Here is a 144,179-nt window from a genome sequence, read left to right as displayed (position 1 = left end):
GGTACCTCTGGCTAGCACATGGAGGGCTGTGCGGCCCTCCAAAGAAATGCCTCCCCACACCATTACAGACCCACCGCCAAACTGGTCATGCTGGAGGATGTTGCAGGCAGCAGAACGTTCTCCACAGCGTCTCCAGACTCACATCTGTCACATGTGCTCTGTGTGAACCTGCTCTCATCCGTGAAGAGCACAGGGCACCAATGGCAAATCTGCCAAACTTGGTGTTCTTTGGCAAAAAGTGACCAAAACATCAGCCAGAAAGGATGAGAACAGAGAAATGGTCTGTGGTCACCACCTGCAGAACCATTCCTTTATAGGGTTGTCTTGCTAATTGCCTCTCGTTTCCACCTGTTGTCTGTACCACTGTTGTCTGTTGCACAACAGCAGGTGAACTTGATTCACAATCAGTGTTGCTTCCTAGTTGGACAGATTGATTTCACAGAAGTGTGATTGACTTGGAGTTACATTGTGTTGTTTAGGTGTTCCCTTTATTTTTTGAGCAGTGTATATCTATATCTCTCTATATAAATATATATATATATCTTCCCTTGAAGATGATTAAGATGTTGCTTGTAGAAAATATTCCCAGTGGCATGCAACTCAACACAAAAGTTTTGTTATTCTAAGCAGCTGAATTGAACATGAACTGATCTCCAAAATGCCTAAAATTAGACATAAATAAAGGAGAAATAAATAATTGCTCATTTGTAGCAGAATGTTTGTGTGTATTTTCTTAAAAATAATGTTTGTAAAAAGATGTTTGAGTGTACAGATAACTTTAACTGAAGTCTCAGTCTTGAAGTAGGGCTAAAGCTTGATAACATTTTTTTTAAGTTTTAAAAGTTTAAAAAAAAGGGCTTTTCAAAAGTATTCTACTCAGTTTGTACAGTACTTACATTACCAGAAATTCAATTGCCCCAAAATTCTGTCACTATTTAGGACTGGACCCTGGCTGCTCTACCAACAAAGGCAGTTCAACTGATTGTGACTCCATCTGGGAGGATGAGATAATTCATATGTGTAAATTTAACAATCACAATAATAATTCTGTTGCAATTATCATTTTACGCCAGTGCTTCACAGTCAGCCAAGTTTACTACTGTAATTAGCCTTTTTTCCCTTGATGTTTAGATTTTAAAGCTGTGATATATTGGTATCTTTCAGAATTCCAGATATGTCACAATCCAGTACCCATTTTCTAGAAATTACATTTACTACTAATTGGTCATTCTAAAAGGTGGCACTGTCTTTACAGGTGTAGAAAAGGTTAAAGCAATATTTTTATACCACTTGCAGATTCAGGGAAGTGATCAGGGTTTATAGAGATTCTTACTTTATCTTAAAATACTTCCATGAGCCTCTCTTCAATTCACATGGGAAATCTTAAATAAAGACAGTTCAACTTGGATCTGAAAGGCTTTCCTTAGTTATGAGTGATGGGATTTTTCTGTCTTGTAAAATATTGTTTCTGATATCTCAGAAAATGTTTTTTGGAACAGCTACTTGATATTCAGAATAGCAACAGTGCATTAGAATAATAATACAAATTACTAGCAAACAGTCATTCACACTGAAATCCTTCTTTATCTGTTTTCTAATTACCCTAAACCCAGCCACAGTAGACCCAGAGTTTAAAGTGAGAGAATAAATTACCTAGTCATTAACCATTAACTTCTTCTCGATATAAGCACATGATGTGACCTCTTTTTGCCACACCACATACCAAGTGTTCTCAAGCTGACATCAAGCATCATCACAGTCGTTATTGCCATTCATCATACAATGACTCATACATCCTAAGCCATGTGACTTAACAATGCAGAGTCCCCACTGGAATATTGGAGTTGTCCCAATGGAAAAATTAAAAAAAGAAGAAAAAAGAATCCGGGCTAGATTCATCTGAGAGGATTTTTTTTTTAAAGGGATGACGACGTCTTCTTCTGATATGTACTGATGAGTAGTGAGGATCAAGTGGCTTAGTGCTGTGGTACGGGAGGGGGGGTCGTCACAGCTGAATCTGCCCCTTTTGATCCTATAGATAAGAGAGGGAGAGTGAAAGCCAGGGCTGAATAGCGGGAGGCCCTTGAGTGCCTGATGTACTAGAAGAGAAAACAAAAGCAGCGCCGTCTCTCCTCTGCACTGCAGATCTGATTTTCCAAACCTGTCTCCTGGAAGTTAGTAACTGTTAGCAAATTTAATCAACTGCGTCTTGTACCAGGACATAAAATAATTTTATTTTTCATTCATATGCGGAAAAGATAACTGTATAGAAGCCAATATACACCATTATCTGAAACCGTTCTAAAATGAATGATTTTCTGTTTTAATGAGCAAAAAGACAGCAAATTATCACAGCTTCCTTTGAAACAGACATTCATAACATGAAGCTAAATATATTTCAGGCCTTGGCGTGATACTTATAGCTTTTAAGAAATGTGCTCATTGCAGAGTTATGATCAGTTGAGTAATGAAGGTTGAACTATTCTGGGAAAGAGGTTCTGTTCCCAGCATCATGGTAAAGACTCCAGATACAGAAAGGTTTAGCTAACGCATTACAATTATTTTACACATGCATATGCAATGAAAACTTGCTTGCTGCTGATAATCGCAAAGAAGAACAGCTTACACATAACAGCTCACATAATGAAGTTTTATCAAAAGGGGGATAACAAGAATCTCCTGTCTGGTTGTGCTGCACCTCAAGGTAGTTGGCCACTTGCAGTTTGGGGACCTGCTAAGTTGGCTGCCGCTAACAGGTGTTACACAATACAGAATATAACATTCCTACCTCAAGTAGTTGATATGATTAAATCATGTCAAAAGGGGGAGTTGTTATAATTGGCTTTGATCTTAGACATTATGTATTCATATTCTGTATTTTCCTAGCTGGTACTTTTCCACTCTGCTCATACTGCACAATCGATGACCTTAAATGGTCCAAGACCTTAGAATGACATAAACAACTGGGTCAGACAAAACATCTCTATTAGGGCAGATAGGTCTGGTACATTAGATCCACGCCTAAAACAGCACTCACACACACACACACACACACATTGTTTATCACTTCCAAAGAACACAACAAGGACAGCAGCTGGCCTGAGCATGTCACCCAAAACTGGCCAATTATACTCTGACAAGTGTGAAAACAACTTCTGTGAGATAAAGCTGAATATAAATATGACATGTTTCCGGATAACGGGGCTCGGCCTGACGGATTTCCTGCGGGAGCTCTGGCACTCCGAGTCCAGCGCTGCAATATACTTTACTTGTGACCACTAATAAATACTTTTTTAATAAACGATTTCTCCAGCTTGTTCTTGAGCTTCCAATGAAAAAAACGGGCTAACAGTAATGAGTCCCATGCTGTCTACAATAGAGAGAAAATGCATTGGAGTCACCAATGAAATTTCCAATTGAAATATGTTATGTTGTTAAAAAGGTCGCCATTCATGTCTATCAGCATGAACAAACATTTTCATGATTAATTCCTGTTTTGCTTTCAGACTCTTTCTTCAAAAGCTACAAATATATAATCAGCTTGTCCTTAACCAAAAGAAGAAATATAAGGATCTAATTTGTATTATATAGTCTCCCTTATTCCTCTGAAGAGTTCAAGCTTTATAGATGTCGCTCTCATTCCTCCTTCTTTTCCATGTCATCTGCATGTCTTCTAATCCAATCTTTTGCCAGATACCTCAACGTGTGATGCCTGCAGCTATGCTAGAGCTTATGAGTATGTCACAGAAAGCATTGGTAAATTCCACGGCTTTGTAGGATTCCTCTGCTCTGACAAGAACAGCTTTGTTGCTGTAAGTCTTTGGAAGAACTATTACTACTTACTTTTTTAAAACTTTATTGAGAAAAGCCTTTCTTACTTTCTTAGTGTGGGTCTCTATTAATACAAATTGAGTATAAATAATTCTAAAACTGTGGGGAAAAAAGCCTTGTTATCTTAAACAACTGCATTTCTGAATAAAAAATTGGTAGTCTAGTTGGTAGAGGATAAGTAGATTGTTTAGATCTTGTTTTACTGCATTGCTCCTTCTAGAAAATACACTTAAAACTTGTTTTTGTATTTGAAAAAAGTGGTGCTTGAAGTATGGTGAAATAGTGATTATGACTACATGAAGGACTGATAGGATCACTACGGTGGCCGACGAAGTGCCAGAAGTATGCTATGCAACTGGTGAGATGCTACTTTTCAGTCACAGTAGCAGTGTTGTTATTCTCACACAGCACCCTTTCATACTTTCTAAATGTTATCAGATTCAAGTGTTCACATTGTTAGTGTTAAATTATTGGTTCTAATAGTCACTCAGTTACTTGCCACAGTAAACAACTTGTACATTAGCACAACATCTCTTCAGTTAAAGATGTACAGTACAGTGTGGTCCTATATTGGAGAAATGTGGGGTGTCATGGAATGTTAATTTTAATAGTATGATTTTTATCATAATTATCATTATTGTTGTTTTACTATTATTATTCTATCTTGTTTTATTTTATTAATACCTACTACCTTAAACTGCTCAGATTCCAAATGCAATGCCAATATAAAAATGTATTTATTAATTATTTTATTGATTGATGTTTTTGATTTTGATATCATATCGAGTTTTGTAGCAGTCAAAGGAGTTTCACATAAAATTCACACCAAAATCTTTATAAAAATAAATATATACTGTATGTTCAAGTTAGATGATAGCTTGAATTCTATTGGATCTGTACATTAAAACAGTCTCCAGCGAAGCTTTAATTTTCTCAAAATTCCTGGTGGTAGGGGATCTGGGAGGCATCTCATGTCTTTAGTTTTAAAAGCTAGCCACGGCTGTCACTTGGGTTTAATGACAGTTTACCTCTGCTTCGGACACATGTCCTGATCAAAGGAGTTACAGGGAGTGCCAAAAATGACCTCATGTAACCATGTCCATGTTGAAGATGACAGCGTCTCCTTGTTGCTCACCTTGTAAACACTCACTCATAAACAACCCATTGTTTTTCCTGCAGATTTTCTAACTGTTTACAGTCAGCCTGTTCCAATGAAGTAACTTACTGTAAAATCAGTGCCATTAACCATCTCTGTATTTATGAAGTAGCAAATAGCAGCATTTGAAAACATAACAGGATAAAATGTCATGGGGTGTCAAACTGAGTGTTCATGGATAGGAGGAGACTCTTACTTCAGTCAAAGGATGATATTCTTCACACCTCACTGTGTCTTTGCCTTGAAAGGGAAAGTGTTTCCCATGTGCAGACAGCCAATGTCCTCTGATGTTCCACTATGACTGATGACATTTCAAAGACCAAGTACTTCCTCAGCACAGACAGTTCAAAGCCCTTTGGCTTTAATTACTCTGTTTTCCCTGTCCTAGTAAAAATAAAAGTGTGACTGGATAGATTTCACTGTGAGGGGCACATTAAAGTACAAATTTTTTCTTTCTTTATTTTTCTGATCTTTCATGATTTCAGCCTTGTTCAGTGGTAATAATTTTCTCCATCCAAAAAGCTCATAATATCCTTTGGAACTGGTTTTAGTGGTCAAAATGATATAATTTGCTTCACAGAATTATCATGGCGCTGTGTAGCAAACTTAGAGGTGAAATTGTTGGGATTTTCATGTGTTAGGCTAATTTTGGATGTAGAGTATAAAAACAGTCACATGGCAGATGCATGCAAATGTTACCCAATAGGATATATTGATGTGTCTCCTCCTAGAGCATGACTCTTTATTGTTTTTCATTTATTTAGATAACTTTATATATGAATACAGACAAAATGAGTTGTTAACAGTTTCACCAAGTGTAAAAGTCTGCATTCAGAGGCTGGAGAGTATGATAATCTAGTTTCATACATGACTATTTACAGGAGACCTGAGTTAGTGGCCTATCCAACAAGCCTTAATGTTAACATGATCTCATGTTTTTTGGTCATACTTTTTGATTTAACCCAGAGAGACTGCATCAAACCTCGTACCCCTGGTGGCAGGAGGAAGTGCACTGAGATGATTTTTCTCGTGAACTGGTGCAATATAAATCAACTGAACTGATTTTAACTGAATTTCAGAACTAATGACCATATATAGTAAAACATTTGTTAGTCATTCAAATATAACATGAACGTTTCCACACAGGGGTTAAAAAAAATCCTTCTCAAGAGTTTCCTTCAACAAGCCACAAAGTCTACGGAAAGAGAGTGAGAATGGGGCCATTCCACTCAGTTTGATCAACCACAGGACGACAGTTCAAGACTAAGATATGGCAACCATCTTTTTACATCCTCATTACGTTCGAGTAGAAATACCACAGCAGTTTCCAATCATTTTTTGTCACTACTGAGTTGAATTTATACAATTACACTCCTTGGCTTGGGTTGAAAATCAATACCACTTGATGAAGATATTATTGACTGACAGCTCAGAAGCTGTTGTGCCTACAACTATATAAGAAACTCTGATTATTCTTGAAATATTCATTTGCTGTTTGGTTGGGTGTGGGCATTTAACTGAATTGCTTTTTCTTATTTGAATATTTAAAAAAAATAATAGGTTAGAGTTAGGAAAACATTATGGATTCTCTAAAAATAAGACCTCTCACAGTTTATTCTGTATGTTAGAAATGATCTTTTTCTAGTTTTTAAAGAGCTATAGCTATAAACTATAAGCTATAGTAGAGAGGGTGTCTGCTTCCTGGATATATACTGGCAGCTGGTTCCACAAGAGATGTGCTTGATAACTGAAGGCTCTGCCTCCCATTCTACTTTTAGAAACTCTGGGAACAACAAGTAAACCTGCAGTTTGGGAGCGAAGTGCTCTGTTAGGAAAATATCTTACAATGAGATCTTTAAGATATGATGGAGCTCGGTCATTAAGAGCTTTATATGTGAGGAGAAGAATCTTAAATTCTATTCTGAATTTAACAGGGAGCCAATGAAGAGAAGCTAAAACTGGAGAAACATGATCTCTCCTGTTAGTTCTCATCAGAACTCTGGCTGCAGCATTTTGGATCAGCTGGAGGCTTTTCAGAGAATATGTGGGACAGCCCAATAATAAGGAATTACAGTAGTCCAATCCTGAAGTAACAAATGCATGAACTAGTTTCTCTGCATCACCCTGAGACAGGATGTTCCTGATTTTAGCAATATTACGAAGGTGAAAGAAGGCAGTCCTAGAAACCAGTTTTATATGTGCGTCAAATGATAAATTCTGGTCAAAAATAACTCCAAGGTTCCTCACTGTAGAACTAGAAGCCAAGGAAATACCATCTAGAGTAACTATATAACTAGACCATTTCTCCCTGAAGTGCTCAGGTCCAAAGATAATTACTTCAGTTTTGTCTGAATTTAAAAGCAGACAGTTCTGAGTCATCCAGGTCTTTATGTCTTTAAAACATGCTTTTAGTCTGACCAACCTATTGGTTTCATCTGGTTTCATAGATAAGTACAGCTGAGTATCATCAGCATAACAATGGAAATTTATGCCATGCTGTCTGATAATGTTACCTAATGGAAGCATGTATAAAGTAAAAAGAATTGGTCCAAGCACAGAACCCTGAGGAACTCCATGACTTACTCCAACGTGTGAGGAATATTCTTCATTTACAAGAACAAACTGGAATCTATCAGATAAATATGACTTAAACCAGCCTAATGCAGTTCCTTTAATCCCAATAACATGTTCAAGTCTCTGTAACAGAATGCTGTGATCGATCGTATCAAATGCAGCACTGAGATCCAACAGGACAAGCACAGAAACAAGTCCGCTATCAGAAGCTAACAGGAGATCATTGGTAACTTTCACCAGTGCTATTTCTGTGCTATGATGCACTCTGAATCCTGACTGAAACTCTTCAAACAGATTATTTCTATGTAAATGATCACAAAGTTGAGCTGCAACTATTTTTTCAAGAACTTTAGACAAAAAAGGGAGATTGGATATAGGTTGATAATTAGCCAACACTTCTGAATCAAGAGTAGGTTTTTTAAGTAAAGGTTTAATTACAGCAACCTTAAAAGTCTGAGATACATATTCTGTCAACAAAGACCGATTGATCAAATCCAATATGGAAGTGTCTATTAAGGGGAAAACCTCCTTGAACAGTCTGGTTGGGATTGGGTCTAAAATACAAGTTGATGGTTTAGAAGAGACTATTGCTGTTGTTAGCTCAGAGAGACCAACTGTTCACTCTCAATGCCATAAGTCAGCACAAGGTCGAGGGTATGATTAAGGCAGTGAGTAGGTCTGTGAACACTTTGAGAAAATCCAATAGAGTCTAATATAGAATTAAAGTTAATATTTAGGCTGTCATTTTCAACATCTACATGAATATTAAAGTCACCCACTACAATGACTTTATCTGTACTCAGCACTAACTGGGATAAAAACTCTGAGAATTCAGACAGAAACTCAGAATAAGGGCCAGGTGGACGATACACAACAACAAACACAAGAGGTTTTTGTCATTTCCACTTTGGGTGGGAAAAACTGAGAATCAGAGATTCAAAAGAGCTAAAACTAATCTTGGGTCTAGGACTGATTAGTAACCCTGATCTGAAGATAGCTGCCACTCCTCCTCCTCTGCCTGTGGTTGGAGGAACGTGAACATTTAAATAGTCAGAGGGAGTTGATTCATTAATGCTAACATGATCCTCCTGCTGCAGCCAGGTTTCTGTAAGACAAAATATATCAATATGATGATCACAGATCAAATCATTCACTAACAGAGACTTCGAAAGGAGAGATCTAATATTCAGCAAACCACATTTAATAGTTTGATGTTTTTGTTCAGTTAAAGTTTTTGTTTTAAATTTTTTTTTTTGCACAAGAGGATTTGCTCCTTTTGTGTTTTTTGATTGAGGGGGGGGCAGCATCAGGTGGGAAGCCGCAGAGAAGTGTGTAAGACTACAACTCTGCATCCTGGTCTCAACCCTGGGATGTCATGTTTTTGGATGACTAATAAATTCGTCCATATTTCTAGAAATTAGAAGAGCTCCTTCCAAAGTGGGATGGATGCCGTCTCTCCTCATCAGACCAGGTTTTTTCCAGAAAGATTGCCAATTATCTATGTAGCCCACGTTGTTTGCTGGACACCATCTAGACAACCAGCGATTGAATGAGGACATGCGGCTAAACATGTCATCACTGGTCAGATTTGGCAGGGGTCCAGAGAAAACTATGGTGTCCGACATTGTTTTGGCGAAATTACACACTGATGTAACATTAATTTTAGTAAATGTCAGCGTGGAGTGACAGGATACACAGGGCTGACCCACTCAGTGATGCACCTGCTTCATCTCCAGGGAGTTCAGACCCCGCTAGTCTACTGCTACCTGCTGTCCCTGTCACCCCTGACTCGTCAAACAACTACTCATTTACCTGCAGTGGAAGAGGCCTCTCCAGCAGCGGAAGTGGAGCTATCCTGTGGACCCTTGGAGGAAAGCTTACCTGTGGAGTAGAATATACCTGTTGAAGAGAACCTACCTGTTGAAAGAAACCTACCTGTTGAAGGAAACTAACTTGTGGCTGTTGATATAATCCAACCAGATGGGCCTAAGAATCATGACCCTCAGAGTGACCAAGAAGAGACAACAAGTTGAGTTGACCACTGATCAAAGCGTTGTTGATGGTAGAAGTAGTATAGAGTCCGAAGCTGCCACTTTAAGATATTCCGCTTGTCAGCAACAGCCGCCTGAGCAACTCCAATATTGTGCATTTGGTACTCCGCTTGATTCTGTTGTTCAGTCCCTTTTCCTGGAGTTAGAAAATGCCTTGAGTCCTCCACCTGCAGCAGATGTCCATTCTGTGCCTCGTCTTTTTGTTCTGTAGCATGCACCGGGACGTCCTCTTTCTTATCGTAATAATATTTCGGCGTTACCTGAACTCCCGTGGTAGTGACGTCAGCATTCACGTAACGTCAGCGTTCACGTGACGTGTTGCTGCCAATCACAGTGGCATAGTATTAGAAGGAAGCAGCCTTAACTTCAGTTTTTTTCCGCTTTGAGCCACGCACGTTTGTCCTTCCGTGCTACAGGAGCCAACTGCTGCTGGGTCCACTGTCAGGTTCTGGGGGTTGTTGATCACGTCGTCCGCCCCGAACTGGCCAGGTGTCAATGAAGAGGATGAGGATGATGATGTGATGATTGTGATGGCGAGCTACCCAATGACTGAAAAGTTGGTCAGTGACTGGGCTCATACTGAAGAATAAAGTGACCCTCATCATGCGCTGAACTGTACAATACCCCAGTATTAACCCATAGTACTGGGGCCAGTCTTGTGGGATGAACCTTAAGTTACTTTTTTTGCTTTTTTCCCCTTAACTTGAGTAGTTGAGTAATTTATTTTCATTTAGATACAGTTATATATTTTGTTTAAGTTTATATTATTTATTTATTTATTCATTATTTATTTATAGCAACTTTATGTTCCCTCATGATTTGTTTTTTCCTAATACATGGTACCTATTTAAAGCAAATACTCTCTCTGTGTTTTGTTTCCACTCCTCCATTTCCTTCCTGAGCAAATTTAGAAATCTTTCGGTTGATTCATTTAGCCTAATAATAATAGTAATTATTCCAACTGTACATTTATATATGCTACACATTGGTAAATTGAGAGCAGCCGTAGGTTCTAAGTGAGCTCCTTTGTCTTAGCCATGACTGGCCACAAATCAAAAGCAGAGAGCTTATAAACATATACAGTTAGATAATCTGATACTAAAATTTAATTTGACCTATTTCTGCCTTCCTTTCTGCTCACCTTCCTTGTATCCACATTTGCAATTATTATCAGCTGTTTCTTAATCATCTAACTGATGTGACAAACACACTTCCTAGTAGTTTCATGAAGAATTACAATGTGAAGAAGATGCCTTACATTCAATAAAACCTTGTTTCCCACTGCCTTCACTTCCTGTTTTGTAAAATTAATAAACTTTATTTATTCATTTATTTAATTTTGGTGGATGCATAAACGTAGATTTCATATTTGATGACAGTGACAGAGGGACTGTTATGCCGCCAAATACAGAGAGACCATGCAGACTGCATGAAAATATAAATTCAATATGCTCATCCTCAAAAGGACTACATGTTCCCCTAGATTGTGATATTTCTAGCATTTAGTTAGACTATGGAGAAATGAAGCTCTCCATCAACTCCAATCATGAGTGAAAAAGAAAAAAGATAAAAAAAATAAAATAGAGTAAAGATAAAACAAAATAAACATTATTTGGTGAGGTGAGTCCCACATAAAGTAATGTATCTGTTCGTAATCATAATCACTAGCAATTCATATAATAAGTATATATTAACTCATATATTAAGAAAAGTCTTCAGTCAAAGTTATACAACCCTATTGATGTTTGAGGGCTATTAAACAGGGCCTGGGGTCTAAGCATATAACTTTACATCTACACTATCTATAAAATCTATAGGAGGTAGTGAAATATTTAGCTGCATTTTTATATTCAATTTACAGCCGCTCCAGTGCTACAGAATTAGAAGAATCAGCTTCGACCACTGGAGGGCAGCATGGTACTGTCCATAGTGCCCTCTAGTGGCGAGAGTAGCTGGAAGTTGAGGATAGGGTTGTATTGTAGATTTGTCTCTATGGCATGTCTGACACCAAGAAGAAGACATTTTCCATTCTTTTTCTTCTTTTATATTATAGAATAATACATTTATTTATATAGATAAAAGTAAAATGGCTGGGCACATGATTGTGCACAAATTGACTGGAATCAAATATGTTAGTACTGGAATTATCAGTTAATGCATGTCTTATTATAAGCACACAGACAATTTAAACATTACTCCTCATCACTTTATCAATTAGATAGAACTAGAGGAGACACTGTTGTTCAGAAATATTTATCAAAATGAAACTGATTATTGAATCAAAATGCCACTGGCATTCTCTTTAACAAAGGCCTCATTCATTTCCCTCCTCCTTTTATGTCCTTTTCATTATTTATAGAACCCTCTTCTGTGGAACATAAAATGTGGCTGAGAATGAGATCCAATCTGTGCTTCCTTGCCAAAATTAAGCAACCACAATCTTTTTTTAATCTTTTAGCATTGTAACTGTAACCATTACAAGATACTTATATCAACTGCAAACTAAGTGAGATTAAAGAGGCAAAGCACAGAAGACTGCAAGATAGTAAAATCCAATAAGGGCACAATTGTAGAGAAAATGGATGCTACGTTAGGACCCCTAGCAGACTGAGCCCGTGGCTGCATGGTTAACCAATTACGCCCTAGCCATATTTTCAGAAAAAAAAAAAAGACATACCTAAAGTGAATTAATAATTACTCCAGGTGATACATATGGTTCATATGCATAATCTTGGCATTTAGGGACATCTCGGGACTATTATGAAAGTCGCAAGTTGAGGTGAAGCGGGATGTGTAGGACCCAAATGTTGAGGTCAGACAGTGAAGAACAGGAAGTAGCCAAAACCTAAGAACCATGAATGAAAATAAACATCATTGTCATGTATTATTATCTTTTTATAGTCGGTGATTATGTATGTAATTATTTCAGCCTTTATGTGGGCCAATCAAGCTTAACGGGTTAAGGAGTGGTCCAGTGTCATGAAAGCCAACCCTTACTTTGGTGTCTAACTAGTGAACCCAAAGTGGGAGCTCATTCCACAAGAGATGAACCAGTTAAGTGAAAGCTTCACCTTCTTTTTCACTTTCAGAAACTCAAGCAACCACAAGTAGGCCCTGTAAATCAAAGTGCTTTGTTGGGACAATGTGATACCATGAGTTTTTTAAGATATGATGGAGAGAAAAACTCTCCTTTTCTGTTTATTTTTGTATTTTAGATATTTTGGATAGGGTCACCCAAAGCAAACAGATGCTAGATTAGGGACCAGACAAAGAACAGCTCATAACACCTTCATGACGAAAAAGATTATTGAACAACATTATCCTTTGCCTGGACGCAGGTCACTGGGGCCTCCCCCTGGAGCCAGGCCGGGGGCCCGGCAACAAACGCCTGGTGGACGGGCCTGTGCCCATGGGGCTCATTTGGGCACAGCCCGAAAACATGACGTGGGTCCTCCTTTCAATGGGCTCACCACCTGTGAGAGGGGACAAGGAGGACAGGTGCAATGTAAGATGGGTAGCAGCCGAAGGTGGAGACCTTGGCGGTCTGATCCTCAGCTACTGAAGCTAGCTCTTGGGACGTGGAACGTCACCTCTCTGTTGGGGAAGGTGTGTGACGCTGAGCGGTTCCGGCTAGATATAGTCGGACTCACCTTGACACAAAGTTTGGGCTCCGGAACCAGTCTCCTTGAGAGGGGTTGGACTGTCTTTCACTCTGGAGTTGCCTGTGGTGAGAGGCGCAGAGCAGATGCGGGCATACTCAATGCCCCCCAGCTGTGTGCCTGTATATTGGGGTTTACCCCGGTGGACGAGAGTGTAGCCTCCCTCCCTCATTCTGCTGGGAGACTTCAACGCTCACATGGGAAATGACAGTGAGACCTGGAAGAGTGTGATTGACTTTGTGGTTGTATCATCAGACTTGCGGCCGTATGTCCTGGACACTTGGGTGAAGAGAGGAGTGGAGCTGTCACCTGATCACCACCTGGTGGTGAATTGGCTCCGCTGGTGGAGGAGGATGCCGATCAGACCTGGCAGGCCCAAACGTATTGTTAGGGTCTGCTGGGAACATCTGGCGGAATCCCTTGTCAGAAGGAGCTTTAACTCCCACCTCCGGCAGAGCTTCAACCATGTTCCGGGGGAGGTGGAGGACAATGAGTCCGAATGGGCCATGTCCCGTGCCTCCATTGTTTAGACGGCTGACCAGAGCTGTGGCCATAAGGTGGTCGGTGCCTGTCGTGGCGGTGAGGGAAGCCGTTAAGCTGAAGAAGGAGTCCTATCTTTTTGGCCAGTGGGACTCTGGAAGCAGCTAATGGGTACCGACAGGCCAAGCGAGCGCAGCCTCGGCAGTTGCTGACGCAAAAACTCAGACTTGGGAGGAGTTTGATAAGGCCATGGAGAACAACTTTGCGGACAGCCTCGAAGAGATTCTGGTCCACCATCCGGCGGCTCAGGGCAGGCAAGCGGGGCTCTGCTGACCTCACCTAGGGACGTTGTGAGTTGGCGGGGGGGACCTCCTCAATCCTATCGACACGCCTTTCAATGAGGAAGCAGAGTCGGAAAGCTCGGATGTGGGGCCTCCCATTTCTGGGGTTGAGGTTGCCGAGATGGCCAAAAAGCTCCTTGTTGGAAAGGCCCCGGGGGTGGATGAGGTCCGTCCGAAGTTCCTCAAGGCTCTGGATGTTGTAGGGCTGTCTTGGTTGACACACCTCTGCAACATCGTGTGGACATCATGGGTTGTGCCCTTTGGACTGGCAGATTGGGGTGGTGGTCCCCCTCTTTAAAAAGGGGGACCGGAGGGTGTGTTCCAACTACAGGGAGATCACACTCCTCAGCCTCCCTGGTAAGGTCTATTCGGGGGAACTGGAGAGGAGGAATCTTGGAATCAGGAGGTGCAGTGGGGTTTTCGTCCTGGCCGTGTTACAGTGGACCAGCTCTACACCCTCAGCAGGGTCCTGGAGGGTGTAGGATGATGTGGTTCTGTTAGCGTCGTCTGGCCGTGACCTTCAGTTCTCACTGGAGCAGTTCGCAACCGAGTGTGAAGCAGTTGGGATGAGAATCAGCACCTCCAAATCCGAGACCATGGTCCTCAGCCATTTCTAGGTGCAGCCAGGGCGTTGAGGGGGTCAGATTTGGCTACCTCAGAATCGGGTTTCTGGTTTTTAAGGATGATGTGGTTCTGTTAGTGTCGTCTGGCCGTGACCTTCAGCTCTCACTGGAGCGGTTCGCAGCTGAGTGTGAAGCGGTTGGGATGAGAATCAACACCTCCAAATCCGAGGAATTCCCGTTCTGAGCGTGCCTGTGGCGACTGTGGAAAGGAACGACTCCCTTTTAACAGGAAGAAACCTCTGGCAGAACCAGACTCAGGAAGGGTGGCCATCCGCCTCGACCAGCTGGGGTTTGAGAAGACAGAAAAGAGGGAAAAGAGGGGGGAAAAACACCATAACGCCATTCAAAGGATACCTGTTGGAACTGGGAAACACAAGTTAATAACCACAGTAATGTCACATGTACATAAAATCATTTCAGAAATTAAACAGGGGGAAAAGAGAGCAAAGTGAGGAAAGGTGTGACAGATGAGGTCCCCCAGCAGTCTAAGCGTCATGTGTCAATGTCAGTCAACATGCTCTCTGATCTGAATGACTTGTTTCCTTCGGCAGCCTACAGAATCAGGGGCAGAATGTTTGTTTCCCTTAGACACTATATTTTGTGCAAATCGGATGTTGAAGATTTTGCGGTCAAGTGTCATGAAGTAACTTAACTGATTTTTTTTTTTTAAATCCTCTGTAGAATTGCAATCACCAACGGAGATGAGGACTACATTAAGAATAATTGTCCATGACAATGACATAAGGAAAATTACACTTTCTGCAAAACTTGACTCTCTTGTTGAACAGCTTGAGGAGAAGCTGGGGCTTCAGTATAAATTCTACATCCAGTATGAGGACCCTAAATTCAATAATGGTTCTGGTTCCAACACCACACACCTAGCACAGCCACTACAGATGACACAGAGATCCTCTATCCTTCCTCCCTTGAAAGTCGGTCATCTACCAAAGCAAACTGCGTCGAGCTGGATGTACAGATGTGGCCGTAAATGAAAGGAAAAGAAAAGTTCCTCATACAAGCATCAAAAGACCGTTTGACGGTTTGAAACAAACACGGTTTGAAATCAATTTTCTACCCAATATCCCTAATGGTGAAGATGAGACCAGTATAGAGTACAAACAAAAGGAACTTGCAGAGGAGATGTGGAAACGGCATCCAATTGCTGCTCTGATAACCACAAACATGGACTCTACTTTTGCCTTGAGAAGACAAGAGCTGGTGAATTTAGAGCCCCCAGTGAAGGACACAATGGCCAGCACCCTTTACAGAGGGTCAGGTAATTCTCTTCCTATCTTTTATGCATTAAGTTTTTTAATTCTCATATATAATTCATTGTTTGTCACATCTTTTAACTTGCAGAATTGGCTTGAGCAACCTGATAGTGAAAAGTAGTCCTAAGAGGTCCAATATCACTATATCTTGAATATTAATTTGTCATACTTTCCTTCAGATTCTGGCAGAGTTCTGTCGCTTGTCAAGCAAAAACCTGATTAAAGAATTCTTCAAAGGACTTGACAAATACATCCCTCGTTTTTTTGAGATTTTCAAGAGCAAGGGAGGAAGTGTTGGTCAGAAACTTAAGAAGCATTTGCAACAAGTCAGACCAGAGGTAGATTTCTCAGATACAAAGTAATTAATTTTTTATCGTCTGGGGAACAAAATACACAAGCCCATTGTGTGTGCAGAGCTGTTAATTGATTGTTCTTTACCACAGGAGTGATGTGTGTTTGACATGATTTTTCAGAGTACAGACATTACGGCGACACGAACGGCAGTCCTCCGTGGCCTTCCAGTGATCCTTGGAGATAAGAACACAGACTTCTTCACGACATGCTTTGTAAGTCGTCTTCATTACTATTCTCTATTTAATTCTACTCCTTATGTTACTTTGATAGTTTTAGTTACTGTTCTTCAGTCAGCCTGAATCAGTGCTACTGTACTTCTTACGTGATGCACTGATGACCTATCCCCAATCAGAACACTTTTAGTGGTATCTGCTGTCTTTCAAAAGGATTCAGACGCAGTTCTCTTGCGTCACCCCATGTGAAACCCAAATGTATTCAAGAACAAAAAAGTACAATGAATTTCACTTGGCTGACTTTAAGTACTTTCACTTCGCTGATTTTAAGTACAGGGTTCTACTGATATCTCTTATGACCGTATGAAGTGCAACATGTAGTTAAATGTTATGAACTCTCCCTTGCAACAACATCAGCACTTATTTATCGCTGATGCTCTTGGGAAATGCGCTCGCTATACTGTCACAGGAGGCTGATGAGTGGACTGCCATAGGTATGACAGCTGCAAACTGTAGGAGTTTCACATTCCTGTACTACTGTTAGAAAAATTTGAATTTTAGTATGAGAAAACCTGCAAGAATAAAGGTTTTTGTGAAGGGGGGAGGCTTCCTCCTACCTTTTGGTTCTCATAATACTATGTAGCAAGCAAAATTGTTTTTGACTGTCTGTACTCATCTACCCATAACATTGAATGGCCAGTAAACATAAATAATATAAATAGCAATAGTATCATTTTGTGAGTCAGACAACTCTGAAACAGCTTCCTGATAGGTTCCTGACTACAGTTTTACAGACTACACATGACCAGATGTCAACAACCGGATGTAGGTCAAAGGTCACATGTCAAAAATAGTTTGATCGTTCATATGAGGTCAAAGATCACCTGTCAAATTAGTTTGATTGATCATATGAGGTCAAAGGTCACCTGTCAAATTAGTTTGATTGATCATATGAGGTCAAAGATCACCTGTCAAATTAGTTTGATCGAAGGATGTCTTTACTTTCTCTCACGTTTCAAATATATTTTCTCCACTCAGCGACACACCCGCTGAGGACAAAACCCTGGTAACTAGCAGCTCTATAGTCAGAAACGTGGCATTAGAGACACCAGCGACCATAGTCAAATGTATTCCAGGGGCCAGAGTGGGAAATGTAGAGTCCAATTTACAACTGCTGGCTAAGGATAAGTGTTAATACTGTAAAATAGTTGTTCCTGTCGGTGGTAATGACACCCGGTTACGCCAATCGGAGGTCACTAAAATTAGTGTTGCATCAGTGTGTAATTTCGCCAAAACAATGTCGGACACCATAGTTTTCTCTGGACCCCTGCCAAATCTGACCAGTGATGACATGTTTAGCCGCATGTCCTCATTCAATCGCTGGTTGTCTAGATGGTGTCCAGCAAACAACGTGGGCTACATAGATAATTGGCAATCTTTCTGGAAAAAACCTGGTCTGATGAGGAGAGACGGCATCCATCCCACTTTGGAAGGAGCTCATCTAATTTCTAGAAATATGGACGAATTTATTAGTCATCCAAAAACATGACATCCCAGGGTTGAGACCAGGATGCAGAGTTGTAGTCTTACACACTTCTCTGCGGCTTCCCACCTGATGCTGCCCCCCCCTCAATCAAAAAACACAAAAGGAGCAAATCCTCTTGTGCAAAAAAAAAAATTTAAAACAAAAACTTTAACTGAACAAAAACATCAAACTATTAAATGTGGTTTGCTGAATATTAGATCTCTCCTTTCGAAGTCTCTGTTAGTGAGTGATTTGATCTGTGATCATCATATTGATATATTTTGTCTTACAGAAACCTGGCTGCAGCAGGAGGATCATGTTAGCATTAATGAATCAACTCCCTCTGACTATTTAAATGTTCATGTTCCTCGAACCACAGGCAGAGGAGGAGGAGTGGCAGCTATCTTCAGATCAGGGTTACTAATCAGTCCTAGACCCAAGATTAGTTTTAGCTCTTTTGAATCTCTGATTCTCAGTTTTTCCCACCCAAAGTGGAAATCACAAAAACCTCTTGTGTTTGTTGTTGTGTATCATCCACCTGGCCCTTATTCTGAGTTTCTGTCTGAATTCTCAGAGTTTTTATCCCAGTTAGTGCAGAGTACAGATAAAGTCATTGTAGTGGGTGACTTTAATATTCATGTAGATGTTGAAAATGACAGCCTAAATATTAACTTTAATTCTATATTAGACTCTATTGGATTTTCTCAAAGTGTTCACAGACCTACTCACTGCCTTAATCACACCCTTGACCTTGTGCTGACTTATGGCATTGAGAGTGAACAGTTAACAGTGTTCCCTCATAACCCTGTCTTGTCTGACCATTTTTTAATAACTTTTGAATTTACATTACTTGACTATACGGCTTCTGAGAAGAATTTTACACATAGAAGGAGTCTATCAGAGAATGTTGTAACCAGATTTAAAGAATTGATTTCATCATCCTTTTCTTCACTGCCATGTGCAGATATGACAGAGGACGGCTACCTAAACTTTACTCCAGTAGAACTTGACTCTCTTGTTGACAGCACTATAGCTTCAATGCGTACAACACTGGACAATGTTGCCCCTCTGAAAAGGAAGGTAATCAGTCAGAAGAGGTTGGCTCCTTGGTATAATTCACAGCTGCGTGGGTTAAAGCAGACTGCAAGAAAGCTGGAGAGACAGTGGCGTTCCTCTAATTTAGAAGAGTCTCAATTAATCTGGAAAGATGGTTTAATAACGTATAAGAAAGCACTTCGTGAAGCTAGAACTGCTTATTATTCATCATTGATAGAAGAGAATTATCAGTTACCAAGGGACTCAGGACACAGACGCAGGGTCATTTTGGATTCCAAGAGGGTTTTATTATTAAATACAGCACACAGAGCACAGCAAGGCAGGGCGATCTCCAGGCAGAGCAAAGAAAAGGGCTGTGAAAACCTAAGCGCTCTCCTCAGTAACTATGGCCAAGGATGAGCGCAACTATGAAAGTTACAAAACAAATCTCTCCAAACTGGGAGGAAAACAGAAAAGCTATGAACAATTAAACAAAGAAAGATACGCTCTCCTAACAAGGCGGATTGAAACAAAAGACGCACTCTTTACAAAACAGAGGCACTATGAAACTTTACCAATAAACTTAAAACTCTCCTTTAACGGAGGCAACTATGAAAGGTTACAACAAAAATCACTCCTTAATAAAGGAGGGAAAAAAAACAAAGCTATGAAACTTACCGTGTTAATAAATAAACTAAGGCTAGGGATAAGAATAAATTACAAAACAAGATAGCACTGCAGGAGGATCGCTCACTGCAGGCTCGTGGAACTATGGCTCGAGGAAACTATGGCTCAAGACAAAAGGCTGGTAATAATGATCATGTGGTGAGACAACATACTGGCACAAGACAAGGGAAACGCAGACTATTTGAACACACGAGGGACCAAGGGGAACAGGTGGAAACACTTGGGAATCAGGAGCATTGCTCACTGCAGGCTCGTGGAAACTGTGGCTGTGTTCGCTGTGAAATCTATGGACAGGAGGCGAGTCATGAAGCTCATAAACGGAGACAACATGCTGACCCAGGACAAAGGGGGACGCAGACTATTTGAACACATGAGGGGCCAAGGGGAACAGGTGGAAACACTTTGGGAATCAGGGAAGACAATCAGACGCTTGACAGAGGAGGAAGGGCAAGATACCTGAAACGAGAGGGGAAAGTTAGTGAATTTCAAAATAAAACAGGAAATGATGATGAATGAATTTCTGTCTTCTCAAACCCCAGCTGGTCGAGGCGGATGGCCACCCTTCCTGAGTCTGGTTCTGCCAGAGGTTTCTTCCTGTTAAAAGGGAGTCGTTCCTTTCCTCAGGCTCAGGACGGGAGATTGGACTGAAGACAAGTTTCGGTGCAATCTGTTGGTTTCCTTAGCTAGGATATTAATTTTTTAATTGGCTCCATATAAATCAATTGGATTATTTTGAAAATAATTAGTTGGATTTCATTGGATTATGATTACAATGAATTGAATTCCAATTGGCTTGAATTGGACTATATTACTTAAGTGCCTTGAGATGACATTTGTTGTAATTTGGTGCTATATAAATAAGGGGTTGGGTTTTTTTTTTAACTTGTTTCGGAGGCACATAGCTACCATCCATTGTTGTCACATATGGCACTAAAATAGGTAATAGCAGCTCTGCTTCTTTACAACATTTTCAGATAAATATCTACCATAACAAAACTTTTCTCAAATGCTGTGGAGTCCATTTCTGTAAGACTTTGTATTGTTTAAATTTAGATAAATGCAGTTTTGAGGCTTTCTTTGTCAACATCTAACATCAAAATGTTTTTAAAAACACACAACGAGACAGAAAATAAATGTGGTCTGTTGAAAAACAATTTATAAAGACACAGATTAAATGCACACAAATGATCACAAAGTAGTTACATTTAGACACAAAGCCAACACGGCCCCAGCTGAAATTCTAATCAGGAATATTTTGTTCTCTAGGTTTGAGGTGATGGTCCTACCCACCATACCACCATGCAGCCTTCCTAATTTGAACCACTTAACTTTTAATGCTAAACCTTAATGAAGTACCTATAATATGTAGAGAATAAATTTATGAGTAGAGCAAAAGAAGTTTAAATATATAGCAGAAGTCAAAATAAAGAAGTAGCAAAACGAAGCAGAAAACAGTTGTCTCATAGTAGGACTTTAACTTAAACTGGCTGCTTGAAGGCGGTATGTTTGTACCCATCTTCCTCCAAGACTTTATTTGAACCACGTTAATTGTTGCTAGCCAGTACTAGAGAATGATGTTTCCTGTTGGGGTCCACTATTGGTGGAGCCAGTGCATCACTTGCTTCCACAAAAATATAATGGCATATGCTGCAGTAGAGCAGTTCCAGATGAGCCATAAAGTGATGATAAGGGGGGTTTCCTATGCACTGAAAACTAACATGAAGTGGCAGTATGTGATGATTTTGGAATGAGAATGTTTAACAATACTTAAAAAAGATTTACAAAATGGGACCAAAAATGATGATAATATAGCACATTTCTATGACATTAGAAAAAGACAGAAGGTTATGTTTGTTCACCCAAAACCAGACATCCAACATGCATCTAAATATGTTTTAAAAAATAAAACTAATGTTGAATATTACAGATTTGAAATGATAAAAAATGTGACACTCAATATCGTCAGGTAGTGATGAAGGACCGAGATGCAGATATAAATGAAAAACTCTTGATTTATTCCGAACAAAAAGCCTGGCTGAGCCAGAATACAAAAAAAATCTTAACTCACAAAACAAAACTTGAAACAAACAAAGACCTGACTATGATGATCAACCTGACATGGACACCAAGGACAAACCTGATAAAGCATGAATGACAGTGAGGATCTGACAAAGAACACGAACTAACCTGGAAACTAAATACAGAGGGTGATTAGTGAGTGAGTGCAGCTGAGGGAAGAAACACAGGTGATGTGAGTGAAGCTGATGGCAGGGTAAGAGACAGACTGAGGAAAACGTGGCAAAAACTAAAGACTAAACAGGAACATACAACATGACAAAACTGACAGACATGATAAATATGAACAAAAAACATTAATCGAAGTCTAGTTAGAATCAGGGAGACCATTTTTAAAATGCAATAGAAGTATATTAATTTCTGTCATTATTTCTTAGACTCAGAAGACTGAGATTTCACATAAATTGACATAAAACCATTCCTGACAACTTATCATCCCATTACTGCAGTGTTATTACTGTCTCTTAATTAGGCCATGGTTGGGCTGCAACACGATGGACAATGATTAACATCACTTGTCTTTCTCTCGCTGTAGGAAGCTAACTGTTCCTCTCTGCCAAGGACTGTCAGGACAAAGAGAGGGTAAATAGAACCCTTATTAATGTTGAAAGACATCAGATTCCATTTGTGCATACACAAATCAACAGCAAATTACACAGTGCTATCTCTGCTTTCTCTTGCTCATTTGGATACAAAATTATTCTGGACAAAATCTTCTGTAATGTGTCACATATATCTATATTTCCCAAAGTCTTTTGCATGTTCATGTGTGTATGTGTGTGTATCTTGAAAGCACTTATTAATCTGTCTGTGGCCTTTCGCTGGCTTATGAAGTCCTGATTGTGTGTCATTGTTTTGGCTTCATTTATTTGAACACACACCCCATAATCATGCTTGCAAATATACGGCTTTAAAAAGGCGAGCTGCCATTTTCATCATGGCAATAACAAAGTGCATTTGAAATCACTCTGACTTCCACTGAGCTGAGCCATCAGCGCTCACACAATACCAATCAGAAGAAAAACTCTTGGCTTTAAGGCTTGAAGCTTGACTACATTAATAATATTAATAAAACAGCAAATTGAATGTGTGGGCTAAGAGGTGGGGGGAGAGAGTGTCTTGAAATCCTCCAAAGACATCCGTCTTTGTCCCTGACTCTTGTTTCTCTTTTCATTATTGACTCATTGAAAGTGAAGGCTAATGACAAAATAGCAGGCTAATTCCTGTAATTATCTGTGTTTGTCAAAGGAAATTTGCAAATGACAGTGCTTCTTTTTCTGATCTTTAAGCCAGTAGCTTTGGGGGTGGCATTGTTTCTAACAAAGCATTTATAGACAGGTCATGAATTAGTGAGGTACAGATGTAGGTGGTAAAAGAAAAATGGCTCCCCTGAGGAATGCTTACACAACAAATGCGACCCCTGGCAGTTGGCTAGAATGCATTTCCATCAAGAACAATTCAGCATCAGCACAGAAGAACAGAAGAATTGTCAAGTATGCTGCTGAAGCAAAAAGAATATATGAATGTTCAACAAGAACACAACCCAACATTGTGGTTTAACATACAGTAAGAGTTCTTGCAGGCAGAGACAAACAAAACTGCCAAAAGGTTTTGAGAACTTTAGCTGTTCACTCTCTTTTTGAAGAAGTCATATATTTTAAGTCTATTTGACCTCCATAATAAAACAGTTTTGAATACTACAATATGTTTCGACCTTCATAATAAATGGATTCAGCTGTTATATGAGAGTTCACAAAGGAATCTATTATAGTGAGCAGGAGGAACCCTGAATAGAGGCAGTTTTTTTCAGACAGGGGTCAGAGCAGCCTTTCTAAAGCAAACTATTTTGAGTTGTAGTTGTTTTGTAACAATTTAACAAGATAACTGTAGCTGTGGTATGGATAAAGTCTGTGATTCCCTAAATTCTTCAGGGTTTGGAGGGTGTATTTTTGTTTGTTTGTTTCTTTATTTTTAAAGCTTGAGTTCTTATTCAGTAGTCATTTACTTTGTGTTGAGCCATTTATGTTGTCACTGAGTACAGATTGATGGTTAGAATTAATGCTTGGGCAATGTAAGGAGACACATTTGGTCTTGTAGGTAAAGGAAAATCCTTGCAGAAAAAAATCCATAGTAAGGTGCTTCTGAGGCCTTCCACAGGGCTGTGAAAAGTGCTTCAAATTCATTTTAAATGTATTTAGGTATTGGCCAAAAATGTTAACTTAGCTTAATAAGCTGCTGAAGTTGCCGAGCATATTTCTTCTGATTTTGCAGTGTACAAGATGTCATACTGCAGCCTTCGGGAGGTAGGTGTGTGTCCACCACCAAATAACAGTACACAATGTGTGACGTCCAGAGAAATGTAGCAACCACATTACATTGCTTTATCTTAAAAGCAGGAGCATTGTTTTTGCTTTGAACAGCTAAGATACATATACCTACACTTGTACTTGAACACTTGTACACCAGCAGAACAGAGAGGAAACAGCGGACTTTCCCAGGCTGATGCAGGGGTGTTTATCTGCTGTATGTGACCCTCCTTGACCCTAAATTGGATTAAACGGGAATAGAAAAAAGATGGATGAAAAGAAGCCTTGAATTATCACAGAAAAGTGTTGTAAGGTGTACCAAGGTGGAAAAGTTGTAAAAAAGAAAAGAAAGCCTCAGAAATTAGACAATATCTACAATACACCTAGCTCTGTAATCCTCACATAACATACATTTCAGATTTACAAATCAGGTGTACACAGGCAAGAAGGTGTACTTCAGAAATGACTTCAACATTACTTTACTGTCTTCAAGACATTTGGTTTGACTAAAGAATCCAAAATCAAAGTCCTAACAATTCTGAAGTGCATTGCATTTATCTATCCGTGGATCCAGACAATAAGCAACAGCAAAGGAGCACTGACGTGACAGATTAATCAACCTAAACACCCTTAGATACTTTATGGTCTATACTGAGTCACCCACATAACTACCATATCCGTACTTTCTGCTTACCTGCACTCGCCACACTCAGGATGGGGCATTGGAACGCAGACAAGTTTCGGTGCAATCTGTTGGTTTCCAGAGGATACTTTGGCTTTGTATGTATGAATTGGACTAATTTGTAATTTAATTAATTGGATTTGATTGGATTATGATTGTATTACAATGAATTTGATTCTAATTGGCTTGAATAGGATTTCGTCTTTGAAGTGCATTGAGATGACATTTCTTGTAATTTGATGCTATATATTAATAAAATTGAATTGAATTGAATTAACAGTGGCACTGGATGTAAGCTGTGAGCTGAAAAATAGTCCAATATGAACAGAATTTAAAGCGATACTGGGATTTAAGTATGGTCACTCATTAAAAAACACCACATGTTAGACCACACAAAACTATATCACAGGGGAGGGCAAACTACGGGCCACATCAGGCCCGTTAGTCCTTTTAATCCGGCCTGCCGAAGATTGGTACAGAATTGTCCAAATCAAATCATATCATAATTATGACTGCATTCATTTGACCTTGACTTGATTTTGCGGAGCCCGGGCTGCTCTGTTATCATCACTCTTCTACTGCTCTGAACACATCTGCAACAATGAGTGGGCCAAAGAAAAGAAAAGTCAACAGTGAGTGCCGAGAGTTTCATAAGGAAAGAACAACTAAATACTTTTTCACTGAAGTCCAGTCAGAGGCTGTTTGTCTTATATGCCACAAAACCGTTGCGGCTCTAAAGGAATACAACACCAGCCGTCACTTTTCCACCAAACATGCTAACAACCAGTCAGCGTAAGAATGGACAGCTACCACTCAGAGGTTGGCAGCTTGCAGGCTCAGCAAAACACCTTTATCCGACAAAGTGCCATCCGAGAATCAAGCACGACGGTTATATGCTGGCATTCAAATTAGCAAAGACCAGCAAGCCTTTCTCTGAAGGGGAGTTTCTCAAAGAGTGCATGGGGCAGTCTCCTGAGGCCGCGATACTGCTTTGCGGTAAGACGTATTGCATCACTTCCTGTTGCTTTGTGTGTGCACTGTGACAGTTCTCGCTCTTCTTGAACTACTAACAATCTGTTATTTCTCCCTATAATTTTCGCATCTTGCATAGTTAACTCTATCCCATACTTGTTATATTCTAACGCTCACTCTTACTGATCTTTAGTTTTTATTTTTCACTTTTTAGCGGTGTGTCTGGTTCTCTAGCTTAGCATGGCTACCAGTTCTCTTCCTCTATCTCCTGCTTTCACCTGCTCCGTGTGTCAGATGTTTAGTTACTCCTCTGCCTCCTTTAGTGGTAATGGTACATGTAACAAATGTAGTCTTTTTGTAGTTTTGGAGGCAAGGTTATCTGAATTGGAAGCTCGGCTCTGCACTGTTGAAAACCACCCGATAGCGAGCCAGGCCCCTTTAGTCAGTGCGGAGCCACCTAGCGTAGCTAGCTCTGTTAGTCGTCCCCGAGCAGATCCCGAGCAGCCGGGACTTAAGAGTGGCTGGGTGACTGTCAGGAAGAGGAGTCATAGTCCTAAAGTCAAGCCCGTGGTTCACCATCAACCTGTCCACGTTTCAAATAGATTTTCTCCACTCAGCGACACACCCGCTGAGGACAAAACCCTGGTAATTGGCAGCTCTATAGTCAGAAACGTGGCATTAGCGACACCAGCGACCATAGTCAAATGCATTCCAGGGGCCAGAGCGGGCGACATAGAATCCTATTTAAAACTGCTGGCTAAGGATAAGCGTAAATACGGTAAAATAGTTATTCACGTCGGCGGTAATGATACCCGGTTACGCCAATCGGAGGTCACTAAAATTAATGTTGCATCGGTGTGTAATTTTGCCAAAACAATGTCGGACTCCGTAGTTTTCTCTGGACCCCTGCCAAATCTGACCAGTGATGACATGTTTAGCCGCATGTCTTCATTCAATCGCTGGTTGTCTAGATGGTGTCCAGCAAACAACGTGGGCTACATAGATAATTGGCAATCTTTCTGGAGAAAACCTGGTCTGATGAGGAGAGACGGCATCCATCCCACTTTGGAAGGAGCTCTTCTCATTTCTAGAAATATGGACGAATTTATTAGTCATCCAAAAACATGACATCCCAGGGTTGAGACCAGGATGCAGAGTTGTAGTCTTACACACGTCTCTGCGGCTTCCCACCTGATGCTGCCCCCCCCCCCCCCCAATCAAAAAACACAAAAGGAAAAAATCCTCTTGTGCAAAACAAATTTAAAACAAAAACTTTAACTGAACAAAAACATCAAACTATTAAATGTGGTTTGCTGAATATTAGATCTCTCCCTTCGAAGTCTCTGTTAGTGAATGATTTGATCTGTGATCATCATTTTGATATATTTTGTCTTACAGAAACCTGGCTGCAGCAGGAGGATCATGTTAGCATTAATGAATCAACTCCCTCTGACTATTTAAATGTTCATGTTCCTCCAACCACAGGCAGAGGAGGAGGAGTGGCAGCTATCTTCAGATCAGGGTTACTAATCAGTCCTAGACCCAAGATTAGTTTTAGCTCTTTTGAATCTCTGATTCTCAGTTTTTCCCACCCAAAGTGGAAATCACAAAAACCTCTTGTGTTTGTTGTTGTGTATCGTCCACCTGGCCCTTATTCTGAGTTTCTGTCTGAATTCTCAGAGTTTTTATCCCAGTTAGTGCTGAGTACAGATAAAGTCATTGTAGTGGGTGACTTTAATATTCATGTAGATGTTGAAAATGACAGCCTAAATATTAACTTTAATTCTATATTAGACTCTATTGGATTTTCTCAAAGTGTTCACAGACCTACTCACTGCCTTAATCATACCCTTGACCTTGTGCTGACTTATGGCATTGAGAGTGAACAGTTAACAGTGTTCCCTCATAACCCTGTCTTGTCTGACCATTTTTTAATAACTTTTGAATTTACATTACTTGACTACACGGTTTCTGAGAAGAATTCTACATATAGAAGGTGTCTGTCAGAGAATGCTGTAACCAGATTTAAAGAGTTGATTTCATCATCCTTTTCTTCACTGCCATGTGCTGATATGACAGAGGACGGCTACCTAAATTTTACTCCAGTAGAACTTGACTCTCTTGTTGACAGCACTATAGCTTCAATGCGTACAAAACTGGACAATGTTACAAAGGAAGGTAATCAGTCAGAAGAGGTTGGCTCCTTGGTATAATTCACAGCTGCGTGCGTTAAAGCAGACTGCAAGAAAGCTGGAGAGACAGTGGCGTTCCTCTAATTTAGAATAGTCTCAATTAGTCTGGAAAGATAGTTTAATAACGTATAAGAAAGAACTTCGTAAAGCTAGAACTGCTTATTATTCATTATTGATAGAAGAGAATAAGAATAATCCCAGGTTTCTCTTCAGCACTGTTGCCAGGCTGACAAAGAGTCCGAGCTCTGTTGAGCCATGTATTCCTTTAACTCTCAGCAGTGATGATTTCATGAGATTCTTCATCAATAAAATTGTTTCTATCAGAGAGAAGATTAATGGAATCCTTCCCATTATTATCACTGATGTATCATCAAATACAGCAGCTTTAGAAGTATCTTTCGAACCTGATTTGTATTTAGACAGCTTCTGTCCAGTTGATCTTTCTGAGCTAACAACAGCAATAGTCTCTTCTAAACCATCAACTTGTATGTTAGACCCAATCCCAACCAGACTGTTCAAGGAGGTTTTCCCTTTAATTGACACTTCCATTTTGGATTTGATCAATCGGTCTTTGTTGATAGGATATGTACCTCAGACTTTTAAGGTTGCTGTAATTAAACCTTTACTTAAAAAACCTACTCTTGATTCAGAAGTGTTGGCTAATTATCGACCTATATCCAATCTCCCTTTTTTGTCTAAAGTTCTTGAAAAAATAGTTGCAGTTCAACTTTGTGATCATTTACATAGAAATAATCTGTTTGAAGAGTTTCAGTCAGGATTCAGAGTGCATCATAGCACAAAAACAGCACTGGTGAAAGTTACCAATGATCTCCTGTTAGCTTCTGATAGCGGACTTGTTTCTGGGCTTGTCCTGTTGGATCTCAGTGCTGCATTTGATACGATCGATCACAGCATTCTGTTACAGAGACTTGAACATGTTATTGGGATTAAAGGAACTGCATTAGGCTGGTTTAAGTCATATTTATCTGATAGATTCCAGTTTGTTCTTGTAAATGAAGAATCTTCCTCACACATTGGAGTAAGTCATGGAGTTCCTCAGGGTTCTGTGCTTGGACCAATTCTTTTTACTTTATACATGCTTCCATTAGGTAACATTATCAGACAGCATGGCATAAATTTCCATTGTTATGCTGATGATACTCAGCTGTACTTATCTATGAAACCAGATGAAACCTACAGGTTGGTCAGACTACAAGCCTGTCTTAATGACATAAAGACCTGGATGACTCAGAACTGCCTGCTTCTAAATTCAGACAAACTGAAGTTGTTCTCTTTGGACCTGAGCACTTCAGGGAGAAATTGTCTAGTTATATAGTTACTCTAGATGGTATTTCCTTGGCTTCTAGTTCTACAGTGAGGAACCTTGGAGTTATTTTTTACCAGAATTTATCATTTGACGCACATATAAAACAGGTTTCTAGGACTGCCTTCTTTCACCTTCGTAATATTGCTAAAATCAGGAACATCCTGTCTCAGGGTGATGCAGAGAAACTAGTTCATGCATTTGTTACTTCAAGATTGGACTACTGTAATTCCTTATTATTGGGCTGACCCACATATTCTCTGAAAAGCCTCCAGCTGATCCAAAATGCTGCAGCCAGAGTTCTGATGAGAACTAACAGGAGAGATCATGTTTCTCCAGTTTTAGCTTCTCTTCACTGGCTCCCTGTTAAATTCAGAATAGAATTTAAGATTCTTCTTCTCACATATAAAGCTCTTAATGACCGAGCTCCATCATATCTTAAAGATTTAATTGTAAGATATTTTCCTAACAGAGCACTTCGCTCCCAAGCTGCAGGTTTACTTGTTGTTCCCAGAGTTTCTAAAAGTAGAATGGGAGGTAGAGCCTTCAGTTATCAGGCCCCTCTCTTGTGGAATAAGCTGCCAGTAAATGTCCGGGAAGCAGACACCCTTTCCACTTTTAAGATTAGGCTTAAAACTTTCCTTTTTGATAAAGCTTATAGTTAGGGATGGCTCAGGTAATCCTGAAACATCCCATAGTTAAGCTGCTATAGGCTTAGACTGCTGGGGTACCTCATCTGTCACACCTTTCCTCACTTTGCTCTCTTTTTCCTCCTGTTTAATTTCACAATTGATATTATGTCCATGTGACATTATTGTGGTTTTTAACGTATGTTTCCCTGTTCCAACAGGTATCCTTTGAATGGCGTTATGGTGTTTTTCCCCCCTCTTTTCCCTCTTTTCTGTCTTCTCAAACCCCAGCTGGTCGAGGCGGATGGCCACCCTTCCTGGTTCTGGTTCTGCCAGAGGTTTCTTCCTGTTAAAAGGGAGTCGTTCCTTTCCACAGTCCCTCAGGCTCAGGACGGGAGATTGGACTGAAGACACGTTTCGGTGCAATCTGTTGGTTTCCTTAGCTCGGATATTAATTTTTTGAATTGGCTCTATATGAATTAATTGGATTATGATTACAATAAAATTGAATTGAATTGAATTTAATACAATGGTTGTGAGTCTTTTACCTGCATACTTAAAGAAAGGGGTCCAAATCCTACTAAAATCATCCATCTTACATTTGAATCTGTACGTTAGTTATTCCATTGGTAGTAAATCAAATACAACTTTGTGCCAACCCCTAATTGTAGGTGGAGCATTATCGATCCATCTAAGCAATATATTTTTCCGAGCAGCAAATGTAAGAATACCGAGCAGCCTTCTTTGATGGGACCCTTTGATATGACGACTGGGCAAGCCGAGGAGCAGAACCTGAGGATCAGCATCAAGCTGGACATTAAAAATCTAATTAGGTTTGCCAACAATTTTACCCCAGTACTCCTCAACATGGATACATGTCCACACACAGTGCCTATAGCTTCCCACCTCTACCTGACACTTGGAACACTTTTCAGACAAACTTGGGTTAATCCTGTGTATATCAGAGCTAGCGACGACAATGTTTTAGAACGACCCTCTAACTTTCTATTCGCTTGCCAGGCTTTCAGACTTGTTGTAATTATGATGTTATTGTTCCTAGCATTCTTAGTTTTCGTTGAGTCCAAGGCAAATAAAACACCCGTGAGGCCATTACCCGCGTTCGCCGACTCCAGATCTAACCACACCGAATCTGGATCATTATTAATCCACTCGGCTATGTGCCGGAGCTGTGCAGCCAGCTGATAGAGCCTAATGTTTGGGACAGCTAAGCCTCCCTGCTCTACAGACATTTGCAAGTTAGACATTTTTAGTCGTGGTTTCTTTCTGTTCCATATAAATGAACTGATCCAGCCATTTACCCTTCTAATTGTTTTATTATTAAGTAAAATAGGGACCATTTGAAAGTGATAAAGTAGTCTCGGCAGAATGTTCATTTAGAGTAAAGCAATTCTACCCATCATTGACAGTGGAAGGGATATCCATCTGTCCAAGTCATCACATATATGCTTTAACAGAGGTTCAAAGTTGGCCTTGTACATTACTTCTAATGATGGGGTGATGAAAATCCCAAGATAAGTAAAGCCTGCGGGTGACCATTTAATGGACAGGAGATGGGCCGAGAGGAGTTGCCCAGCGGCATGACTTGCAAGAGCAAATTTGAAAAAATGAGCTTTCCACACAGGACAGTGACCCGCCATGTTGAGCTAATTGACGAAGACTTACCTGGCAAGCTACACAAAAAAGCGGAGTCATTTACATTTTATTCCTTGGCACTGAACGAAAGCAACGACATAAAGGACACAGCTCAGCTGTTTTTGGCCATGGAATCCCTAACGGGGACAACGTGGGAAGAGGACTTGTATGACAGCGTCTCAGGGGTCATCAAGAGGCACAAGTTGCCTTGGAGAACACTCGCCAATCTTACCACAGATGGATCGCCAAATCTGACTGGAAAAAACATCGGGCTGCTCAAAAGAATGCAGGACAGGGTGAAAGAGGATAGCCCTGAGCAGGAGGTCATTTTTCTACACTGCATAATCCACCAGGAAGCACTGTGTAAATCCGTACTGCATCTTGACCACGCAGTGAAGCCAGTTGTGAAGGTCATATTCGAGCGAGGGGACTTCAGCATTGTCAGTTTATTAAGTTTCTTGAAGAAACTGCTCACCAGGACTTGCTTTAACACTCTAATGTCCGCTGGTTAAGTTTGGGGAAAGTATGTCAACGAGTGTGGGAGCTCAAGCAGGAGATTATCACATTTTTGGAGCTGACAATTTTCCTGAGTTGAGTGACACAGACTGGCTTTGTGATTTAGCTTTTGCTGTGGACATACTGACACACATGAATGAGCTGAACGTGAAGCTACAAGGGAAAGACCAGTTTGTGCATGACATGACTAAACCAAGCTAGCTCTTTTCTCAAAGCAAATATCAAACACGTCATTTACTCATTTCCCCACACTGGCTACACTGAAAGAGGCCCCTCGACATGTGAAAAAATATAGGAAATCACTGGACGACCTGCATGCCGGTCCCTTCACACAAGACCCTGAAACGGCGCCACAGGAGTTGCAGTTGGAACTGATTGATCTTCAATGTGACACCGTCTTAAAGGAGAAGTCTTAAACTGGATGACTTCTATGCTTCATTAAGCTCAGCCAAATTTCCAAACATCCAGAAGATGGCACAGAGGATGCTGGTGTTGTTTGGGTCTACGTATGTGTGTGAACAGACTTTTAGTGTGATGAACACCAACAAAGCACCCCGCAGATCCCAAATGAGTGATGAACACCTCAGATCTGTTCTGAGAATTGCCACAACAAAACTAACACCAGACTTTGATGCACTGGCAAAAAAGGGGGAACAACAACACTGTTCCCACTAAAAGTCAATGTAAGTATTAACACTGTAATAATGCCTTTTATATGTTTATGTTTGATATGTATGCATCTGGAGCTGACCCGGCCCGTCTGTCAAATTTTAAAAGTCAATGTGGTACCTGAGTCACAGGGTTTGCCCACCTCTGCTATATCACAAGTAAATGATGTACTTTTTTAGAGTTGTTTTTTTTATATACTTCCTTCCCATTTAAAACATCTTAGAAAACATCTTCTAGACTTCAACTGTTCATCGTGTTGCATGGTAATAAACATTTCATGATCATGAAAATGTCCCTGAAGTGTTTTAGATACATTGTCAGTGATTGGAGTAAATCTGCAAAACAAAAAATTATTAGCACACATTGAATTTTCCAGACGAGTCATATGTAACTCTGAAATGTAACTCAAAAGTCAGTGCAAATGATTGCATTCTTGTGCACAATTTTAGTCAACAACCTCACACAGTGGCAGTTGTAGCATTACCTAACATCTCAACAAGAGGGCTTCATATTTGAGAGCTTAGATACTGTATGTAGAAAAGAGATTTAAATAAAAAAAGATCAGAAAGCGTGTGGGGGGGTTGTAGCAGTTAGGATTAATTAATTTCTCAAACCCCACACATTCTGGTTTAATGCAGAGGGATTTGAAACTACTGATAATTATGCATTATGCATGTACATGCTCAATTGTAACAGTCATGATGTTTGGTTAATGGTGTGTTTTCAGTTCACTTCTATGTAGTTCATCTTAGTGCTGTTCTCCCTTTTTGCTTTCAGTAGCTTGTATAAGTCTTGTAAAACTCTTTCAACAGTCAGGCACAAGGCTCTTTACAAGCATGAGCAGAATTAAACAACAACTTAATCTGTCTCATTCAGTCAACAGCAGCCTGTGGGTTTGCATGTATATGTGTGCGGCGTGGCAATTTTGAGTGTGTATGTGTGTATGTTAAGTGGTCAGGCATACCTTTACACCTGCACACTTAAGAAGGTTATACAAATATTCAATTCAAACAAACAAATTTTAATGAACTTACATTCCATCTGTTTTCAACCCAGAGATGCTTCAACAAGCACAAAGTGTGTCAAGCTCCCTGTTACCATCCCATGATTTCATTGGTTAGTCACGTTGCTCTGAACCCCTGCCATTAACTGAAAGAGAGTGCATATGTGGGAGGGCAGCCGAGCTGACAACTAAAGGGCCTCTTGGAGAGTTTGGTTCCCTCCAGATTGCCGTAGCAACGACACTCCTTCATAGCCATTTGACGGAAAAAAGCCACACCTATCCAACCCTCTCACCCTGTCTCCACAGTCCCCTTACCCTGACCCTGACACACACACACACACATCACATCTAAGCTAAAAACAACCTTGCCCTATGAAGGGTTGAGTGACTCTCTATCTCCACTTATGTAAGAATAATACACTCAATGCCTAAATGTATTCTGGTCACTGAATAAGTGCCTGTGTTTAGTTTCATACTCTGGCTGGGTGAATCACTTGTGGGGGTGTTTGAGGGGAACATTAAAAACAGTGTTTAATGGAAAATTATTCCTGTATGGGAGTTTTTATAACCTACAAAGTAAAGGGTTTGTTTCTTTTTCCTTCACTGGAGGCCTTGCACTTAGGTCACAGCTGCATCTGCCACCAGGAAACAAAAAGGAAAAGGAGAGGATGTAAAGTAGGCCACAAATATACATCTTCCCACTAAGCACACAACATCCATGGATGGTATTCATTTGACTAAATATTGTTTACCCTAAAATCATAATGTGAAAATCTGGTCATGTTTACCCAATGTAATTTGGTCCAAAGATGGACGTATTCTTAGCTCCACATTTACCCTTCATATCAATAAGTAATTATCTTGCAATATCTTTAAAGTACAATCATATCAATTATACAGTTTATATGATATCATTTATATGATTTATAAAATCATTACAAAAGATAAATATTTATATTACCTGCCAAAACAAGACACACTTTTCTTTCTGATTGGCCTTAAACTGCCTTCAGTCCAAAATGACCCTGTTTGACAACATTTAACTCGATGCACGTGGCCAAAACAGTTTAGTTAATGCCTTTAAAAAAATGCAAAAAGAATGAATAGATAAAAAGATAAAAAGCAAGCAAAAAAAACTTCAAAACAGTAAAAATAATGTATAGATTATAGCAAAATTTGTAATCATGGTATTAATCATCTGCTGTTGTGCAAAAATAAGAAATTCCAATAGTGCTGTCAAACATCCAATAATTTCAGTTCAGTTCAGTTTATCTGTATAGTGCAAGTAAACAACTTCAATACTAGTTCAATCCATGGTATTGTGATGGTATTCTTACAATATTAGTTTATGAAAAATAAGCTTTGGAAAAAAAAACATTGATTAATTTCTCCATCCCAGGCCTGCACAGAAAGGAGGGTGACAATGGAACAGAAGATCCTGCCAGCAGCACTGAACTTACGAAGAGGAGTCATCTTCCTTATAAATGTGAGAGCGAAACAAAACCCAACAACAGCAATACCTGTCTTGGGAAAGAACAAAAGAGAATCATTAAGTTTAAAACAGCAATACTGACAATCATACACAAAGATTAGAGACAGCAGAGTGAGAAAAGGTGCATCATGGGAAGTCATCCAGCAGCCCAAGCCTAACACAGCATATCTACAGGATTGGCACATGAGCCAACCCTAACAATAAGATAACCAAATCTTAGTTCAAAAAGACATTTCAATATTTGAAGCCTTATCTTAAAGGTAGAGAGGATGTCTGCTATGAAGGTAAATAAGTGCCAAAATGAACAAGCTTGTAGAATTCAGTGTGAAAACTTGCAAAATACAATGCGAGCACTTGCATGACAAAAATCTGAACTTGTGTCTACATTTTCTCTTGTAAATAAAATTCACACATGTGAACTAAATTTGAAGTCACATGTAAAGACAGATAATGTGAGAACTTGGAGAAAAAAATTTGCACTTGAGTCAATTTCTCTTCTGCAGATCTTCACACAAACTTGATCTGAATGTGAAGTCACCCAAAAAAAATCCTCAAATGTGTACAGTCATATTTACGCAAATAAAATGAAAGTGGACAGGTAATTATTCATCATTTACTTTCTATTATAACTTCAACTCAGCATTTACAATTTCTCAGATCTGCTTCTGCACGCAAATCTAATCGCACACGTCACACATGTGCTGTGACTTTTCACACATTTCTACTGAAATGCTTGTGTCAAAAATAATTTGTGACTCGTACCTTCAGATGTGAGAGCAGATGTGGAGCGGGGTCACCGATGGGTTATCCAATCAGTGAGGGATTGAGAGAATCGAGGCGCGAGATCCTCTTGTTGGACATCAGCAGCTATAAGTGACTTTTTTTAAGTTTTAACATAGTTTTGATAAATCCGTTATGCCATTTGTTAAGTAAGTACATGCATGCCAACAAAATTTTACACTCCACAGAGGATGATGAAAAATTAACAGGCTCTCCAGTTCAGTGCGAATTGACGGCTAGCTAGCTAGCATAATAATGTTCACAAATCAGTCATAGAAGCAGTCTGGTGAGCAGAAAGCCGAATACAATGAAAAAGACCAAATAAATGTATTTATTTAGTTTTGCAGGGAACCCAAAGTTGAATTTGAAATCTATTATTTCTTCACTAACATGTAACAGCTGTAGATCTGGGGTCCGTTTCACAAAGCAGGTTCAACAAACTCTGAGTCTAATCCTGAACTCTGAGTTGATCTACTCTTAGATAGAAAACTCTGAGTTTCTGGTTCCAGAAACGCTGATTTGAGTTAGCTCAGTCAACTCTGAGTAGTTCAACTATAAAAAGCCAGCATCAATGGAGCCCCGATTCGACGAGTCACCATGGTGACGGGAAAGAGGAGGGCTACGTTTTTCACCAACCTCGAATTGAAAAATCTTAAGGCGCTCATATGGTGCGTTTAAACACGTTTTTTGAAAGAAGTGCAATACCGCTGCAGCTGCAAAAGAGACGGAGACGGCGTGGGAGAACGTTGCTGCTTGGGTCAGTGCCTAAGTTTAAATGTAGTCCTTTGCAATCACAATAATATTACAGGGGAAACTGCTTGAATGGCAGCCTATTCATTTATCTAATTTAGGTGCAATCCCACAGGGGAGAAGCGCACTGGGCAGCAGCTTAAGATGAAATATAAAAACATTGTTGAAACAGGTCAGACCTCGGCATGGAGGCACCTCATTTTGATCATGTTTTACACTGTAAAGTAAATATTAAGTGGCTATTTGACTGTGCTGCAGAGCTGCACAGCTCATTCACTCCGGTAAGGACGTCCATCTTACTCAAAGTCGTCGTTCACGTTGTCAAAATCTGATAAATATCCTGCCATGTTGCACAAAACTATCAGCAGCAAACTCTGTGTGAAGTTAGCCGACTGTCACAGAGCAAGGAGTGAATGAGCTGTGCTGCAGCAGCGCGCCTCGATGACGTCATCCCAGTAGACGAATGTGGAGAAAGCCCTCTATAAGCCCCCCGATAGCCGCCAATAACAACAACACAGCAGCTATGAGCTAACAGAGCTATAGCACACGTTCATTCATTCATTCTTCTTAAAGTATTGGTGAAATAAAGACAGATAATGCCTTATTTAGAGGCTGTATTGTCAATGCCCCCGTTCTCTCCCGTTATATGGATATACGCCGATCTCGAGGAATCTAAATATCTTCCGAAGCACGCCGACTTTTGCCAAACTGTTCTTGGTGAGTAGATGAACGTATTTCATGCCAGAAATGAGGTCTAGGTTTAAAAAATACCACAGTTCCCCTTTAACAGCCACATTAAATCAATATCATCGGCAGCTTTTTACCATCTAAAAAACATTGCGAGAATTAAAGGAATAGTGTCTAAAACAGACTTAGAAAGACTAATTCATGCATTTGTCTCCAGCAGGCTAGACTACTGTAACGGCTGCTCACTGGGCTCTAAACAGGCTGCAAGACAGCTGCAGTACATCCAGAATGCTGCTGCTCGAGTCCTGACTAGAACCAGGAACTACGACCACATTAGTCCAGTGCTCAGGTGTCTGCACTGGCTTCCTGTCACTCAGAGAATAGACTTTAAAATGGCTCTGCTCGTGTACAAGTCTTCATAGTCTAGTACCAAAGTACATCTCTGACATGTTAGAGCCATATGAACCAACTGGGACTCTGAGAACGTCAGGGAGGGGTCTCCTGCTGGTGCCCAGAGTCAGGACTAAACAAGGTGAGGCTGCATTTGAGTTTTATGCTCCTAAAATCTGGAACAGTCTTCCAGAAGATGTGAGACAGACAACTCTGACAATGTTTAAATCCAGGCTGAAAACAGTTCTATTTAGCTGTGCATATGAGAACTGAAAGTATTTTATCTGCACTCTTCACTTTTAATTAATTAATTAATTAATTAATTAATTTTATGTTTTAATTATTTTATTTGCCTTCTTGTGATTTTATGTAGCTGTAAAGCACTTTGAATTTCCTTGTGTACAAATTGTGCTCTACAAATAAACTTGCTTGGCCTGCCCTGGTTTTCCTGCTGTCTCATCTCAGATAGAGATCCCTCAGGACATATTTGACTCACTTGTTCATGTACAGCAGATCAAAACACGGCCTGTGGTGCATGTCTGCAGTCAAAATAGACAAGATACACAAATTATTGTAGCCCATCAGAAAGAAATGGTTGGTCGTCCAAAATGATTAATTAGTAGAGAATATACATCACACCTTCTTAATGTTGGACTACCCTTGACTTGTATAGCACAGCTCTTGGAGTATCTAGGCGGACACTTAACAGACGGATGGCAGGATGGGGTAAGAGGAAGCTATAATAGCGAAGACAATGACAGACTGGATTCTGTTGTGTCAGAGCTCCACAATAGTTACCCGAATCGGAGTACAGGATGATGATGGATTTACTGAGAGCACAAGGACACAGAGTACAGTAGGAGAGTTTGTTCTTCAATGCATAGAGTCGACAACACAAGCATTGTGTCCAGGATGTCCCAACTTCGATGTGTGGTCAGAAGGACATAAGCCCAAAGTCCTTAATGCACATTGATACAAATCACAAACTAATACGGTAAGTAAAGTGAACTTGATATATGAATATTTATGAGTGTTTATATATGTGCTGTATATTATGTTTATTTTTCTTTTTTTTCAACATCAAGGACACAACATTGTGATTTTTGGAGGCATAGATGGATTTTCCAGAAAGGTCCGGAACATTATAAAAAAATTGTGTTTTTACAGATTCATCCTAAACACAAACATGTATGAGTACGTGCATTAATAGTTGTGGTCACCCATATTGATCACCATTCCATCTATTGTATAATATTTTTTACCAACTGTCATTTCTCATTTTTCTGTAAGCAAATTTAAAAGGACTTAACTGCAATAGATAAACATCTCTCTGTGGTGATCTCTTGAATGGTATGATTCCAAATTTAATCTTCATGAAATCATGTTTAAGTACTTTCTGTGCCTTGTTTGACATTCTTAAATTCAGATCATATATGTATATATATACACACACACACACACACATATACATATATAGATCATGTATCTTCGGACCTAAAACAACAATTTGGCCTCAACAACCCTCACTTTCTTCAGAGAAGCAGTAGAGACTTTTGGTCTGCCATTGTTGTCTGTCAAAAAAAAATTTACCATAAAGATTTCAACATAAGACCTTAAACTGTTCAGATAAGTCATAGTATGATTCTTTAAGGTAAAGTGCTTACGTCAGGACTTTAGACATTGTATGAAAATATTTTTCATCAGGATTCGGGGTGATCATGGAATGGAGAATGTCAATGCGGCTCGCTTTCAAGTTTTCAGTCCGTGGGACAGGGAGTAGTTTCATTGTAGGAAAAAGTATTCACAACCAGAGGAGAGTTTTTTAAGAACACTATCTGCCCCAATATCACTACCAAACCAGCCCAATTGCAGATTCTCTGTGGGTGCTATATTATCAATCTGAATAGACTGACAAGTCTTGTAAAACTAATGATTGTCTTGTAATAAATGTGTTTGATGAAGTCCTATTTTAGTGGAAATTTACTTATGCAGCACATTTGCTTGAGGCAGGATCAAGCGCTTATGGCGAGTTGTATTCATCATGTCGTATGTCCTACATCAGCTTGAATAATAAGGCCATCTTGATTTGTCCAGCAATCTTCACATCTTCTGCTGCCATTATGCCTTCATTCCACTTATTCAGCTGCACCTCAACATTTTCAGAGATGGCTGGGATGATCATCCTCTTTCCACAGAGGGGAACCTTTCTCCAAATCGGCAGTGGCATTTGGGGCAGCAGTATCATTCTGAGCCTCTTTCCCAAGAGTCTGATGAGGTTGTTTTTTTCTTTAATACAAATATTAAAGTCTTTTTTAGATTTTACTTTATTAACTCATTTTACAGGACTTAAATATTCCACAGTGGCCTCTTACCCAGTGAGCCCACTGAATCCCCACTGAGCCAGCTGGAAGTTGCTGGATTTAGGGCTGCTGTGGACCCACTAACACTGACAAATCTACCTGCTGACATATATTCTGCAACAATGCAGTACCTGCAAAGCAGTGGCTACATGTAACCATCCTTTATAAAGTTTATACAATTGAGGATGTGAGGCAATACCTCTGCCTCAATGACAAGTATATTTCAGTCTTCCATTTTAGTCTCAGACTATCCAACAGAGAGGACTTCGGCAGACCTACAAATCGAGTACAATAAAATTAAACTATGAACACTACCAGTGTTGAAACTAATACTGAATATGTGTTCAATTCGATCAAGTTTGTTCTAAAACATCCTTAACTGTTTGGCATTTTGTTGGACAGGCAGCATGTATATATAAAAAAAGTGTCTCTCAGATACACAGTAACAATGGATTTTTGAATAAGAAACATGGGAGACACTCAAAGATTGTATTGGATTGTAATGTTCTTTCCTTTATAAATTGTATTTGTTACCTTGCTACATTTGAATACAATTGTTTTGAATGGCAGTACCCATATTGGTTTACTTTATAACAATCAAATAACTACAAATTTCAATAAATGAGCATATTTTGTCTCTCAACCCAAGGTGGTAAAAAGTGTTTGACATCCATGACCTGTGGCATCATTTGATTTCCTGAATGGGAATATGACATTTCTTTATCTTGTAAAGAGCTCCTTTAGTTATTTTTCCAGCATCATTTTTACATGCAGCGAGTCTTGTTCAGTTTTCCTATTTTTCCCATTACATCTGATGCAGATGTTTCAAATAAATTACCAACAGGACCATACAACCCAAAGTTGAAAGGTAGATTAAGAGTTAGAAAAAAAGTTCCCATAAAGCTAATGAATGTGTTTTAGTACTTTTTTCAGTTGACTTAGAACTTCTTGACAACCTATCAAATTTACAGGGAGTCTAGTTGTCTAGACCATTTTATGCAATAGTTATTCCAAAAGCAAACATCAGTCCCTCAAGATGGCAGAAACCCTTACAAAACATTTAAATGTGACATAAAAAATATATAAAATATTAATACTTTTGGGATTCAACATACTCTACAAGCGATATTCACGATGAACAAATATGGCTGCTTTTAACAGTGAACTTTGGTGTTTTAAAAACATGTAAAAATCTACACAACTTCTCAGGAGCATGGTTTCCTCCCTGGGATTCTGGTAGGAGACAGACTGAAATTCCAGCAACTTGTTCTTGGAGGTTCAGGTGACTGTTTCTTCAAACATACTTTGCTACCATTAAATATAGCTGGAAAAGACCTGGAATTATAAAAAGAAAAAAGAAGAACAAATAAATGAACAGGAAAGTCTGACATGCTTCTTTTTGTCACATGGGGAAGTTTTCTAATGCCTTTTAAGTACTCTAAGCACTAAACTGAATTAATGAAAAAATGTTAGTCTCGATACCCCGAGTGTGAAGCCTAATATCAGTCACTGTAACGTTTGCAGGATTACCTGAGCAAAGCACAAACGTTTTCAAAAATAATCTTAATAAAGGAAAACAATTTGGTACTTCGCAGAAAATATGAATAGCAGTAGATAACTACAAAAGTGGTTCACTGGTGGTTATTTCATTTTTAAAACATCTTTAAAACTAAATAACAAATGAATGTTAATAATTTGTAAAATATGCATTTACTAAGTGTATGTGTTTAGCATAAGTGTACTGAACAGTTCATACATAAAATCCTCAAATCCAACTAAAAATGGAGTTGAGGACTGTCCTTACTTACCTTTGCATCTCCTGATGAACTGTGTTATGCTGAATGGGTGGGCTGGCTACTACTGGTACCAGTTTCCATGAACAGGCTTCCAGAAAAATCGTTAGGTCTTTCAAAGCTTGCACTGGACTGAACTGGATGTCTGTTGATGCAACTGAGAAGATTTCTAACAGCATTTTCTACATCTGCATTCTATTGGTCCTGACAAGACAGAAAATAGATTCTTGACATGATTTCTCAGCATGACGCAGTAAAATATCAATGTGCAAAGCAAATGTGTGTTGAAAATACAAAAATGTTTATTTTATTTTTGGGAATGTGTCAGTATTACAGTATGATATAGCTCAGGAGGAAGAGCCGTCACCCATCAATCGGAAGGTCAGCAGTTCAACTCCACCTTCCCCGGGCTACATGTTGAAGCATCCTTGGGCAAGACACTGAATCCCACGTCGCCTACCGATGTATTTTATGAATGGTTAGAAAGCACAGTTACGTATAGACGTGCTGTATGAGAATGCATGAATGTGACATGTAGTGTTATAAGCGCTTTGAGTGGTCAGCTAGACTAGAATAGCGCTATACAAGTACAGTCCATTTACCGTGTATGTACATATACATATATATATATATATATATTTTTTTTTTTTACTTATTCTTCGTGTAATCCACTAGGTGACAGTGTTGTCTTCTTCATGATGAGATGTGGTGGTGTAGAAGTTCATTTTGGTACATTTTGGTCTTTACAATGACTACTTGGACTCTTTAAAAGGACGATTACATGGACCTTGATCTATGTGGTGGGCCCTGAAAAGGGGTCTAAATTTGGGAGTGGGCAACTAAAAGGGAATGTATTTTATTTACAATTTGCCATCCATTCAACCTGGCAATGATTGCCATGTTGTTCTATATTTTGATACTGTGAACTGCTTTGTTGCTTCTTCTGAACAAGCCACTTGCTCTGGGGGTTTTTCTGGGACTTCAAAGGTTTTGGTGTTACTATGAGTTTGTTTTACTCAGCTCTATGTCTTAAAGTTTGATTACCACATTAGAAGGATACATTATAAAAAACCCAGAAAACTTATTTTTCTTTTTGAGAACATATATTTGGGTGGCTGAGGTCATTTTTGACACCTCAAAAAGTTGAAAAAATCCCAACTCTGGCATTTTGTTTGGAGGCCCCCATCTGAAAATATGACATTCCTCTCAGATTGCAGGGTAATCTTACGTCACCTCCATCCTCTTTTTGCTTTATTCACGCCAAATCTCATTTTAGTCATATAGTTAATTCAACATAAGAAGTGATGGAGTTATTACTGCTCAAACAGTATATTTTACATCCCGACAAAAGATTTTAATTGGCTTTCTCTGAATCCCCCCCAACAGTTAGAAGCTGGAGAATCATTTTCACATTTGTCATTGAATGCACTACCAGTAGGGTACTGGGAACTGCCATTACAAAGTCAAACACAGGTGAAATATTGTTGAAATTAGGAACAGTTCTTAATGTTAGCTGGGAAAGACTGAAACAAAACACGGTCTGTGGTGCCTGTTTGGGCCCTTCAACACGACTCACCATGAGATTGTAAACAAGGGATCATACGCCTTCCAGTCCATGGTCAAACTGCAGACGAGGTCAATATGCGAGTAAGGATGTAAGTCAAGTATTTTTCAAGCAGTTCGGTGTGTGGTCTGAGCTTTCAGGCTGTTTGCTGCATCCCAAGTATTATCTAGTAGTACTAAACTCAAAAGAGACAGACCCTAAGATGTTAACTGCAGCAAGCAAGGTTTCCAGATCTTGGTAGGTCACACAGATGGAAGCAAAGCTATCAGGCAACAGTCAAGTATTTGATTGGTGGCGAGCGTAGAGCTGAGTGGAATCCGTTGAACATCTTTCCTTTCTGCAGAAAACGTCTTTTTTAGTCAAAGTTTGAGATTTGTGGCAAGATCAGTGATTTTAGTGATCAGTGAGTTATTTTTTTAAGCAAATTGCCTGGAGAGAGAGTGCTGCTGCAGTGTGCCAGACATTCAGCGAAAGGTTTTTTTCTACTCTGTCTTGGGTGAATAACAGCTTAGTTTTTTGGAGGGAGAGATTCTCGCCAATAATGAGCTCAAACATACCTTAAATCTCTGAGGAACAACTTGAAGTTGAAGAAAAACCAAGGAGTGCTGACTGTTCCAGACTTTCATCCACATTCACTTGACTTTAACACAACCTAACATTTAAGGGGCACTCAAAGCTGGGCTATCCAAACATTCCTGACATCACAAGAGCCTCTTTGAGCCTTGAGTAAGTATATATAAGGAGCTGAATGATCTGAACAGAAAATAAAACAGAATCATTTGAAATACACATACATTTTATTGGTGTCATTCTGACAGTTAATACATGGATCAAATTACACACAATACTGTGAAAACCGCAAGAGGACAAATAAGTAACTCAAGTAGAAAATAAAAGAAATCTTTGCATGAACAATAAAATACTAAAATAACAGTTGCTTTTCAGAATTGCAGCAGAATTGCTGAGTGATCCTAACGTGAAAGCTCAGTCACTTTATTTGCAAAATCTTCTGAATTGTTGATTATTTTCGATAGTGACAAGCAGATGCAAGCTGGCCAGACTGCTACCTAAAATCATCTCTGCTGAACAACTTCATTTTTCACAGATTGACCAGAAATGCTCCTTCACACACCAGGAAGCTGATCTCAGATAAACATGACTTATAGTATAATTCATCATAGCTTAAGGCATAAAGCTGCTACAGAAGCGTAGCCTGTGAATCACATAATGCTCAAGTTTCCACAAAATACAGAGCAATTATCTAACCAAGGAGCCTATATAAACATGGTGTTATTAGTTCCTTCGAAATAAATATTTATCCATTGTGAGCACAGAGACATGTAAAAGGAATAAGCAGTCACTGGGTAAGTTATCAGTAAAGTATGTCAAGTGCTGAAGTGCTATGTTCACAGTGCCATCAACTTTGAACATAAACATCAACTGTATCCACTCAGAAAGCAGCCCTGCCAGTCGCAAACACACCACCGGCACTATACCATCCTCATCAACCTTGAATCTGTGAATTAGTGATAGTTATCAACTTGTTGTTTAGTCATTCATATGTGATACATGCAAAACGTGCATTGCAGAAAGAGTGCCAAAGACAGGAGAGGGCACTGAAGCCTGTGCAACTTTGTACATAGATGGTGAAAAGCAAGACAAGCTTTAGTTGACAGTTACAATGAAGGTTGAAATAAAATGGGTTATAATTCAATATGACGTGATTATTGTAAAAATATCTGTGGGGTCTGCCTCTAACTCAGTAGTTGGTCTCTTCCTTGAGCCAAACAAACTAGTAGCAGACATTTTTTTGTCCTTCCATTTGGAATATTTATCACAATGAGTTATTAATTATTAAGCTAGCTGAGGCAGTTGCACAAATACCATCTGCCTTCTTCTACAATAAATCATTCATTTCAACAAGAGAGTTCTGTACATACTCTACTTTTAAGACTAATCAGGCAAACCAGCTTTGAGATCATTTTTAGTTTTGCATGACTCTAAAAGGTATTGCCCACTTGCGTTTTGTTGACTTGTATCTGGAGTTTGTTCTTTGTGTACTGTCCATCAGCATCAGTAAACTACACGTGTAATGCTCTTGACCAGCTGAAGGATAACAGATGTAATTCAGCGATTTGACTATGATCTGTCATGTTTACAGCTTCAACCTTTATAGTAATGTTCACTAACATGCAGTGTCCCTCTCAAATAATCAAATGAAGTAAGGATATACCTCGAAGGGAATGTGTCCAGCTTTAACTGTCACAGCAAAGGGAAAGCTTAACAAACTCATAATGTCAAACTTTTGGCTTGAAATCTCATAAATTCAATGTTATCAGGATAATCATTCAATTCACTCATAAAGGCAAAGTAAATGCAATCTTGGTTTGAACACTGATAGCTTCTGCGTACTTCAGACAATATACTTGTCTGAAAGCGACATTTGTCATTTTTTTAATAATTTGCAACTTGCAAACTCTGCACTAATTGCAAGCTATAGCACAGCTACTTTTGTCTAAGTATGAAAGACTATGACGCTCTTGAGGAGAGTTTAAGCAGGGATTAAGCAGGTAAATTAGTATGGAGGCCAATTAATATCATTATCTCGAGATCACAAGTTAATTATCTTATTATCTCTGGATAACAAAGATCTATGATAAAAAATTTTAAAAAAAACACGATAAACTAACTTATCACGCAAAAAATGAGCTTTATTATCTCGAGATTACACATGAATCAGCATTTGATCTCGAGATATTGTCATAAAAATAAAATCAAATTGCAACCAAGGCCGCTCTTGGCCTCAGTCAGTGAGAAACAGAACTCCCAGTAAAATCTCTTTACCTCCTCCTGTGAAGTTTTTCATGAGGACGCTGGATGGGCTTAGATGCGACACTGGCCTTTAAATTCAGTGTGATGCTCAGTGACTACGTCTCAAGCACTGACACATAAAGCAAAGTACTATATGCATAATATCATGGTAAAATTCTTACTACAGGACATGATGGAAGATGGACCTGGACACTTGTTGTTCGCTGAAACGCTTTTTAAGGACAGAGGTATTCAAGTTTCTTTAGTGGGTGCAAATTAGATCACACATCCAATCTTTGCGTGCACACGACAATCAAACCTGCCTTGGCCTCTCACACGTGGCTGATGAGAAAATGAAATGCTCATGTGAAAACACACACACACACACACACACATTCACTCATACATGTTGTTTCTAAAGCTGCTGCAATGATGCTAAAAATCTGTACAATATTTAAATACTGTATTTACACAAATAAACACTCATCTGGCCTGCACCTCTACATGCAATCGCACCTAAATTCATAATATTAAAGTGGGCAATTAGCATTGTGTCCACAGCTAATCAGAGGCATAAACAAATAAAGGCAACAATTAAGCATGGCTATTCTTGCTTTTCAGATTGATCTCGCAGCACGTTTCACCTTCTTCTATTCAGATTTTACTGTTGATAATATGATGAATGATTAAAGGACCATACTTTTTAGGCTACTGATGACAAATCTGATATACTTGATGTCATTTCCAGACAAAACCTGGCTCCTATTGGACACTGGATGGTGTTAGAAAAAAAGGTATATTTGTTTGGTTCTCTTTTGTTGTTATGAGTGCAAATCATGGCCTAAATAAAGGTATAAACCTAAGTACGCAACTAACAAATTGTCAGTAATGAGCTAAATGTGTCTTTCTGTAATGCTTACTATTCGTATTTTTGCAGTAATAATGTATCAAAAGCCTAGTAATGTGAAACTGACCGACACGGAAAGCAGTTTTGGATAATCTGCTCCAGACTCACTTCCCTCATTGGGCTGGTTTCAACTAGCAGCAAGTGGCTGCATCCAACAGATAAACTTTTTCAGCTAAATAGCAACATATTTTTCCAAAGCAGAGCTTTCAGCTTTTCACATGACTTTAAATGTAAGCTCATCTTACTCTCTTTTGTCTCTTTGATGTGAACATTGAAAGAAAACTAAACTTTTTATGTGAGAATAAGAGTGTCATCTAAAGCTCGTTTTACTTCCCAAGGTTGGCCAAAAAATAAATACAGTATAATTAACTGCTGGTCCCTGTTTCTCTATCGATATATCCTCCAAAATTCAGAGGTGTAGGATAACAGTATGTAAATATCAAGACGAACTAAACTATATTTAGGGTTACTTACACTTTGAAACTAAATTTAAATTAAATTTAATTAAAATGGGATGCTTCAGAAAGGAGTTTCTTAAATTAATGGGTTAAATCATGCTCAACTAATGCTACGGTCCAACCATATGGAACTGCAGAGAAACAGTGCACAATAGCACACCAAAGATAGTAGTGAGATGGTGATCACTGGGAGCTTAAAAGAAAAGAAATTGTGTTTCACACTCTGAGTCCATATGCAACGGATGCTCCTGCAGCCCAAGTGTTTAGTGCTTCTATTGTGTACAATTCTATTTGGTTCACATTGAATATGTTTTGACATGGCATAAAAACAACCTTCGATAGCAAAAGAAAGTGAGGTCTGTTGGGATGTAATTACATTTATATTGCGTATCTGGCTTTGTGTGCCTTTCTCCTGGAATGCAGAGAGAAGACTAATAGTACAGTATGGCTGAGAAGTGAACGAACATCGAGAGTGAATACGCCTTTATTGTTTTTGGCTTTTATACCTAACTCAGCAAAGCTGTAGCCTCTGCGTGGAAACATGGGTTTCTTTGAGTGAGTTAACACTACGGACTCCTGAGCAAATAAAGTCAAGGGATGGAGTGAAGTGACTGCCCTAAAACAAACTGAGCTCTTCAGACCTCCTTTTTACTTTATCTTGTAATAATATGGAGGTTCTACAGTTGAATGTCTAGATTTAAACTGAAGATGAGCGCTATTGTTATGCTACAACCACTCTTCAATCCAGCTTTGAGATTCGTTAACATTCATGTCCCTAGCTTGTGTGTGCATATGTGTAAGCTGTATGCTTTAATTTCCACTGCTATCAGGAATATTGTAGCATGAATTCTCTTGTGGCCTACTTAATGGCTTAAGAAGTCAATGCTAGCTTTGACAGTGCGCCCAGTAGACACATCCACTGCCATGGCTCGAATCTCTGTGTCACCAAACTGCATGAGTGTCTGGATCTCGCGGCGTGGAGCTGTGCTTTCCGTTCCACTCACATCTAAACGAAGTGTCCCACACTTCTTGACACCGTGCTCACTAATGAAGCCAACACTCTCTTTCTCGGAGCAGTAGACATGGATGACAATGACCTGCTGGGAAGGCTTTGCAGGTGTGTAGCTCCGCTTTACCATCTCCCCCAGCGCCACAGACTGGTCAGCGGCAATGAAGGTATCGAAGACATCTGTGCACCAGCGCGTCCCGTCCTTCACCAGCAGCTTTTCCGGCGGGTGCTTACCCTCCACGAAGCGATTAAGGACACCTACCCCGTATGTTAGGGGTGAGCGGCGGACTTTAATGACACTTGGGTCCAGGCCAAACAGCACAGCACCTTTTAGGATGGTAAGGCCAACATCATGGGGAATGATGATTCGGCTGCGCCCTTGGAGCATGTTCTGGACAGCTTGCTGCAGCAGCGCAGACTCAGCAAAACCTCCAACTAGGAACAGGAACTTAATGTCGCTGACCTCTGGCTTCTCAAAAAGTTCGGCTACGGAAGACAAACACAAACCAATGAGCAAAACAATTATCAAACACATGGGGGGTACTGTATTCACTGCTAAGCTCATGCATTACTATGATATACCTGTTGACCTATTTGGGGTTTTGTTGTACACCTTTAAATGCTCTTAAAATGGCTCCAACCCACAGAGGCCTTGACTCTAAATCACCTCTGAAGGTTCCCTGTGGTACCTGGTACCAGGATGTTAGCTGCAGAGCCTTTTATTGAGGGTTGAATCAGACTACCTTCACCTTATTCACATCGAAACAGACAATTTTTAAGCCAAATTAAACAAATTCAAACCATGGGTATCAAATAACTTTTTTCAAAATTTCCAAGCAAAACAAAACTACATCCAAGTTCCCAAATCTCAGTGGTTCACTCGTTCAGCACAAAATTGTCCACATTATATACAGTAGAATATAACACTGGTGCGATAAATTCTTGTCTTCTTTTTACTTGTGATTTTTTTTTATCAGATAACTCATATTCGAGATATTAGTTGATTTCTTACTCTGGAGCACGCTGAACATGAGGCACCCTCAAAATATAGCTGTAATTCAAATTTTATAGCCACAAGCTGTGAGAGGAGCGCTCCAGCACTGCTACTTTTAGCAAACTGAATGTACTTACCAACTATATTCACGCATCAGTTCAAACACTATTCATCAGTAGCTGTATTCACAAAGCTTTTTATCTTACCGCTGCTCCTAACTCGCGCTAAAACATTTTACGTAGGAGTTTTTCCTTCAAAGTAATTCACAAAGCCGCTGACACCTACTCATACGAAGGATAAATCCTTAGGAGTTCACTAAGAGTGATGCACTGTTGCTATGGATTACGTCGCTTCTCGTGCACGACTTTAGTGCTCAGTATGATTGGTTGATTGGTTGTTTGAGTGCAGGTGGTCTCGGCGAAGCTCTTCCACAACATCCCACAAACGAGCCCACTAAATCAACGAAAAACGTGGAAATAGCCTAGACTACAAATTAACTATCAAATAGTTATGGACAGTGTAGTTAGCAAAATACGATAATGACGTTATGCATGTTTAAAAAGAGAGAGAGAGAAAGCAAACAATACAAATACAATTGCATTAAATCAACGTTTGCACCCTGCAAATGATCAATTATCCAATGAGCATATTTCCAGCATTTAAACTCTTTAAATATCAGCCGTTCAAGTCCACTCTGTTCCACACGGCCAAATTCAGCATCATAGTCAACGCCATCATCATCAGCATCATCTAGCTGTGGAATGTTTCTCTGCATGCAAAGGTTGTGGAGAAGTGCACTTACAGGAATGACTGTACTTGCCCTCTCTGAGCTGAGGCTCATCATGTAGGACATGAAAACGATGTTTCATCTGCCCAATTCCTCTCTCCACAACACTTTGTGTATTTTTGTGTGCTCTAACATATATGGAGGTAAACAGTAAACAATAATAAATATGGATTCAAATAAAATAAAAGGCGACAAAGAGCCAATACAATGCTTTTACGCATAGGGCTAAGCGTAATCACTTACATGTTATCACGTAATCACGGCTTGCAGGGATAGCCACTGTCACCCAGCAAGTGAGATCCAACTGGTACATGGCGCCTCTCAAAAAGCTGCCTCCATTAAAATACGTGAATCATGAGTAGATACAGACCACTTTGCAACAACATCAGTCAAAATTTGCATCAACACTGCGTGTTGATGGAGTGGACTTTCTTTCGATTGAAAAACACGTCCTCATCTATTGATGGCGCATCTATTTTGATATTCATCCCGTCAATAGCACCAACCATACCTGCAATTGCCATAAAGTTGGCTTTGATCCTGTGTAGTTACTGATTGTCCAAAGGAAACCGGATAAACTGTTGTATGGTATGTGGTCTTGAGAGCGCGGTGATGGTTTGGTTTATGGCACGGCTGACTGATGGTTGCGATATTCCTAAATCATTAGCATTGCAAAGTTGCATTTTTCCCGTTGCTAAATATCGTAGTGTTGCCAAACATTTTGTCTCCGGACTGATCGGGTTATTTCTGTTAGTCGAGGACGTTATTCTGTCTCGCTGCAGCCATTTTCTGATTCTTTGTGAATAGCTCTTACTGAGTTAGGAGTCCTCTCGGGGACTTTTAAGCTCTCCTAGAGTTAGGTGCTACTTTTAGGCCTAAAAGTGAAAAAAAATGAGGAGTCCTAAATTTGAGACTGACACAGGCATTATTTTTAGGAGTTTCTCCTAAATTCGCCAGTTAGGAGCTACTTTTAGCCCGAAGATCCTTTGTGAATACGGCCACGGTTTTTTATCTTGAAAAGATTCCATCTGTTGTACTTTGACTGTTGTGACTATTTTTACAAGAAAATCTTTTACAAAGTTAGACAACCAAAAAAATCCAAGCAGACGAACCCTCTCTGTTTAATCAGAAACAAAAACACATTCCTCTAATAGTCCTAAACTGGTACTGTTCACACTCTTATATTAAGTTCTGTTTTCTCATCATCGATATATATATTTTCTAAACCGGCTCAGGGTTGCTTATCCTCTACCGCCACCAAGCCATCACAAAACCAACACAGAGACAAATGAGAGAAACAAACATACATACATACATACATACGAATCATAAATTAATCTAACATTTGGGTTTTTTCCTGTGGGAGGAAACCAGAGCACTCCGAGAAACCCCACAAAGGGAAGTGGAGATCAAACAGACTCCACACAGAAAGGCCCCAGTTTAAACCAGGCTGACCACCACACCGCCGTAGCACCCCTTCCCTTCATGACATGCATTCATTATTAGACTAACACAATGACAACAGCAGTAGAGCTTAGGTGGCTGTTATTTTTGCCAATTCTACAACAAGGGAAAAAAATGTTATTAATGTCTGAATTAAAAATGCCATTTAATAAGTGATTTGCTGCTAGAAGATTTGCAAGTGTACTTAAATTCCAATATCTGAAAGGAGCTTACTGAGATGTTGGATGATGTGGTCTATGGTTGGTTTAAAGAGGGAATTCATAGCATCGGGACTCATCCTCAGCATCCCCTGAGACGACCATTTAACAAAGTCCACACTAGAGAGAAGAGGAAATCAGTTGCATGCATTATATTCAGTACAATTAATTAAATGTATAAACAATAGGGATACAATACAATTTAGGTATATATATTTAGATATATATCTATATTGATATATATATATATATATATATACACAATCACAGGTAAATTGGATGAGCACAGATTTAGTATTTAATAGTTGAAATGTATGGAGCTGAGATTAGAATTTGTTTAGCCAAGCTTGATTAGAGCCCTGATGGTACTTCATCCTTAACTCCAACTCATACAAACACTATTACACCTCATTTTACTCTACATTGAGAGTAAACACACTCTTAATTGGTCAGCCAACACAGCTAAGAATGAAACTTTTTCGGAGAAAGCCACTAATATCCATCCACAAACTTTTCACAATGGTTAGACAGCTTCAGAAACTGCCATCAACATTCCATGTCATTTCTTTTTTTTTGCTACTTTTTCCATCCTCAAACAAACACATTCTTACAAACTGACGCCAACAACCACATGCAGAACTAAAAATGGCTTTCAGGGGTTAAATTAGCTGTGTCTTGAGCTGATTTACAAGAAGGAAAATGGCCCTATTTCAATGGGTACCACGAATCAGATCCAAAAGTCATGTGGGTGATATTGGATACTGCATAGCTGATTAATATTAAATCTGTAACTTGATGACAAGCCAAAATACTAGTAAGGTCTGTTTGTGTTTCTTCATATGCGCTGTCTGTTGTCAACCAAAGACCATACAGCACTCTTTTTGTAGTTCCCACAACTCAACAAAGTAGCATATGTTATGTCTAGCTGATTCTGCTTGGACATCAACCTGTTAGGAAGCTTCATAACATCTTCTCATAGACCATAGATCTATACTAAGATGAAGTTTGATAGATTTTGTTAAAGCCTAGCTCATTCAGTCCTGTCCCTGGAGACTAACACTACATCTCTGTAGACCTAATACTTTCTGTCTGTTGAATAATAGATCCTGAAAGAATCCATAACATCCATCTGCTGTGATCCCACATGTGTGTGGGAACATTTTGATGGTTTTGGACCCACCCAAGGTTTTCCTGGGGGCCCATGTGGACTTCCGTGTCAGCTGTAGAAGCATCATCTAATATCATTCACTGTGAGTTTCTGAAAATCCATGCAGACATGAGTGAAGGCCTTTAAAATCTAGACTCCATGGCTCAGATCTGATGCTGTAAATGTATCACAGCAGGAGATTATTCTGTTAAATAATACATGGTATTGTGGTGAATGAAAGAAGGTGTCTAAGCACAGTACTGGACATAAACGTCTTCTTTCATTCTTTCCACATCAGCAGACAAAGAGCGATGCAGACTTGATAGACGATAGCAGATGTGGACATGGTTCTGATCACATTCAAAATTACGGCCATACACATCAGGAAGGAAACAGCTTTTTAGTGCTCTTGGTGTCCTGGCTCATGTACAACAGACACATGCAGGTGAACAGATGACAAAATCACTTTAGATTATTATTATTATCATCAGTTTATAGGGTGACATCATAAGACGTTTTTTCATTTAGGAAAAGCAGCACCACAGGCATTTAGGTCCACCACTGTGACTAAATGCCATGTCAACATGATTGCTTGTACTGAGATATGTTTAAGATGCATCGCTGTACTAAATTTATGCTTTACAGACATAAAAATTGACAGACTTCAGTTCAGAATTCAGCTAATGCTAATTCTTCTCAGGCTTTAAATTTGACCTGGCATTCTGTGTTTCTGGATAAGATGTTTTTGTTTTTATCTTGTCAGCAATGATGCTTTTTCATTTTACTGTGGTGTTGATGCAGAAATCTAGTGCCTCCCTTTGATGTTTTCATGTTATGAAGCCATACAGCAACTCTTCTTTTTACTGTCAATAGGACCCACTTACCATGTGTTGTGCACACATATTCCCAACTGTAGCATGTTTAGAATTATGTGCAAGTCTCCAGCTATCTGCATCTTTCTTGGAGTATGAACACAACTTTAATGCAAAGCTTGACAAAAGAGAGCCTGTCTCCAATTGCGTAAAAAAATTTAAGTTTTACAAACAAATCTGCACTGATCCGTGGATGTTAGTGCTAAATAAGAGTTACATTTTCTCCATGTGCATATGCGATTCTATATCTCTTGATAGCCAAATAAGTCCATGCCAGACAGAATTAACCTGCTTCAGGTCCTCTTTATCACCAGTAAATCTGAATGTTGAAATATAAACAGTGCAACTTTCTCTGGGTCAGAGTCTTCCAAACATTATCCCAACATGTCAGATTAGGCTTTAGTCCTTGGTTTTGTGTTGGCACTCACTTGCTCTTGCGCAGGGCGTGCTCCACACTGTGACCTCTGAACTTTTTGTAGTAGTCAATGAAGGAGAAGGGCAGGTTAATATTGAGGGGGTTGGTTCTGTCAGGAGTTGCTGCTCTCTTCCGAGACTCAAACGCAATCATCAAGTCCACCCAGGCGGCTGGTCTCTTTATCTTAAATTGATCAATAAAATCCTGGCCAAAGATCTTGCACAGTAACTTCTCAAACTCATAATCAATCCCAATAGAGCCATAGGGTCCACCTGGGAAAAGAGTTGGTTGTAAATGTGAATGGAGTAAAATTAGGTTGAAACTTCAACTGCAAAAAGAGTTCTGTCACACTGCGTCATACCTGAAGCCTTGTAGAGCTCTTTGAGATGTCCCTCTGGAAGACGGATCTGATGGACAGTCAGGTCCACTGTTCCTCCACCACAATCCACAACCACGTAACGGTCACCTATACAGAGAGAACATGAAAATGGAACACAATGTGCAGTGAGTTCAGGCACAAGGTATTAACAACTGCATGTTCTTAAACTATTTATTTCCAAACAGTCTCCATGGCTCTAACACGCAGACACTGCCCCCTGTCTAGCACCAATCTACTGTTTACAGGAACATTTTCAAAGGACTCTACAGACAATCCTGATGACTGTCATCTTCTGCAGCTACACTGCAACAAACCAATGGTGAGGTGATGCAAATAGTGGGTGAGGTACAGAGGGTGGACAGCAGCTGGCAGTTTGGACCTCAGTTGATGGAAACATTGGAAAACATTCAGTGTTAAGATTTATGGATTTCGTTAAAACTATTGAGATTAGCAATCCATTCAAACAGTGTTCCTGTTGAACCAGTCAACAATTATGTCAGTGCAGTTTTTTTCATACATATTTGTATGAAGAATAAGTGGGTATGTAATTTCGTATAAGCTTGACTGCACCGCCAGCCGGCTCAGGCAATGCAGAGACAAAGGAAACTAAGTTGAGATGGTTAGTAGAGGTATAAGCATCACAGAATTACAGAGTCTGATAATGTTAGTTGTAAGGTGGTAAGGTGCTGAACACAGTACAGCGGCTCTGTTAAGTGTGTATTTAGCTTGTTAGAAGGGAAAATATTCAGTCACTTCATTTGTTTGGTCATCATTTTATCAGTTAAGGCTTTTCTGTACTCACCAAGTTCAGCTTTGGCCCATAAACAAGCAGTCAAATGATCAGACAGGTTGTAAAGAACTCGTACTAAGTAATTAAGTCTAATTTGATAGCTGTCTTTCCTCTGATTTTTTTCTAGTTTAAAAAACAAAAACTAATAATAAAAGCAACAATAACACTATATTTATTATTATCATAATTATTTCATTGCCTCTGTTTGTTGCGTTTCGCTCTGAAACTACTTGATACTGATACGGAAAACATGGAAAATGCACTGGAAAATGGCCATTTTGAAAAAAAAAAAACATGTCAGTGGATGTCTGGGGAGTTTGTTTCTCAGAAGATAAACAGTGTAAATCTACTGTCAAGATGACAGGTTGGCACCATAGGGAACAGCAACAGCAGTTACCCTAAAGGAAGAATAAAACAGTCAAACAGATGAGTACAAGAAGAGAAAGACTCTACCTTCTTCCAGCTCCGACCAAAGCTCCCCTATGACATTTTCCACCAAAAAGGTGCGGCTCTGTCGGTTGCGACGAACATGCTCCTTAGCTGGTTGTTAACAGAGAGAGAATGTTGCGGTGAGTGTGATGATGGCGTAAAGCTCTGCTGTGTGAAGCTGTGTGGTTTAAATGAATATACAGTGGTGTGTAAAGCAAGCAAGCAAGCTGAGGTGCATATGTCTGCATATTCACACTGTGGGCAAGTCTAAGTCTTGCAAAGTTATTCAATCAGTTATGGTCATTTTAAATAACTGCTAAATCAAAAGGAGAATTAAAAATATAATTTGTCTGTTCAATACATATGTACAGTTGCTTCAGAAAATGTTAACATCCCTTTACTTTCTGCACAGATTTAATGTCACATAATAAGAGCTCATTTCTGTCAACAAATCTACATCCTATAATACAAAACAAAAAAGTCTAAACATGTTATCAGAAATAAAAAAAACTGAAATCTCTGTGCATCTTCCAACAGTTTGCAAATGAATCAGGGGCTTGTAAGCTGAAGCACAATCAATTATCAAAAAATGAAAGAGGTCTGGAGCTCACTGATTATTATGTTATAATATCATAGCATTTCGACACAACTGTCTTCATCAAAGTCTAAAATTAGTCTCTTTTCTTTCTGTTAGATTTATTTGCTAACTCATTAAAACACAAAGTTTAAATCTCTCATTTACAAGTATTCAGAATATGTGATGCTGCAACCCTGATTGTGGTAAGGCGAATCCTGCATGCTTAAATAATGTTTGAGATGTGTCTACAAACTGAGTAGAGTCCCTCTGTGGTACACTGGATTAACTGATTCAGTTAGCAAGTGTTTTTCCAGTACAGCAATTCACACTAAAACAAAATTAAGTCCAAGAGTGCCCTTTAACTTTACTAGGGACCACAAAACCTTTTATAATGTGCATCTAATTCACTTTTGCGCTCTCACACACACACACACACACACACACAATAATACAGCTGGTGGCTGATCTGCCAGGCAAGATGCCACTCTAGCCCACTCTTCCACCTTAGCAATTATCAAAAACTGAAGACCGCTATACTAAATCCTTGAAAACACAAAAAAATGGACAAAGAATATATGGTAATGTCAAGGACTCTGTGTGTTTCTAGGACCACAGTGGCCCAAATAATTTTAAACTGGAGGAATATTTAAACCACCCTGACACTTTTTCTTCAGCTATCTGGGCAAAACCACATAGAAAATCTCATTGTGAAGCACATCTAATCCAGCTTCCCTTCCACATTTGACCCTCACCAGTTTGCATATAGGACAAACAGATGCTCAGAAGACATCATCACCGTCACCGCACCTCTTCACACAATGCTGAGACATCTGTAACACTGAGGGACCTACACGTGGATGCCGTTTGTGGATTATAGCTTGGTGTTCAACTCAATCATCTTGAGCATATTGATAGACAAGCTGGAAGACTTACACTTCTCCTCCATCAATTACACATGAATCAAGGACTAACTTCCAAAAAGATCTCAAAACTGTTACAATAGAGACATCGGCAGTGAAATGGATACACCGGGCTGCGTGGGTAGCGAGCTGCATACAGACATTCATATCCCAGAACGGAGGGCAACGAGAGGACGCTGAACGTCGGTGAGACGTCACCGATGTGGTGAACTTTTTGTTTTCTTTTTTTTCACGCTCTTGTCCCGCTCTTGCCTCTTTGCCCCTCACTTGTTTGTTCATCCAAAGAGTGGTAGCCCATCTTTCTGAATGGCATAATATGTTTAAGGTGTTAAATCTGTACAGGTGAACCGCCCCAGTAATTATGCATACTGGTTTAATTCCCCAGAATCTACGTTGGGACTGTGTTACACCTGAAGAGCTGTATAAAAAATTTAACGAAACTCTCTGTCCTTATCTATATAAGGTGTTTACTCAAGCTCACACTGATGGTGTCCTACCTCCTACCTTAACAGAAGCAGTCATTACAGTGATTCACAAAAAGGGTAAGGACCCAGAAGAGGTAGGCTCTTTTCGTCCCATTTCCCTGTTAAACCAAGATGGGAAATTATTTTCTAAAATTTTAGCAAATAGATTAAGCCCCTTTTTGGAGAAATTAGTGCATCCAGACCAGACTGGTTTTATACCAAGCATAAATTCTTTTTTCAATCTTAGACGCTTGTTTAACGTAATGTATGCTACTAACAGACCAAAGGAAGAGTTAGCCATTCTCTCACTCGATGCTGAGAAGGCATTTGACCAAGTTGAATGGCCTTATCTATTTGAAATCTTAAAAAGATTTAATTTTGGTGAGAGATTTATTTCAATGGTGAAACTTCTTTATAACAACCCCCGTGCTCAGATACTCACAAACCAAATATTGTCTCCCTGTCTTAATCTACATAGAGGAACAAGACAAGGGTGCCCTCTATCGCCCTTGATTTTTGCTTTAGCAATCGAACCCCTTGCCGAGAGTATCCGCTCAGATCCCTTAATTCATGGTTATAATACACAAAAATCTTTAAACAAAATTTCATTATACGCTGATGATGTTTTGTTATTCATCTCTCAGCCACAAGTCACGATTCCGCAGATACTTGATAAAATCAACACTTTTGGGTCCTTCTCTGGCTATAGGATAAATTGGAATAAAAGCGAGCTAATGCCCGTGCACGTACAGAATAATGCCTGGTTACAGAACCTCCCTTTTCGTCTCCAGAAAAATTTACATATTTAGGGATTCAGATCACAAAGTGTCACTCCCAGTTATTTAAGGAGAATTTCCAACCACTGCTGTCTAAGTTACAGTCAAATATACAGTTCTGGAAGTCCTTGCCAATATCATTAGTGGGCAGAGTCAATGCCATTAAAATGATTTTCTTGCCCTAATTACTTTATTTATTTCAAAGCATTCCAGTGTTTCTTCCTAAATCCTTCTTTAATAAAATAGACATGATTGTGCTCCCTTTCCTTTGGGACTACAAAACCCATAGAATTCGCAAGAAACACCTCTGCAAATCTAAGATGGAGGAGGGCTTGGCACTCCCAAATTTTTTATCATATTATTGGGCCTCACAAATTAGGATTATGGCATACTGGCTGGATGACACAGCAATCCCACCAAACTGGCTCGAATTAGAACAGGAGACATGCCAGCCTTATTCTTTGGGTGCCATTCTCCTGGCACCTTGCACTATTGAGAAGTCTTTATATAATTGCAATGTGATGATCCATAGTACAGTGCGCATTTGGAAACAAATTAAGTCACACTTTAAGCTGAAACCCATATCTTATGCACTACCTATCGCTAGAAACCCGACCTTTCCACCATCCATTATGGATGATACTTTCAATCTCTGGAGGACTATAGGCATCCATACAATAGGAGACCTATACATTAAAGGTATGTTTGCATCCTTTGCACAGTTACAGAGTAAATATAATCTACCTGGACGTAGTTTCTTTAGGTATTTGCAAATAAGGGACTATGTAAAAACACATCTGCAAAATTATGAGACTTTCAAAGGCTTGTGTCTTGATAAATGCCTCCGCCCCATGTCTTGCTCAGAAAAATCAATATCTTTTATATATGATATCTTGCAATCTACTAGTCCTGTGAACTCCATCCCAATTAAAACAAAATGGGAGGAAGAACTGGGCACTGAGATACCGGACACTATATGGGAAGAGAGTTAGCAGCACACTCATCGATACTCCAATAATGCCAGGCACTGCCTAATCCAATTTAAAATTTTACATCGTCTTCATTACTCTAAGGAACGGTTACATAGAATATACCCCGAGTTGTCCCCTATATGTGACAAATGTCATGCAGCGGACGACACGTTGCTTCACAGCTTTGCTCTATGTTCTAAGGTCAAGTTCTTTTGGTCTAATATCTTCAGTTTAATGTCTGAAATACTTAATGTACAGTTAGAGCCTAAACCACTCACTATTATTCTTGGAGTGTCAGATGATATTAAGAAATTAAACAAATCCCAGCAATGTTTCCTCTCCTATAGTCTCATCGTTGCCAAGAAATTACTTCTCATGCATTGGAAAAAGAAAGAAGCACCCACCACAAAGATGTGGCTAAGGGATCTTACTAACACTCTGCATTTAGAGATAATTAAATATACTCTCATGGATAAACTCCCGATATTTGAAAAAATTTGGTCACCTCTCATGCATTATCTCACACCTCGTAGTGGCAATTCATTTTATTTATTTTTTTGCCCTGTATTAAGACAAATTAATGAATAGACGATAGGGTACGGGGGGGTGCTTGTTGTTTTTTGTTGCGGTTTTCTTTTTAATTTATGTATCTGTTTTGTCTTACCTTTACATGTTTGGCTATTATTTCACTTTCCATTGTTATGTAAAAAAAAACAAAAAGAGAGCACTGTATCCTAGCTGCGCACATTTCTATTTGGTGTACTGTATACTTATATGTTTGCTGTAAATGTGTAACTCTATAACAACGTGCTCTAATAAAAAATATTTAAACAAAAAACTGTTACAATAGGTCCCTGGTGCTCCTTCACCAGCCCCGTGCAGAGCTGTGTCCACTTCTATATGTCCTGCACACTGGCGACAGTACATCTCATCACTATAAAACCCAATCATTGAGCTTGTTGATGATACCACCATGGTTGGCATGGTGATGTATGTGCATATAGGGAAGAGTAAAGGGAAGATAAACAATCTTTTACTCTACACTCAAAAAACAAAAAGAAACAAAAGAAACTTCATAGACTTCAAGAGTGGATCTGGTCTCACTTTACTTCAATGGGGATATTGTGGAGAGGAATTCCACCCTCCAGTTCATGGTGATCTACTTCTCAGAGAACCCACCCAGGTCACCTAATGCTGTGGCAGTGGATAAAAAGTCCCAGCAGTAGTCACAACTCTTGAGGTCGCTCCGTGAAGTAGAACTTAAAGAGGTGCTGTTGACTTACCTGTACTGTCACTCTTCCATCAAGAGTGTTGCTCTATACTTTATAACCGTATGCTATACGAGCTCTAAGGCGGTAGACAGGAATTCCTGCAGAGGATAATATCCACGGCAAAAAAAAAAGAACAAAACATTGGTTATTCTCTGCCCTTCCAGGAGAATGGCTCTCCATGCTAATTACATACAAACCCTCCCACCTCTGCCACTCACTGAGCACTTTACGGCCCTCTGGTATTCGGTATAAGCGTAAATAAAAACAACAACGGAATTGCACTTTGTTTCTCTCCCTGGGTCAACTTTCAAGTCCTTATGGCACTATCATAATTTTAATTTCAATACAATTACGATGCTAAGAGAAATAACAATTAGTTGATTCTTACCGCAAATTCTTTTATTTTCACTGCCAGCCCTGCCGGTCTATAACTCTTACAGACAGCTGACGCTTTGCGGTAAATTGTATTGCATCACTTCCTGTTACCTTGTTTGTGTACTGTGGAAAAATCTTGCTCCTCTTGGACTATTAATAATCACTTTATTTCTCCATATAATTTACAAATTTCTGCATAGTTAACTCCATAGCATACTTGTTCTATTCTAACACTCACTCCTACAGATCTTTAGTCTTTATTTTCACTTTTTAGCAGTGTGTCTGGTTGTCCAGCTCAGCATCGCCACCAGTTATATCTCACACAGACTTCACCCTCCACTGGACTCTATGGGTATAACCTTCCTCCAATCACGTACACGCGATGGCCCACTGAAAATTAGTGTGTATGTAGCCGGCCATTAGGGCCTGCCTACCTTTCCCGCCCTTCAGCGGGTTATATAAGCAGGTGCATCGCCATCTGCCCTCATTCCTTCTACTTTCAGCATCGGCGAGTGCCCACTGTCACAACATCTCCTAGGATGGAGTTGCCGCTACAAGAACAATGCATCTGTCTGGCCTGTCCCAGCGGTATGATCGCTCCGACAGACCTGCACCTACCCTGCTTCGAGTATCTCGGAAGAGAGCACGCCATCGCCGTGCTGGAGGTGTGTCTGGCTTGCCTGTGCTGCAGAGACATCCCCTGTGTCCGTCGCCAGCAGCGAGCTGACTTCTTCTCCGGCCAGTCTCTCTTCACCCTGTCCTCCGACGCCAGTGAGGAGGAGAAGCAGGAGTATGAGGGGGATGCTATGGAGGAGGAGAACGCCCTCCCGACACACACCACCACCATGCCGAATGAAGCGTCGCCGGCAGGGCCCACCTCAGCCTTCGTTGCAGGCCCACTGGCCCAAGGAGACTTGGGTGAAGATGAGGAGCTCTCTCTCTGATGCCTCGGCTGTCTTCGCCACTGTTTCAATCAAGCTGGACTTCCCAAAGGTCATGACAAGGGCTCCCCTTGACCCCACCGCTGCCCCCGAAGTCAGTTGGTCGCCTCCGCCAAAGATTTTACAGGCCGGCTCAACCACCCCGGCCCGTGTTCGTCTCTCCTGTGCTTCCTGATATCTGGCAATGTGTCAAAGCATCATGGCAAGAGCCACATAAGACCAAGGCGGCAGTCGTGGGTCTGGCTTCCTTCCTGTGCCCCCGCTCGAATAGGCTCTTGCTGCGCTCATTATCCCGCACTCAGCCAGTTGGTCAAGGAATAGAAAACCACTACCAACACTGCCATGGGATAGAGACACCCTGGAATATTTTGACAAAATATTGTCTTCAAAATTGTATTTCAACAAAATAGTCCAGCTGGGTGCGCAGCTGGCTGCAGCAGCAAACAATTTGGGTGTCCTGGTTCCACCACGACTGTTCATTTCGGTCTAGGGTTATCCAATTGGAGGCATCCCACCACCACCCCCACCCTCCTATGCCTTGTGCGGGCGTTGACGTGCTATGTTGACCGCACGGCCAGGTGACGAGATGGCTGGCAGAGCCCTGTCCAAGAAGCGATTGGCGAGGTGACGAGTGTATCTGTGTGAGTGTATCTTCTCAGCTTACAGTCATGCGGGCTGGGAGCCCCCCACTGTGGTCCGGGTGCACTCCACACGAGGTGTGGCGGCATCTACGGCTCTGTTCACTAGTGCGTGTGTTGAGGACATATGTACGGAGGCAACGTGGTCTACACTGGCCGTTCATAAGGTTTAATCTCTTGGATGTGTCGGGTTCCTTCTCAAGGTCTGTGCTCACTGTATTAACACAGGATATTAGACTCTATTGGATTTTCTCAAAGTGTTCACAGACCTACTCACTGCCTTAATCATACCCTTGACCTTGTGCTGACTTATGGGATTGATTCTGAACAGTTAACAGTGTTCCCTCATAACCCTGTCTTATCTGACCATTTTTTGATAATTTTCGAGTTTACATTATTTGACTATGCAGCTTCTGAGAAGGAATTTACATATAAAAGGTGTATATAAAAGAATGCTGTAACCAGATTTAATGAGTTAATTCCATCATTAGTTTCTTCACTGCCATGTGCCATGTGTAGTGCTTCTTGATAGCGCTACAATTTCAATGCGTACAACACTGGACAATGTTGCCCATCTGAACAGGAAGGTAATCAGTCAGAAGAGGTTGGCTCCTTGGTATAATTCATAGCTGTGTGCTTTAAAGCAGACTGCAAGAAAGCTGGAAAGACAATTGCGTTCCTCTAATTTAGAAGGGTCTCAATTAGTCTGGAAAGATCATTTAATAACAATTAAGAAAGGCCTTCTTAAAGCTGGAACTGTCCCGATTTATGTTCTGTTTCATGTCTTGTATCGTCATTTCCTGTTTTATTTTGAAAAAGCACTAACTGTCCCCTCTCGTTTCGGGTATCTTGCCCTTCCTCTCATGTCAAGCGTCTGATTGTCTTCCCTGATTCCCAAGTGTTTCCACCTGTTCCCCTTGGTCCCTCGTGTGTTCAAATAGTCTGCGTTTCCCTTGTCTTGTGCCAGTATGTTGTCTCTGTTCGAGCGTCATTACCAGCCTTTTGTCTTAAGCCATAGTTTCCTCGAGCCATAGTTCCACGAGCCTGCAGTGAGCAATCCTCCTGCAGTGCTATCTTGTTTTGTAATTTATTCTTATTCATAGCCTTAGTTTATTTATTTCAATACGGTAAGTTTCATAGCCTTGTTTGTTCCTCCGTTTTCAAGGACAGATTTTTCGTTGCAACCTTTCATAGTTGCCTCCGTTAAAGGAGAGCTTTAAGTTTATTGGTAAAGTTTCATAGTGCCTCTGTTTTTCGAGTGCGTCCTTTGTTTAAATCCGCCTCGTTAGGAGAGCTTGTTTTGTTAAATTGTTCATAGTTTTTCTGTTTTCCTCCCAGTTTGGAGATATTTGTTTAATTTTCATAGCTGCGCTCTTCCTCTGCTTAGTTACTGAGGACAGCGCTTGGGTTTCCATAGCCCATTCTTTTGCTCTGCCTGGAGATCGCCCTGCCTTGCTGTGCTCTGTGTGCTTGGTTTAAATAATAAACACCTCTGTGAATCCGAAAAGACCCTGCATCTGTGTTCTGAGTCCCTGGTACCTGACAAGAACTGCTTATTATTCATCATTGATAGAAAAGAAGAGTGTCATGTCTTGATTAAATCATGTTTTCAGTTCTCCTTATCACCTCTCACCTGTCTTGTCTTTTAGGTCTCCGCAGCATCCCAACATTACTTTGTCTTGTATTCCTAGTTACCTGATTATCAACCTTGAGCCGTGTTTTTGACGATTATTGCCTTACATTTTTGTACTAGCACTGTCTAGTAAACAGTTTGAACCTTTGTCTCCGAGTCTGCATTATGAATCCTTCTGTGTGCCCACCCTGATAAATAATCCCAGGTTTCTTTTCAGCACTGTTGCCAGGCTGACAAAGAGTCTGAGCTCTGTTGAGCCATGTATTCCTTTAACTCTCAGCAGTGATGATTTTATCCTTTATCAAATAAATTGTTTCTATCAGAGAGAAGATTAATGGAATCCTTCCCACTATCATCACTGATGTATCATCAAGTAGAGCAGCTTTGGAAGTATCGTTAGAACCTGATTTGTATTTAGATGGCTTCTGTCCAGTTGATCTCTCTGAGCTAACAACAGCAATAGTCTCTTCTAAACCATCAACTTGTATTTTAGACCCTATTGTTATAATTGGCTGTGTTCTTAGACATTATGTATTCATATTCTGTATTTTACTAAATAACCTATGTTCCTAGCTGGTACTTTTCCACTTTGCTCATACTGCACAATAGATGACCTTAAATGGTCCAAGACCTTAGGATGACATAGCAAGACGAAACAACTGGGTCAGACAAAACATCTCTATTGGAGTAGATAGGTCTGGTACATTAGATCCACGCCTAAAACAGCACTCACACACACACGCATTGTTTATCACATCCAAAGAACACAACAAGGACAGCAGCTGGCCTGAGCATGTCACCCAAAACTGGCCAATTATACTCTTACAAGTGTGAAAACAACTTCTGTGAGATAAAGCTGAATATAAATATGAAATGTTTCCGGATAACGGGGCTCGGCCTGACGGATTTCCTGCGGGAGCTCTGGCACTCCGAGTCCAGCGCTGCAATATACTTTACATGTGACCACTAATAAATACTTTTTTAATAAACGATTTCTCCAGCTTGTTCTTGAGCTTCCAATGAAAAAAATCGGGCTAACACGTGGCTGTGTGGATTAATACCGGACTCTGCGCTGCAGCTGGCAGGCTTCCAGCTCCACAGAGCTGACAGAGACACAGAACTTTCCGGCAAAGCGAAAGGTGGAGGAATCTGTTTTTACATCAACACTGTGACACTGTGTGTGGAGCAGACCAACCTTGACTCTTTAATTATTGTCCTTGGTGACTGAAACTTCACTCACAAACTTATGAAATATAGACAGCTTATTAAATGCCTGACCAGACAGGGGAATATTCTGGATCACTGTTACACCACAGTCAGGGATGCTTATCACGCCGTCCCCCGTGCTGCACTGGGCCACTCCGACCACGTCATGGTACACCTGATTCCTGCTTACAGGCAGAAACTAAAGCTCTGCAAACCTGTAGTGAGGACATCAAGGAAGTGGACCAGTGAAGCTGTGGAGGATCTGCTACTAACAGTCTGGATGAGTACATAGAGTCTGTGACATCATACATCAGCTTCTGTGAGGAGTGCTGTGTTCCACCACACACCAGGGTGAGTTATAACAACGACAAACCCTGGTTCACAGCCAAACTCAGAAGGTTATGGTTGGATAAGGAAAAAAGGACTAAGGCAGATCACCAACGACAAGCCTAAAGCCCCCCACTCCGTGAAACGAGCAACGCTTAGCCAACGACCTGAACGAGTTCTACTGTTGCTTCGACAGACAAAGGGACAGTCCTGTAACCATCCCCCACGACACCTCTCTACAGCTCCAGCTTCAAATTACCTCCACCTCAGCAGGGGCCTGGGCCCCTCTACCAACACCCACCTTAAAGGTCCACCCCCCTCCTCTCCACCCACCTCAGTGACGACTCTTTCCATACATGAGAGAGACGTCAACAAACTCTTCAGAAGACAGAACCCCTGGAAAGCTGCTGGACCAGATTATGTGTCTCCATCCACCTATCATTCCTGTTCCCAAGAAGCCAAGGTCCACAGGACTTAATGACTTCAGACCCGTCGCCCTGACCTCTGTGGCTATGAAGTCCTTTGAGCGCCTTGTGCTTTCACACCTGCAAGAGATCACTGACACCCCCCCACACCCCACCCCAACCCCCCCCTCCCCGGACCCCTTACAGTTTGAATACAGAGCCAACAGGTCTGTAGACGATGCAGTCAACCAGGCCCTTCACTACATCCTCCAGCAGCTGGATTCCGCAGGTAGCTATGCCAGGATCCTGTTTGTGGATTTCAGCTCTGCCTTCAACACAATCATCCGGGCTCTGCTTCAGGAGAAGCCCTCTCAGCTGAGTGTGCCTGACTGCACCTGCAGGTGGATTATAGACTTCCTGCCTGACAGGAAGCAGCATGTGAAGCTGGGAAAACAGGTCTCCGACTCACAGCTCATCAGCACTGGTTCCCCCCAGGGCTGTGTTCTTTCTCCTCTGCTCTTCTCCCTGTACACCAACAGCTGCACCTCCAGTCCGTCAAGCTCCTGAAGTTTGCGGACGACAGCACTCTCTCGGCCATATCTCTGATGGTGACGAGTCCGCCTACAGGTGGGAGGCTGACCATCTGGCGACCTGGTGCAGGGAGAACAACCTGGAGCTCAACGCTCTAAAGACAGTGGAGATGATTGTGGACTTCAGGAAGAACTCAGCCTCAGCTACCCTCTTCACCCTCTGTGACTCCACAATTGATACTGTGGAGTCTTTCCGCTTCCAGGGAACTATCATCTCCCAGGACCTAAAGTGGGAAGAATCAAGAAAGCCCAGCAGAGGATGTACTTCCTGCGGCAGCTGAAAAAATTCAACCTGCCAAGGACAATGATGGTGCACTTCTACTCCTCCATCATCGAGTCCATCTTCACCTCTTCCATCACCATCTGGTACGCTGCTGCCACCGCCAAGGACAAGGCCAGACTGCAGCGTGTCATTCGGTTTGCAGAGAAGGTGAATGGCAGCAATCTTTCCAGGACCTGTACACCTCCAGGACTCTGAGGTGTGCAGGGAAGATTGTGGCTGATCCCTCGCACCACAGTCACAAACTATTTCAGACACTCCCCTCAGGGAGGAGGCTGCGGTCCATCAGGACCAAAACCTCACGCCACAAGAACAGCTTCTTCCCATCCGCTACTCGCCTTATCAACAAGGCCCGGAGCCCCCTTTGACACCGACTCTCTCCCTCTCCCCTCCAGATCTTCTGTGTTACATTAACGCACCGTCTATTATGTCTATATATCCAGATTCTGTATATATATCTATAATGTCTGCACCAACAAATACAAACCTACTTGGCAATAAACTTGTTTCTGATTCTGATCAATCTGTCTTTGATGACAGGATATGTACCTCAGACTTTTAAGGTTGCTGTAATTAAACCTTTACTTAAAAAACCTACTCTTGATTCAGAAGTGTTGGCTAATTATCGACCTATATCCAATCTCCCTTTTGTGTCCAAAGTTCTTGAAAAAATAGTTGCAGTTCAACTTTGTGATCATTTACATAGAAATAATCTGTTTGAAGAGTTTCAGTCAGGATTCAGAGTGCATCATAGCACAGAAATAGCACTGGTGAAAGTTACCAATGATCTCCTCTTAGCCTCTGATAGCGGACTTGTGTCTATGCTAGTCCTGTAGGATATCAATGCTGCATTTGATACGATCGATCACAGCATTCTGTTACAGAGACTTGAACATGTTATTGGGATTAAAGGAACTGCATTAGGCTGGTTTAAGTCATATTTATCTGATAGATTCCAGTTTGTTCTTGTAATTGAAGAATCTTTCTCACATACCAGAGTAAGTCATGGAGTTCCTCAGGGTTGTGCTTGGACCGATTCTTTTTACTTTATATATGTTACCATTAGGTAACATTATTAGACAGCATGGCATACATTTCCATTGTTATGCTGATGATTGTCACATCGGTTGGTTTTGTTCTTGGTTTTGTCATGTTTTACTTTGGTTTCCCTTGCCCTGCCATTAAGTTCACTCACTTCACCTGTGTCTCCCTCTCAGCTGCACTCCATCACTAATCACATCTCTTCAGTATTTAGTTTCCAGGTTACCCCAGGCACACTGCAAAATCTTCACCATCATTCATGTTTCAGGTTTGTCATTGTTTTTTTTTTTTTGCTCATGTAATGTCAGTCACAGTCATAATCAGGTTTTGTTTATGTTTTTTCTCCACAGTTTAGGTTCTTTCGTATTCCGGCTAAGCTGTGATTTATTGGTCTTTGTTTAAATAAATGAAGTTTTATTTTGAAATATCTGCATCCGGGTCTTAATCTATACCACGCCACGTATACCCACCAAACGTGACAATGATACTCAGCTGTACTCAGCTTATCTATGAAACCAGATGAAACCAATAGGTTGGTCAGACTACAAGCATGTCTTAAAGACATAAAGACTTGGATGACTCAGAACTGTCTGCTTATAAATTTAGACAAAACTAAAGTCGCTGGACCTGAGCGTTCACTCATGTCATTGAAGATTCCTCACCTCACCTTGCCTTTCATGCCACGTTTTTCCATAGTTTTGTCAGGTTTTTGCCTCATAGTCTTGTCTTGTTTGTTTAATTCATAGTCTTGTCTATTTATTCCAAGCCATAGTCTTGTTTTGTTATTTCATAATAAAGATTTTTGATAACCGGCTCAACCGCGTTCTTTTTGTTAATAAATCAAGTTTACTTTGAAAGTCTGCATCTGGGTCCTCCCTTCTTCACGCACCCTGACAGAAAGAATCTGCCAGACATGGACCCAGCGGACTTACAGGCTTTCCAGAGCCGACTCGCGACCTTGGCCAACTGTTTGATCAAGGGAGCCAACGAGTGGGACAGGCTGAGGGTCTCTGGCGGCATCTCCGACTTCTTGCCGTGGAGGCTTGTTCCGGAGACGCCAGTAGTCCAGGAGATCTTGGAAGCTGCGAGACAGCTCCACTACGCGGCTATGGTGGACATTTTTGGCGCGGATTCGGCCGAGGCATCATCTGCGCTCCACCATACAGATTTCTCCTTTTGTCTCCTCAGTGTCTTCTCCTGTGCTGCCACCTCCACGACCGCCGCCATCCCCACAGCCCGCCGTCATGCCCCAGCCTTCTCCAGCCATGACCCCGCCTGTGCCAGCCATGACCCCGCCTGCTCCAGCCATGACCCCGCCTGCTCCAGCCATGACCCCGCCTGCTCCAGCCATGACCCCGCCTGCGCCAGCCATGACCCCGCCTACTCCAGCCATGACCCCGCCTGCGCCAGCCATGACCCCGCCTGCTCAAGCCATGACCCATGAGCCCCTCCCTCCCACCCTGACTTGGAAATGTCTGGGAGCCATTCCTCGAGGAGGGGGCTGTGGTCTTCGCCGGGGGGTTCATATCTCTCCTTGCCTTCACCTTCACCAGTGGGAGCCCGAGCGGACTTGCTTCTGTCCTCGCCTTCACCAGTGGGAGCCCGGGCGGACTTGCTTCTGTCCTCGCCTTCGCCAGTGGGAGCCCGGGCGGACTTGCTTCTGTCCTCGCCTTCGCCAGTGGGAGCCTGGGTGGGCTCGCTTCTGCCCTCTCATCGCTGCTGCTCTGGAGGGGCGTCCAAGTAACTAGAAGTCTGGCCATCCACCAGACGGGCTTCAGCCCCAGGTACCACAGCGCCCGAAATCTGGCCGTCCGCTCGTGGCCCTTCAGAGTCCCTCCCTCACACCCTTTTTGGATGTCTGGGAGCCATCATTGAGGGGGGGGCTCTGTCACATTTTCAGTTATGTTTTGTCAGGTTTTCAGGTCTTGGTTTATTTCTTGTCATGTTTTTTTCCCCTGTCACGTTAAGTTTCACTCATGTCATCTGTTTCTGTTCCACAGCTGCACCTCGTCACTAATCACCTCCCCACAGTACTTAGTTTCCAGGTACACTCGTGTCATTGCAGATTCCTCATGCCACGTTTTTCCACAGTCTTTATTCACAGTCTTGTCTTGTTTATTTATTCTTAGCCCAGTCTTGTTTTGTTTTGTCACAGTTAAGATTTTTGATGACCGGCTCAGCCACGTCCTTTGTTCTTGTCTTGTGCTTTTTTGTCTTGGAATAAACCTTGTTTATTGGAAGTTCTGCATCTTAGTCCTCCCTTCGCACCACAAACTCTGACACAAAATCAGGAACATCCTGTCTCAGGGTGATGCAGAGAAACTAGTTCATGCATTTGTTACTTCAGGATTGGACTACTGCAATTCCTTATTATTGGGCTGTCCCACATATTCTCTGAAAAGCCTCCAGCTGATCCAAAATGCTGCAGCCAGAGTTCTGATGAGATCTAACTGAAGATATTAAGTTTCTCCAGTTTTAGCTTCTCTTCATTGGCTCCCTGTTAAATTCAGAATAAAATTTTAGATTCTTCTCCTCTCCTTAATGACCGAGCTCCATCATATCTTAAAGATCTCATAGTTGGATATTTTCACAACAGAGCACTTTGCTCTCAGACTGCAGGTTTACTTGTTGTTCCCAGAGTTTCTAAAAGTAGAATGGGAGGCAGAGCCTTCAGTTATCAGGCCCCTCTCTTGTGGAATAAGCTGCCAGTAAATGTCCGGGAAGCAGACACCCTTTCCACTTTTAAGATTAGGCTTAAAACTTTCCTTTTCGATAAAGCTTATAGTTAGGGATGGCTCAGGTAATCCTGAAACATCCCATAGTTAAGCTGCTATAGGCTTAGACTGCTGGGGGACCTCATCTGTCACACCTTTCCTCACTTTGCTCTCCTTTTCCCCCTGTTTAATTTCACAATTGATATTATGTTCATGTGACATTATTGTGGTTATTAACTTGTGTTTCCCTGTTCCAACAGATATCCTTTGAATGGTGTTATGGTGTTTTTCCCCCCTCTTTTCCCTCTTTTCTGTCTTCTCAAACCCCAGCTGGTCGAGGCGGATGGCCACCCTTCCTGGTTCTGGTTCTGCCAGAGGTTTCTTCCTGTTAAAAGGGAGTCGTTCCTTTCCACAGTCGCCACAGGCACGCTCAGGACGGGAGATTGGACTGAAGACAAGTTTCGGTGCAATCTGTTGGTTTCCTTAGCTAGGACATTGTTTTTGAATTGGCTCTATATGAATTAATTGGATTAATTTTGAAACTGAAAAATTGGATTTGATCGGAGTATGATTACAATGAATTGAAGTCCCCCAATAATGACAACACAGCAGCTATGAGCTAACAGTCCAATAGTACGTATTCAATCATTCATTCGTCTTAAAGTATTGGTGAAATAAAGACCGATAATGCCTTATTTAGGGGCTGTATTGTCTATGCCCCATTCACTCCCATTGTATGGCTATATGCGGATCTCAAGTGATCTAAATAGTGTCCGAAGGATGCCGACTTTCACCAAATCACTGAGTAGATCGTAGAACGTATTTTATGCCAGGAATATGGCCCAGGTTTAAAAAAAAAAAAAAGAACTTCCCCTTTAACATGGAGGTGAGTACTGACGCCATGTGAACTAAGGTTTGGGCCCGTCCACACGAGTACGCAGCCTCACCCAATACGCTCTTGTTGTACGCCAACGTTTTAGGATCTTCCCACTAAGGGACCCGTTTTCAAAAAATACCGGTTTCACACCTCGAAAAAGTGGATCTGTCTGGACGCGAGGCCAAAACGAGTAAAAATTATAAAAAGTATTTTTGCGGATTCGACAAAAACGTTCTTGTGTGGACGGGCCCTAAAGCAGAAAGACCTCGCAGAAGAACATGTCAGAGGGACATTTCCTACACAGAGGAAAGAATACATAAAAGGAAGGACATCTTTTCAAGTCTCATTAACAGTGCAGAGAGCATGAGAAAGGTCTACCATTAACAGTACATCTATTTAATGTTCCAGCAAAAACGTCATTACATCATCAAAACTCCCAAGACAACTTTAAAGAATTAATCAAAATGTTGTGTAGGTAATATTTATAAAAAAAGTCTGTCTGCAACCGTTTCAATAAAAAAACAGCTCAAATACAAACAGAACAAAGTAAAAAATGTCCAGGAGAGCAATTTTCCTAAATGGTAAATGGACTTGTACTTGTATAGCGCTTTTCTAGTCTAGCTGACCACTCAAAGCGCTTCCCTACATGCCGCATTCACCCCACTCACACACATTCATACAGCACGTCTTAAGATTCTTAACTACGTGCTTTTTTCTAATCATTCATACCCCCAATGATACACTGGGGGGGCAACGTGGGGTTGGACGCTTTGACATGTAGCCCGGGGAAGCCAGAGTCGAACCACCGACCTTCCAATTGGTGGGTGAGCTATAGCCGCCCTAGTATGCTTTAAATTAGAAAAAAATAAAATGTTTTTTTTAAATAATCAATTAAGATACACTAGGCCTTTTCTGGGTCTGATTCATCTGAAAAAACTCTCTAACTTGTTTTTGCACAGGTATATATGAGCTATTATACTAAAACATCTTCAAAGGCTTAAAGCATGAAAAAATACATACATACATGAGAGAACAAAAACTAACCAGTGAAGAGATGGCAACAGGGAGCACGGATATATTTTTCTTACATAACTGTCTGGAATGTTTTAATTACTACTAATAAGTAGAAACTGGGTGTTCATTGCTGGCATGCAAAACAAAAACTGTGACAGGGAAGAGGCAAGGCTTGACTGAAGAAAACCATAATAATTGCTCTTTTTTAAGGGTGGTATTTAACAAAATCTGCAAAACAGTGAAAGAACTGTGAAAAATGAAAAGGAAATGAGGATATTTGCTGTTGCTGCTTCTCGTTTGTCATCATGCGTTTCACACTGAAACTTCTCTGCATTGATGAAACTATTCTGTGTTGAATTTACAGTTGACTGACAATAACTACGCTACATCGACAATGATATAATGATAGAAATTTACCAGATTCACCAAATAAAAAGGTAATTTGTCATAATCTGGTTATTATAATTAAAGGCCAGATAATAATAACTTCACCAAGCTAGAGCAACACATGCTTGAACCTGGCAGGAGGCAGTACCTTGCTGGTTACAGAAGAACATAACCATTGCAAGATGGCGGAGTCAATTTCTGCAATATTCTATATTTTGTATACTGTGAACTGGAAAAAAGCAGATACATGTAATCTGTAAACCCTAGGTGTTAAGCAGTACACCACTACGATGTCTGTCCTCACAATACTGTAATTAATCCATTTTTGAATTTCCCACTTTAAATCAACTGAAGTTTTTATAGAACAAGAAAAGAAGCAAAAGCAAACTGAAATGTGATGCTTTAAAAGTATGCCTCATGCCTTCTGTGTCTGGCTGCAAAAAGTTATTTACCATGGCCTGGAGACACTACAGAGAGAAACAACGTGAAGAAAACAGTAAGTCAAACTAGTCGGTGTCATACAGTAGTGGGAATGACTAATTATATATGTATGGCATGAGAAGACGGGAAATATATACAGCAGATTCAAGGTATTGCTGGAGAACAACCAAAACCACTTGGTTTGAGTTCTGAAGGGACATACCTTGAGTCATGCCACTTCCAACATTGTCATTGGGGCTGAAGCCGTTCTGGGTGGTCTGCATACCCAGGTCCATCATCTGGTGGAGGCGGAGCTTTCGGCAATAGATTGATGCTGCTTCCGGTTCTAAGGCGATGATCAGCTGCTCTGGGCTGTCACGGGATACCAAACCAGACTGTGGAGGGCAAAACAGCCAAGTGTTTAAAAGCTTGTAGTTTTCATCTAGCTTTGTATCTGAAGTAAACTTTGTTTTGAGGTGTTGTTTGTTTATATCAGCATCGTGACTCCGCAGCTGTGGAATATCTCAGCTGTTTATCTACTTCTTATGCACAATGATGTTGTTTGGGGCATCAATGACAATAATGAAAAAAAGTCTACAGTTAGAACAGAACACACCTTGTGGACATCATACAACCACACTGACTTTCATGTTCATTAAGAGTGATCACAGCCATTCCACTGCATTAATGCTGACTTGATCTGTGGTTCCCGGTGTTTCACAAAGTACGATGGGTGGCAAAGACTTGAGCAATCAGGCTCCTCTCCAGTCAGTTTGTGCTCAAGAGGCAAGTAAAGCCCAAAGCATTTCAACAGGATAACCTGAGCCAGTTTGGGCTGGCTCAGGCTATGAGCCACACCATAATATTCTTTAGGTCTAGGCTATTGGGATTTTTCCCATGATGCAGTAAAGCCCTTTTTTTCCTCCCCGTCTTCTTTTTATTGCACAGCTACATATCAGTAACTTGTGTTCTCAGAAGTTTATGCTGTGTGTTCTCTCTGACAGTCTACAAATTTCCACTTTGTTTTCTATCTCGCTCCTTCTGTAGCTTTTTTGAGCCACAGGTCATTGCACAAGATTAAATAGTCACGTAAAGACAGACAACACTGCAGCATGTAATAGCTCTGATAACCAATTCATCATTGGTGCAAAGTCTAAATTAAGCAGAACTTAATACAGGAACATTAACCCCTTTACAGGTGGGCAATTTTTGCCTGAAACTCCTAAAAATAAAAAAGCATACCCAAAGTAAATTGAAAGCTGTGCTTGAACCACTTTGAGTAGATGGCTGGTTGAGGTCTCTTTTGAAAGACAACACTCTGAATTTTCACCCACAACAAAGTCAGTGAGTGCTACTGTCACAGAGTAATATGAGCTTGAATGCATTGAAAGAGATGGAATTGTAGGTCTGCCTAATTTTTTTCACCAAATATGTGTCTTAAAAGTGACTTTAGCATGAGGCTGCGGACTGAAAAACACAAAGGGACTACAGCCTGAAGTCTTACCTTGTCCCACTTCAAATTTGACTGTAATACAACAACAAATGGGTATTTTGTACAGGTTTTTCTGAGGATAGGACCAGGCGTGCCAAAGCTGTGCCAAAGCTGTGCCATTTGGAGAGCCTTGGGGGAAAAAAGGCTGCCATTCCTGAACGCTTCAACATACAGTCATGATCTTGGGCTCTAATGAAAGGTTACACTTGGGACTGTCTTATCCCACATCCAGATCCTCTGTCAGTATTACTGACAAAGAGTAACAGAAGCACAAACACATTTTGTCTATAACCAGAGCTTTGTGCATACAATAAAAGTCAAAACAGTATGGTCAAAATACAATTAGTTTATATACATAAATAATGACATGGCAAACAACACTGAACACCATTCACAATTTGTATCGACATTATTTGCTGTTGGCAACATGCCAATCATTGTAGCAGTCTCTGCCTGGCACAAAGCATAGGGGCACATCACATTGCATGTGGCACACTTCACAGGAGTCTTGGTCTGGCAGTGTCTGCACCTCAAGCACCCAGCTGTGCCGTGTCCTGATATGTGCACAAGTTTGTGATGACTGGCAAGAAAAGGCCCAGGTTCAACTGAGGTGGTAGACCTCGTCTCTGCCAACTCCAAGGTCTCCCTGAATGCCTTCTGGTGCAAAGGAACCTCACCTCTGTTTCTGCCATGTTCTTTGTGCAAGATGCATTCACAAAATTTTTGACGTCCGTTTAGCCATGTTGTAGAAAAATAAACGAATAAACTGCAGAATCTGGAATTACGCACAACAATGCGTAATTTGCAACTCAAGAAGCTAGACTACTTCTCTGTGACCTTTTTATGCGTTACATTTGCCATATATGGAAGAAGAGAGCACCCCTAAAGCTGCATACCAAAGTTTCATTAGCTATTCAACGCAACTGGTTCGAGCCTCACACATAAGAATAGGTGTAGATACTTTAGACGCATCAGTGAGTAATTGACTATTGTGCCCCAGCAAACAGGGTAAACAGTCATCTATTGGAAGAAGTAAGATGTCCTTCAAAAGGTTAAAGCCCAGAGCGGTTTCGGTATCACAGTGTGGCTAATACATGCATGCTAATTAAAGTTATGATCAAGAATATGTGGAAAAAATTGCATCTGACAGAAACTTTGCCGACGCAGACTGTGTCTTTGTGGACGGAAGACTTGTTGTAGACTATTTTACTGGAGTACATTAACTGGACCTTTGCCCATGTAACAGGAACGTTTTTGTTGGAGTTTTATCTTTTCTTAGAATACTGTGAGACTTTATAGATGACTTTGACACTTTTTTGTATTTGCGACTGGTTTTACATAAGTGTTTACTGTGTCCACAGTTCTGATTGTATCCTGGATTGGCAGACATCATTGGAATTGCAAGACCCTGAGCTTTCCAACGTTATATATATCATATTTAGGTACATATAAAGGGGGGGGTAAGGAAAACCCCAGATTTGCCCTGAAGTATGCAACGTCCCACCGGCGGGACGTAAAAATGTTAAGAGGTCAAGTTCAAAGCCAAACACTGCAATCAACAGTTCAGAATGTTTACACGTACCCTAGAGTACAAACGGCTCTCTAATCTGTATTATCATAATGTCAACTTTGACAATGATGTAGTTTCAATCAAGAACTAAGAATAAAGTGCGAAGGCCTAATGCAAAACATAAGCCATGATATTGTGTATCCTAATTAAAAGCTGCTGGTGGGGAATGAGGATTGTTCTGGAATCACAGACTCACAGATATGTCAGCTTCCCTATAATGCATTTCACAAATATGTAGCCTACATCATATGTAAGCTGTAACTGGAAGTCATACAGGTTTGTTGCTCTACTTTTTTGTTTCAGTTTAATTGTCCTTCCTAATTTTACTTTAAATTTCTTTAAGAGCATATTCAATATGAGCTTTGCTTTGAAGAAGTCCAAAGAAGCTGCACTACATGAAAGACAAAAGGGCTGTAGGCAGGAACAGCTCCCTCCCTCTGTCCTCTCTGAACAGCCAATCAAATGATCACTGCCAGATGCTGAGTCACTGCAGACACCCAGCTTCTCCTCTGCTACCCTACTCTTTGTCTTTGACTTCAAGATTATTTGATTTCTTTCTCAGAGTTAGATGAGAGAGCGGATATGAAGTTCATGTATAATCAATGATTTTACATGATCAATTGTTGTGATGTAATCTGATAGCTGGTTCCACCTTGGATCTGGTCTCAAGTTGTCAAATATTCCATTCCCAGTTGCACAACACTGTTTTGACCCTACAGGAACTAGCAAAGAAAAAGATCTGAAGTGTAATGTACAAACAGTAACAAAGATAGTAACAAGTGCTGATGGTGTGACCTGTAGCAGGTCAACAATTATATATTCAGGTAAGTTCATTGTGCACTGCATTCACAAAAATGTACTACTTTGGTGCTTTTACGTTAGCTTCTACAGTTACAGTCCAGCATGATGCATACACTATTTTCTAACAAAGCTAAATTAAAAACTTGGTGAAGATCGGGTAGCTGAATAAAACCAGTAAACATCTTTCAACTAAGAGTTAATCTTTCTTTCTTACTATGATGAAAACTATCTATATTCTTGATTGCAATTTGGATGTTTACACGCAGTACATCTTACCCACCCATAATAGCTGGGGTGTGTCTGTCCTCTCTTCCACTCTCTTCTCTCCATTGTCACTGCAGACAGACACACCCGTGTGGCCATACACACGGATGGTCTGGAGATACAGTCATGTAAATTATAACATTCTACACTTATGAGGACCAGCAAAAGGTAGAAGAACCCGGAGAAAAAAGAAAATATAACCAAGCAGGAAAAAGTATATGAAGGCAGATGGCAGGCTTTTTTATTACTTGTAAATATTGTGTGTAAATGATGTGCTTAATAACCTGTAACCTCACCAGTATAACCTTTGAGTTATGTTAATCATCACCAAGAGTCATTTAATAACCCACATACTATATTTCTTTCATAAAACCGAAATCCCAAATATTAGCCTTTTGAGTCATTAACAGTGATGTAGAAAAACAACTGCCACCATGGACTGACAGGTAGTTCAGTTTTCTAATGCTCCACTTCAGATCCAAAATTGTGGACCCAAAACTTCCTGAAATCAGCACAAAACAACATTTTGGTTGATGATGCAGTAAAGACTATGTACAAAACTATATATTCTAATTTTTTTTAGCTGAATGGAATTAACTAGCTAGCCAGCACCAGGGACATAACCATCTGCCCAGGGTAGGGATGTAATGGTTACCTATATTACGGTAAAGCACAGTGAAATTTTGCACGATAAAGACTACCGATTATGTTTAAATTAATCTCATTATCGCGGTGGATTATTGGGATATGTAATAACAGCCTCATCCAAGTCTCCCAAGCTTCGAGCAGTATCTATCCTCCTAAAATGCAACTACGTTTTCGTTTTGAGACACTTAGCAGCTACTAGCTGAGCAGCTACTAGCCGGGTTAGCAGCTGTGTTGCTAAGCGTTTCCAAATTAAACGGAACCGAAGGCAGCCAGTCTACACTCTCTTTCTGTGCCAGTTGTTTGCCCCTGTAATGTCAAAGTTTCATTTTGATAAGATTTTGGCTATCAAAATTTGTGTGTAGGCACACGCCAATGGTGGGCTGCGCCTCCTCTATTTGGCATGTGTGAATTACGAAAGAGGAACAGTGGCAGATTAACAAGGACATCGTTTTTCATCAATTGAGGCACAACTGATATCTAAAAAAGATTTATGATTTTAAGCTGGAGTCTGGAAACAAATCAAAGTACTACATTTTGTTTTGCCCACCTTATAGGCAGCTTCTCGCATGAATTGCTTTGCAGGCATTTTCCAGATGGCAGGAACTGTGATCACCCATCTCACATCATTGTTGTCAAATTCTCCACCTGTCTGATCACTCAGCTCCTGCAGAAAAAAAACATTTAAACAAGGGTTAATGTGCCAGTGTGGAATAAGACTACCACAGTCAAGTAGCCCTGAGAACAGAAAAAGCCTGGTTTACTGCATGTTTTCCATGGATGACATAATGACACAAACCAACATATGTTCCACTCCAATGGTTTCTATTTTGATTAATTTAAGGTTTTAGATTGGTGCTGTCTCAAAAGCTTTTTTCCTTGGGGGTATATTCAAAAAATGCTATCCTACTCTGCATTGACACAGTAAGAGTATACATCACTGCCCATATAAGACATGAGTAAATGTAGAGCTGACAGACTTATGTTACCTTTAATGCTTGCTCCTTAAAGAAGGCCAGTGCATATGCAAAAATGTCAAGAGCTTTCACTCGTTTTCCATTGGCTGCGTGGAGGTCTGTGTCGATTGACAGATTCTGGTCGTCAGAGAGAGAGAGAGAGAGATATCAAAGTTAGAATTGTAAGACGGAATAAACAGACTAATTGTATTCTAGCTATGGTGTAGTGGTAAGATTGCCACCTTTCATGTTGGTGACCTGTAGGTGACCTGGGTTCAAATCCCCTGTATGAAAGGTACTACCTCCAGAAGGGGGTCATAAGGCAAGCATCTGCCAAATGCATAAACATAGATAGAGTACTGGGACATTTGGACAATTCTGCCTGAGAGAGAGTGGTGCCAGCTACAAGATGAACACAAATAAAATTATGGGGTGTGAGCCCTGGTGGAGAAGAGGTTTGGAGGCCAAAGTCAAAGCAGTCACTTTCAAGGCTGCAGGAGCATCTGATGGCTTTATGGTCTGACCGATATGCTGAGAAGACATTGATGTGGAGAAGGAATATCCTGAACTGGGAAAAATGCACTGATCGTACTTTTGCCTTTTGGTTGAGGAGTGTGAGGTGACCTTCTCAGCTTTGACACAGCAGAGGAACAGACTGGATGTGGAGAACAGCCTGGTAACGGCTGTTTTCACACTTTCCCCAGAACTATCAAAACTTATGACAGACAAACAAGCTCAAGTGTCTCATTAAAGCTCAGATGACTGATGAAAAGAAAGTAAAACTGCTATAGTAAGTCTGAATATTATATTTGTTGTTGTTTTGTTCCTGATTTTTAAAGTTTAAATGCCTGTTTAAAGTGGACTTATTCAAAGGAGTTCCAGTTTTTTGTGGTAAATGTTACAAGAGTTATATATAATAAAGTCAGGTTTATTATTTATTGTATGTTCAAATTAAGGAGATGAAATAAAATGATTTTCATTTAATTATTAATCAGTTGCGTTACGTTCTACTTTTAGAGAATCATCAACATGTATGAGTGAGGGGATACTCATGGTATGACAAAAGGCTCAGGGGGTACACAAGACAAAAAAGGTTGGGAACCACTGCTCTAAAGCAAAAGGTGTGAATCAGGCTACCTAAGCAGAGGGGAAGCATATGATGGACAGGTCATGTGAAAGGACAGCCTGCTGCAGTATCAGCTCTGCTGCACCACACAGTAACAGATGCATCACATCAGTCAAAGTGAGGCAGTCACTGAGTGATGAAGATGAAGCATGTTTATACTAGACAACACATCATATTTGCATCCTTACTGGAGTGGTGTGGAGCTTCATTTTGAATTTTTCCAGGTAGAGCCATTGTTTGGACTCGCTGGGGTCCAGGTCATGGTAAAAATCCCGAGCCGCATAACCAAAGCTGTGGAACTTCCTGTCTGGAGTCAGTAGGATGGTAGTTGGAGTCTTCTGATTGGACACACCAGGATCTCCACCCTCCCAACGTCTAGAAAGAGATAAGTCGGTTATCCACGATTATCTAAAAATATGAATTTCTTGTTTTGAGTTAATCAAATACTGACTTTTGGAACTGTTTGTATCAGTTGTACGGTATGTATCTTCCACAGTTTATTTGTAAATAGTTCCAATGAATTGAACTCAGTAAGTGCGTTCCCTGAGGAAAGCCACATGAACTCAGGTGCTAAATGGATTGAGCTACTGCAGTAATTCTAGACAAATTGAGGTCAGCTATTATGAGATTAATCTCTCTTTCTTGGGAGAAGTGGATTCTGTCTCTCAAAGAATACCTGAAGTGTGGAGAAACAAGACTGATTGTGCTGGTGCTTTTACACACATGCTCTTTTGGTTGCTTTATATCTGACTGTCACACATAAATGCATTTCCATTACTTTCCTAACAGGAAGATCAGCAAAGAAACAAATCTGACTGCAATACCATCAAGGGTGAGATGGCTTATGCTTCTCCAAATCAAACTGTTGTACATTACTCAAAGTAACCTCAGAAGACACCAGCATACAAAAAAAGAAGGACACAGCTGTTGTGACTGGAGATTTCTTTCACCTGCATTACTGAACAGTTTAAAACTTAGGGTAGCATAGGGTATTTCTGTCTTCAGACATCCGTGTCAAACCTGAGGAAACATGACAAACCCATAGAGCTCCTTTCTACTTATTTGCCTATTTTAAATCATTCCTTAAAAGGGTAAGAAGAAAGTCATTCGAAGTCAGAAGGTGCGTTAAATATCACACAATTCAATTTCATTATCATTCTTGGTTTCATGATTCAATTCAAAATCTATTCTTGATCAAAATATATATATATAACCTAATATATATATATATATATATATATATATATATATATATATATAACCAGAGCTATAAGCTATAAGCTCTTATAGCTCTTACAACCAAAATTATATCAACCGATTAGGCTGCAAAATAATGCTGCCTCAGCAAAATTCAAGATTATTTATTGTCATGTAACAATGTGCAATGAAATTTGTTGTGCTTGGTGTCAGCTCAATTTGCACATTTAAGCAGGTAGCTCCAAGTGGGCTGAGCCAATACTAAGCTAAACTACTTCTAGTAAACCACATAAATTAAAATGTGAATTTGTACATTAGCATATATTGCTTCTTAACTCATATCACAGACCTATATCCAATTAAAATTGGTTAGTGTTGTCACAATACCAACATTTTGGTATCGATACCGGTACCAACATGTATTACGATACTTTTCCACATAAAAAGAGAACACAAAAAATCTCATTGACTTTATTTCAAAAGAAAATCTTAGAATAAAATAAGAAAGTAAAATAAAATACCACAAAGACAGGCTTTCCTAATGCACAGACAACACAATTAAAAAAACTAGAACATTTTTGTATTCTTATTCTAAATTTCTCTCTTTTTTTCGTAAGAAGGTCTCGTACAAACACGCCACGTCAGATTCAACAAATGCTCTTAACTTCAGAAAAAGAGTGTAAACGACCTGCGTAAATGATGAATGCCACCCGTGCGTATCTTCGTGCACGTGCTCGTGCACGAAGATAGTAAATGTGCAGACTCCACGCCCAAAATAATACCATATAAGGCTATGCTTCCTCTCTCCTGTGCCAGGAAGTGTTGAGTCATGAGAATGGCATCAAGGTGCAAAAAGAAAAACTTTACGGGCTCTGAGACTGAAGTTCTGCTTTCAGAGATCCAAAAAGGAAAAGCTGTCATTTTTAGCCGTGTCAGCAGTGGAATTGCAGGACCTGCTAAAGCGAAGAAAGCAATTATGAGTGCTGTTAACTCCGTGTCACCTGTATTTCGTAATGTCACCGAAATAAAGAAGACATGGTTTAATATGAAAATGGCTTAAAAGAAATAAATAAATAAAATAAAAATGTATCGCCATGGGCAGGCGCTCCATGACTGCAACTAAAGCCGTGCAATCAGCTGTTGCCTCAGCATGATGGCACTTTGATGGGTCTGTGAGGGTCTTCTGGCACCACACCTTCTGGCATGCCTGGGCTGGTTCTGGTTGTGGGAGACCCTTATTCATGGCAATATTGTGCAAAATGCAGCATGCATTCTATAGAGCAATCCATAGATCTATAGATCCAGGTCTGGATCACTCGTAAATTCTGTTCGTACCTGAAAGAAAACTTAAAATACGAAAACATTGATGAATGTGCAAATTCTCCTAAATAACTCGTACACACGACTTAAGAACAAATCTGTTTGTACGAACGGTTCTTGCATGAGGCCCAATGATCTAAGTCACAAGAGCACAGTGAGTACTGGGATGGCAATCCTTTTTTCAAAGAGTTTTCTGTCTATTTGTTTTGATCTGCAAGAGATTGTTAAAGGGAGATTAATTAAAGTGGTTGCTAAATATGACAAGTCCGCCCGTGTCTTGTTAAATGTATAAGTTGTTAAGTTGTGCCTCAACAGACATTTTAATTGTAGGAGGGGATTTTAACCGTACTACTGATGATCTGGACAGGAATCATTTAGAACCCAATGCTCAGTCAAAGGTGTTGAAACGGATTATTGAGACTTATGAGTTGATTGTGTAGCGATCTAAGCACAGGAACACAGTAAGGATAACTGTATCTCTTCAGCGAGGCTTTTATAGTTTTAAACATCAAGTGCAATTATTTAGATCTAGTTTCTTGTGTCCAGTAGTTTTTTCAGATCACTGTTTGTTAATAGGAAATGTTTTCGTAACTGGGATCAAACTTTAGACTCTGTGCTGTTAAATGAATGGCAATTTATTATTTTTTTTGGCAAAAATGGTCTGCAAAGTCCCAGTTTTCATCTTTACAACAATGGTGGGATGTTGGCAAAATATAACAGTTTTGTAAACAATACCATTTCACAAGAGAGACCACTCAGTCAATTACAGAGCTAGAGACTAGTATAGTGGAGTTGCAGAGTTTAAGTGCTTCCACAGGGGATGGAGGCCACTTTCAGAAGGTCAAAAAGGCTACTTTGGCGGATCTGCTGGGGCTTAGAGCACAGGGGGCATTGGTCTAATCACATTTTCAAAATGTTTCTGAAATGGATGCTCCATCTAAGTTCTTTATTTTACCTTGAGAAGAAGAATGGTCAGAGCCGGCTCATTCACTGCCTTCGATCAGTTGATGGGAGGGATCTCACTCAATCATCTGACATAACAAAAGAGCTGTGCCAGTGAGTACAATGAGGATCAGCTGATGTCTGAGCTTTTTTTTTGACATTCTGTCACAGATAGCAGCACAGGACAGTGCACACCTGGAGGGTCCACTGATAATGCAGGAGCTGCAGGTGGTGCTGATGAGCATGAAAAATGGCAAAACTCCAGGTTTAGATGGTCTCCCTGTGGACTTCTAAGTCCTTTTGGCCCACATTAGGGGAGGACTTGTTTGAGGTCCTAAGTGTGGGGTAAATTGCCTCTCAGCTGTCGGAGAGCAGTCCTTACTCTTCTCCCTAAAAAAGGAGATTTGTGTGAGATCAAGAACTGGAGGCCAGTGAGTCTGTTGTGTGCCAACCACAAAATCCTCTCAAAAGTGTTGGCAAATAGGTTATAAAAGGAGCAGGTTGTTCACATTGATCAATCATACTGTGTCCCTGGCAGATTTGTTAGAGATAATATTTCATTAATTGGGGATTATTTGGATGTCTCTATTTGATTTAAAGTTTGGTCTGATTTCTCTTGACCAAGAGAAGGCTTTCGATCGGGTGGAGCACAAATCTCTTGAGGCATTTGGTTTCCCCACCGGTTTTTATTGCCTTGACTAGGACTATTTATTGTGATATTGAAAGTGTATTGAAAGTTAATAGTGGTTTAAGTGCTCCTTTCACTATAGAGAGGGGTATTCGGAAAGGTTGTGCAATGTCAGGTATGCTGTATTCTATAGCCATTGAACCTATGTTATGTCAGGTGAGAAAACAATTAATGAGAGTAAAACTAAGGGATACCTTTTTACCCTTGTATCTTTCTGCATATGTGGATGACATTATGGTGGCTGTAAATGGTGAAAGTGATGTTGAAAAACTAGTAAAGATTACAGAATGCTTTGGTAAAGTCTCCTCTTCAAAGGTAAATTGGGAAAAGAGCACGGCATTGATAGTAGGTAAATGGCAGCGGAATGAGCCTAAGTTACATGCTGGTCATAAGTGGTTGAAGAGTGGGATCGAGTATTTAGGTGTTCATCTGAGTGACCAGTCAGAGGAATTGAAAAACTGGGAGGGAGTGGTAGAAAAGGTGTAGGGGAGGTTAAAGAAGTGGAAGTGGCTGTTACCTCGAATTTCTTATAGAGGGTGTACACTTACTATTAACAACTTGGTGACCTCTACTTTGTGGCATCGCCTGGCTGTAATAGAACCTCCAGCAACTTTATTAAGGAAAGTACTGAGTACTATTGTCGACTTCTTTTGGGATAGATTACACTGGATACCTCAGAGTGTCTTATTTTTGTCAAAAGAAGGTGGGCAGGGCCTGGTACATCTAGCCAGCTGGAAGGCGGCTTTTAGATTATTTTTTTGCAGAGGTTTCTCTATGGCCAGATTTACCATTGAGACATGTTGCTGATTTTATCTTTGGACAAATTGGTGAGTTAGGGTTTAGGAAGGCACTGTTTTTATGGATTGTTCAAATTTGAATTTGCATTGTGTGTCACCATTTTATAGCAGTGTGTTTAATGTGTGGAGACAGATGGAAACAGGCAGACTAGGCTGTGACGCTTCTTTAAATTGGCTTCAGAGGAGCCATTTATTAGGGGTTCTCGGCTAGGTGTTGCCTGGGAAGAAGCACCACTGATTTATGAGAGATTTAAGGACAAGGGCACAACAACATCCCGGCATCTGCTGGAGCTGGCTGGAGCTCACTTGGACAATGCTGCAACTCTGGCACAAAGGCTGGAGGTCCGATCTGTTTGGGTGATCAGTCTGGTGTTGGACAGTTTCAGGAAGGTGTTGTCGAATGAGGACAGAGCGCTGCTGGCTGGACAACTGACACCTGATGACCCTGATCCTTTTCCCAAGTTGTGCATTAGGCCTGAACTTATAGACTGTGGAGGCCCCCTGCTGGAGCAGGGTCAAACGTGGATGCCACTGGACTCTGTGAGGGGAAAGATACTCTATCAAGGCTGTGTTAAGGTCTTAAATAAAGGAAAACCTAATGGAAGAGTAGACACACCTTGGAGGGATCATTTTAAAATGCGATCAGAGGTGAAATGTGTATGGGGCATGCTTTATAAACCACCATTAACAAAAAAATATTGGAGATTTGCAGGGGCGAATTTTACATGGGATTGTGGCAGTAAATGCTTTTGTGTCACTGTTATATCCAACAGTCTTAGATAAGTGTCCTTTTTGTCCTGTCAGAGAGACAATATTTCACTGTTTTGTGCATTGTCTGAGGCTATTGTCTCTTTTTGGAGCACTTCATACTTTATTGCTGTCCTTTAAAGAGCAGTTTACTGAACAAATGTTCATTTTTGGCTTCTCGTACGTTAAGAACAAGAAAAAAGGTCGACTATTGAATTTCCTGTTTGGTCAGGCGAAGTTGGCTATTTATTTAAGTAGAAAGGAAAAGTTGGACAGGGGGAAGAGGTGTGATTGTTTGCTAATTTTTAAGAGTTTGGTTAGAGCACGTATTATGTTGGAATACAGATATTATATTAAGATGGAGGATGTGGGAGCTTTTCAGAACGTGTGGGATTATGAGGGTGTACTTTTTTCTTTAAATGAACTGGAAATTACTTTTGTTTTCTTAATTTAAAATTGTTTTGTATTGTTTTGATTTATTTGATTTGTTTTGTTGGATTGCACAGTTTGTGGTGTAAAGGTGTAATATTTTTTGTGAATAAATTAAAACTAAAAAGAACCTCTCCTTTATCTCTCTCTGTCGTTCCATGCTGTTCGCTCACCTGCTTGCTCCAGCTACACAGCGGTGACATCACGAGCCGACGTAAAAAAAGAAGTACTGGTCTCGTCGCAGTATAATACCATTTTAAATGCCTCAGTACCCCGGTACCAATTTAGTACCGGTATACCGAACAAGCCTAAAATGGGTATTCAAGTGCAGCTGAGATTTGACGCAGAAAAAACACCCAAGGGGTACAGGACCATGTCATGGAAAACACCACTATATGTTTAAATAAGGTTTTCTGAAAAAAAAAAAAACTGTTTCAGCAGCAGTGGCTGTATTGCGACATATACTGGTCTTTTGATGTAAAGTAACAACAATAACATATGTTCTTTTCTAAAGTCAGAACTCACTAGTTCTTACTAGGCTAACATTAAATACAATGCCAGAGGCTGGCCTGACATAACTTTGAACAGTGAAGTATGTACCATGTTTGTGACTATATCCAATAAGTGAACTTTACTGATTAAGAGCCAACTCAGGTGGAATGTAGGATATCCAGAAGCTACATTTCTATGAGGAAGTTTCAGATTGATGGATTCATCCTCTGTAAAGTCTTTGGATAAGAAGAGATTAATTGTGCCTAAATAAATATTCAGCAGGATCTGAAACTCATCAATTGGACATCAATTAGGGAAGAATTATAAATATTCAGTTAATGACCTGTATATGTCCCAACATCATCAAGAAGATGAAATCACTTAAAGAAATATCCAGAGGCCGATTTTCTTTGTCGTTCACAGCCACTTATGGCTCATTTGGTGGGTTTTTTTGTTTGTGTTTTTTCCCTATTGTGAAGGTAAAGTTGCTTGAGCATCACAGGTTCTGTCAGTACGTAAATCAAACATGTCTTTGAAGAAGTGTTGTTGAAAAAAAAATGTAGATAGCAATCTTGGACTTGTACTCCATCAAGGCAAGGCAAGTTTATTTGTATAGAACAATTCAACAACAAGGTGATTCAAAGTGCTTTACAGAGACATTAAAACAGAAGAAATAAAAAGCAGGATTTAAAATTTAAACAAAAGAAGGAAATAAGAACAATAGATAAAATCAGAAAAAATTATATATATGAAAGATAAAATCAATAGTTAAAACATGATTCCGTTTTGAAACTCAAGCTTATTCAAATGCAGCTGAAAATAGATGTTTTCAGCCTGGACTTAAATCCTGAGAGTTTCAGCTGATCTGAGGCTTTCTGGGAGTTTGTTCCAGACATGTGGAGCATAGAAGCTGAAAGCAGCTTCTCCATGTCTGGTTCTGACTCTGGGAACTGATAAAAAAACGGATGCAGATGACCTGAGGGGTCTGGAAGGTTCATAGTGGGTCAGGAGGTCACTGATGTATTTTGGTCCTTGACCATTCAGAGCTTTATAGACCAGCATCAGAACTTTAAAGTCTATCCTCTGATGGACAGGCAGCCAGTGTAAAGACTTCAGAGCTGGACTGATGTGCTCCACTTTTTTGGTCTTAGTGAGGACTCGAGCAGCTGAGTTCTGGATGAGCTGCAGTTGTCTAACTGACTTTTTAGGCAGACCTGTAAAGATGCTGTTACAATAATCAAGCCTACTAAAGATGGATGCATGGACTAGTTTTTCCAGGTCCTGCTGAGACATCAGATCTTTTAGCCTTGATATATTCTTAAGGTGGTAGTAGGCTGACTTTGTTATTGCCTTAATGTGTTTGTCCAAATTTAGGTCTGAGTCCATCACTACACCCAGATTTCTGGCCTGGTTGGTAGTTTTTAGATTTATAGATTGAAGCTCTGTGGTGACATCATTGCTATTTCAAGATCATGGAATTCACTGTTATGGTATCTTGAGGTGTTTACGGGGGCCTAATTCTCCCCACCTGATAATTCATATGACATGTCCTCCATTTAAGTCAGCTGATAAATCAGACTGATTGATCAGGCCCATCACATTTTTGAGAAGACGCACATTTGATTTAGTGAAGTACCAGGTTGCTTTTGTCTGTGTTGTCACTGAGATGGAGTTACAGTAATCTATTGTTCAAATTCAGGAAGTGCACCGATGCTTATGACACTTCGGAGAAGCAAGTAATCCAGTTGGTCATTTACTAAATAAAACTAAAGTAAAAATAATGTGCTTCTGCTTGTTCCTCTTGCTTAAATAATGTTTAACCCAGATTGTTTAATTATATTTAAAACAGAGATACAGAAAAGTCAATTTGTCTACTTATTTATTTTTAAATAATGACTACTTTGTTTGAAAGAGGTAGGTCAGCAGAGTACTATTACATTGATGTATATGGAGCCCACCCCACTCTTCTTCCCTGTGAACGTCTGCATTGCAGTGCTCACCTACCTCATGGTGTGAATGCACTCCGGCTCCTTAGTGAAGGCGTAAGCATAACCACTGGATGTGGTGCCAAAGTCAATAGCAACCACCACCATAAAGGATGGTTCTGTCTGCACCTGGTCCGTGTCGCTTTGCTGTGCACAAATGACAATACACAGACACAGTTAAACAGGTGCACAGTGCAGCAGGTAAAGCAAGGGACCTACATCAAAGGCATAAAAAAATCACAGATCAGGTTTAAAGCCAAACATTTAAACCTGTTATTGATGCTACAACAGTACAACTGTATTCTTAAAATAATCATATTGTTTTGATAGATACAGCAAAAGCTCAAGTTTGGGCCAGTTCCTGATTCAGAGAGTTTTCCTCCTGTACCTCCAGTGAACATTGAGTCAGCGTTATTGAGTGTTTTTTCCACACCCTGCAGTGGTCCTCTAACACTCTTATGTAAGATAGATGAGTAAGGAAAAGAAAACAAAGAGCAGCCAAGACGTAGTTGAGAGCTGAACTATGCTTTTTCAACTACAGTAGGGAGGGATTTGGTTTGTGCTTAACAAATTACAGAATGATTCTAACGTGCTCAGTGTTGTAGAAGTCAAACTTTGTCATAATATTATCACAATGACATCGCATTTTAACAAATCATTAAAAGAGAACCTTGTTAAGGTTGAAAAACCAGTCAGCAGATTATACCACACGTGAAATAATTATGTAAAGAAACTAGTACCACAAGAGTCACCTGGTTGTGTGAGGGAGACAAAGGGGTGATTCCAGGGTCACCCATGCTCTTCGCTGGAGAGGGATTTGCCATCGCATCTGCAGAGGAGGACATAAAAAGATCTTTGTGTCACAATGTCAGTATATTGTTAATAATGTCTGTTCATTTTTCTTTGTTGTATTAATTTACATTGTTACTGAAACTTCGCTATGTACAACCAAACATCCTCAAGAGTTGAATTTTATTCCTAGTATAATGCTAACATTTATTCTAAAAGCAAATTTCTGTGTTGCCACCACTTTGCACCGCAATGACATTCAGTTATTTAGGGTGTCCATGAATGTATGTTATTAAACATCAGACATGAATAGAAGAGAATAGAATAGAAAAATGCTTTATTCATCCCCCAGTGGGGGAAATTCAAATTAGTCAAGTAGCTCACATTTCTTTCAATATTTACAGTGACTGTATATTAGAACAACAATACTAACAATAAATCAATAAATAAATACATTTGAGAAAAACATGTCAGCAGTCACTGTTAAAAAGCCTTATAGATGTGGGGACAAAGGACATTTGACAAAAAATGTCATATGCTTTGCTACTGGAATAAACTCATGAAGGTTATCTTGAGGAAAACCATTCAAAATGGGCTAATTACATATCTTTTTTTAATTAATTATCTTTTCTGATCAACGAGTTGAAAATCTTATACTATCCTCAATCCTTATATTTATTTATACTTCCAATAGATTTTACAGGTTACATTGTGACTTTCTATATAATAAATCAGAGAAAGAGAAAAAAATTCTCTTGATATATTGGAGAATGAAAATTCACAATGTCTCCAAAAAAATTGATAAAAAAGATTTCCTATGTGCACAAAGATCCACAATGTGCACAATTACATCCAGAAACACTAATGTGAGCTTAGTGAAACCGAAAACCAAGGTTTTCTGTTCTTTATTGAGAGGTAAAATTACCCCCCATTCGCATTCATTTATTTGTGGAAAAGACAAAGCAATCGCAGAAAATCATGTAAAGCCTTTTATCAACTTTAAATGGAAGCTTGAGTTCAAAGAAAAGTGTGTAGCATTCAATACATGTGAAATATCAAAACTGTTTTCGTCTTTGTCTACACATCAAATAAACTAAATCAATAAGTTAAATCAACATTTGTAATTTTCCCTGTGAAAATAATCCCTTTATACCTCAAACTGTCTTAGATGTAATTACATTTCTGCCCCCTGTCACGATCATGCTTGGCAATGTTGGTTTGCTGTGGATTCTGAGTCTTAGGTGGGGGTCTTAGGTGCCCAGCACGGCATCGGCGTTAGATGGAGGTATACATCACACACAAAACCACACCTGTCACCCTCATAGTCTCAAGTAATCACTACGAGAAGATTGAGTTCCTTCTGTTCCCGATCTCCAGCGTTCCTATAATCCCTGGTTTTCCCTGGCTCGGATTACATAACCCACATATCCTCTGGTCTGACAGCCGAGTTGAGAGTTGGAGTCTCTTCTGCTTATCTAACTAACTCAAGTCAGCCCTCCAGTCGTCTAGCTCCCCACCATCCGACACTTCCTTTTCCCCAGTGGATCTGTCACTGGTCCCCACTGAGTATCATGACCTTGGCACAGTCTTTAGTAAAGATAGGGCCCTGTCTTTACCCCCTCACCGCCCTTACAAGTGCGCCATCTTTATTCTATCAGGAGCGCCTCTGCCAGAGCGCGAGGCCATGGACTCGAAGCCGGATCCTTTTTCGTCCAGAAGAAGAATAAGACCCTGCGACCTTGCATCGTTTATCAGGGGTTAAATGAGATTATTATTAGGAATAAATATCCCCTGCCGCTCATTTCCTCTGCCTTTGAACCCATTCAGGGCACAACTATCTTCTCCAAACTCGATCTCTGCAACTCTTACAACCTGTTCCGGATTTGTGAAGGGGATAAGTAGAAAACTGCCTTTAGTACACCCTTAGCCCACTTTGAATACCTAGTCATGCCCTTTGGCCTAATGCTCCCACAGTGTTTCAAACCCTTATAAATGATTTCTTGAGAGACTATTTACATCTGTTTGTGTCTAGAGGCACCCAATTTTCATCTTTATTTTCTTGCCAACCAGTTACAGTACATTTCTAAAAGGATTAGTCACACAACTGGAGCTGTAAAGTCCTACTTGACTGGTCGACTATTGGTTGATACGTTCTTGATCAACCAAAATTCTGATTGGTCGATATATATATATATATATTTTTTTTTAATATATTTTTTTTTTTGCCGTGTTAATTTCATACAGTCTATGGTTAGTTTCATCAGGAGGAAAGTACCAAGTGCTAATGGGGGTGTTTTCAGAGCACCCCTGTTTCAGTACATAAATCCTACTACAGGATTGACTTCTTTTTGATGGATTCTAAGTTGCACTTACCACAATATACTTATACCAGATCATGCTCCTGTCTCCTTAAGTCTTAACTTGAACCACAAAAGAGGTAAACATAGCTGGCGTTTGAATAATACACTGTTAAAAGATGAAGACTATATTTAAGCCCCAATGATATGGGCGATGTAGATGATTCCACTCTGTGGGAGGCCATGAAGGCTGTCCTTAGAGGCCATATAATATCATATCAGACAGCAGAAAAAAAAAATCTAAGGAAAGATTAACCAAAATTGATGATCAACTGACCAAGCTAGAAGCTTCATACAAAACTGAACAGAAAACAGAGGTACTTAATAAAATAACTGCTCTACAGTATGAATATAACTGTCAAAAAACACATCAAAATTACTAGAACAAGTCAGACAAGAGATATTTTGAGCTTGGCGACAAGCCGCACAGGCTGTTAGCTCGCCAGCTGAGGGAAATACAGGTTTCCAGTGTCATATATTATATTAAGTCTGACGGAGGTGCCTTACATACGGACCCAATGAAAATCTATGAATGTTTTGCAGATTTCTATGCTAATGTCTATCGTTAACAGGGTGTCCTAGATTTTCAAGTTTTCTATACAATTTTTGAGAATCTGGACTTACCCAAATTATCATTGGACTTGGCTGATATGCTAGATAAAGACATCAATCTGGATGAGATCATGCAGGTTATCTCTTCCCTCCCCAATAATAAGGCGCCGGGTCCAGATGGTTTTAAAGTAGAATTTTTCAAAAAATTTGGCTTTAAGTTGTCACCTCTACTCTTACGCATGTTCAACCATACGATGCTAACCTCGGCTTTGTTGCCTACTTTTTACAAAGCAAGTATTTTGCTAATCCCAAAGCCAGGCTGTGACACCCCCCCCCCCCCCCCCATCAAGTGGCCCGACATGATGTCTGTGCTCAAAAAATTTGGATTTGGACTCTCCTTCATGAAATGGATTTGAATAATTTATTCACGTCTGACCGCATCAGACGTCACCCAGACCTGCTTAAGGACTTCAGGAGTAATAACTTCTATATCCATGAAAAAAAGCAGCATTCAGTGCTAAAAGCAGGCAGCACCAGCACCCTTCACTCTCCACAAAAGTAGGAAAAACATTCAAGCTGCATTGCAATTAGCTTTATTTATATGTATTCATTTATATTATTTCATTCTATATTGTTATATCATATTTATATTCTCACAGTGATTTTTAAACTTTCATTGTTCTAACTTAATCATTTTTATTTATTCATACTGACTTTTCTAAAAAGATTTTGAGTGCAATAAGAAAATGTTGAATCGATTTTATTTTTTATTTTATTCATTTTAAAATTGTGTTGCCTATGCATTAGAAAAGCCTGTTTTTGTGGTATTTTATTTTATTCACTGATGCATAGTCATAGTTCTAAGATTTTCTATTAAAATAAAGTCAATAATGACATTTTTTTGTATACTCTTTTTATTTGGAAAAGTATTGAAAAGTATCAAAATACATGTTGGTACCGGTGTCGATACCAAAATGTTGGTATCATGACAACACTAGTCCGTCCCTTTCAAATTTTGTCCAGCGTCACTGCCCACATACTCCCATGTGTGCTTCATGTTAGCACGGCTGTTAGGCAATACATCCACCAGAGGGCAGTTCAGAGTTCACTTCCGAATTCTGACATCCGTTTCAGACAAAAGCAAACATGGCGACAGTGGAGGAGATCATAATAATGCACCTTTACAGAAAGAGACATAAAAAGATGCAGTGCAGTAGTCTTACACATCATGTGGGTTGTTTTGTATATGTATGCTTTTATCAAGCACAACAGTTTCTTAAGAAGGTCCACCAGCCCAGCCCATTTCAGTTTCACTCCCAGAGTATTGTGAGTTTGCTGACGGTTATTGTTTGGATCTATGCATATACCCCGCCTGACTTTCTGACCTGATCCTTTCTGAAGGAAATAGGATTTGGAGCCCCCAGCATAACCTGTTCTCATCTATCCAAGCCAAGACCCACAGATCTGCCCAGTAACCTGATCACCTTGGACATATTCCCTCTCCCACTAGCCTGCTCCCCTTCACCTTACTCTCCAACCCCTGCTGCAGCATCACAACCTAGTTCATGGAGATTTTTATTTTTTAAATCATCCATCTGGTTCCCCATCTTTCACTCCCACATGTGAGTTCTTCTACCTTCTGATCCAACTCTTACCTGGTTTGAATTCTGACTAATCCAACTCCCTGTTTAGACTGCTGAGATGATCCATCTCACCAAATCACTGTTGGCCACGGTTGCATTCTGCTCAATAGTTCCTGAACTCCTCTCTTCACTTTGAATTCTATTAAATCCATTACTCTTTACTTCTGTCACTGGCCTTCTTTAAGTTCATCATACTCAACTGTCACAAAGATTTGGACCTGCAGTTTTATATTTAGAGTACTTGGCACTATTGGGTGTGAGCACTGTGGATTTTTTGGGAGGCTGAGTTGCATTTCAGAGTCATGCCAAATGTGATCTGTTGCATTTGATCAGGAACTAAGCCACTGATTTTTATGCCTGTGCTTTCGCCGCAATCTAACAATCTGAGCTGCATACCCCGCAGTGATAACTAAACTAACAGTTAGTTTTCCTGGTTAGCAAACATAATTGTAGTTAACTTTTCACCAGCATCTGACATCAAATATAGATTATAAATCTAGTTACTCAACAGCGTTAATGGGGATAATTCTTCTAAACAGCAATAAAGTCAGATTGCCTTGTGCGCTTTCTCCCAAGCTCTGAAAGGATGGAGTTGGCTCTGTTTTCAGGGAAAAGGGACTAAAATAACAGAAGCAGATATCCTTGTGTAAAACTGGTCAAAACAGCCCATCGCATCCAAATGTTATATAACAGGAGTCAGTGGAAAGGAAAATCTTCAGTTCACATGGTGAGACAGGTGCTGCCAGCTCCTCACGTACATAATACAACTACATGTAACCACGTTGCATACTTTTCAGCAAATCTTCCAGCTGGAATTTCACTTCATGATTTATTTCTTTAAATCAGTGCTTCAGGGGAAAAATTGTCATCAAGTTAGGAGCTAACAGCAATAAATTAATAAATGCTATTCTTTGAGTGTTGTTATTTAAAACGCTATCTGTAGTAACTGAAAAGCCTCATAATATTCTGATTACTTTACACAGAAAAAGCGTCTAGCTGAAAGGCTAAGTCTATTCGATATTTCAGACCGAAGAATTATTTATTATTCCCGTTTATTGGCTTATCATTTTAAACCTGTAAGCCACTTGGATCTTAATGTTCTTGATTAGATAAACAGTCCAACTTTCAGTTCAGTCTGTTGGCACTCTGGGTAAAATTCTAATGGCTGCTTGAACATTTCAGTTTAAGCAGTAACTCCTGTCAGCTCCAGGCATTGCCATATTGGTAAAAGTTTGGAAAATATTTGGTCCTCAGTTTGGTGTAAGAGGCTGGCAGGCGAGCTGAGGAACGAACATGAAGGTAAGTGGCATGGGTCTGGAACTAAACTCAGGAGCTATTGTGAAGTGTTGCTTTCACTGACCACCAAATTACTTGATTTGCTGACCCTGGACACTAACTTACAGGCTGTAAAGGGCTGAGCAGTGAAAAGAAGCCTGCTTTCCTGGTGCAGAGCTGTAGACTGACAACATCCTCTCCATTCAAAGAGCAGCAAATGTCTGTTGCACCTGTCTTTAAAACACGGTGACATTTCAACTGAATTGGAGATTGTCTCTCCATTTGCTTCCATCATTTTCATTAGTCTGGCTTAATAGCCTTTACTGAAAGTGTTCTTTGAACGCATACAATAATAATCCTCCCTCAGCGTATTGTGAGTGTCTGGCAGAATTGTCTCACAACGGGACATCATGTTATCCATCCTATTTTTCTGCCTCACTCACCCTTTTCTCTAGTCCACCCCTACAGAGTGGATGAGTGGTCTGAAGACCCATAATACACTTTGCCAGGCAATTACGGTGCCGAATTACAGACCACCTGTGGCTAGACTCCATCTCGCCACCATCCAGCCCACTCCCAAAATCACCTTAACAACATGGACTTTTTTTTTCCTCAACAAAAGCAACAAAAATCAAATCACGATCAGGAAAGTAAATGTAATTTCATAATAAATATCTCGTGCACTGTACAACTGAGCACTATAAGTTGGAGATCACTCACTGTATCTTGCCTAAAACCGTGTGCTTGGTCTTTAAATTCCTGCACAAAATCTGAAAATATATAAGTTTGAATTTGGTTGTAATTTACTTTGACGTTTGGTTTGTGATGCTTGTTTTAACCAGAAGCAATTTGTTTCAAAAGGTTCAAACACTTTTTGGAAAAGGATAAAAGTCTATAGCCATCTCAGTTGCCTGCTATGATGATATAAGTAACTCATTACAGGTTGTAGGTGAGCATCTGTAGAAACTGTGTTTGTTTTTAGTCACATAAATGTCCTCCTTTCATAACCAGTAGTGTGATTTATTTGATTACTAAATTCCTACAGACAGCAGAGTTGGATTTATTGTTACACCTTCCCAGCAAACTATCATTTTTACCTCTTAGTTTTCTGTGTTAACGCAAGCTGCCAACCTAAAATATTGAAACATTTAGATGAACACATTAGTGTCTGTAGGAACAAAAAGCTGAAATTAAAAAGTTCAGTTAAAGGTTTATCTAAACTTCAGGACGTCTCTGGAGCAGCTGGTAGTTTTTGATTAGCAGTTAGTGCGTGGATAGTGTGCTTTTAAAACTAAACTGACACGAAGATGCCAGAATATTTACATTTACTTGCAAACGTTATAAAGTTTTGACAGACGGAGAACTCACATCAGACACTAACAAGATAAATATAAAATTAACTTTTGGAAACACATTTCAGAATAACATCCATTACTTCTCTCTTAGACACACACACTTCAATCTCTATTTCATGTCTTTGTCAAATTATTGAATTAGAAAAATGAAATAGAAATAGACCTTGAAGGCTCACTGAATGACAGTAACCTTTTCCATTTCTGATCTGAACACATCACTTCAGGATATGGATTGGTAGATATTCATACTGAGATGGACATGAACGTCTGCATTGCACTGCCTAATGCACATGTTGAGATATTTCGATGAATAACTGGCCTGATGGTGGCACAAACGCTTTCAGTCTCAATACTTCGACCACAAATTAACTGAGGACAAGGGGAAGAGATGGCAGCATCTTTGTGAAATACTGAACAAGATGTTTCCATTTCAGCAACTATGAAATTACGTTAATCTAACTGTGTTACTACAGACTTTACAACAACATCTGTCTAACCTGTTACTAACCTTACTATAGCTTCTTGATACAATATCCTTAGAGCAGGGTTCCAACATAAGAGTTAACACCAAATCCCTGTTCTATAGTGGAAAAACTTTCTCTCAGTTTCTTCTGTTTCTGTGCTACTGAGTAAAGGCCACCATGACTAGAACTATCGACAGTACTGAGGTTTGTAATCCTTAAACACTCTAAAGTCAGCTGCATAAAATAACCCTTTTTCACAACTGATGCTGAGAGAAGTCATTCTTTCAAAAGTATAATACAAATAAAATAACAGCACATCAACTTTTGTTTCCAAGCAAAAATAATTATACAAGTCATTGTTTAATTAAAAATTAAATGGATTTCCCGCTATGAGCATAGCACTCAACAAATGTCATGTAAACACAATCATTTTGAAACAGCCTAAGTAGCATCGACGGGAGCCGAAACCCTCCACCCATATACACATTGCTGAAGGATGAGTAAAAATAAACAGGAAATTTTGTATTCTTTTGAAAAGTCTGCTCAACTCATGTTGACATTTCAACATTTTTTCTTCTCTCAGCAGGAGCAGTGACTTCTTGTTGGCCTCATGTTCCATTTATTACCCAAATGACTGTGAGAGGCTGAGCCATTAGAGTATGTCAGTAAAAGGATCAGGTGTAAGTAACATTAAAAACTGTTTTCTTCTGGTTAAAACAAACAGAGGAAGTCTTCAGTCCTCTGCTGAGGTATAGTCACTTTAAAAAAAGAATCTGACTGATGAAAAAAGCTGTTAATCCAAAACATGCTTTTAACCTGCACTCCGAGGAGACAGTATGTCACCCTGTATGCGTCTGCCACCCTGACCCAGACTACATCTGTCACACCATCAGAAAGAAAAAGGTCAGTTTGGTCTTTCCTGATATGACAACTATATATCCATTCGGATATAAAGCAAACTAAAGATAAATTTTGATTGACACGAAACATACTGCATCAACATGTATTCCACACAGTGATCTACGCCATGCTCCCCTGCAGCACGACATGCGCCTCCACAAAAATGCAAGGGCACATCTTCTTGACCCTAACAACTGTGACTCGTCCACCGTGTATGTGTTTATATATACTTCAGTGCTTCAAATTATTCATCCTCACTATTTTGTATTAGCAATTTTGAATTTGGCCAAGCCTGGCAGGCAAGCTGGGCTTCCAGGAAATCACTTCAAATCAGCCATCACAGCTGAACATATTCTGGTTTTCTATACACGTCTGTGGATGTGTTGTCTACAGTATCCCGTGGCACCTTGCATTCAATCAGATATTCTCATATCAAGGTCGTAAGGGGCTACAGCCTATCCCAGTTGGGAGCGAGGAGAGAAGAAAATATAAACTTCAACCAAAAAGACCCAGACCAAATTGGACCTTTTTTCTACATTTAAAATGCAGCTATGCTATACCACAGTCAACTATTCATCTAGATTAAATGTCTAAACTATAACACATTTTTAAGTTTACAGAAAAACCTGTAAAAAGCCTGTTACAGTGGTGTCTTCGGCATAGGCTCACACCGATGCCGAAGAGAAGAGGGGCCTCATTAAGTTTGCTTCAACAGATGGCACAAACACAAAAAAATCTGCTATGAAAGAGCGACATTCATAATGAGTTTGAGGAGAGAATGTGCTGGGTCTTCATCAAATCCGAGGTTCCATTTATTCATGCCAGGCATAGAAGGAGACAACCCACCCCTCGCTTCCCACCTCCCTGTGTCCACTTGGCTGCTAGCCCTGACATACGGTGCAAAGAAACAGCCTGATAGCAGATGCAGCTCTACACACACACACACATCATATGCTGGGCTGCATCTAAAGCAGACACAGACTTGCACAGACACTCAAGGATCATCTGTCTGCATATTTTCTGAATGAAGTTACTAATAAAGCTGGCAATCCATAACTTTACTTCCAATCATTTTTATGTCTAACATTCTTTATTGTTGTCATGGCGGATAAATCATTTTTAACACAATGGAACAAAACAAACTTGTGCCATTGTAAGAAAAGCATTTAACAAATTATTAGCTTCTAAGGGCTCCCAGAAGCTGATTTCCTAGAATCTCTGTCGTAATGCTTTCTCTAGCCAGACACTTGGTATGCAATATTCATTGCCTCAGAGGAGGATGACTGCAGTTTGTCTGTAGCGAAACCAGCTAACCACCATGAAACACTTGTCTAATCCTACATGTCAGCTCCAGAAAGAGGATTCTACAGTGCAACCAGAAAGTATTCAAAGCTCTCCACTTTTTCCACAATATCCTGTTACAGCCTTATTCCTAAATAGATTCAATTCTTCTTTTACCTCAAAAAATTCTACACACACATACATACCCCACAATAACAAAGTAAAACAAGTTTGTTTGAAACTTTTGCAAATCTGTTACAAATAAAAAACTGTTTGCTCAATACTTTGTTGAAGCAGCTTTAGCAGCAACGACAGCCTCAAGTCTTTTTGGGTCTGATGCTATATGCTTGACAGACCTATTTTTGGGCAGCCCCCCCATTCTTCTTTGCAGAACCTCTCAAGCTCCATCAGGTTGGATGGAGAGCGTTGGTGCACAGCCATTTTCAGATCTCTCCAGAGATGTTCAATCGGGTTCAAATCTGGGCTCTGACTGGGCCACTGAAGGACATTCAGGAGTTGGCCTGAAGCTACTGCTTTGTTATCTTGGTTGTGTGTTTAGGGTCATTGTCCTGTTGGAAGATGAACCTTCGCCCCAGTCCGTGGTCCAGAGCGCTCTGAAGGATCATCAAGGATGTCTCTGTACATTGCTGCATTCATCTTTCCCTCGATCCTGACTTGTTTCCCAGTTTCTGCTGCTGAAGAACATCCCCACAGCATAATGCTGCCACCACCATGCTTCACTGTTGGTGCCAGTGCCTGGTTTCCTCCAGACATGATGCTTGGCATTCGGGCCAAAGAGTTCAATCTTTGTTTCATCAGACCAGAGAATTTTATTTCTCGTGGTCTTTCAGGTGCCTTTTGGCAAACTCCAGGCAGGCTGTCATGTGCCTTTTACTGAGGAGTGGCTTCCATCTGGCCACTCTACCATAGAGGCCTGATTGGTGGAGAGCTGCAGAAATGGTTGTCCTCCTGGAAGGTTCTCCGCTCTACACAGAGCGACCATCGGGTTCTTGGTCACTTCCCTGACTAAGGCCCTTCTACCCCGATCGTTCAGTGTGGACAGGCGGCCAGCTCTAGGAAGAGCCCTGGTGGTTCCAAACTTCTTTCATTTACGGATGATGGAGGCCACTGTGCTCATTGGGATGTTCAATGCTGCAGCCATTTTTCTGTAGCCTTCCCCAGATCTGTGCCTTGATACAATCCTTTCTCAGAGGTCTACAGACAATTCCTTGGACTTAATTTTCTTGGTTTGTACTCTGACATGCACTGTCAACTATGGGACCCTCTATAGAAAAAGTGTGTGCTTTTCCAAATCATGCCCAATGATTTGTGATTTATGATTTGGATCAGGTTGGAGAAACTTCTGAAGAATGATCAGTGGAAACAGGATGCACCTGAGCTCACTTTTGAGGGTCATGGCAAACGCTGTAAAAACTTATGTAAATGTTGACCTGTCTTACTTTGTCATTATGGGGTATTGTGTGTAGAATTTTGAGGTAAAAGATTAATTTAATCTATTTGGAAATAAGGCTGTAACACAGAATATTGTGGAAAAAGTGGAGCGCTGTGAGTACTTTCCGGATGCACTGTATGTTGCATTACAAAGGTCTGTACTTCAGTCTTTAGTACTGCTCACTTGGAAAATATTTGCATTTGATCCAACATGTTCTTCTATCAGCTTGAATATAGTTTATGAGTGCAATGCCATACTACATGTTTTTTAACAGATTTCCAAAATCTACAAATCTAGTTAAATTTGTAATCATTTATAGGATATCTATCCCCTTTTGATACATAATTTAAGCCCCAGTCAGATACACAGTAATCAGTACCGATATAGGAAGCCATAGTCTGTTAGTGAAGATGTTATACATTATTTATTAAACAAAAGTTTAACATTTTGGGCCCCATTTTCCCCCCTGCATGCTCAATATGTATAGAATTAAAAGGTCCCAAATTGTTAGACTTACTTCTTAGTTTATTGACTACAATGTCCATCTCTGAGGCAAATTTGGGTGTTGAAAGTAGTTGGAAGTTTTTGTCATTGATGTAAACACATTAACTTCCAACATATAAATCAATGTATTGGTTTGGACTCAATACAAAAACAAAAAGTAACAATGAGTATTATTGACGTGTTGGGATGGCAGCAACAGGTGCAACTCTGCTAGTTTAAATTGTGTATTCATGCAATATGATTATAGTAATTACAGGTTCAAATCTTAACTTTCTGTGTGGAGTTTGCATGTTCTGCATGCATAATAAGCCATTTGGAAGTTCAACAAAAACTGTTATTTTTGTATAATATACTGTATTTTCATTTATAATGGCACTTTTTGAAAGTTAAAAGTGCTCCACGTATTTCTTATTTTCCTGGATATACATATATAAACCAAAATGAGTGGTGGCTCTACACTTAGAGAAAAAATAAATACAAATACAAAATCCACTCTCTACTTTGCCTTATTCTATGCAGTGTCACTCAGGGTAATGTTTAAATACTCTGAATAGCAGAGTGAGATTTGAAAGATAATACCTCACAAAACTACAAAGCAGTGTCCGTAAACGCTAATGTTGTTGATCCTAAACATGAAATTCTCAATTACAGTTCTATCAAATGCAATGCAACAGAAGTAGCACACACCAATAGAGACTGGTACAAAATGGTCCTCTTCTCCAAGAGCAGTAAAGTCCTAAAGGCATATAAGTAACTCTATGATTAACAGCTCGATGTCAAAAAATGCTTCAAACTGACTTCTTGTATATATCAGTAATATTTGAACCAGATGTCTTTTTCTCTGCCACCTGTTTAGAGGCTGCAGTAGTTAAATTTACGACTGACAATGCTACTTCTATTTGTTTTATATGGGACCTCTAACTTAGGTCCCTTAACTTACGTCTCTTAAGTAAGCTTAATACTGCTAACTTTAATCTGCCTGACATTTCGACATTACGAGGCAAACTTAAGGAAAAACAGATGTTACATTAGCCAAATAACAATGTGTATTTCATTGTTAAAAAATGGAGAGAAGTCTCTGACAGAAAGGGTGAGTGAGGCAGGTTCCTAAAGAGGTCACAATCTCAGGAAATGCCTTAAAACTCTCTGCTGAACAATGGCTTTCCTTCCTGTCTGTATGTAATGGAAAACAACATCTGATAACAACAAAAGCTCCACTCAAATACTGCCTGGTTACCAAAGGCAATTTCCTTAACCCCAGCTAGACAAAAATTGATCATCAATGTGGTAACAAATGATTTTTGGTAGTTGATGTGAGCAGTGCCATCACTGTAGCACAGGTCTTGATCTGATGCAAAGTCATTATTTTCTTGCTGTGTGTGCATATTTAAACAACCTATAAATAATTGAGTGAGTACAGTTCTTAGTCTGCTTAATCCAAGAAAGAACGTGGAAACCAGAGTTTGAAAATAGCCATGAAATTGAAGCTCACTACTCCTCTCGCTTTACTTTTACCCAACTACGAATCAAGGGCAAAAACATGTTAAAATCCTAAAATAAGCCTGCAGGTTGGGAACGTCAGGAAGATGTTAAGATGATAAAATGTTTGAAAAGATGTTAGTAATTTTTAAAAATCTTTTAAAGAATGTGATGGTAAGAACGTGAGTATCGATGAGACACATTTGAATTATTTTTTTGAAAGATAATTGTGTTGAATGTTTAAAAAGATTAAAAATAATAAAATGTCTAAAATGTCTAGCGGGAGGCCCATAGTCTCAGACTTTGAAAGCCCCTGCTCTATACTTCTTTCACTGTAGGAGATCTACAGCAGTTTCCACCACCAGGTATCCTGAGCCCAGCTACACCTCCACCTCTGTGGCAGCTTCCACCACCAGGCATACTGAGCCTGAAGGACTGTGCTGGTCAACTAGCAGCCCCTCTACATAGGCTCTTCAATATGAGCCTTCAGATGAAAAAGTCCCGGTGTTGTGGAAAACGTCTTGTCTCATACCGGTGCCCAAATTAGGGCAACCAGTGGAGCTGAATGACTACAGACCGGTGGCTTTGACATCTCATATCATGAAGACCTTGGAGAGACTCCTTGTTCGTTGCAGGTTGCTAAGGATCTTGACCCCCTCCAGTTTGCCTACCAGAAACACATAGGAGTGGAAGACGCGATTCTGTACATGCTACATCGGGCATATGCTTATCTGGATGTGCCCGGTTCATATGTGAGAATCATGTTCTTTGACTTCTCCAGTGCCTTCAACACCATACGGCCTCCCAGACTGAAAGACAAGCTTCTAGGTATGGGTGTGGCCCCCTCCCTGACATCGTGGATTATAGACTATTAGACTGCCAGACCACAGTATGTCAGGATGGGGAGATGTGTTTCTGGAACACTGGAATGCAGTTCTGGGGCTCCGCAGGGTACTGTTTTGGCTCCTTTTCTTTTCACCCTGTACACATCAGACTTCAGGTACAACTCAGAGTCCTGCCACATACAGAAGTATTCTGATGATACGGCTGTTGTGGCATGTGTGCGCGGTGGACGGGAGAAGGAGTACAAGGACCTTGTGGAGTCCTTCTATGGCTGGACCAAAAAAAAACAAAAACGTTTCCTCCTGAACACTACTACCAAGACCAAAGAGCTGGTGGTGGACTTCAGGAGATCTAAAACTCCATGCCAGTCAGTCTGCATTGATGGAGGGGAGATAGAGTCTGTTCAGACCTGCAAATACCTGGGGGTGGTGCTGGATAATAAACTGGAGTTGTCTGCCAACATAGAAGCAGTTAATAGGAGGGGCCACAGCTGTCTCCTCTACATGAGACGGCTCAGGTCCTTCAATGTCTGCAGTGACATGATATGCATGTTTTATCACACTATCAGTGAGAGTGCACTGTTCTATGCTGTGGTCTTCTGGGGGAGTTGCACCACAGACAAAAACTGTAGGCGCCTGGACGAACGAAAAAGGCCAATTTTGTAGTAGGCGGAAGACTAGACCCTCTCAGTGCTGTGGAGGAGGAAATTATATTCTGTTTTGGAGAATAATAAACATTTGTAAGCTGCAGTGAGAGGCTCATCTCACTGTGCTGCAGGACTGAGAGGTTCAGGAGGTCCTTTGTCCTTTGATTGCTGACTTTCTCCATGTTTTTCTCCAATTTCTTTATTAATTTAGTATTATTATTATTGTTGTTGTTATTGTTCTAATATACAATCATTGTAAATATTTTTTAAAAAGAAAAAAATTTGAGCTACTCGACTAATTTTGAATTTCCCCCACTGGGGGATGAATAACGTATTTTTCTATTCTATTCTATTCTAACATTGGTCAGATTTTTTAAGCTGATAAGAGAAAAAAAAAAGTTAACAACCCATTTTCCTCAATTATATGTGAGGGAGTGAGGGACAGGGGACTCATTTTTTCCACTTAGTCATTATGAACTGTCACAGAATACAGCTCTGTGTCCTGATTAAGGCAAACTGTGAACTGAAGAGTGTCTCCATAAACTACAAACTTTCAAGGGCATTATTTTCTGTTTGCATTAGCAGCACCAATAGAAATGCAAAAATAACATTAGCTGACTGCCAGTCAGTGTATTTCATCTTGAGTTATAGAGAACTTTGATCAGAGCTGCTTACACAGAAAAGGTGCTGACTGCTATTAAAGTGCTATCATTATCACTTTTTCTTTATCAAGTACACAGTTACAGAGTGCTTGAGAAAGGGGACGAAAACTGTTTAAAGGTAGATATTACGGCTGTTAATTGATTCAAATATTCAGTGATATCCAATGATTGTCCATAATTAACTCGCAGTTAATCGCAAAAATAATTGCACTTTTTCTGTCTTCTAAATGCACCTTATGAGGCATCCATTACGTGCAAACATGCTTACATATATAAACGCACACATGTTAACATAAATATACAAAAATACACGTGAAACAAACAACCTGATATCAAAATAAAGTTAAGAACAAGGAGAGAAAATAAGAACAGATTAAGAACAAGGTTATCAAAAGAAACTAAGCTCAGATGCTAATGGATACTAACATTTTGTATCTAAATAGATATTTATTTTGTAACAGCATAGATACCAGTGGCTCTGTCTTCACCTGCTGCAGCAGACAACTTCACACAGCACCACTGTAGACATTCCCCCTCCTTAACAGTAGCTGCACACTGCTGCACATTGAGTCAGTATTTGTCGCTAGCAGAAAACTAACCTAACAGAGTTTTTACTGTATCAGAAACTCCAGCAGCCTATTGCCTTCTTATGTCACTCAAGCCTTTGAACTGTTGGTTCATTTTTCAAATAGACAAGCATTCAGACCTGTGACTCCATAGTCCTAAATGATCATTTAGACAATTAATGATGAATCAATCAATAACAACACCTAAATATTTAAAGTGTAGAAATTCAAAAATATAAAACATTTCAAGTTTACTTCCTTGTATCATCACAGCGTGTAATGAAGATTGTCATTACTTTCAACAGCACTTTACATTAATTTCATCATAGAAATCACAAATTTAGGTGGATTTTTTTAGTACTGTCCTGTGTTTTTCTGAGTTGTTTGTAAAGGTCATTTGTGCGTATGTTGTTGAGCCAAACTACCCTGTTAGATGGTAGAGCTTGGGAAGGAATCTGTGTTTGTCTACAAAAGGCTGTAAATTAATACCAGTGGCTACTGCTGCTATGAGCTGAGGCTACCTGACAAACAGGGATCTGTCTATGTGTGTCATGATGTTATTTGTTTGTTGTGGGTGAAAAACACCTGGTTAGTCTGCACCAAATCTCTGCCCAAAGCCTAATCCAGCTGCTACATGAATCTTCATTGTCGCCACTGTCTTTTTGAAAAAAAAACCACACCAACAGTTTCTGACACATTCAGGAGCATTTGAGACTTTTGCAGCCAGTCCAATACATTGCACATTGCAGATGACAGTTCATGAGCCATTTGGTGTTTTTTTGCTTTGACATACACAAGTGTGTCATCTGCACACATCTGGCATTGTACATTTGATGGACAGCTACTTGGAAGATGATTTATGTTTATACTAATAACGGTCCCAAAACTGAACCATGAGGTACACCTATATGATTTTCACAAGTCATAGATGTTATATTTTGTACTCTTACACACTGTCTTCTTTGTATCCGGTATAATTTGATCTACTGTATAGTGCATGGAGAGAAATTTAAACAAGATACTTTATTCATTCAAATTTGGTGATTGACAGTATCCAAAGCCAAAGTCAAGAAACACTGATCTATTTACATAATTTTTTATCAATCTCAGACTTATTTTTTCCCAGGAGAAAGCAAATAGTGATTGAATGGTTGAATGGTGTTTCTAAAGTCAAACTACATTGAATGAATATTAAATTAACTGTAATTTAGATTTAGACTTTATTGTCGTGTAAATACATGAAAATACTCCTCCGCATTTAACCCATCCAGGGTGGCACCTGTTGAACACACACTTGCACAGGGTCACACACTCATAGCAACAGATGCCATACACTGGAATGATGGGCAGCCAATCACAGCGCCCGGGGAGCATGGGGGTACGTGGCAGGGAGGTGGACTGACATCCCTCAAGCTGTCAGTTCACCAATCTTTGAGCAGTGAGAGTGGGAATCGAACCTTCCAGTTATTGGACAACCCACTCTAACCACTGAGCCACAGCCGCCCCTGAGATATTTTGCTATGCATATTGGTCTGTAGTTTTCTGTAGGGTTTCCAGACTTTAAAACTTTAAAAATTGGTGTGATTACTGAGCATTTCCAGCAGTTTGAGAAGATATTTTCATTTGTGGATTGATTTCTGATGTTCGTAATGGGAGCAATGAGTGACTGTAATTGTTTAGGATCATTTAGAAAAATTGTAACCATACAAAAAGCATCTTTGTTTATGCATTTGGCAGACACTTTTATGCAAAGTGACTTACATTCATGGTAGACAGGTAGCGTAACAGGGTCATGTCTAAGGACAACTACTTGTGCTATTTACAGCTGAGATAAAGTGCACAGGTCAAAAACAAGGGCCAGTATTAATCAATATTATATTTGGAGCTTGTAATTCTGAACTTAAATTCTAAACAGAATCTAGAAAATTCTAATTAAAGACCATTGCAATCTTATTTGGGTCATCGATCACCTCCTTATGCAGTTGTATTTCCCTGATGCTACCTTTTGCTGCAATGTTTCCTGTAAGTTTCCTTATGTTTCTTTGGCATTACATTTTATATTACTTATCATTTTAAAACAGAAATTCGCTTTTACATTTCTAATTTCTTAAGTTACTTTATTTCTAAGTGAGTTAAAGATTTGTTTGTCATGTGTTGTTTTAGTCTTAAGAGCATAAGCATGCTGTTTCATTAACGTCCAAATAACACTGTTTAGTCAAGGAAGATGTTTTTCCTCTGGTCTTACCGTAACTTTTTCTGAAATCGACTCATTGTTTCTTGGATAACCACCATAAATACATTACAATTTTGATTTACGTTTACATGTGAGAGATGATCAGACCAACTGATTTCATACCAGTGCAGCTTCTAGGTTACTTTATTCACTTTTACGTACTCTTAACTGGTTGGATGTTTTATTAAGAGGACAAACGTTTGGATTTGAGAAAAGTATCAAATTATGGTCACAAACCTGTTATCATAATTGGACACTTTTCAATTCTATCACACCTATTACTAAAAACCAGATCGATACATGTTTCAAATTATTTGCTTCTTCTAGTGGGTCCTTTGATTAATTAGGACTAATCATGACTATTAGTTAACGAATTGAGCCATTTACAATTTGATTCGTCAAACCAGTTTATAATAAAATCTCCAACTGAAATTATCTCCTTCTTCCAGTTACATTATTTAAGAACAGCAGGTAGTTCCTCATAAAAACTATTAGAAGTCAATGGAGGCCTATAGATTCCAATCAATGTAATTCACATTTGTGGTGAGAGAGTTACATTAAGACCAATACATTCTAGGCTATTTACAAGTGATTATTCTATTTGTTTGCATATCAAATGCGACCTTATATAAAATATCACTCCCCCACCTCTATCCTTCTTTTCTAAAATTGTTGTGCCCAGGTGCACTTAGACCAGCTGTTGCAAAGTTCACCATGTAACCAAGACTCAGTTATGCGTAGATATATAGATTAAATTCTTTTTATTTTTTATTTTATTTTCCACCAACCAGCCAATATTACACATTATACATGTACATATATATTCTTACATACTATAAAATACATACAGATAGTGTACACAACATCAAGGCATAAAGTAAAGCACAGTAGGTAAATCTAAATATAAGGTACTCGAGCACAAGCAACAGGCATGTAGGTCCAGACAGACTGAGTCCAAGAAAAAAACAAAATGAAAAAAAAAAAAGAGCAGGATGTTTGACGGTAAATACATAAAGATGATTTAAAGATCTGAAAAGAAGTGATAGAGCTGAGTGATTGCGATAGTTTATTCCAGTCTGATGGAGCTTTAAACTTAAATGTGCTGTGACCAATTTCTTTCCTGATTTTTGGGTAAAGAAAAATAAATTATCAGTATGTCTTAGGCTATACTGTGAACAAAAAGGAATAAGGTATTGTTTTAGATACTGAGGGAAATTAAAATAGATACACTTAAAAGTAGATAATGACCAATGAAATTTCCTTCTTGCTTTGGGAGCCAGCCAATTCAAGGATTCATACATTAGACAGTGGTGGGTCCTGTATGGGCACCTCAGAACAAATCTACAAAGACTATCAGAATAGAGAATAGAATAGAAAAATACTTTATACATCCCCCAGTGGGGGAAATTCAAAAAAGTGTTTATATATATAATATAAAGTGTTTAGAGTATGAAGATTTGTTTCTGGGGTGTTGCGATAAATAACATCAGCATAGTCAATAATTGGCAGCACCAATTGTGTTGCAATTCTTCTTTGGACTTGCAAAGAAAAAGATTCAACAGAACGGTAAAGTGACTTCAGGACAACCATAAAATTTCTTTGTGATTTAGGTGATTTGAGGTTGAAAAGATAGCTGAGAGTCTAGCCAAAGGCCTAAATATTTAAATCCATCAACTTTTTCAAGTGCTGTACTATGGAGGCAGTTGATGTACCACTTGTTTGTTAAAGGCAAATGATTTTGTCTAGTGCAAAATAACATAAAATATTATTTATTCTTATTCAAAAGAAGCTTATTGACAGAGAGCCATTTTTGGACTAGATTAAAATCAGACTGTATTGAATATTGAATTTGTGAAATGTCTGAACAGGAGGAGAATATTACAGTGTCATCTGCATATAAGTGAATTTGACTGTCAGAACAGATTTGTTGGAGGTCTTTGAAAAAAATAGAGAATAATAAAGGGCCTAAAGATGAACCTTGAGGTACAACTTTGTCAATATCAATAGTCTTAAAGTCTGACTGGCTGCCCTGAAAAAAAAACACATTGACTTATATGATGAAGAAAAGAGTTGAAAAATAGCAAAGACTCTGTAGAGAGACCAATAGAATGTAGTTTATCTAAAAGGCGATAGTGATCAACCATATCAAATGCTTTAGAAAGGTCAATGAATATAGCACCTGTAGGTATATTGCTATCAGATGCTCACTGTATATCGTTGGTAAAAAAATTTTTTACAAAAACAAAACCCCAATTTTCTGAAGATTTCAACCACCTGTCAACTGATTTTTATTTTCTTAACCATAAAAGTAACATATATATAATAATTATTTATACTGCAGTAATAGTATGTCCCTTTGCAGATTAATAAAGTACATATTGAATCATATTGAAGTGAATTGAATTTACAACCTGGTTGTATGAGGAAAAAAACTATTTAGTTAAAATTGATTTAATTCAAGTTGGTAGAAGTTGGTCTGAAGCCCTATTCATTACAATTGTTTTATGTATTGTAATTCGTCATTTTTGCTTCTACAGTATCAAGTATTTCGTATGTCCCATGGTATTCGCTATAGAGTTTAAATTCTTGTATCTTGATGACATGAAAGAGGAAATTTCAAGAAAAGATTCATTTACAACTAGAACGGGGTACTAATACCAAGCCTTGGTCTACAGACTAGAGCCCTGCGCGGGACTGTTTTCTTCATCCTGCTCCTGCTGAATTTCTGACCATTACCGCCTGCACCACAACGTGTGTGTTACACTCCCGCCCGCACCCGCAAAACTTAGAGAATTTATGCCCGCACAATAATAGAAATGCATTGATTTTGTGTCTTCTCCCGTTCTGCAGGAGAAAACACGTCATTTTATTAAAAAAGAGATAAAAAAATATTAAATAGATTAATAAATAATAATTTTTAATAAATAATTAATATTAATAGAATTAAAAAATTCTATTAATAAAGAGATTCATGGACAATTGAGAAACTTCTCCAAATGTCAGACTTGCCTTGCTTTGTCTTTGTGCTGTAAAGACCTTCTTTGAGCTTCCTTTCCACATCATTTATTGACATCCTGTCGCTAGGATACATCCCGACAGTGTTGCCAGGTGGGAAATGTAGTATTATCGTACCAGAGACATAAAATGATCGTATTTTGAGGGAAATTATCGTGAGCCAAATCATGAGGCCTGGAGGCCACCTCCTGTTAGGAACTTCTGAGGCAAACGCATGCACGTCACTCGTAGCTCACATAGAAAAGCATGATTGACTTGAAACTTGTCACATGGAAATGGAAATGCCTTCAGGGTTCACAAAAAAAATCCAAAAGACAGTTGCGACAGGCTGATTACCATAGACATAAAGATGTCTGTGTCTAAGATGTCTTTATATGTCTATGCTGATTACAACCACACTTTCACAGAATGGTCAAATTGTCATATATTTGGCCTTTTTTGGGATTATTGATCGTACATCGTACACAGGGCAAAATTATCATACAAATACGATAATTACCGTACCCCTGACCTGGCAACACTGCATCCCGATCCTGCAGTGGGTTTTTTTATCCACCCGCACCCACCCACAGCAAAGTTCATACCGCCTGCTCCCGTGAGATTTGAGTTGGGTCCCAGTCCCAATGCAGCCATCTACTACAGACTTAAAGCTGCAGTGTGTAACTACGTGTCTATAAATATCCATTTCACTCAAGCCACTACAAGAGGAGATGATACAACGCTGATTAAGCCGTTCGGGTCCTCTAAAACCTTGCAGTATTTTTCAGTATTTCTTTTTTTGTATTTGGTGTCGTGGGACGCACAGGAAATGATGCAATCTACTCAGTTTTACCTGACAACGAGAAGGGAGGGGGGAGGAGAGCGCTGCTAGAAGCAACATGATGGAGAACCCGAAGAAGCGACCAAGAGGTTAAGAAGTGGATCGCACTGCAAAGAAAAGGCCTTCCCATATGGCAGAAGGTCTGTTGGCGAAGAGAGAGTGACAAAAGGAGAAGACTAAGCAGAATTTGCATCGGTGTTGCTTTTCCTCGATGGAGAGCCCTGAAGGAGGAGATTGGACTGAGGTCCAACACCAATGTTGCCCTGATACTGCTGTATAAGTTAGTGACTCTGTTCAGCTTTAAGAGGCAAACACATGGTCCCAATCCATCTGCTATGTACGAACGTATCATTCCAGTAGAAATGTATGTGTGAATAGTAAAAATTTTAAATCAGTCAGTTAGACATGTTAAAAGGGAGTTACAATTGAGAAAAATAAGGTGAATCCTGAGTTGGCTGAAAGTAGTGATTTGATTCTTGCAATATTTTTCAGTTGAAGTAAACTATAAGATAAAGACAGAGATTAGGAGAAGGTAAATTGTTTTGTTGCATGCTTTACAGTGACATAAGATTTCAGCACATTTAGATTGATTAATTTGTGAATGGGTTTTTATTTCTCTTGTGGAAAAAAAAAGTTAATGGAAATTGTAAAAAAAAAAGAAAAAAGCTTACACAATTGCAACAAAAATGTATCCGCTTGCTCAAGGTAGTTTTTGTTTGTTTAAAAGAAGTCTAGGAATGCTTTAGGAGGCATGAAAAATCATGTTAGAGCTGGCAAAGATTAACATGATGCAACTCACAAGCTGTTTCCGATTTGAGTCTGCAAAAACAGACTCACGTGACTATGACATAATATCACAGGTAATCACAGAAATTAAAGTAATTCTGCAAGAAAAGCACTCTCCGTTTTCGACTTGTGGATGTCTACAGTGGTATTTGTTGCATTTCCTCCCCAGGAGTTAGTACTTACTACTTCTACTGTGGAAGACCACCAAGACTCGAACAACCTACTTTACTCACTTCAAACCAGTCTTGGAAACGTTTCTGATTCACATTTCTTGTTTGTAGCTTTCAAAGGCTTGCTTCAGACGCTTTGAAACTAAATGGAAACTCAGCTATTGGTTGAATTGCTTAACCTAAAACCAAACACTTGATTTAAATACCAAACATGCCCAAGACGCATGAAATCAACTCGGTGAAGACTCATCATTTTGCTTTTGAATTGTCGGTCTGTGATGTGCATCTAAGTGTTTAATGCGTCACAAATGAATACTTCTACACAATGTTAAAGAGAATATGTGAAACAGTGTCACCATAAAACTTTTCACCGGTGTAGAAAATGTGTTTTGTTTGCTAAATGGGTGCCGTTTCCTCTCTTCCTCTTCCCCAGTTCACATGCTTCTCTACTTTGTGCATGCAACAGATATGACAAAATCTTGAAAACAGTCCATTTCTTCCCATAAATATAGAACATAGATTTGTTTACTTAAGTCAAGTGGGGGCAGTGATTGGGTCACTCCTTCCATATCATTTGAAATGATAGGACCAGTCAAAGGTTTGGACATACCTACTGTTTTAAAGAAATAGATGTGTGTAGATGTTCAATATCAGCCAAACTTTCGCCTGGTATTGAATTTAAATCAATTTAATGAGGACATAATTGAGGTTTCAGCAATAAAAGCTGATTGGTTATGATCACTGTATGAGAAAGATACAGTGGGTCTTTCCTGCCAGTAGCAATGAGTAACAAAAAAAGCTTAATGGAAGCTTGTATTGATTACATTAAAAACTGCAACAATATAATAACCCTTTGGGATTTTAATCTAATTTAATCATATTTTCATTTCATCACAAAGCTGTACATGTCAAGTAAAAAAACTTGTGTCTTTAACACCTCACAATACATCAAAATGTTTTCTTCAAGTAACAAAAAGAAAATGCAATTTTTTATTTTTTTTTCCATTGCTGATTTACCTATTTGATATAGCATAATTTACTTAGATTTGTAGGATCTTGGTTACATTAAGATTACACTGACATTAGACTATTTAGAAAAAATAAGAGTTGTTAGTGGTGAGTGACATGCAGACTCATCTAGAAGGTGAATTGCTGTTCTACCCAACACCACAGAGATCACAGTTGGAAAAGAATTCCTGCTGAAGACAGCCATAGTGAGGGTGAACTCAGGCAGAGACACAGGGTTTCTACTATGATGTTGGCTGCATAGAAACCAGTATTAACCCTAACCTGCTAAAATGATAGTTGTAAACGTATCCTATGACAATATGTCATCATCTTGCTTATTATTTTCTGCGAACTATTCATTCATACTTATTCCACATTAACACAAATGTTACAAGAGTTATTTTTAGACATATTTTTCTTTCAAGCATCATGATGACTTTGAATGGTCTCATCTCTAAATGAGAAGCCTTGACACTGCTTGATCCACACTATCACTTTCAAGAAAATGCTGCATGAATCTTGACAGGAAGTACCACATAGATTACTTACAACTAGGGCTGGGCAATGTATTGACTTTTTAATTCATATCAATCTTTTTTTTTAACGAGGTATAAAATCAGCCTATTGTTAATTCTGATATAATCTAATGCCATTCATCCCCCTGTAAAGCTGCCTGTGTGTATTTCTCCTGCTGCTCAGTCACAACGCAGCTCCGTCTCCGTGTTTTCCTCTGATTGTCAGCAACAAGCTGAGTCGCCCCTTGTCTGAAATTTTACTTGGGGGCTGGGTGGGAATCTTAGCAAGAAGTCAGGAGCAAATGCAGCAGATATTTAGATTCTCAGGTCCCACTGCTCCAGAACATCTCTCGAATGTTTCGTGATTGCAGTAGATGTCAGGACATTGCTATGAAGATGTTGGTAAAATGCGGAGGCACAAAAAATCTTTCCTCACAAATTAGACATTTTTCCACCATATTGTTGAAAGAAAAGTCTAACCTCAAACTTGGAGAAGTCAGCAGCTAGGGTGTTGAATTATCTGAATTGTCTGATAACACTCCTCCTCACTACTACGCAATTCACAGAATGACGTCAGCAACTAAAAGTCATTTCATTGACTGAGCATGGTTATGTAAATTAACTGCCTTTTACACTTCGCATTAAGATGCAAAGCCTCTGCTGTCTTTTGTGACTGATAGAACTGCTATTTGTGATCATTTCCGAATGACACAAAGATCCTGTGTCACAATGCACTGCATTGTTGTACTGAACTATGTATTGCGGGGAGTAGGACACTAAAAGAATCATTGGCACCACAGCATTTAAATAACAATCAATGGAACAATTTCCACAATAAAAAGAAATAGAAGAAGAGTCTAACTTCAAGTCAAAAGATTTTTATGTTACAAAAGTCTAACAAAGGGGCACCAGCTCTTCAAAGCTCCTCAAAATTCTAATGCAGAATCACTTCTTACAACTAATGGGTTAAAGCTGCCTGTCTCCAGAAAAACTATAAAGCACACTGGGTTATAAGGCACAATATCAATGATTGACAGCTAACGGGTCTATTTTCATACATAAAGCGCACCGGGTTATAAGGCGCATTAAATGAAACAAAACTCAGACAAGTCAAACTTTATTCAACTCACTTGTTGTACTGCGTGACTGATGGCGGAGAGTCTGAAATCTTAACGGGAGCCATTTTTGGGGCAATGTTATAGAAAATGAATGAATGAATGCACACACCTTAATGTTGAAGCACAGATCATATTACTCCGTGAGGCTCGTGACTACGGTGGCCCGTAATGCTCAAACCATCAAGCAGTGCAGCTTTGTAGCTTACCAAGGCTGTGCTAAAACATTTTGACAGATTTATGAGCGCCGTGTACCACATAAAATCGGTTCTAGGTTAGAAAGCACAACCAGAATTAATTCATACATTAGGCGCACCGCATTTTAAGGCCCAACCTGTCAGCAGCACCAATTTCAACATTCTTAAAAAGTTTAAACAACCCAGGAAAACTAATATGGCATCAAATTCAACTGAGTTCATGGCAGTCAATGCATAATAAATGTGTGTGAGACAAATAAAGAGCAAATGTCACTTCTAACTTTTCCCTTGTTATTTATACATACATAAACCTCGATTCAAATCACAGCCATTGTCTTCAAAGGGGATTTTGTAAGACAGTATCACATTGTTCAATAATTATTAGATTTTCTAACAACATAAACAGAACACAACAGATAAATATGTAAATGAGAGCAGTGTAGCATGAGGGTGCCGTGGTTAGCACTGTCACCTCACAGCAAGAACATTTCTGGTTAGTGGTTCCTCCCACAGTCCAAAGACATACATGTTAGGTATGTACTAGTTGCTCTAGTGGCTAGTTTTTCCTCTGTATTAATTGGTTACAAGGCTTGAATTTCAATGCAGAGTTACTGATAATGCATGTCATTTCAAATAATCCGCAATAATGCAGGAAATCCCCACACCGATTTACAGTGATATTGTTTAAAGACGTGTGAAGTGAATTCAGTCATTTTCTTCTAAACACATTAAATAGATCAGAAATGTATTTCTCAACAAAAAAGCGTTTCAACCATTTCGATTGGAATTGTGGAGCGGGTCTGGGCGGGTCTAAAATCAGTGTTTAGCATTAACCCGCCCTTGCTGCTGTAGTAGCATTAATCCATTCAGCCTCGGTGGTTTTCCCGCTCGGTCTCGAGTCTCGGATAGCATAGCACGGTAGTTTGCAGCTAGCTGGCTAACAACTGTAACTAACTCTTCATGTCTCCTCCTCGTTCATCTTCCCTGGATGCCACAAACACCAGGGTAGTGGCTCCATTACTTTATTTAAATTTCCAACTGACAACGGCATCAAGAAAGAGCGGATCGATTTTGTTAGGAGCTACTGTGGAACGTTAATAATCACCACCACCCGTCTCTGTCCACTTTACCCCCGATGGTTTCACCAACTCTCACCAGGTAAAGTCTGGATTCCTGAACAGTCCGTTGAGGCTGGTCAGGGGGGCCGTACCGACCGTCTTTCTCCCCGGCTTACGTCCTCTCGGGTGCCGTCATCACCGCCCTGGCATTATGTGCTCTTACACTCAGAGAGTGTAAGTAAGTTATGTGCTTACAATGCTGTAAATTTAGGCAATTAAATGCATTTTGCTGAATGTGCAAATCCTGAAAGTGATTTTACATGTTCTCCCTGTCATGCCCGTGTAATATTAGCATGAATGTAATCATGACATAATTTGGCCTCATTCCCTGAGTGCAGTCCATCTGACAGCACAATGATAATCGACAGGTAATACGGTAATTTGAAAAAAGAAAAATAATATATATATATCGTATCGGGAAGTCTGACACAGGTCTGGCAGCCCTGTAATGTGTGATGGACTGTTTTTTTAGTCTTAGTTTGATGCCTATGAAACACACTCAATTTCGGAGTATTTATTCCTCATGTTGATGGCTCCATGTGAACAGCTGTTATAACTATCACCAGGGTGCAGTGGTTAGCGTCCGCCCCACAGTCCTGGAGCTGAGAATACTGCTCATTCTTACCCGATTTTGACACCTAATTTCATAAACTTATTGTTATTGTTAATCATTCAAATTTGGCTGGGTGATTGATAACACTTTCTTCTTTAGTCTGACAAACTCAAAACACATATTTATATTCACTTTACACTCTTTAATAATACTCAGCCAATAAAAGTTCATACAAGTTAACTCCCAGATAGCAGCTTCCTCTCTGAATAAGGCTAAAAGCTCCCGCTGCTGTTGTAGCATCTCTCTAAAACATTTATAAAAAAAACGGTTCGACTGATGAATTTGAAGCGGAGCTGCAGTCTTGGGCAGAGTTATAGTCTCACACACTTCTCTGCAGCTACCCACCTGTGTCTGCTCCCACCCCACCCAAATTAAAACAAAATTAAAAAAAAAAATAAAAAATTAATGTGGTTTGCTGAATATTAGATCTATCCCTTTAAAGTCTCTGTTAGTGAATTATTTGATTTGTGATCATCATATTGATATATTTTGTCTTACAGAAACCTGGCTGCAGCAGGAGGATCATGTTAGCATTAATGAATCAACTCCCTCTGACTATTTAAATGTTCATGTTCCTCCAACCACAGGCAGAGGAGGAGGAGTGGCAGCTATCTTCAGATCAGGGTTACTAATCAGTCCTAGACCCAAGATTAGTTTTAGCTCTTTTGAATCTCTGATTCTCAGTTTTTCCCACCCAAAGTGGAAATCACAAAAACCTCTTGTGTTTGTTGTTGTGTATCGTCCACCTGGCCCTTATTCTGAGTTTCTGTCTGAATTCTCAGAGTTTTTATCCCAGTTAGTGCTGAGTACAGATAAAGTCATTGTAGTGGGTGACTTTAATATTCATGTAGATGTTGAAAATGACAGCCTAAATATTAACTTTAATTCTATATAGACTCTATTGGATTTTCTCAAAGTGTTCACAGACCTACTCACTGCCTTAATCACACCCTCGACCTTGTGCTGACTTATGGCAGTGACAGTGAACAGTGTTCCCTCATACAAGAATTTATCATTTGACGCACATATAAAACTGGTTTCTAGGACTGCCTTCTTTCACCTTCGTAATATTGCCAAAATCAGGAACATCCTGTCTCAGGGTGATGCAGAGAAACTAGTTCATGCATTTGTTACTTCAGGATTGGACTACTGTAATTCCTTATTATTGGGCTGTCCCACATATTCTCTGAAAAGCCTCCAGCTGATCCAAAATGCTGCAGCCAAAGTTCTGATGAGAACTAACAGGAGAGATCATGTTTCTCCAGTTTTAGCTTCTCTTCATTGGCTCCCTGTTAAATTCAGAATAGAATTTAAGATTCTTCTCCTCACATATAAAGCTCTTAATGACCGAGCTCCATCATATCTTAAAGATCTCATAGTTGGATATTTTCCCAACAGAGCACTTTGCTCCCAAACTGCAGGTTTACTTGTTGTTCCCAGAGTTTCTAAAAGTAGAATGGGAGGCAGAGCCTTCAGTTATCAGGCCCCTCTCTTGTGGAATAAGCTGCCAGTTTGGCTTCAGGAAGCAGACACCCTCTCTAACTTTGAGATTAGGTTTAAAATTTTCCTTTTTGTTAAAGCTTAGGGATGGCTCCGATGACCCTGAGACATCCCATAGTTAAGCTAGTATAGGCCGAGACTGCTGGGGGCATCCCAGCATTAATTAAATTTCTTATTCAATTAATTGGATTTTATTGGATTATGAATACAATGAATTGGACTCTAATAGTCTTGAATTGAACTGCATCACTGGAGTGCCTGAGATCCCATTTGTTGTGCACAACATAAATAAACTGAATTTAATTTAACTAAAAGGAGCTTGAAGGCTAAAATAGCCAATTGTTGGCTTGGTGTATGAGAGCCCTACTCTTATTCACCAAGTCAGCAATCAGCTGTCAGGTATGTCTGAAGCATCACTGAATGTGGTTGTCAGCAGCAGAGAGAGAGAGAGAGACACCTCACTTTGATGGGCTGTTCAGCCCAGTACAAGACAGTACAAGAAGGAGAGCGACAGTAAAAATCTCTTTCATTTGTCATCTTCATTTCTCCAAAATAGGCAACTCTTTCACAAGAGCATGGCCCTGAGGAGTGAAGAAAGGGAAAACTAACTGATAAACCTGATTCAAGAGAGACCAGTTGTGGTTGACATTACCAACCATCACAAAGCACTCTCTGCTGTGTTTATGTTTCGTTGGATTTTCGTTCTTTCTGTGGAACTCCCACAACCTAAATGCAATGTAAGATGCATTTAAAACTTCAAATGTGGCTGTAGAAGTTGTACAATATCATACAAGGAGGTGCGCTTTACTTTCTTTCACTGGTGACAAAGCAGCATTTGTTCTCCTGGTCCTTACCTATTTCACTGTGTGCATGCAGACTCATTCTCCGATAACAAACCGACAAACGATAAAGTTTGCATATCCAAGGACCTTGAAATCTGAGTAAATGATGCTATACGAGACAAATTTTACTCATAGTTTTTCATCTGTATGACATAACAAAAACTGTAGCATTGCAGAGTTACCCTGACATTTGAAAATCCCACAGTGCGACTTCTGAGAATTCTCACATTACAGAGTCCTTGCTGAAACAATATAGTGTTCAGCCCTGTTAGGGTCTTTAATCACTATCAATAATAGTATAATGTTTCACTTTGATTTGTCGGCAATACTGGAATTATAATGCGTTTGACCTTATGGTCGTAGGGATGTGCCTTTAGCATTTTCTGTAAAAACAGACAAGGCACACTGCAGTTAACACAAAACCCTGCTCTTTGTCATTAGCACTTATAATTGCATGTTTTGCATTTAACATCATGCAAGTTTTTCCTTTCATTCAGCCCAATGAGAACACAGAGGCCCAAGCAAATCAACATGAACAAAGGACTTCTTTTATCCTCCAAGAGCTGCTCTGAAAATGAAAACACAAATTAGCTCAAAGACTGCATAAGTAAATGAATTTAGACAAATACACTGTTAAATCTGATTTAGAGATGTTTGGTCAGAGTAAGAAATGATTCTATTACATACTAAACATGATTTAAACCCCAAAACCAGTTAACTTTACAAACAAATAACCAGTCTGCACAGTTTGACTTCTGTGCATCACTGTGACATCATGCTCCGAATTATTGCACTTTTTTGAGCAGACGCACTAAAGTGGGAGATCAGCAGAGTGATGCAGACTTCATGTTGCACAGGAGCCACCACAATCACAAGGAAGCTGTTTCTACACATGGTTAAAAAACAGACATGCCTTCTCACACATGGAGCACACAAAACAAGACGTTGCACCTCTAGAAATACCCTGCTTGGTTTAGGTGGAGGGTGGTGCTTGGGTGGAGCATGCAGGGGACAGGACACATGGCATGATACAAAATGGATGCCAAGAGCTGCCGCTACGTAACCAGTCTGAAATTTTGTCTTTCATTTAGATTCCTCGCGATCCATATAACGGAGTGAACGGGGCTTAGAGGATGCAGCCTCTAAATAAGGCATTATCTGTCTTTATTTCACCAATACTTTAAGAAGAATGAATGAATGAACGTGTGCTATAGCTCTGTTAGCTCATAGCTGCTGTTATGTGGCTACTTGCAGCTAAAGGAGAGCTAACGGAGGGATTTCTACACAGGCACTCTACTGGGACCACTTCATCCACACGCCCCCCTGCAGCACAGTTTATTCACTCCGTGCTCTGTGACAGTCGGCTAACTTCACACAGAGTTTGCTGCTGATAGTTTTGTGCAACATGGCAGGATATTTATCATTTTGACAACGTGAACGACAACTTTGAGTACGATGGACGTTCTTACCGGAGTGAATGAGCTGTGCTGCAGCGGCGGGCGTCGATGACGTCATCCCAGTAGACGAGTGTGTAGAAAGCCCTCTTATAAACATATTTCATGCCAGAAATAAGGTATAGGTTTAAAAATACCGGAGTGCCCCATTAATTCTATACATAATTACTTGTACTGTTCAAAAATTGGCTCGATCAATCAAACCTAACGTGTGAAGAACAGACAACACAATTATGAACAAACTGCTTAGAAGTTGCTTCTAAAAGCTCCACATTCAGAAAAGCAGAAACTGAGCAAAGTACATCTATCTGCTGACGACACACATGGTTTGTACTCCCACCATGTAGCTTCCTTGTTGAAAACAACAGTATTCAGAGCTGTAGTATGCAATGTGTCCTAAAAGTGTTGCTTTAAAACAACACAAGAAACACTTCTTAACTTTAGGAATTAAAATTGTATAAAAGTCTGATTTTTAGCGATCATTCCTATAGTACATCATGTGGGGGCAGTTTCTAAGGTATTCAGTGAGTTGCATTCCATAATGCTGGACTGTGACCAAGTTTTAGAGAGGAACTTAAAAAAAAGGCAAACTTAACTTATGGACGTTTAACCAAGAGATTTTTAAAGAATCAGGTAGATTTCTCATCCTTGCAGGCATTCAAGTACTGGGATCCCAGAGAAACCTTTCTTAATATATGCCGAATTGTGCAGTATGAGGATTTGGAAAACATTTGATGTGTAAATAAATGGTTTACTATACGTTAGAGCCTATAGAAACAGAGAGTTTACTGTGGAATTCGATGGCTATGGACACTTGCAGGTATACGAAAGTTTACTTATCTCAGCCCCTTAGAACACAAAAACATTTTCGGTTTCACCTAGTAGACATTTGAGCCTAAAAAGCTCAAGGCTGTAGTAGCATGGCCAGACACCATGGCAGCTCCATCTGGGCGGGTGATGAGCACTGCGTTACCTGAGCACATGCTGCAGACTTTGCTGCATTGAGTCACAACTCCGACGGGACAGGCCACGTGACCAAACTGCACCGTTATGGTAGACCGAGCTGAGATGTATCTGCCCCCCTGCAGACTAAATACGAATTGACCCACCTCTCAAACAGAAACCAAGCCGCACTAATAAACTTTTTAAAATAGCCATTTATTTGTTGAGAGCGCCGCTTCGTGTAGGCCAGAAGGCGAGGTCCTGTACACTGCGGTTACCATTTGAAAAGCGCAGGCAGAGCGTCAAAGCTAATTTAGCTTGCCTACACCGCAAAAGATGTCACAAAGACTTTTTAAAGCTGGCTTCAACCACGGTGCAATAATACCCCTCGTCCACGGCCTTTACCTAGACCACTCATCTCTGAAATCTCAGAGTACACGTGAACGACCCACTGCTGACCACAGCGAAGAGAAATTGCGTACGTGCACGCGCATTAATTGCTATCAGAGATGACCATTGCTACCATCTAAGAAAGAATTAATAGGTGTAACGAAATTAGCTAACTCACCCGTTGTTATCTTCTCTGTCGCCGTGTCCTTTTCACTCATCTTATCCCGCAGTTTAACCTCCTCCCGAGCTTTCTCTCCGATACAGCTACACCAAGCAATTTTCCTGGTTGACTCGTACACCGGGCCAAGGAGGAAAAAGCAACAGAAACAAGCTCCACAATGCTAAATCTGGGTCCCCCTCGACTTATCTTCCCTTTCCGATTCTAATTTCGAGGGGAAAATGTGTTCAAAACACGCTTCTAACAGTTAGTATCTAGGGGTATGTGAATTGGGAGGGGGGCAGTGAGCTTCAACAGATAGGATGTTGGACCCCAGACTTTCTGCTGCTGCTGGCTGCCCCTCCCATCGCATTCACGCCTATCCTAGCCAGGAATGCTGCCACTGACCGGTCTGCAGCAGCTTTGCTCAGAGCGCCCTTTGGGCAAAGGAACCCTTTGCATTGCCGTACACTAAAATGCGTTCTGTTCACCAATGTAGCGCTAATCTGATGAACCAATGTGATGTGAACGAATTAGAAACGACCTGGTTCGTGGTACTTTTTAAAGTAATTATTCAAATTTGATCACTTTATAGCCAAGATAATGGTTATTTATAATTATACTTTTAATTGAGTTGAATTTTTAATTGGGCTGAAAGATATTCAAGTTAAAATAACAACCAAAATAAGTTAAATCAACTTTCAAATATAAATCAAAATAACTATCAGATGTTGATATAAAAAAAATTGTATTCAAGATAACAAACTAATGTTAAGACAAAAATGTGTTTTTAATTTCACATAAAATTTGAAAGCAGCCCTTTCACTCATTTTTTTAAGTTGAAAAGCTATGTTATATTTTACAGTGTGTCCATATCTGAGGTGTCGGAAGCTGCTGTTCAAGGACTCACTGCACTGGCCACTTGACTGAGAAAAAATACATCAGAGAAGTAGCTAGCAGAATAAATTAGATGTTCTCCATAGTATCATCCAAAGTGTAGTCTTAGTGGCCAGGTAATAAGGTGATAATAGACTCACTCAAGGCTGAAACTGAACAATACTGGAAGAGTATATGGGAGAAAGAGGTGTCACCTAATGCCAATGCTGCTCCATAGGTCTGGGAGCTCACCACAGCAGTGTCCTAGAGCAAGAAGTGATGGCCATCACAGTGGCAGACATTAAAAAAAAGATTCTCAAGTATAAAGAGTTGGACTGCACCAGGTCCTGACATGGTACACACCTAATAGCTAAAATGCTAACTGCACTCTATGAATGTTTAGTAGCACAAATGAATCAGCTGCTAATGGATGTACCACACTCTGACTGGTTAACCCAAGATCAGACAATCGTGATCATAAAAGATCCACAGGTGGGGGCAATTCCATACAACTACCTGCCAATAACCTGTCTGTGTATAACGTGGACACTCCTGTCAGCCATCATAAAGGATAAGATAAGTAGGCACATGGCTCAATACATGAGAGGGGTTCAGACCACTCAGACCACTGGACCTAAACATCACAGGATTATCACTCATGAATGGAGCGAACAAAAATCTGTGCACTGTCTTGATTGACTACAAGAAAGCCTACAACTAAAACTATATTCTGAAGGGAACATCAAGTTAGGCATCTTTCAAGAATGTTTCACTTAAGAAAGCAGTGAAAATGAGCTACAGAAGAAGAGAGGGAGGGAATTAATGTTTTGCAGGAAGAATTGAGAAACAGGCTAGCAATACTCAGATAAGCTGAATATCATAGGATATAGAGAAAGAAGAAAGAATATTTAAGGACTGTTAAAATTTTGTTAAAATCAGGAACATCCTGACTCAGAGTGATGCAGAAAAACTGCTCCATTGTCATGTTCCATGGTTACCTTTTGTAATAGTTTTTGTAGTACCTCCATTTAGGGAGTTATTTTGATTATAGAATTAAAGTTTACAATTCTAGTTCCTCCTTTTGACGGAGAGTTTTCTTTGTTGCCTCTTTAGAAAAGAGTGTAAATTTAAGTATAAAATTTTATAAGATTTTCTGTTTCCCTCCCTGAGTGGAGTTGATGTTATTTTTGATAAAGTTTTATACAGACATCTGTCTCTACTTTAATTAAAGAGTTCAGTGTCATAGAGTGTTTCATAGTGTTTGTTTCACTGAATGGAGACCTGTTAAGATATTTATTTACAATAAACTATCTTACTTTGAAACCTATCCTGCAAGTGTGTCCTGTGTCCTAACAGTTTCTGACATCCATGCATTTGTTACTTCAAGATTGGACTACTGTAATTCTTTATTATTGGGCTGTCCCACGTATTCTCTGAAAAGCCTCCAGCTGATCCAAAATGCTGCAGCCAGAGTTCTGATGAGAACTAACAGGAGAGATCATCTTTCTCCAGTTTTAGCTTCTCTTCATTGGCTCCCTGAGTCAGGATGTTCCTGATTTTAGCAATATTACGAAGGTGAAAGAAGGCAGTCCTAGAAACCAGTTTTATATGTGCGTCAAATGATAAATTCTGGTCAAAAACAACTCCAAGGTTCCTCACTGTAGAACTAGAAGCCAAGGAAATACCATCTAGAGTAACTATATAACTAGACCATTTCTCCCTGAAGCGCTATCTTAAAGATCTCATTGTAAGATATTTTCCTAACAGAGCACTTCGCTCCCAAACTGCAGGTTTACTTGTTGTTCCCAGAGTTTCTAAAAGTAGAATGGGAGGCAGAGCCTTCAGTTATCAGGCCCCTCTCTTGTGGAATAAGCTGCCAGTAAATGTCCGGGAAGCAGACACCCTTTCCACTTTTAGGATTAGGCTTAAAACTTTCCTTTTTGATAAAGTTTATAGTTAGGGATGGCTCAGGTAATCCTGAAACATCCCATAGTTAAGCTGCTATAGGCTAAGACTGCTGGGGGGGCTCATCTGTCACACCTTTCCTCACTTTTCTCTCTTTTTCCCCCTGTTTAATTTCTAAAATGATTTTATGTACATGTACCCTGCCTTTCGCCCAATGACTGCTGGGATAGGCTCCAGCCCACCCGCTACCTGACTGACGGATTGACGGTATAGGAAATGGATGGATGGATTTTATGTACATTTGACATTATTGTCGTCATTAACTTGTTTCCCTGTTCCAACAGGTATCCTTTGAATGGTGTTATGGTGTTTTTCCCCCTCTTTTCCCTCTTTTCTGTCTTCTCAAACCCCAGCTGGTCGAGGCGGATGGCCACCCTTCCTGAGTCTGGTTCTGCCAGAGGTTTCTTCCTGTTAAAAGGGAGTCGTTCCTTTTCCACTGTCGCCACAGGCACGCTCAGGACGGGAGATTGGACTGAAGACACATTTCGGTGCAATCTGTTGGTTTCCTTAGCTAGGATATTGTTTTTGAATTGGCTCTTTATGAATGAATTGGATTATTTTGAAATTAATTAATTGGATTTCATTGGATGTTAGCAAAAGGCTGCGCGGTGGTTAGCACCGTCACCTCACAGCAAGAGGGTTCCAGGTTCAATCTCTGCCTGGCCTTTCTGTGTGGAGTTTGCATGTTCTCCCCATGTATGCGTGGGTTCTCTCCAGGTACTTCGGCTTCCTCCCACAGTCCAAAAACATGCATGTTAGGTTAATTGGTGTCTCTAAAATTGTCCGTAGGAGTGAGTGTGAGTGTGCATGGTTGTTTGTCTCGTTTGTCTCTATGTGGCCCTGTGATGGACTGGCGACCTGTCCAGGGTGTACCCCTCCTTTCGCCCGATGACTGCTGGGATAGGCTCCAGCCCACCCGCTACCCGATTAACGGACTGTCGGTATAGAAAATGGATGGATGTTAGCGATTACAATGAATTGAACTCCAATTGGTTTGAATTGGACTATATTATTTAAGTTGTAATTTGGCGCTATATAAATACAACTAAATTTAATTTAATTTAATTTAATTTAATTTAATTTAATTTAATTTAATTTAATTTAATTTAATTTAATTTAATTTAATTGAAGGACTGCGTTTTACAGGGACCCGTCTAAGCTTGTTAAAGGGTTGTTTAAACAGGAAAAGGGAGGGCAGCTTAAGGCAACAAAGTCAGAGGTGGAATAGTATCTAAGAAAAAACATATTCAGATCTTGAGGAGTGTAGAGTAGTAGGTCTTCCACCTGACATGCCACCATTAGGAGAGATAGCTCGTAAGATGGATGTTAGACCACCGAGATGGAAAGAGGTTGAGGAGGTAGTCAGGTGTGCAAAGGCTTTGTCAGCCCCCGAGCCAAATGGAGTCCCCTACCAGGTTTATAAAAGTGCACCTGATATGTTAACGTTTTTGTGGAGGCAATTTAGAATAGTTTGGGAGAAACAGTTTATTCCTAGAGCATGGCGTAGGGCAGATGGCGATCTTATTCCTCTGGAGAAAGAGTCTATATGATGTCTGTAAGAGTCAGTCCTAGATGACCCTCCTAAATGTAGAGGGGAAGACTTTCTTTAGTGTGGTTGCACAGACATTAGCTAGTTATTTCGAAAAAAATAGCTTAATAGATACTACTGTGCAGAAGGCAGGAATACCAGGTTTTGCAGGGTATTTAGAGCACACTAGCATGATTTGGCATATTTGGCAGATTCAGACAGCCAAGATTGAGAAAAAAGACTTGCATGTCATATTTCTGGATCTTGAAATTGCATTTGTTTCAGTGCCACATAGCCTTTTTTGGAAAGCGTTTGATTGTTTTATAGTGCCTGTAGTAGTTGTTTACTTTGTAAGAGCATATTTTCAAGATATTAGACTGTGCCTAAGTACAGCAGGTTTCACAACAGGTTAGCAGAGGCTAGAAACAGGCATTATGGCAGGGTGTACGATATCTCCAATAGCACTTACAATGGTGATGGAGATAATTATTAGAGCTTCCAAGTGGGTTTTAGGTGGAGAGAGATGTCAGGATGGCATGCACCTTACACCAATTAGGGCCTACATTAATAATATGATGTTGGTGACTACAACAGTGCCATGTACGAAGAGACTACTTGAGAGACTTATCTCAATAAGTAGAGGAAAATTAAGTGATAGAAAGAGTAGACATGAGCAGACATGAATGATGGAGAGCAGGAAGTGCAGTTTCAGAAAGATTTTGCTGAGGGACTGGATAGAATAGATAAATCAGGGCTTCCAGGAAATTTAAAGCTGTGGTGTCTGCAGTTTGGATTGTTTCCTTGGTTGATGTGGCCACTGTCTGTGTATGAGATTCCTTTATTTCTTGCAGAAAAAAATGGAAAGATTAGTTAGCTTTTACATTAGGAAGTGGCTAGGTGTTCCTAGATGCTAGAGATTTGGGGGCTTGGCGCAGGCAAACTGGTGTGGAGTAGAGCAGGTCCCAAGGAGAGAGAGAAAGCTAGTTGTTGAACAGGTTCGTAGACAGGAGGAAATGTTAAGGGTACAAAGGCAGTGGTTCAGGCTAAGCAGGGACAGTGGTTGAATTGGGAAGGTGTAGAGAAGAAAAAGCTTAGTTGGAGCTGTGGAGTATGGAGGAAAGGAGTATTTGATTTTTGATAGGGCCAACATATGATGTATTGCCAACTCCCCAGAACCTAAAACTCTGGGTAAATGGACACCCATTATGTTCGTTATGTTCAGGTACTGCAACTCTAAGGCATATTTTGTCAGGTTCTCAGGTTAGTCTGTCACAAGGCCGGTATACGTGGCGACATAACCAAAAATTAAGAAGCTTAACTGCAGGTACTGAAGACAAATGAAGGCAGGCAAATTTAGGAGGGTCTAAGGTGAAGAGAGTGGCAATTCAGTTTATTCAAGAGGGGAAGAAAGTTAATAAGACAATAAGGAGGCACAGCAGCTTAGAGGATGCTTGTGATTGGGAGATGCAGGTAGATTTAGGAGGAAGACTTGTTGTTCCCCAGGAAATAGCCTCTTCAAATCTAAGGCCTGATATAGTCTTGTGGTCTAGGAGTAGAATAAGAGTCTATTTCATAGAGCTGACTGTTCCTTGGGAGGACTTAGTAGTAGAAGCATTAGGTGATTCTGGAGTTGAGGGCAGAAGCAGAGCAACGAGGATGCAAAGTTAGGATATGGTCAGTGGAAGTAGGTTGTAGAGGATTTGTTGCAAAGTCTGTTGTCTCATTGTTGAGGGAGTTGGGTGTAAGTGGACAGAGTGTGAGGAAAATAGTGAAGGAAATGTCAGATGAGGCAATAAGGGCTGTCATGTCTGTGGGCTTTGTGTTTTGTTTCTTTTCAGCTTTGGTAGTTTTTGTTTTCATGTTTTAGGTTGTGTGTTCAGTCATTAGTTTTTGCCATGTTTCCCTTCAGTCATTCTTGGTCATCAGCTTCACTCACTTTACCTGTGCTTTCCCCCTCAGCTGCATTCCTTCACTAATCACCTCCCTTCAGTATTTAGTTTCCAGGTTTCCCCTTGCACTTTGCTAGATCCTCACCATCATTCTTGCATTCAGGTTAGTCATATCAAGTTTGTGTTCTTGAATAGTTTTGTCATAGTCAAGTTTTTTTTTTCTTCTTAATACTCATAGTTAAGTTTTTGTAATCCTGCTCAGCTGTGCCTTGTGTTGCTTTTTTTTTCTTGCTTTTTTGTCTGAATAAGTCTAGTTTTACTTTACATATATCTGCATCCGGGGTCCTACCTCCCACGTCAAGCTACACCACAGCCTTCCCGTCGTGACAAGGGCCAGTCAGTGGATTTGGATCAGAAGAAGCAATAGTAGCTGGGGACCCAGCAGGGGGAGCACTTACGGTAAACAGACTCTTGGAAGAAGCAAGGAAGGAACCCAGGTTGCATTTTCAGGGAACATTCCACATTCCAGGGAACATTTTCATTGCAGTGGGGAAAAATCATCAAATATCATCATTATGAAATAAAAAAACTTACTTTTAAAAGTACTTTTTCATGTATCTTAACCAGCTTTTATCAAACAAAAGAAAAAAATTAGTGACATTACAGTTATCTCCTCATTCATCCAGAGGAGAACATGAGAAAAACATGTCATCGCCCGGTAATATCATGCTAATGTCAACGTTACAGCTTCAGTAACGGCAGATATGAAAACAGTGTCATAATGTTAATGTTCACTGACTTTTATAACGTTACGTTAGGTCTTCAATTCAGAAAAAACAATCATACTTACTTTAATGTTACATCACTTCACACATACGTGCACTCACAGCCAAGTCTACTGCCAGTTCACACAAAATAAATAAGTTAATATACAACATACCATTTATTGTGACCGCTGGTCTCCCTTTCTGTCCTTTTTGCCACCTCTTGGTTGTTGTTGTTAATGCTGCTGAGTCTGTACATCATATGACGTCTTCTCTGGTGATGTGTTAAATGGCTACCGTAATAACTGGTGTTACTTTGAGTCTGAGCGCATATTCCCCCCATTCAGTGTCAAAATCAGGGACAGCTTTGACCGGGGACAGGTCACCCAAAACGACGACTGTCCCCGGAAATCGGGTCTGGTCACCTTAGTTTGAATCCCATTTCTACTTATCTTTACCTTTTCTACTTCTACCGCCTACCCAAACCAGGGTTTGTGGCACAAACACGATGCACAACGGTCCATTCTCCATCGCGTTGTTTGTTTCTTTCTGACGGCAGCAACAACAACAGTAATATCGTCTCCTTCAACTTCCGGGTGACGATTGCGGGAAAAAATCTTGAGCATGTGCAGAACGCTCGATCCTATCCACTGTCGTCTCCAGGCACGTTAAGCGGGCAATCGGATCGAGTTATCTCGGGGTCTTAATTCGATCACAAGTAACCCAATTCAATTTCTTGTCAGATTAAGCCTGTTACATGAGCTGAATAACGCAATCTTATTGTAATTTAGCCATTAATCCGATCCGATTGCCCGCATGTAACCGCACTGACTGATGGCCACAATGACATGACGTTGGTCAGCACTGCTCACTGGTCATTATAGGGGTTATAGGGAATTATTTACTGTGTCTGGTCCATTTTTTCTTTAGCACAAGTTTCTTGTGTTTACCTTGACCCAAGAAGAAGTCTTACTTGTTGCTTTTCTGCACAGCCAGATCATCACAAAGAGTAGCTATAATCAAGTCACTTGTTCACCTAACCAAGATATATAGCAATGTCATTAAGATTAGATAAGTGCTGCCAAATGATATCTAAGAGAGGAAATATGATCACAGGTGAAGGGGTTTTAACATAAAAGACAATCAGGACAGCTACAAATACCAAGAGGTCCCACAGGCTATTGAACATCGTGAAGAGACCATAATGAAGTCGGCCACAACCGCTGTAGAAACAAAGTTTCTACAAAGAGTAAGGCAGGTCCCTAAGAGTCAGCTGCACAGCATGTACCACTGAAAGATTTAACCAGTGGCTGATATTGAGAAGTCCTATTAGTAGCTAAAAAGTCTGAAAGACAGCATGAAGGTACTAATCATTCCAGCACAAAAACAAAACCTGAGCACAAGAGCAACAATCGTTGGGGTCTACCATACCAGACAAGACCCTTGGTGCAAGCTGGGCAACAAAGCCTCTGAGACATTTCAGCACATAATAGAAGTGTGTAAGATTCAGGTAGGTATGACATGCATGGAGCAACAAACATCCACTGCTGTTAGAAAATGACAGATATAAGATCCAGACTGATGAAATAATGATAAACAGTGTGTTGGTCGACAAACTACAGAAGAAGGCAGTATAGCATCCATCCATTTTCTATGCCTGCTTAATCTGTTGGTCAGGTGGCAGGGGATTGGAGCCTATCCCAGTGGTCATTGGGCAAGAGGTGGGGTACACTCTGGACAGGTCACCAATCCATCACAAGGCCACACAGAGACAAACAACCACATACTTGCTCACACTCACTCCTAAGGACAATTTTAGAGACACCAATTGACTTATGTTAGAGAACCCATGGATACATGGGGAGAACATGCAAACTCTACAGAAAGGCCCTGGGTGGGGATCAAACCTGGAACCCTCTTGCTGTAACGGTGCTAACCACCACACCACCAAGCAGCCCTGAAAGATGTAGTAATGCAGCAAAATTGGAAGTGAACGCATCAGTGTTACCAGTGGTAATTGGTGCACTCGGGGCCACGAAACCCAAACTGCAAGAGCGGCTCCAAGGAGCAGGAACAACATCGGAGATCTTTGTCTGGAAGAGTGCTGTTTTAGGAACAGCTTAAATATTTATTAGAACCCTCAGGCTTCCAGGACCCAAGCTCAAAAGAGAAACTGCTCATTAGGGGCGTGAGGGGGTGGGCGTAGAGTTATATATATATATAGATATATATATCTGGTAAGTATTCACAGCGCTCCACTTTTTCCACAATTTCCTATGTTACAGCCTTATACCCAAATAGATTAATCTTTTACCTCAAAATTCTACAGACAATATCCCATAAAGACAAAGTGAAACAAGTTTGTTTGAACTTTTGCAAATTTATTACAAATAAAAACCAAAAATAAATTATATACAGTGTTCAATTCATAGCGTTTGCGCAATTCTTTGTTGAAGCAGCTTTGGCAGTATTGACAGCCTCAAGTCTTTGTGAATATGATGCTACAAACTTGGCATACCTATTTTTGGGCAGTTTCCACCATTTTTCTTTGCAGAACCTCTCAAGCAAGGCCATAACTACCATAGAGGACACCGAGGTCTTGTCCTCTGTATCTTTTTTTTTTTTTTTTTTTGCTTAAATTGTGGTGATTTTATATTTGAAGAGCCAAGAGTAGCGCGACAGTACGGTGTAATAAAACAGTGGCTAAGTTTGGGCTTACGTGCTGCACGTCATCAACAACATGCTCTGTCGCTATGGTAACCACCACACACGTTGGACGCTACCATTAGTGAGTCAGTCAGTCTCACCAGTCACTGGAAGAGCAGCACATCAAGCTAAAAATGTAGGTGGAGAGCAGTTTAAGTGGTAGATGACTGTGAGAAATGTATTTTAATGTGGAGAGATTTTTATTGCAGCCCAGCGTACTACTCGGATAGCAAAGAAACAAATCAAACGAATCAGTTTAATTTTGGTTAACTCCGTCAGTACCGGTCGTCAATCAATTTCCACCGGTTGAGTCAACATTCATTTTGCGATTGAAATGTCAGCGACGTCTTCGATTGAACGTTTATTCAGTGTTGATTTATCAATATTCAATGCTGAACCTCTTATACATTTCTGCCGGATGCCGGAGCACAACGCAGCAACACGGCACAGAGCAGATCGTGCGGGACAGGAAGTAGTGCGCAGAAACAAAATAAAACACCCGGTTAATTTTCAAAATTATAATAATAAATCATTTTCTGTGGTAACTGGCCCTTACTTCATGAGTCACCATAATGGTCCTTCAAAAAGCCTCCATTTTTATCTCAAATTGTCACATACATAATCATACATAGTGCAGTGAAATCTTCTTTTTACCTGCTACCAAGAATTAAGGATAAGAATTTAAACATGAATATGTTGAATAAAAAAAACCTTGGCACAATAATTTCACACAAAATAAAAAAATGAGAAAAATGCTTCAGTAAAAGTGTAGGGTATTAAAATATAAGTGTAAAAATTTACAATTTTAATTATATTATTGACGTTAGAATTAAGCTGCAGGTGAGTGAGATAGTCCAGTTTTTTATATTCTTCACTAAAGGGAAAACAGGATAGGGAGGAAAAGGCTGAGCCAAACCAAGCTAATCTTTGGGCCAAGCAGCAAGAAGAGGAGCAGTGATAGAGGGGGAGCAGGTGCTATAAAAGGAAGAGACTATGCCAGACCTGTATACGTTTTAAAAGTCAGATGTATAATGCAGGATAACTGAAGTATTGTGTAAGATTATAATAGAAATGTGTTCAAAAGCTGGTTTTCCTTAACAAGAGTGAACAGATTAGGCAGTATCATCAACATGATAGTGTAATAGGGCTTGGGTGTCTATTTTAAATACTGAAGGAAATATGAAGCATTTGTATATATTATCCCTCTGTACCAGGGCAATTCATTCCTGTTTATTACTAATCTATGACTTGATGAAATTCATTCTCCAGTTTTAAATCATTTAGGATGAGGCTGATGTTCTCTGATAACAAACAAAACAAATAAACAAAATAAAAGTCATTATGATGTTGTTTTTGTTGCTTTAAGCCTCTGAAAATGGCCAGATTTAAATAATGGAATGAAAAAAACTTCCAGGGGAGCATGCCTCTGAACCCGACTAGAAGTTCTGACTCATGACCTCAGTATTTTTTGGGCCCTGCGTACGGCCCTGCTCTCAAGCGCCATCTGTCAAAATTTCTTCCTCCCTGTCTCCCCTCCTATGTCTCCGTCTCAGTAATTTTCCACTCCCCCTACCTCTGCACCACTCTACCTACCAGCCACTCCCTCCTATCAGCCTAACTACACTCACCTGCAAGCTCAGCTGCATCTCATTCCCAATCAGCCCTGCATATAAGCCTCCCCAGCACTCTCACCCTTGCCAGATTGTTCTACTGCATCTGTGCGATACTTTCCAGCGTTCATTACCTGCCTGATCTTTTGTTACTGACCCTGCCTGCCTCCGACTTGCCCTTCTCGCCTGCCTCCTGGTGAACTTACCTGCCTTCTGGGCGCCTCGGCTGCGCCTCTGCTGCTCATTCCTCATAGGCACCTCTGTGCCATCGGCTAGCTCTTCTGACTTTGGACACTTTGTCTCTGTTACTTTGTCTCCTGTAAGGCCCATCCCTTTACTCTGGGCTGCTAAAGAACCGAACTGTATGGGTTTGAGGGCTCACATTCCCCCTCCCTCGGTCCCTGGTTTCGCTTGATACCTTCCTCTAGCCTGAGACCCAGAGACTGTGTGTGGGCTATTAGCCTGAAGATTGAACTGTTTGTCGAGTTTCCTCATCTGCTCAAATTCCTGTTTTGCTGGAGTAAAAATAAAAGTAATTACCAACTGTTCCTGATTTCCAGTGCTGCTTTTGGGTCCTAAATACACCCGTTATACCATCAGGTTGGATGGAGAGCGTCGGTGCACAGCCATTTTCAGATCTCTCCAGAGATGTTCAATCGGGTTCAAATCTGGGCTCTGACTGGGCCACTGAAGGACATTCAGGAGTTGGCCTGAAGCTACTGCTTTGTTATCTTGGTTGTGTGTTTAGGGTCATTGTCCTGTTGGAAGATGAACCTTCGCCCCAGTCCGTGGTCCAGAGCGCTCTGAAGGATCATCAAGGATGTCTCTGTACATTGCTGCATTCATCTTTCCCTCGATCCTGACTTGTTTCCCAGTTTCTGCTGCTGAAGAACATCCCCACAGCATAATGCTGCCACCACCATGCTTCACTGTTGGTGCCAGTGCCTGGTTTCCTCCAGACATGATGCTTGGCATTCGGGCCAAAGAGTTCAATCTTTGTTTCATCAGACCAGAGAATTTTATTTCTCGTGGTCTTTCAGGTGCCTTTTGGCAAACTCCAGGCAGGCTGTCATGTGCCTTTTACTGAGGAGTGGCTTCCATCTGGCCACTCTACCATAGAGGCCTGATTGTTGGAGAGCTGCAGAAATGGTTGTCCTCCTGGAAGGTTCTCCGCTCTACACAGAGCGATACTGGAGCTCTGTCAGAGTGACCATCAGGAAACAGGATACACCTGAGCTCACTTTTGAGGGTCATTGCAAATGCTGTGAATACTTGAGATACTGTATATACCCTGACTCCAAGACCACTTTCACACCCATATTTATATTTATATAGATTAGAGGTGTTGGGTTTGGTGTCATCTGATCAGTCGACCTTCTTCCATAGATTTTGGGAAACTCAGAGCTTGCTTTCTTATTTATTTATTTTTTCTGTAAACAATGGATTTCTTTCTAGCCGCTCTGCCATAAAGACCAGTTCTGTGAAGTGTATGGTTTATAATGGTCCTATGAATAAATACCCAAGTCTCCTCTGTGGAGCTTTCCAGCTTCCCCAGGGTTACCTTGATCTCTTTATTGCCTCTGGTTAATGATCTTCTTGTCCAGTCTGGGAGTTTCGTTGACAACCCTCTTTTGGGACATTTGTTGAGGTAATATATGCTTTCCATTTTGTGATTATGACTTTTATGATTTTTTGGGGGAGATTTTCAACAAATCAGATATTTTCTTTACAATCAAAGACTGATTTATACCTGTCCATAATTTCGTCCCTGACCTGTTTGGAGACCTCCTTGGTCTTCATGGTGTTGCTTGTTTGGTGGTGTCTCGTGATTAGTAGTGTTGTGGTTTCTAAGGCCTTTCAAGACACATTTATATTTACTGAGATTGGGTGACACCTAGACAGCACACAGATGGACCTTATTTAAGTAAATACGTGACTTATTTGGAAAAGTATTTGGTAGCACTGGATCTTTTTAGGGGTTTCATAACACTGGGTGGATACATGTGCATGCACCATATTTATTTTTTAAATCTTTTAAAAACTTACGGATGTTTTTTGTTTTTTTATTTGACTTCAATAATTCTGACTATTTTGTGTGGGTCTGTAACATAAATTACTGGTTGTAGTGCAAAACAATTAGGAAACACACCAAAAAAAAGAGAATACATTTGAGAATACTGTGGATTACACATAATTGATTGACATATAAGGTGTAATTTTTGACATCAAAGTATGCTGGTATTATTTGTCACCCCAAACTATGCAACGAGCTGGAGTTTGGCCAATACCCAAGTCTGAACTACAACAATGGCCTGCCAAAAAGTAAAGGACTGTAAAGAGTAAAATGTCTGCATTTTTACTCATGCAGGCACAGCAACTGGCTTTGCCAATGACTGCTGTTTGCTAAAAATGTGCAGCAGCGTGCATTGTCAGAGTAAAGTGTATGCATCTGTAATTGTTGTGAGTTGTGGTGGATAAAATGACAAATCTGACTATAATGTGCATTTATGTATATCCTCAGAGTTAAGAAAATGAAGATGCCTTGCATGCTGATAGTCTGAGCTACATTACCTTTTCTGTTTTCATTTAACATGTAGATGAGTCGGCATATACATTGTGAATATGATTACATGTCTTTGTCCTGTGGTTGCAGCAGTGATTCATCAACAAATCCCACCACAAGAACAGTTCATGTGAAATAAATAAGAAGCCATGTGGGAGCATAATTTAGACGTGTTTGCACTTTCTTCACTTGGATATTTTTTCCAAAGTCTCTTTATCCTTTTATACCACTGTGTTAAAAGTATAATTAAACTTGAAAAATGTTTTTCTGATGTTGACATGATAGTAATTTGATGGTGCTTTGAGTCAATTGCACTAAATCCTGATAAATTAACATAATTTTTAAAATAATTGAGTTGAACCAAGTTTAAATTACTCTTGACACTAAAGGGGTTTTATGTTGTGTTTTATATATGTTGTAATATATATTTTCTCTCTTTTTTTAGAATTTTTATTTATTTGTGCCAATTTCACATAACATTAAAAGAAAACAATCATTGTTGCTATTTATTGTCCATCCATCCGTTTTCTAAACCCACTTCACTCAGGGTCGTGGGGGCTGGAACCTATCCCAGCTGTCATTGAATGAAAAACAGGATACAGCCTGGACAGGTTGTCAATCTGTCACAAGGCCACATAGAGACGAATGAGACAACCAACCACACACGCTCGCACTCACCCCTACGGTCTCCAATTAACCGAACATGCATGTTTTTGGGCCGTGGGAGGCAGCCGGAGTGAACCCATAGATACACAGGGAGAACGTGCAAACTCCACACAGAATGGCCCCACAGCACAGAACATAGGCCGTCTGGATACACATACATTTACACCACTAATTTGATCTTACTCTGGTAATTTCAATGATAATGTTGATAGGCAATCATTTCAAGTTTTTCCATTTAATCACTTTAGTTTTCTTTGCCTAGCCCATTGTGAAGGTCTTTAGATCTCATGTTATATTACATTGAGTGATGACTGAGAGTGATTTGTTATGGCTTACAATATGTAGTCTTAGTTGTTCTAACAATATCTATTTTAGTCTATATTTGTTTATTGTTGCACAATGTAAGTTAAGAGAATAGATGGTCTAGATGTGTATGGGCTCATTTTAACTGAGGTTGGCAATCTGATTACTTTTGTTTAAATATTATGATCATGAAGTCCTATGATTTGCCCTGCTCACTGGTTGTGAATTTTGACCTCAGTGTCAAGTCCATTAATCAGATGGGGATTTGTCCCAAGTCAGCTTTGTGAGGGTTCGACTTCCGCTGTTCAAGTAAGATCCATCTGGGCCTCAAGAGAGTCACTGTGAATCAAACAATATTAGTAAGGTAAGATCCAAAGTAATGATATCACTTTGATTGTCAAGGTTAGTATTTAAAAAAAGGGAAAGAAAGAGCCACAAAGTCACAGGCTGCTTACACTCACTCTCCTGTTTAATGTTTATACACAGAAATTCAAGTTAGTACAACTACATTGAAAATAATTGTGTTAACTGTGAATACAGTTATCACAGGGCTAGGTTTAAAAAAAGTGTTTTAAAGTTAAAGTTTTAAAGTGTTTCCTGTACTAAAGGAAATAATACAGTAAAGAAAGCACTGAAACTACTTTCCTTTTGGAGTTAGAGCACGTGAACAGTTCTTATCATGCCTTACACTCAGATGCTCGCATCACATCAATTTTATGTCCTTATGGAGAATTTGACATGTAGTGCTAAATCACACACAAAAAGATATTATTTCTTATTTCCATTTCCAGGCAAAAAAAGAATGCCCACCAATTGAGCAAATTACAATTAACCTTACAGTTTTCTTCATACCCTTACAAAAAATGATGTGATCTAAATTTGTCATCTGTCTCAGATGAAATAATGGTAGACAAAGACTTTCTTTTTCATGTTTGGTGTCTGTGCAGAGGGAAATACTTGGACATTAACTTACATCTGTCAACAAAGTTGATATCTGATACGTTCACCTCACTGAAATTTATTTCAAATCCACATAGTTTAAATAAATGGCAAAAGGACCACATATCAAATGCTTGATTGGAGTGGCCCAAAGATTAGCACGCAGCTGCACTTGCTTCACAGTTTGTATAAGGCTCTTCGGTTCTGACCAGATCGTTCAAAACGGCCTGCTGTCAAATGACTACAACAGAAATGTCCAATCAAGCAACAACAGTCAAGCTTTCTTTTCACAATGCACAAACCTGATTTCCACTCCCATTTTTAGCTATGAATGGATTCAGACCCCTGACTTTTTCATTGCACACTGTCTGCATGTCTGCTTGTTATTCTTCTTCAACACGCTTATTTTTCTCTGCCATGTCCACTCTGCTCATGTGTCTCTCTGCTTTGATATTGCTTGCCAGTGTGTCTGATTAATTTAGCCAGACAATTTTCCTAAAGATAAGCTATTATATCTATCATTGTTTAGGATAAAAGTCAGTCAGGGTTTACTTTGATTTACAATTCTCATTGGTTATAATGTACTTACTTTTCATGTGACTTTTACTGTATACATTGCTTTGGAGTTCAGTGATAATGCTTTTTTAAAATAGTAGCAGAACAGTTTTAGTAGTTATGGTCCCCTTTTCAAGTTAAACTTAATTATCAAACTGCAGCAAAGTACCCCAATTTATTTTCTAAAAATACTGTACGTGTTGCAAAGGAAGCTTGAAGAGTAAGGTAATTAATGGAGGCACCCCATCACTTTTCCTGACCTGGGGCCACCGGATTTCTCTGGTTGTTTTTGTATATTCTAAAGAGTGAAAGGATAAAACAAGCTGTTGTTCTGATTTTGCTTAAAGAAAACATAATCAGCAGCATTTGGAAAAGAGCATTCCTTTCCTGCCACAAAGATCAGCACCTTACTCCACCTAGTGGTCACTCAGCATCTTGCACACATATATTCGTGCTGGTGGTCCATCTATCTATTGTAATGTATCAAATGGATGAAATTTTTTTTTATCTTATGTGTGTTTATTGTTAGATCAAGGGGAAATTGTCCCATGTTAAGTTTTTTTTAAAAACAAAAACATTTGCACCTGTAAAAATTTACAAAAATATACATATAGATTTACAGAAAGTACATTGAACTACTGCATTAATTAAGTACAATGTATAAACTCTGTTTCAGAGGGTGGAAAGTGTTTTCCCTTGACTGTCACCAGATCCTCAGATATGGCAATCTCCCCATTCACTTACACTCATTTAAAGTGACCTCTTGCATACCAACATGTGATAAACACACCCATGGAAAGATCATCAGATTAACACAGTTTCCTTACAAAATCCAAATAAGAACAGGACACAAATAAAAATGTGAATGAATAAATAGTATAATATAGTATAGACCCTGTATGTTCAATGTAGTACATAAACAACACAAAAATATCATATCAAGTTGACTGTTTGGCTCTGTTTCAAAGCTCATCCAAATCCCAAACAATTCACTGGTCTTCTTTAAAATACTTTTCAGTGCTGTACAGAGGATCTGATTTGGGATCAGGCATAATATATTTTGAATCCACTGTACAGTATATAGGCTCGTCTCAACAAATCATTGATTCAGTGAATCAATTTGTGAAATACTGCAAGCACATAATATTTGGAATTAATGAATTCCTCTGCAATAAAGATTTTCCCATAGGGCCGCACTGTAAGAAAACACGCAGTATCTAATCGAACTCCCTAAATTTGATTCCCCAAAATGGCACTATTCTTGATGGTGGTAGTGCATCGGTTTGCATAATTGAAGCCGATAAATTCATTCTACATCAAGGCAATTTTAAATTCAACTTCCAATTAGGTGCATCCAATCCAATCCTATGTCTTCAGCTGTATTATTTAGCTGTAAAAGTTCTTACAGGCTTGCATACTTCTTTGATAACACTTCCATTGCTTTTTTTCTTTTTCTGTATTATGTGCTACAGTTTAAGTTTGGATAAATTAAACTTGGTTCAAGTCTAGTTTACATCCACCTGTTGTAACGGGAAGTATTCAGTTCTCTTTCTAAGTTATTTTTTTTTACAAAATCTTAAAATGACAGCTCAGATTTTTGATACACTGTTCTAGTATCCAGAGGATGCCTAAAATATGGATGATGGAAATCAGAGTGCAGTTCTCTGTGAGCAGCACTAGAGGATAGTACAGAGGCAAAAACCAGAGGCAGGCTGTAGGCTTTCACATTGGTATTATTTCAGGCTGGGACAAAGAGATCCTGACTGGTTGCATTAGTTGCCCAGTGGGGTGCTAAAGTTACAAATTAAGAACAAATAGTGAAATTTCATTGTTTTTCTCTCTTCATACGGGCAGTATTTACCTAAGTCTCTTTTAAGAAACTAGGCCTGCAATGTGTGACATTTTAATTGTGCATACAGTTGATAATACATTGATAAAATGAAGCAAGTTTGACATGTTAGATAACATTAAAGATTATCTCAAAACATTTACTCTTATGAGCATTTATTTGATGGTCCCGCAACAGTCCTAAACTGGAGATTCCTTTGCTTCAGTATTTCTCCTGAAGAGTTCATCAACAGGTTTCTCACATCCGAGGCATAAACAGAGAGCGGTGAATGACTCAAAACCCCCGTTAACTTCCTTAACATCTGGACTGATCATGAGATCTGTCTTCAGTTCGCCCTACAACTACCAAGGAACAAGAGCAGCAGTCTTCTTCCATGAGTAAATGTCCATCCATCAATCTATTTTCTATACCCGCTTAATTCGTCGGTCGGGTCGCAGGGGGCCTGCAGCCTATCCCAGCGGTCATTGGGCGAGAGGCGGGGTACACTCTGGAAATGATCACTGAAGAGCAGACTCTGCACATGATTTTTGATTTGAATTAAACTTTTGTATCATCTTCATGCTACATTACAGCATAATCGTATTAGGTGTTAATTAAGACCAACAATTGCATTTTGTATATTTACACATCCTGAGTTTGTTGCACTCAAGCACACTGGAGTGTACATATAGTATTTAGTATTGGAGTGGTACACATGGAATTAACAGAGGCAGTTAAGTAAAGAAATAATTTACAAGAAGTTAAGTAGGCACTGAGATGATAGCTGTATGGACAATTAGCCCTCTGGTGTTACAGAATGACAAATTTTACTTTACTTTGTTAATCCACCTAAACGCATGATTCTCCTACATTTTGAGACTAAATCAAAACTAAACAAATAAATGTTACTTTACAGGATAAAACATTGACAAATTTCTGCTGAAAAACTTTAAGAAACAGTAAAGAAGTCAAACTGGACTCTTTTTAAAAGCTGCCATTGTGTGTGTTTGTGAGTAGACACAAATAAATATAGAATACAGTTTAACAAGTAGAAGGCCTGTTGATTTTTAGGATTACTGTGACCTGAACGACTGAGAGTCGACACAGACATTTTTATTCTTACTAAATTGCTGTTTCCTTGTTGGTTTCACCAGTTATCAGTTCAATTCTGAAGCAAAAGGCAGTCCTTGACACACGCACCAGCACATACACACCCATGAACACACAGCTGAATGCCTAACCCTAACCCTTATCCTTACCCTAAACCTAACCATAATCTAATTCTAACCCTAACCATAAAACCAAGTTTTGACCTTGAAAAATCTTCAGAGACATGTGGGGTCCACCATTTTACCCCCCCCCCAACAAAGAAAAAAAAAAAAACACGGTGAAACTCACATGTGTAGGAGGTTTGTCCTTTTGGGGCCTAATGAATATAGAAAACACACACACACACACCAATCAACAGCAGCACTCTTCTTGTAACATGAAAGCTTTCTGTATCATGATCACAAGCGATTCTTCTCCAGATATCAATTGGAAAGCAGAGTTTTAAAGCTCACTAAAGCTCCCATTCAAATCACACCTGGTCAAGTTTGAAAACATGACTAGGGGGATTTTAATTAGATGCAATTAGAGATCGTGGCCATGCAAAGACCTGGATGCTCCCCCTGCTTTTTAGTCTGAAGAAAAAGATGCGCTAATTAGTCCGGAGGCTACTTTTATTCACGTGACCTGTGGAGACCCTAAGCAAGCTGTTTAACGTCACCCCTCTGACAATTAAAACTGGAGTTCATTTGAATGACATAAACAGACACCATTACATTCAGTATAGCAGAATGAGTTGTATGTATCCCTTGAATAGGTTATGTGAAAGGACAAACAGCAACAGGTGGTCAGCACACAGGGAGGTGGCGGAAACCACTAAGCAGTCTTTCCCTTTTAAACACAATTCCATGCATAGTCCTTTTATAGATAAATAATAAGACAAGAAGCAGTTTTGTGTTACAGAATTTTCATGCCACATACTCCTTAACATACGGTTGCTCATAATGTTTGGACCATTGTATTGGAAAATACGCCGTCATTCAAAAACACTTTTGGGGAAAACATCCACTATATGGTCCAAATTTCACGAGAAAGAAGATAACAGTCGCAGCAAATTTTTCCTTATTTTGCCAGAAGACCTGACAAAGCTTCTCTGAGGATCCCTGAAACTCCTCAAGGACTCCAGGATCCCCACAATGGGTACCAGCACTTGAAAAAAAAAAAGACATTCAGAGTTCTTCTTGTGACAAATTAGTTCTAGACACTTTTTATACAGCCCAATTTGATATGCCATTTGTGTCACTTAGACCAAACTGGTCATCACACGTGAATCATTTTCTTTGCAGCTGCTCCATTTTTTCAAAAGCTCATGGGCACCCTGCTGTTACAGCCTACCATCCCCTGGAAGAAAAAAAACAAAGAAAAAGGAATGGTGGCTCTTTTATAACCTCAGATGTTAGAGGAGAATTTACAGGACCAGGCTGGGGCTTTACTGAAAGCTGTGTTTTTTATGATTTAGTATTTTAAAATGTAACCCTTTTTTTAAAGGCCCCGATGGGTTCTACTTTCTGTTCATTTGTTCCCTTGGGTTTTTGCTCCTTGTGAGGAAAGATTGTACATTCTTTGTGGAACAAGAGTTTGTGATTTTCAATGGCTGAACTTGATCCAGAAGACAAAAGGACCATATTTCCTGCATGGAGATGTGGAGGGGAGTGTGACATGACCTGTTCAACAATGTGGGTAAAAGGTTAAATATTTCAAA

The 144,179-nt window shown here is 39.8% G+C and overlaps 1 protein-coding gene and 2 pseudogenes across 3 annotated transcripts; 1 reads left to right on the top strand and 2 right to left on the bottom strand.

Moving 5' to 3' along the window:
• The first annotated feature begins 25,597 nt into the window (after positions 1-25,597).
• Positions 25,598-29,977, top strand: LOC140312520 (uncharacterized; annotated as a pseudogene).
• Positions 29,978-44,373: 14,396 nt separating this feature from the next.
• Positions 44,374-123,543, bottom strand: hspa12a (heat shock protein 12A). Of its 3 annotated transcripts, XM_072391588.1 has the most exons (13): positions 123,200-123,543; positions 90,287-90,363; positions 89,554-89,681; positions 81,126-81,312; positions 79,845-79,949; positions 79,406-79,522; positions 74,307-74,478; positions 74,116-74,130; positions 56,282-56,368; positions 55,021-55,125; positions 54,673-54,931; positions 52,242-52,345; positions 44,374-49,269 (listed from the first exon to the last, which is right to left on the bottom strand). In XM_072391588.1, the coding sequence occupies exons 1-13, from the start codon at positions 123,237-123,239 to the stop codon at positions 48,638-48,640; spliced, it is 2,028 nt and encodes a 675-aa protein (XP_072247689.1). In that variant the 5' UTR covers positions 123,240-123,543; the 3' UTR covers positions 44,374-48,637. The 3 variants fall into 3 exon arrangements, with proteins under 3 accessions (XP_072247689.1, XP_072247690.1, XP_072247691.1); XM_072391589.1 differs by lacking the exon at positions 74,116-74,130; XM_072391590.1 differs by lacking the exons at positions 56,282-56,368; positions 74,116-74,130.
• On the bottom strand, positions 100,776-116,033 carry LOC140313335 (uncharacterized; annotated as a pseudogene).
• Positions 123,544-144,179: the final 20,636 nt, after the last annotated feature.

Source organism: Leuresthes tenuis, unplaced genomic scaffold (genome assembly GCF_036924035.1).
Source record: "Leuresthes tenuis unplaced genomic scaffold, fLeuTen1.0.hap1 SCAF_8, whole genome shotgun sequence".
Taxonomy (NCBI): Eukaryota; Metazoa; Chordata; class Actinopteri; order Atheriniformes; family Atherinopsidae; genus Leuresthes; species Leuresthes tenuis.
The sequence above is the reverse complement of the archived record's forward strand: the minus strand, read 5'-3'. Positions and strand labels throughout refer to the sequence as shown.

Excerpts from the sequence above, each read along its gene's own strand:
- hspa12a (XM_072391588.1), bottom strand. The coding sequence starts at position 123,239 with ATGAGTGAAAAGGACACGGCGACAGAGAAGATAACAACGG. Across the intron at positions 55,126-56,281 it reads TTGGTCGGAGCTGGAAGAAG|GTGACCGTTACGTGGTTGTG; the intron begins GTAGAGTCTTTC and ends CTCTCTGTATAG. Across the intron at positions 54,932-55,020 it reads AGAGCTCTACAAGGCTTCAG|GTGGACCCTATGGCTCTATT; the intron begins GTATGACGCAGT and ends CTCTTTTCCCAG.